We start from the raw sequence: 120,192 nt of genomic DNA on the forward strand, positions 1-120,192 counted from the left end.
TGATAGTAGCCACTCTGACCACTCCCGCAGCTTATTCTTGACTACTGGACGAGTTCTCTTCAGCTCCTGGCGTTCAAACTCGTTCATTTCCTCGAACTTGGGAACGTAAGGCTCGATGTTCTTCTTAATAGGACGGGATCTTGCCATCTCTTGTTTTTCAAGAAATGGCAAGATCCGTAATTTTGAATAACCCGTAAGCCCACGGGTTTTCGCTATTGCGTGTAATTGTTTTACGGTATTAGAATTCAAATTCATCTTCTTTGTTATTTATATTTTTGATCTCAATCAACAATTTTTCTGGCGCGGTCATATTTTTGAGTAAGGGAATTTCCCTTTACTCATATTATGTATAATATAAGTATATGCTATTGCGCATGACGTCATATATTTCTAGTATATATCATTTAATATTATTATGTATTGGTTATTAGTATATAATATCATTTCATATTATTTTGTGTTGGTTATTGGCATTATAAGGAATTTCCCTTTGGTCGACGTCGACTGCGTCAGAACAGACATTTCTCTATCTCTCGTCATAGGAATAATAAATCACTGTTCTCGGCTATTTCGCAACCTGAGTTTGCACTATGAAATTCTTCATTAACCACAAAAAGCGTCGCAACAAAAAAAGCCGAAAATACACAAGTAAAGTCAATTAGAAGCAGGATTAGCGATTACCAACTTACTTTAACTTACAAAATACTTTAACCCCTTGGGCCAAACTTATCCTATACATTTTTTTGATCAGCGTTTCAAGATCTATTCGACGAAGGCAACAGGTATGAAAATTTTTAAACCCTTATATCTCATTACCGCTCATTAAAAGCACATGACCATTTATATTTTCTTGGTCAGCAGTTTAAGTTTTACACAATAAAAGCAACGTGAAAACCTGGCTTTTTTGTGGACGGGTTGCTGACGTCATTAAAATTCAAATGACGCTTCTGTTTTATTTTTTTCCTGCCTCAGTGGATTTTTCCACAGGCTTTATCGACTAGTATTATTTATAAAAAGTTACCAAAGTAAAAGTTACCAAAGCCATTGCATTGCACTTTGAAGTTTAAAGCTAAATAATTTGGAAACGGGGTGGTGACGTCGGTTATTTTTCACTGTGTGCGTAACTAAGGACCACCTGGGACCAAAATGGAACCAATGTCCTTAGGCTAGATCAACCCACCCGTTTCAGAACAGATGGGTTAATGACGTCATCCATTAAACCGTTAACCCCATTACTTTGTAACCGTTCATCAAAACTACAAGATCCTATATATTCTCTTAGTCAACGTTTAAAGCCCTACACAATGGCACAGCGGGTTGGAGAATTTCTGAATAAGGAAATTTTCTTTATTGGTGGGTGGGACGTCATTAAATTTTTTAAACCTTTATACCTCCTTAACCGTTCGTTGAAAATACAATATATATTTTTATTTTTTTGTCCATTGACAAGTAATTGCTGACGTCATCAAAATTTAAAAAAAGCATCTTTTTTATTGTGTTACCTACCTAAGTGGAATTTTTATGTTACGTGTTATTGTTCTTATTTTTCCCCAGTAGTTAAAAAGTAATTTTTAGTTTGAGTTAATACTTTATTGGTGTATTCTGGTTTCTTAGCTATACTTAATCTTCATGGTTTTAAGCATGGAAATTTTATATTGATCTGAATCACTTTTTCATCTGCTTTTTCAAACTCAAGATGTTTTTATGACTTTTTATGATATAATAATATAAAATTCCGTTACTTTCCACGGGCCAGACCCATTCACTTCATTTTCAGCTGGCAATATCTGCACATTGCCTTTATGATTTCTTTTTTTCTATCGCTATTAATGTTAAAAGGAAAATATCAAATAATAAGAGTCTTTAAATTTGAATATAAATACATCCCAAATGAAAATATGCCCAAATAACGTTATGACGAAGAACTAAAACACGACAGAAATAAAATAAATATAGGTAGGTTTTATTGTTTTTGTGTTTCTTCAAATTTTTCTACATTCGTTTTAAAGATTAAGTTACGGTAAAAAAATAGCATAAAAAACTTAAAATTAAAATATTAGTTACCTGCACAAAATTTATCTTCTTACTCACATCTTACTGTTCAATTTTTAAAAATTTTTCTTGAGTTTATAAAATGAAATAAGTACATTTTTTTTATAATTTTCATTTATATATGATAATTTCAACTAAAAAGAGTTTTGAGAATATTTCACGAAATAAATTGCTATTAAAAGTGTTGTTTATTACATTAATGTTATTTAGCAATCAACACTTCTGATATTTTAAACGTTTTTTGTCTCTGCGACAGACACACTTTCGTTAAATCAATTTGGAAGTAACAATTTGAAAATGGTTGAAAAATAAGAACAAAGTAAGAACGTAAGCTAAAAATGTAGTGCTATCCTATTTTCTGCTGAGGAGAACATAAAAAACACGGGGAATCTTTCAACGCAAATATTTTCGCAGAATCTTTTCTTGCGGTTTCTCGAAAATATTTGTACTGCGAAATAAGTAACAAATGCCCAAAATACAAAACCGAAATAAAAACAATTTTAGGTTAACTTGTAAAAAAAAGTAAGAACACGTCAGAGCAATTTTCCTGACTCGTGTAGAAAGTTTAATAAACAAAATCACAAGGAAACTAATATAACAATAGAGTTGCAACCTTTTGTTTATCACGTGTTTAGATTTTGCTTCTAAAACCTGACCACTAAAATGTATCGTGGACTAGCAGTTGTCCTACACATCACCATGGTGACTTCCATATACGCAATGTCAATGAGGTTTCCAAGAGCAAAGCAGGATCGCTCTCGTGATTTGAAATTTTTAGCTTACAACCAATGGCTTCAACATATCAACAGACCTGGCCATAAAAATGACTTGCGTTTTCTTATTAGAAGAGCTCTAAAGGTGGATAAAGTATTTGAAAATAACTTCAAAAAGGAAAGAAATTTTTATACGAACTTGGAGAAGCAGTATACTGTATTGAACGAATATCTCAGAAATAAAAAACGGAGTACAGGTGAAGGAGGAAGAAAAACATCATATCTCAATGTAGATAATACTAAAAGGTTGAGAAGAATTTTACTCAGCAGAAGTATTGAAGGTATCTTTTCTGCTTATGACAGTGGAACTGCTGCAGCTATCAAAGCCATTGGAAGACAGTTACAATCATTAAAATCGAATGATAAAATGACTTTTTTACAGTTCTTAAAGGATAGCATTGGAGATGACAACATTCCTCAAAGAAGAGCAATCAGTGCTATACCAATCCGTCGTCCAGGAAAATAAATCAGACACAAACATTTTTGGTATTAACATACACTTTCATGGGTGTGTTCATTTAAAGATGTATGTTTCAAACATGAAAAATAAGAAGTAAACGACCACCTATGCGCCCTCTCATTTCAGCTAAGTTAATACAACTCTTCTTACATCCTCTGTTATTAGCGTTAGTTTCCAAAATATCACAGTCATAGATAGATAAACACCAGTTTTTCTTATATCCCCCGTTATTGGCGTTGGATTCCAAAATATCGCAGAGATAAACACCAATCTTGCTTACATACGCGTTTAATGCGATGTCTAATAATGTCACGTGGTCAAAATCTAGTGCTGTTTAATGTTAAACTAATGTTATTGCCAGTAGTTACTGGCGTTACTTTTTACTTAAAACATGCAATAAAACTTAACAAAGTAACAAACTTACAGCTCAGTTTCTTGGAGCAAATTAAGTATGACGTCACACCTTTTTATATTTGTTATCAATATTTCAAAAAAATTAAAAATATATTTCAATGTGAAACTAAACCACCAAAATCGTAAATATTTGCGGTATGTAGAATAAGCTTCATGATATAACCCGACATTTTAAGTGATATCGCATAATGTTTTCTAGAACTTTATGATGAATTCCTTTCGATATCTGTCTTGTTCAATAGTATAACAGTTGGTACACGATAACTTTCTTGCTGTAGAGAAAAAAATACTATAGCGTCTGTTTAATGTATGTATGTTTTTACTCACGACAATAAAGATGTGCATAAGTGACGTCCTTTTAAAATCCAGCGAAGTTTATACGTATATCAGGTAGTACAAAATTTATCGAGAAATTACCTAACGTGTGATTCCGTGTTTACGTATTCTCAAAATGCCATGCATGCGAAAGAATATCTCTATAATAATAGCCGTCGTCTGTCTGTCTCTGCGCCGACCCTCCGCTGAGTTAGAAAATGATGTTACGGAAACACGAATACCGAATGTGACATATTTTTATCCGCTTTGTTGCGACGGGTAAATATAAAGGACGGGCGAACCCGTGGATTTTTCCACGGACAACATCCGAGCATCAAATTAATAATTGTACCGATTGGTCCAAGATGATTAGAAATATCGGATTCTGGTTATTTAAGAAAAAACTGCTGTTGTAAAAACGTCAGACAAATTCGATGTCCATGTGGTTTGAAAGTAGTCCAGGTGAGTGGTTACCTTACACATCCCGCTAAGTAGAGATATGTCCAAATGGAAGGAAAAGTAATAACATTAGCGTATATGCATTGGACAATACGAGGCGTTTTGTCCTCCGTTGCCACACCCTTATCATCACCGTTGACCATAAACAGCTTCTAGGGTTATTCTCCAACAGATAATCGTCTATAAAATTTGAAGGAAAAAAAAGAAACTTTAACACCATGCATCATATTCCGGGAAGGCAGAAATGCCCACGCAAAAGCCTCCCAAGACATCGCAGTGAGAGGAAAGACCCTGAAATAGCAACACTACCTGATTATAATGCGGCGTTGCATTGTATTTCATGTTAAGTGACGATGCATTATACCCTACATACAAATTATAGAAAAGTATCAAGTCAATCGCTGCATTTACCTTTGAAGCATATTTCAGTCACAGCATGACAACGTAATATCTTCGGCGCTATTTACGAGGTCTACCAAACTGTTACATCGATGGCAGATAAAGCTAAAACTTCTCTGTTTTAAGAAGACACGTAAATTCTTAGAGACTTTAGGAGTCCACCATCACAAATCGTTAGTAGCTTAACCCACATACCAAACATCTTGCCAAAGTTGGACTCAAGACAATGAAACGAAAGATTGTTGGCAAACTGGTCCATATGGGGGGGGGGGGGGGTTCTAACAAGCTATCTCGACCTATCGTAACATTCTTCATCCTGAGACAAATATATCGCCTGACTGATACCTCATTTATGTTTTCTTCTTTACGACAAGTTAAAATTATATTCATGATGTATATATTCAGATTTTTTTTTCCACTGACTTTTTGCAGCTTGAGGCACACTTTACAAAACTGTTGAAAAACAACACCCAAACAAATATTTTTTTAAAAACACACTACAGTCCAGACGGTTCACTTTCCAGATCATAATGTAATCAACCTGAAGTTACCGGGAAGATAGATAGAAGAAATCAGAACTAAGCTCTGTATATAGGTTAATAATCTCCTCCCTCATTAATGGAGGGTAGCTACTAAAATTTTTATTTATTTTTTTAATGGAGGAAAGGTGAGGGAAATAGCGTGTTTTAAAGAGAATAACCACTTTGAACTTAATTTCTCTAAGAATTAGTCCTGATGCATTGCCTTCTAAAGCATTATGTACAATAATTACATTAACTAATTACGAATACGTATATATTGCAGAAACAGTAGAATCATTACCATTTATAATCTCATTCACAAGATGGCTATATTATCTATTGTTAACTTGAATTCCTGTTCAAAATTTAAAGTGTTTCTTTTTAAAAAATTTTAATGTTGGCTTAATGATACTAATTTTTCAAATACGTATTTTGTGGAAGAGGTATTATGCCTATAGGGCGCACTAATGTAAGCACTTCACACCTGTCTCACGGTAGTACACTATTATTAACGAGACTTCGTTGGTGTTGCTGTTATATGATTGATAAGAGTTTTTGATTTTCTAGTCGGAGAAATATGTGTTGTAGTCCAAAAATTTAAGATATCTTTGTATTTCATTGTATTCATTAATAAAAACGAAAATCATATGGCTATTAAATTGGATTTCTTGAAGTTAATATATTATTTACTTCCTGAGTAAATCTTTTCCCCCACTAAAATTACTCATCAATTATCGCGAAACTATCAAATCGTAAAAATGCGTGCCGCGAATGAGTAGAACATTACACCTAAAAAGTATACGCGGAAAAATTTATACCAAAGGATTGATTGTGACTTAATCAAATAACATAAAAAATGAACAGAGGGAAGCCAATGCGTAAAAGATAAAATAAAAAAATAGTTAAAAAGATTTATATCTGACTTAATTAAAAAAACATTTTTTGCTTCGTTAAATTTATAATATATTTACGATTTTTATTTTTCAGTCCAACAAAGCAATTTAAATCATACTCCGGGCGTACAGTTTGTTCCGGATTTCTGAAAAATAAATTTATAAATTTGGTAAAATTGGAACAGTGTATGCACTGTTGTTGGACAGACAGTTTTGATACCGGGATGTTCTGTTGTGGAAGAGTGACAACATGATTGCTGTTCGTGAACACTGAATCCAGTGAAAATCGACGATTTTACGAGCCAAACTCTTGCGTACTTTCTTCAATAGGTTTAAAGTCATAATCACCACGTCCATCCATGTACAAAACGTACTAAAAACAACAAGCTCATCTAGTTAGGTCACATTCAAACTTCTGAACCGGACGGCAAAAATTACCAGCTTTGTTTTCAATAAAAATGCTTAATGGCAGATCTTCTTCGCCCACTCTTCTCATGTCAATTTACTAAGATTAATATGTTACTAATATGGTCGTAAATACGGCCATATTTGAAAAAAAGGAAATAGAAGATGAACAACAAATTAAGATCGTTTTACCTCGTGATATTTCCACAACGATTTCCGATGAGATACTGTAAACAACGTAATACCAACCTAATCACGAGGAACGTAAAAAATAATTGCTGCGAAAGAATTATCCTGTGCTATAATAAAACAGTAAAAAAAACCCAATCGCCTACGGCGCGCATTGCGCATCTACATATCATGAATTTTAACTTAACTGCGTGTCTAATACGCGCAGTTAAGCTTATAAAAGCTTCCTAGCTTATAAACCTTGCGATTCACAAGCACACAAGCGAGACATATTGACAAAAAAAGGTGGACTCGCTTACCTCTCTACAGTGAGTATACATAAAACCTTCCACATCCACGCTCACTGCACTAGTGCATTCATCGAGTATGGCGAATTGTGGTTTGTGGTAAAATAATCGTGCCATCTGAAAGAACGATAGCAGCATAACTTAAATAATCATATAAATAGATATAGTTATATTAGTGTACTAGACACATGTGTAGCTAGTGAACAGTTTATCCCAGTGCTAAAAAATTATCGTTCTTAAACTTTTACACAAAAACACTTGATTTGAACAAATGATTCTTTTTTCACATATAGCACAACCAACGAACAACACTTTATATTAAAACTTAACATTTAAATTTTTAATGGAACTAGTGTGGTTTTCCCAGCCACTGTGGTTTTGACACTAACTGATTGTAGACTCATTAATAATTGTTACCAACTACAAACGAATACAGGCGATTTAAACTAGGTCAACCCTGTCACGCGGCCTAGTAAAAAAAAGCCAAGGATCGAAATCGAATTCTGTCAAATTTACCCGGAATCTGAAGATCGAAATTCCGCCTTGTTTTCGCTACTTTTCTTTACTGACTATCTATCTCATAACTAGAATTGAATCAACCTATGTTGACTTGACCTGTGTTAGCCAGTCTTGACCTGTGTTAGCAAGTCTTGTCCCCTGATGCTTTTATCGTTGACTAAGGATCAAACTATGTGGGTCTGACCTATTTTTAGTCAGAAACTTTGAAGTCAACTAGTCTTGGCTCTAGGTTATCCCGTGAAGCTTTCACCGTAGACTAGAATCAACCTATGTAGGCCTGACCTATTTTTAGTCAGACAGTCTTGAACAAACCTGTCAAAATAGTTTCATGTATTGATAAGGCTTGTAAGCGTTTTGGTATAAATATCAGTAGAGCATACGGAAGATTCTTTCCGTTCTCAACATGGCTTGCAAGAGCTTGAGAGAGCGTGTAAAGTTAGTTTTGATGAGCTACCTCAAATATACGCTGAATTAATTAAGAAGGTTAAATGTAATTCTGTTTTGCCATCTACCTAAGTGTTGCAAAACAACTTACTTATGGTTTTATCCGAAGAAATTGCTATGAAGAGTATACCTTCCTGCCTATGTGAAATCAGAGAAAGATAGTTCTGCAATTACGTCGAAGTGAGTTGTTTATGTTTATCTTTTGTTGTTTCTATAATAGCTATGCGTTTTTGTTACTATGACCACCATATCGTAGTAGCTTTATTAATGTAGCTAGCTAGGGAGCTAATTACTATTTTTTTTAAATTCATGCATTTTATCAGGTAAGAATTAATTTATATACAAGTGGGAAAAGTGTGCTGGCTGGCTAGCTAGCTAGCTAGCTACATCTCAATTTTTGGTGTTGATTTGGATCTCTTTGGTTGGTGCTGACTTTTTACTAGTTATCAAGCTAGCTAGCTAGCTAGCTAGCTAGCTACACAAAATGTGCTCTGAGAGTGCCTTTTTTTCTTAACTCGTCAGCGACAAAAAACCTTTGTTTACGCTTTACGTAGTTTTTCCATGAGGGGTTGGACATCCAACTGCTGTTCTTTTAGGAAAAAGGGGGCTAAAATAACTTTTAAAACAACACTTTGTGATGCTACTTCCATCAGATAAAAAGATATTCGTCACAGGACTTTTTTTATATTTTCTGCAGAAAAGTTGTCAAAGCGTGACAAAAGTTTATTGTTGCTTGCGCCAAACAGTCAGGGTGAACTGATAATTAGCCTGTAACAGAATATAAATTTCAACTTTTTGGATTGGTCAAAAAAAAACAATGACTAATACTTTTCTTCAAAATGAAAAACTGCAACTAATCAGACTCTCCAAAAAGAAATTCAAATTCGAGAATTTGGATAATAAACCATAAAATTTGTTGAATTTAATATTATCGATTTCGACAAAATAATCCTGTATATCGTCCACAGGTTTTACAGTCATGTATCGCCTGCTTAGTATGTTACTTGTTTAATAAAGATATCAAAAACCAGCTTGATTAAATTTATATCCATATATTTATATAATTAATATAATTTGTGCATCACATGGCATTGATTTGTACCTTTTAAAAAAATTCTATCTTTAAATCAAAGAGGCAAAGAGAGGTTAAAGAGGCAATAATTAAACAACCTGGTGTTAGTTTATGGTAAAATTGTATTCATGTTTCTCATTTTTAAAACGTACTTTCTTTTTTAGATCAACTGTTATCAAACCATGCACTATCAGCATTTTTGAAAAATCGTTAACAAGAGAGTAAATTTTGAAGGCCTAAAAACTGAAATATTCAAATGCTAATATGTATTTATTGTTGAATTAATTGAATAGTTTATTAAAATTGAACTTGTTTAAAAGTTCTTATATTCGAATCGTGATGTTCATACATAACAAGATTTGTATCCTGGAATTTCCAGAATTTTCCAGATCAGTTATTGAAAGTATCCAATTAAAGTTTTTACTATTATTTTAGAATACTATATATATGTAAAAATTATTATTTTTAATTTTTTATTTATTAAGTTGTATTTTAACATTGCAAGTTAGTTACAATAATAATTGAGAATTAGGATACTCAATGATTTGTTTACCACATTATTCTCCGTTTTAAGGTCTACTTCAAATTTTAGAATCTTCCGGAATAATGACGAAAATCTTCAAGCCGCAGGGCTTTCTGTTTTCTATTTGAAGTGTTTATGCGGAGCTGCGATGTTTATAAGAAAGTTTCGTTTCTGTTATCAATGTCTAAAACACCTAAAACGTCTGCATACGAGGTTGTTTTTAGTTCCTGTTTAAGCCTATTTCAAGTTTCGCAAAACCCGTTTTAGCGAAAGCTTGTGGGCGCCACCCCCCCCCCCCCCCCCCCCCTAAAGACCCTGCTGCCAAAGCACCCACTAAGAAAATTTGCTAGATCCGCCCTTGAAATATCAGGACTTTTGAGACAAAAATTGTTGAGTATTTTTTTCATATGCAGAATGAAATTTCCTGTGTAATGTCGGTAGTTGGACTACACAATGAAGAATTGAAGAATTTAGAGATTATAATACTAAGGGATATAAATTTTAATAATCAATTCTGTTAAAAATATAAGGCTTATATGCAAGAAAAACTTTGCAACATTACTTTCTCTTTTTGTTATAAGACATATAACTTGGGTGACGTGACGAAGCTTGGAGAAACAGGTTTTTATTACCGTTTATTTTATAACAAAGAAAAAGTGGAAGCCTATTTGAAACTAAAATATATAACAAAGAAAAAGTGGAAGCCTATTTGGAACTAAAATATATAACAAAGAAAAAGTGGAAGCCTATTTGCAACTAAAAATCAATACACATTTTGTCAGCTTTAGCAGAAAGGGAATAAAGTGTGATGTGACCCAATTTTATGTAAAGTGGCTAGATTTAAAGTAAAGTCATTACAAATATTATTTAAAGTTTTTTATACACAGAGTTGGAGTGAAATTCTTTCCAAAAAAAATAACTTCAATTCTATATTTGGAAAATTTTAGTAGAGAGTGTGAAGTGAAGAAAGAGTAAATTGTTTGGCATAATATAAAGTCAAATAATTTGTTAAATGAAAATTTGTTTCTCTGTCAAAACATAACTACCTTTAAAAACATAATTTTAGCAAACAATTTTTTCTCCTTAACACGTTAAGAAAATGCTAAAAAATGTGACGTGAAGTAACAAAAATAAAACCGATTAAATAGTCTTATATGCTACGAAATTTGAAAGCTGAATTCTTTTCATATAGCTTTAGCCTTGGCAAAAGCCTTAGAAACAAACATATGTTCAATTAAACTGCATGCGGGCGCAACAAAATCAAGAAGCTATCTAGGCTAAAGGTAACAAAAACAAAACAAAAACGATACATACAGCAACTCTTTGCTTCTCGCCACCACTTAAGACGTCTATCCAGTCTTGAATGCTGTCCCAGCCCCCTTCTCGATCGAGGATATATCCAAGATGCACCTGAAAATACAAACAGCCGATAAAAATTTGCGTGATTATCAACAATGGGTTAAATAACTGACGAATAAACCAACAACCAGGCTTTCTCAAAAATGCCTTCCATGGCTATCCATCCAAAACATAATGATAACTGGAACTTCTAGTAACTCAAAGTGCCGTCCTTTATGGAAAACTACTCAATCAATTCAAACCGCGAAAGAAAATCTGTAAAAGTTATTTTTAATTGTTTAAAAGAGAAACAAAAGACATTTCGCCACGTAAATTTCAAAGTCACAAAACCTCTTCACTACCCAGATCTTAATCATTCTGTTATAAATACCAGTCTTGTTTACATCTTTGCGAGTGCTGAATTATTTATAATCGAGTATTGTTATACATTTCTCAAACGGGTGGTTTTAATTAAAAAATAATGGAGAAATATGTTCTCTTTATTGTGATGGCCTCGGGTTAAAATAGCAGAAATGCTGAGTTGAATAACAATGGAACGAAGTGAGCTTTGTGGACAAATTAGTGAATAAAGAAAATAAGATTCGTAAAAAACGAAACCACCATTCTGCTCGTTTAATTTTGTTATTGAATGTTTTTAGTCATAATTATCAAATTTGGCATGATCTCATTACACCAAACTTCATCGTTCGAAGTTGGAATTTTTTGAGGGTAAGGGACACAAATCACGAAAAAAAATTATTATAAGCTGTGACAGAAATGTTTAAAGTTAACAGAAGTATTAAATGGTTTTGAAATGCTTTTACTACTATAGTTTGGAAGATAATTTTGGTTATCTGGAGTTAAAGATTTTTCTGTCGCTTAAAATTTATTTTGTGGAAGCCACATAACAGTTAATGTTCTTCCCTCCTTTAAAATAAAACATTTGCTACGTCGAACTGATTTGTAAACCAAAAGTGATTTTTTGAATGTTCTAAAACAGCAACACGAGCTGCTTCCCTGGTCCAACAAAGCTTCCAGTTATCAGGAGCATACTGCAGTAGGACATAAAAATATAGGCCTAAAAAAGTTCAACTAATTCATTTTGAATTTAATAACGTTTTAATCTGAATTTCCAGCACCTTGACGTTTCTTTTGAGGAGAGTTAAAAATACTTACCTTATCGAGAAAATCTTTAAGGTGGTTGTCGGTGAATCCCTTCATTTTCATATTTCCAATCGAGTCAGGGTATATAATTTGATCGCGTAGCGTACCAATCGTCATGTACGGTCGCTGCGGAACATAAAACAGCTTGCCAGCGTGCGGCTTGGTCAGCGTGCCACCGAAAGCAGGCCATAACTTAAATAATAATTTAATTTAATACTAATATTTTGCAAAAAGAAGTCGGTGAAAACAACAAGGCAAGGGAAACAGGGTTCAAGATGAAACTTTCGTTCACAAATATTTATTACAAGCGCGCGAAGAAATAAAATGTCGGATCCTTCTAAGATGGAGAGTGCTTTTGACAGAGATATTAGGGTTTATATGTATTTTAATGAGCTCATCAATCCGTCTGTTCCAAAACGTGTGGGTTAACTTAAATTGGTTTCATTTTAGTCCCAGGTGACCCCTAGTTATTTCCACCCGTTTCCAAGTTATTTGGCTTCAAAATTATAATTGCAACTGCTTCGCTAACTTTACAAATGCTATTGACGTAACGTCAAAAACCCAACAAACAACTCATAACAGACACACAGACATACGTAGCCTAATAACATAGGCCATTTAATTATAACTTTCAACAATTCAACTAGCAAATCGGTAAAAATTTCTGTCACCTCTCCTAAAACTCGGAACAGAGATGATTTCCCACAGCCATTCGGACCACATACAAGTACATTTCGACCGGACAAAACTTCAAAAGACATCTCCTTTATTAAAACGTCGCCATTGGGTGTGACAAGAGGAACGCCGTCAAATTTGATCACGTGGTCTCTTTCAATGACGTCACTTCGCTTTGACATATCGATCACCAGCTTTTTATTCAAGGTCACTTCATCATCCGAGTTTTCTGCATAAATAAAAAGCAAATAAAAATTTATTTTTCTCATAAAAGCGTAATAATGATGTAAGGAATTGATTGTCTGTTTTGCATGACCGCGTATGCCTCTCCTTCTCATCCCCTCCTATAAATTTGAATAGACGCATTTGCATATTCTTTGTCATCTCAACTTGTGTTCATTGAAAGCACATTTCGTAGTTTCGAATTATAGCTATGGGTCTGAGTTCAAAACAATTAAGTTGAGTAACAAAAATCGACAACAATAATGTTTTCATTCAAGCATTCAAGTTTATTCTACTGTCCCTATTAATGTCCACAAAAACACGATCGTTGTCAAAAACCCAGTTACTTTTAAGCGACTTAAAACACCTTTACATACAAAATCAGTTTTCGCAGTGCAGAACAAAAAGTTAGACGTCGAATTATAAGAGCGTTAAACTCAATTACAGAAACAGCAAGAAATAACATACCTCTGTTCGAATTGATTTGTGTTCGCACATAATTGTTGTCCTTCATATCTTTTAACACAGTCATTAACAGCATTACGCGGGTAGTGTAGCTAAAAAAGAAACAGTTACGAAGGAAAAAATGTTTTTTTTTTCAATTCGGTAACAATTTCAATGTAACTACTAAGACTAACTGTTATTAAAGTCAAAAAGCGTAACACAAACAAATAAACAAATAAAACAATATAATAAGAAAAAGACAACTTACCCCGACAATTTGGTCATCTCTCTACCAGCTAGTGACAGTCTTCCTAATGCTTCTGCCATACGAAGTACCATGCGGCCTGTTGCGTAATAATCCTATAAGGAGATTCTGAATGTAAATGATTCTTTTTCTTTTATTTGGCTTGAGTGTCATCTTGGGCTTAAAAATGAGCAGGAAACGCAACTATGTAAATTTACTCAATAATTCTACTTCCAAAAAATCTTCAAATTGCCACGCTCAGTTCAAGGTTGGCTTTGAGTTTTACTTAAATGTAATAGACAAGCTGACTTGCACTATTACTAATTTAACTTTCGCGAAAAGCCTATTTTAACATATTTTGCAGGAATTGACTTTCCTCATTAAGACTTTCAAAACCTTTCGCTATCTAGTATTATACAATTTTTGTCACTTTGTTTTGTTTTATCATGAAGTCGCTGGCGCAAATCTTGTATCACAAAATAATCAAACTTGATAATTACGGATTCGCATGTAACCCCTCCTCATGCAAAGAGCTCGTTTTAAAGTTTACAAGATAAAGAAGCTGCAAAAAACAATCTCGATGTAAAAATTAAATAACTGGTTATTTGGTCAATGAACTTTAAGGACAAAAACATTATATTCAAGGAAGGCTAATTTCGAAGTTAGTTCTATACTAGAGTTGCGCATTTTGGACTTGTTAAGGTTTACTTGTATATGCTCACAGCAGACAGGACTTCGGATCTCAGTTTATTTGGTTAAATCCATAACCTTGAAACATGCTAAATGCTTGACTACTGACCCTTTTGGCAGTGTTTAAAATGTGACGACACATATACCTTGTTTCATTAATTGTAGTTATAAAACTTGGAACCCATGTAGCTATTAAGTTTTTTTATCTTAGAAAAGTATCAGCTGTAAGTGTAATTGGTTTAGCAGTCAACGAAAAAATAATTTTCTTATAAAACTCTTTCATCCAGAAAGATTCAGGAGTTTGTTAATTACTGGATAAGAAAATTGTTGTTAATTTCATTCAGGCGGGAAAAAATAATAGTAATTTGTTACCTTAATTTTAAGAGCGAGGATAAAATATACAACAGTAGACGACAATAGATGCGTAATTAAGGGGACAATAAAAGTTAATTACCTGTGACCTTTGTAAAATATAATTTTTGAATTAAACAAAAGTTTTTACGGGAACAAAGAGAGTTACCGAACTCTGACTACTTTATAATAAAATTTAGAAATTGAAGAGCATGCATACTACATAACAAAAGTAAGAGTTTAGTAGATTTTAAGAAGAAACAACGCATCCACTTCTTGTTAAGTTGCTCTCTCAGATTTGAAGATTTTTTAAATTGCTAACTACTGATATTTTCTGTTACAATTAAAAAAAATTGAAAGCCATAACTCCCTTAACTATTGACAATCATAAAAGAGATAGTAGCTAAAATTCAACATACCTCCATAATTTCAAAGTTTTTCATGTTTTCATGGCGTTTATTTTTAACGAGAAAACTTAAAGCAACAGAACTGAAGCCCACAACAGTCGCCAAATCTAAAGCAACATAAATGTGAATTAAGGACCTTAATCTGTCATTTCAGACAACCCTTTTGTTATGTCATGGGGTAGGCTTAAGATCGATACATCGAAATCTCAATGTTACAAACGTTTAGGTATGACAAGGTATTATTCTATTAGGACCATAACAAATCCACTATTCCCTGCCGGAATAGAAATCGAAAATACATAGTAGACAAACAGTAAAACTACTCATATTGAAGAAGAACTACTTTGTTTATCACTAACATACTGCCAAGCAGTGAGCGGGATTCGATCCCCGGTCCCCAGAACTGGGAGCCGCAGACTCTCTGTTGAGAATGAAATACGGATGTGCTATGATAAATATTCACCTATAAGTAAAACTACTGTTAAAAAATACTACTGAAATTCTTATCTCCCAAAAACAACTTACACTTTGCTACAACGTTATCCACAATTCCTATTGAAAATCTGAAATTTAAGACATCTCGCAAATGCGTTACCTGAAAAGAAAATTATTTTAAACGTGAATACTATAAAAGTTCACAATAAAGAAATCATCGCCGGTTTGCTGCGGTTGATACTCACAATATTTATTATATGCATTAAGAAGACCTAATAAATTATATACAAGGTCCTCGGTAGTGTTATGGTTTAACTTTATTTTCATTTAATTTAACCTCAGTCTCCTTCACATTGAAACAGACTAAAGTACATACACTACTGTCATGAAATAATATCTTTTCTGCTAAATTCTTAATCGCCAAAAATGACATTTCGATATAGTATTAGATAATATTAAAACAAAAATATGTACACTGCAATGACAAAATCTGCAAAAATTCTGAAGTAGAGGGATCCGAGGTACTTCTACTAGTTGGACTGACTTGAAAACTTTGCATGAGAAATCCAGCGCTGTAAATCCATTTTTTATCAAAATCCCGTAATAACAGTTTATCCAAATGACACAAAAACTGGAACTAATTTGAACAAAAGTACGTAATTTAAAAAGCACTATCTTGAGTCACACGAAGTTTTAAGAAAAATTGAATATATCATTAGGGTTTTCTCTTGCAAAACTTTCAGGTAAGTGTAACATTCGTATTCCGTCAATGTCAGTACTTACTAATCGCATAAAGGTTTCTCTCATAGTCTTCTTTTCTCTTTCATGGCCTTGATAAAATGCAATTTCCTCGCTATGAATAAAATATTTTTCTGTTAAAAATTGTGGTATACCTCTACGTAAGGTATAAACAAATTCACACACCTTCACCTGAATGTAATACAAAAAAATTATACAGAAATATAGGAGCATGAGTGTTTTTGTCGCATCAATTAGTTTTGTACAAACACATAAATCACGTTTTGCTGGTTGGGTATTTCTTTAAAGAACACAGAGCAGAAAAATAAGATCGCATCTTCTTCATATGGTACACTGTATAGGATTTTTTAATGTTATTTTATGTATCTATTAGCACGAAATCATGTTGCATCACTGATAATATCCTGGTATTACAACGGAGAAGAGAAGCAAGGAACAAGATGTAGAATTATGAACTCATAAGCTTTCATTTAGCGTTGTTTCTTTCTCAACATGTCTCAGTCACTAAGACATGGAAAACTACGATTCAACCAAGATTTTGCAATAATACATTTTCAAAAATAAAACATTGTGATAAAAAACTAACGCAAGTAATCACTTCTGTGTCACATAGAGCTAGAAAATTGCTAACATTGCTGGATCCAGATACGTATAGCGTTTATGACGTTTTAGGGTTTTTTAAATTAAATAGGTGGTTTTCGGGGCTTGTCTCGTATTTTCTGGATGCATAAAATTTCGGATTCAAAAATTGTGTCTATAAATTCAAAACGAGCAATTGAAGACCACAATATCTAAAATGAATTTCTCATCTTAAGGACAAGGACGCAAGATTATCTTTACTAAATCATGAGTTATTTAAAATTTGGACAACATTTTATTGAAACATTTACTATAATGAAAGACATTAAGGATAGTCTCTATAAGGAAGGTGAGTACTTTCATGAAAGTAAAAAACCCCATTTAAATGTCAATGATGATGGACTGATGCAATAACAGTTTTTTATGCCATAAAAGTTTTTTCCTGAATTTATTCTGCGACATTTTACCATTTTTTGAACATGCTATGTGAAAAGAACATAAACAAAAACGGCTTCGAAAGTAAAAGAGCTTAAAGTTGCAGAATTGACACAAAAAAAGGGATTTTTATTCCCAGTAAAAAATATCGAAAATACTTGGTTGGCACGCTGTAGCTAGTTCATAAAATGATTCTGCATTAAGTCATTTCCGCTAATGCTAGGGTAACTTTTTCGCATCAAAATATTTGTCTAAAACATTACTCAAAACACTTGATATATCCATGGTTAATTTTTAAACAGTACTGACCCGCAAACCGTTACAGCGAAAAAAGCGAAAAGTCCGGTTTGTAAAATAGCGCCTGTGAAAAATCTGACAATTCTTAAGAGTTGTTATGTAGTATATTTATAGTATCGTGTACCATCTACAGTACTGTGGACAAAAATGCAAAACATAAAGGTTCCTAACGATGCTACATTCCACGAAAAAAAATAGTTTTTAAAAAATCTTTTAGTTACTACGCCTAAGTCCTACAGTTACATCAATTCTAATTCTTTTGACGCAAAAGTAAATGTCACCTGTTTGTAATTATCCTTGAATTGACATATCGGAATTCACCCTCTAATTTTTGCTCTTCTGACGTCATCTTGCCAACTGGTTTACGTAGTCTGAAAATTAACATTCACAAGAAACTCATTAAAGTAGATAAAGTCAATTGACCTTTACGTGACATATTAAATAATAGCTATATTTTACAAACTTGTTAAGGTAGGGTTCCATACGACTTCATTTTTCACTCAAGAAAAAAAAAGCTTTTTTAATGAAGTAAAATGACCATTGATTCGACGTAAAACATACTCCAGAGGTTCTCTCACAAACAGTCTTTCGACTTTTTCGGCACATATTTTTTCTCTTGTGCTTTTCAACCAATAAAGTTCAAGGAAATGATTGCGACACTCATTTTATTCAAGGAAAATATCAATATCAGAAAAATAACAATTTCTTTTGCACTTTTTTATTGCTTACGTACAAAAGAAACACAAGAACTGGCGAAGGCAAAAAACAACTAGTTAAATTCATAAACTAACAATAAAAAATAACTGTACCCTCTTTCTTAAAAAGCTTTTCTCATTTTTTTGTTGTTGTTCCTGTTACATCTTCTTTTAATATGCTGCCAGAAAAACAAAGTTTTTTATTTTTAAATTCTGTAGCAAAATGTATCTTCTGTTTAATGAAAACTTGACAGAAAAGTAAATGAAGTCGCATGGAAACCTACCTTAGAACAGCAAAGATTTACAGAAATAAAATTATTAGTGACGTCAGCAATGGCCCATCTATTTACAAATTTATATCTTAAAATTTATTAATCATCTGCGTCTTATGTAAATTTCTTAAAAACTTGTCAAAATAAAGTAAAGAATCTTTTTTGACAATTATTATCAACCCATCATTTCCGAAACGGTGGGTTTGACTCAGTTTAGGAAATTAGCCTTATTTTCCTTGTAAAAGGTTCCTATTTACCCCTGCTGAGTACAATAACTAAAATCACCATGAGGTCACACAAATAAGTTTATTGCTATAGAATAATAAAGTCTATTTTCATAATAAAGACATAGTCAACTGTTATCTATTAACTTTTAAAACTTGTTTACTTGTGGCTCTTAAGGGTTTTAACATGAAGTCTCCTGACTTCTCTACAATAGTAGCTGTATCTATCCAAATCGTTGAATCGCTACTTTGTGCTAGGCATACACAAAAAAGCGATGACTCAGTCATGTACAATGGCTGGTTCTGTGGAATTTTCCACAGGCTAATGACTTAAAAAAATATTAACAGACTTTTGTACAGTAAAAAAATATAAACTTATTAAATATTTTTTCTTATTTTTAAAAATTTTGTAAAGTGAGAGCCCTAAAGGCGGTGATACACGATCCGATTAATCGAATTCGATTAATTGGATCGTGTATCATGTAAAAATCGTATGCTTTCGGCATGCTCAGACTTGTCGAATTCGATTTTTAAAAAGTCGGACCGGTTCAACTTTTTCGATTAATCGAAAGGTTTTTAGCCAATCAAAAGGCTTAAGATCTGTATATTAAATGTGCGTTCGAAAAATATGAGTTTCTATATAAAAAAATAAACATTAGTAGAGGAACTTTAAAAACATCATGTCGACAAAAAAGGATAAAACAAAAATCAACAGAAAATTAACAAATAACACACTCCGTTTCTAACGTTTTATTAAATTTTTAGTTGTTGTAATAATAACTGTAAACGCAGCACGTTTAACTATGTCTTCACTCTCTAAAGACATTTTATCGAAAGGATATTATCAAAAATCTGTTCAGTTTTATATTAATGTTCAATATAATTTCGATAAATCGAATTTGATTAATCAGATCGTGTATCACCGCCTTAAGATGTACAGAAGCATAAGTTCATTTTTGTCACTGTAATATTCTCCACATATGGACCATTTATGGCTGCAAAAGTCTAAATAAATTTGCTACGAAATAAAACTGGTGTGGACATTTATCTGAGCACTATTGTTTAGAAATAAATTATTACAAATGATTGTAGCTGCAGTATCTACTTTGGTAGGTTATGATTTGAGTGACAATTTTAATATGACATGATGACACACCTTCGGTACATCATTAAGGTTTAACATTTGATATCTTGTAATAAAGTTCTTCAACCATCAATTTACGATTCTTATCTACTTAAAATATGACGTTATACATTGGCTAGCTACACTGTTTACCATTGTGCCAGTAAATACATAAAAAATTAATGTGAAATCATACCTAGTTAAAAAAGCTCCAGATATTAAGAGATATCCAATCATTGTTAACGGTGTCTATAATATATAATAAGTAAATATATAATAAGAAACACAGAAATATATAACACAGAAAAATTTAAACCATTTCAATTTCAAAGAATTTATAACAAACCATTTAGAGATAATTTTTTCTTATCAATGTGCTTTTACATTGTATTGCTAACAAACAAAGAGATATATTGATAACGTAAATCACAACGGAAAGCTTATTTAAAAGGTGTCTCTATTTGGTCTTTGTCAGACCACTCAAATCTGGTTAAAAAAAAGATGTAAAAGAGGTCTTTATTTGGTCTATGCAAGACCAGTCAAATCTTGTTCCATACAAACGTCTCAAAAAAGTCTTTGATTTTAGCAAAAAAACTCGTTTTAAAAAGACGGCTTGAAGATGTTTTTTTCCCCTTACCAAGCCGCTAGAAATCGGTCAGAAAAAACCTCTTATACCTCGCTATTTAAGGAATATTTTAAGACTTTTCACTGAATATTTGCTGCGATGTTGTGAAACAAATGACATACAATCTAAGTACCTAACTTAGATTGTATGTCAAATATTTTAAGTTTAAAGAAACATTTCAGCACTTCTCGGTACTGACAAAGCCTTCAATGTTTTAACGTTTTGACCTCTAAAACCCTAGGTTTTTGTATTTATTTATGTATTTAAAAATTAAATTTGGTGGATTACATTGTAGGTGTATATAGAAATATAAATTTTCGGTAAACTACATAACCATCTTTTTCATAAGCGTTTTCTTTTCTGTACTTACAAGCTCATATCAGAATAAAAACAGCTAAAGTCCTAGCAAGCATAGGCTAAATTATTTCAAGCAGGCCTGACATAGCAGTAAACGTTTAAAAAAGACTAAAAACCCTAACCCTAACCTTTTTAATAACTACAAGAACGTCTTTAGGCGTTACGCTTTAGACTGGCCAGTCTCTACTGTACGTTAAAAAACGCTTTAAAGATAATAAAGAGCATGATCGATTTTAAAAAGATATTTTACATTTACAAAATCTAAAATTTGGACTACAAAAGAAAAAAAAATATGAATCAACAGAAAAATTTAAACAAAAGATTTAAAAAGGTTTAGCAACAAAAAAAATATGGAATATAAAATGAGTTTAAACAAAAATACCTTGAATCCAACAGTGGATACCAATGTTTTCACGTAAAGAGCAACATCCAAAAGAGGCTTAAAAATTATATAAATATAAAATTAAGCGAAATTACACACAGTTGTCCCAACTAAGCTTACAGTTGATTGCGTAAAGTCATAATAATTGATGCGTAATAGTCAGTGAACATAATAGGACAGTGTCGTAACTTTCAGTCATTTGGAAAAGAGGTACATACTCTTACCTTGGTTATGTTAGAGTATAATTCAACAGCTGAGTCACAAAATTTGTCAATGTCCTAGAATACATCAAAAATCTGGTTAAAACAATGATAAAAAGATCATAGAAAAAACCTTTTAATGGGTACAAACCAGACCAAATTATTCCATTTTGCTTAATAATATGACAAAAAAATGTTTATGGTATATAAAGGAGGTAATAAGAGCAGTCTTGCCACAAAAGAATTTGGGTTGACGATGATGATGATGTACGATGATGATGATGATGTACGATGATGATGATGATGTACGATGATGATGATGATGTACGATGATGATGATGATGTACGATGATGATGATGATGTACGATGATGATGATGATGTACGATGATGATGATGATGTACGATGATGATGATGATGTACGATGATGATGATGATGTACGATGATGATGATGATGTACGATGATGATGATGATGTACGATGATGATGATGATGTACGATGATGATGATGATGTACGATGATGATGATGATGTACGATGATGATGATGATGTACGATGATGATGATGATGTACGATGATGATGATGATGTACGATGATGATGATGATGTACGATGATGATGATGATGTACGATGATGATGATGATGTACGATGATGATGATGATGTACGATGATGATGATGATGTACGATGATGATGATGATGTACGATGATGATGATGATGTACGATGATGATGATGATGTACGATGATGATGATGATGTACGATGATGATGATGATGTACGATGATGATGATGATGTACGATGATGATGATGATGTACGATGATGATGATGATGTACGATGATGATGATGATGTACGATGATGATGATGATGTACGATGATGATGATGATGTACGATGATGATGATGATGTACGATGATGATGATGATGTACGATGATGATGATGATGTACGATGATGATGATGATGTACGATGATGATGATGATGTACGATGATGATGATGATGTACGATGATGATGATGATGTACGATGATGATGATGATGTACGATGATGATGATGATGTACGATGATGATGATGATGTACGATGATGATGATGATGTACGATGATGATGATGATGTACGATGATGATGATGATGTACGATGATGATGATGATGTACGATGATGATGATGATGTACGATGATGATGATGATGTACGATGATGATGATGATGTACGATGATGATGATGATGTACGATGATGATGATGATGTACGATGATGATGATGATGTACGATGATGATGATGATGTACGATGATGATGATGATGTACGATGATGATGATGATGTACGATGATGATGATGATGTACGATGATGATGATGATGTACGATGATGATGATGATGTACGATGATGATGATGATGTACGATGATGATGATGATGTACGATGATGATGATGATGTACGATGATGATGATGATGTACGATGATGATGATGATGTACGATGATGATGATGATGTACGATGATGATGATGATGTACGATGATGATGATGATGTACGATGATGATGATGATGTACGATGATGATGATGATGTACGATGATGATGATGATGTACGATGATGATGATGATGTACGATGATGATGATGATGTACGATGATGACGATGATGACAAAATAATAGATGTTACCTGTGTTAAAAGTTGGTCTGGGTTGGCTATTCTGTTGTCCAAGTTGTTCATTTTATAATAAGTCATGTTTCTACAAATGACGTTAAAATCAATACTAAGAAAAACTGTCACTACTATACAAAGACTTTGAGATGCGATATAAATTAATTGTTTAAAACTAGTTTCGAAATTGGCACATAAGCACCTTTCGCATCACCAGAATACTTTAATCCTAAATTAAGGTAGTGTCTGCTGCAAAAAAATTTGTTGTATTAACTAATACTAATACGCAAATAAAGAAATCGCATACCTTTTATCAATGATATCTGGAAATAGACATAATACATATAATTTATTTACATATAATACATATAATTTAATAGGCCATTTCCGAGTAAATGTAAATTCGTTCTAAGAAAAGTGTGCAGAGAATTCTTGAAAAAGAACCAAACATAAAAACATGACAAATACCCTGGAAACCAACACATTTGTTTTCCAGGAAGGAGTAATATAGATGTATAAGGTGCACTTTTAACAGAATAACGTCTATAAAACCAGAGACACACAATTCAAAATAATCGCAGAACTGTTAAAAATCCAAGCATTAGGAATTGCTCGCTTCGTTTCAACTCGTTTCATTGTAAATCGTCTCATGAATTTGTTTTATTTGTCATAATTATTCATTATGAACGATTTTTTTCATAATAAAAGTGCAGTGATTAACTGACCTAATTCTTTACAAATCACATTACCAAATAATCGCAATTCATGTCAATATTATGTTTTGCTGTCACGAAATTGAGGACATATTTTGCGATTCGGAAACTCCTGTTTTAATACTCGCGTTGATATAGTGGGTTTTTTCCCTTACAGGTCGAAGGATTAGAGTAAAAAACTTTTTTTTTCAAATGTGATATTCTAACAGCAATGAGAAAGTTTTTAACGTTTATAAGAACCAGCAGCCTTTTTCAGCTTGATTTGTCGTTATTTTGTTTATAATACTAAGAACATGATTGAATAATTCAGCCATCATCGTTTCCAGTGCTTGTTTCTTTAATTGTGTTGAAAATTAATTTCGTCCATATGAATATTATTTCCAAGGTACCGTAAATGCAGTATAGAATGCCCCAGGTGTTTTATTTAATTTTCAATATTTTTTAAGGAGGAAGCGTTTATTGAAAAGGGGCAATAGAGAGAGGTTGTTTATTACAAAAACCTGTAAAACATTTTGACACACTCTATTATTTCCGCTGTGAGGTTAAACAGATGGACCTTATAGAAATTACAGCAGTGAGCAGGATTATTTTTTCAACCCATTCTCAAAAAAGCGGGTTTACTGAAGAAGTAGTAACAGTAATTTGGGAATAATTGAGTAATTATTTTCATTTATATTCAATACATGGATATAAATGGACTGTGGGAGAAAAACTCTAATTACAGGCATTTAATATAAACTTTTTTTGTCTTCATCAACACGCAACTTGGCTGAAATATAGAGTCTCTTATATCCCTCTAATCAGCTTGGAATGGGTTTGCTTCCTCCATATTCATGTAACTGAATTGCTCTTTTAACATTTAGAGACTTTGTGACAAGGTTTACCCTCATTAAAACAGGTAATGTCATCTTGGCTACTATCGTGCATGTCACTGCACAAGAAGCGAACAAATCTCGAATCATTTCCTTGCTCAACTTTCTCTAGGATTTCCGAATCCACTAAACCCCTTTTATTTTTTGGGGTCCATAAATTTCCCACAATTTGGAAACTCATTTAATTCTTTTGCAGTGAAACATTCATCATAAATTTGTTGTTGTTCCAACTCAAACCAGAGGCTGGATACAACGTGTGCACCCTCCTGGAACAAAGACTACCTCAATATTCTTGCATTTCAATAATTCACATGCAGAATCTTCTATGTGGCATGAGTACGTATTCCAAGCCACTAAACGTCTGTCAAAGAATAAAAATTCCAAGAACATTGTTTATCCAGTTGCTTGTGAACTTAGTATTCCTCCATCTGTTAGGTGAAAATGCAACCAGATTCAGATTTTAGTTGTTAAAAATTCTATTTTTTAGGCGCTGCATAAAAAGATTAAGAGAAAAACTTACACTTTGAAAATAAAGGTTTCGTTTACTAATTATCTCTTTCCCAGTAAATGCCCAGGGTAAGCTATAATTTTTTTATTAAACCACAAGAGGTATTTATGCCTAATGCTGTACACAAAGCTAGATAGATAGGCAGTAAGTTGGTACTTTAGTCTGTTCTCCTTTATTGTAGCCAGGGAGTGATTTTTAATGTACAGAGTTACTAATTAAATTAGTTCTTAAAACAGTCTCCATATATTTGGTCCTCTCTCTTTTGACCGTGAACACTGACATAGGCAGAAGCAATTTAGATAAGCCTCATTTTCCTGTAGTATTTACAAGATGGATAATGAATGCATCTACACGAGGAAGGAAGCTCTAAACCTTGAAAAACAACATTGTATAATTGGTACTTTGTTTTTATTAATTTTCATTCTTTATGTAAAATTAACTTTCAGTTTTTGGCAGACACTACCTTTAAACAAAGATTTTTACTGGCTAAAGTCCATGATACAAAAGTTTAAAATGGACGATTAATTCAAAAGACAATATAAAAAATAGGTTGTAATGTTGCATACTGCTACTCTTGTTATCTATTTAAAAAAGAAGTTTTGGTTTGTTGCTAATAACAAAAAGAGCAATATGCATAAACAATAGAACTATATTTTTTTTGCACTATTGCAGCAATATTTTCTCAATTTAAAAATTTAAGAACAGAGGTCTACATACCCCAAATATTGTTCTTGTAGTTTCAAAGTTAATTGAGTGCGAAACCTCAGCTTTAGTTCTGAGATACCATACTATAAGAGAAGTCACGATTTACATTTTTTTCAATGAAGCAAAGATTTCAAAGCTTGTTGTAAAAGTAAGTACCTTTAGCAATTGATTCACAATAGCAATCTATGAAGAAATAAAACAAATCAATAAAAAGACTATAATAAATAAATAAAAAATACATAATCAAACAGAAGGAGTAACAGATAAAACTTACAAGTGGCATTGCTGTTAAGAACTGTGATATTTTCTCTTTAAATGAATCTCGATTTTTTGAAATGATAGTACTAAAAGGAAAAAAATAAAGCTTTCACTTTTAATTCAGTGGTAAATTATTAAACTAAATATGAGTTGTTGGTTTTCTCTATTGTTCACAACTTATACACTTTACGTTATGGTTCTGAAATACACAATTGCATTATTCACCAAATGTTTTGTTGCCTGGCATTGTCTAAACACTTTCTCTGAAATTTTATGAATAAGTACAGGCAAAAATTTATCACATAAACAGCAAAAAAAAAATAAAAAAATTCTAAATCATGGAATAGGTGTAAGCTTTTATACTTATTTATTATTAACAATACACTACCTAAAAAGTAAAAAAAATTCTGTTCTAGCCGTCCTCACCGTTCAATTGTTGTAGTCATTGATATCATCCACACATCACAATATGTTCTTGCAATTAATGAAACAGCAATCAGAAGAAGATAACCTGTCTGAAGAATGTTCAAATACGTGAAGAAATATGGTTATTACCCTTATGGTAAATCAATTTCTGAATAAACTGTTTATATCAATAGCAAAACATGCTGATTACTTGCATATTCAACCACAGAGAAAAAAATGACTTTGTTTTATTATAAAACAGAAGTGTATTCAATCAAAGGACCAGAACTACAATTCATTAATATACCAGCGAAAATTTGGCATACACATGATTAGTAAAACAGATAATTGAAAATTTGACATACTTCTTTACATATAGGATGTGGTATCAATATTTTCAAAATCCTGACCAATTGCCTATAAGAAATGAAACAGCTTAGGAAATAATAAAAATCATAGATGAATAATACATAGGAGCAAATCTTGTATTCTAAGAGCTTATTTTTATCATTGCCCTATGCAATAAATATGGTAATGGTATTGTATACAACACAAGGGTTTTTGTACAAAAAAAAAGTTGCATACCTAAAGAATGTAGAATCTACAGCTCCTTTGTCATTTTTCGTTTTCTAAAACAAAGAAAAGGAAGATTGGTGTACATTATAAAACATAAATGATCTTTTTGACACACCTCAACTAGAAATACATGATCGTATAAACATAGTATTTAATCTTTTGTTTATTTCTAATATCACCATAATTTAGAAGAAAAACAAAAGTAGCTGTAACTCTTGTGTTACATTGATAACATTTTTTAGTCCCAAATTGAAACCTGAATAAAAAGGGTTAGAATATATACCTTATTCCTAAGTGAAACTTAATAATAATTTTAATCCCAGGCATTTTACATCCCATTCTACAGGGTAATTATTGCATACTTTACCTACACTATTACATGTACAATATGTGAACCACAAAAAGAATTTAAATAAACATTGATCCCTTTCATGCTCAATATTTATGCATTGCAAAAGTGAAAAAATAAAATAATAACAGCATCATTGTTGGACCAACCAAAAATGTATCTTTGTCACAATACCTCTCCTCATGTCTAAAGAACAGCCTCGTTAAGTTTTTTTTTCTATAAAATTGCTGTTTACAATTTTTTATTGACTACGAAGGGGCAATTGCATTAGCTATGAATATTTGTGGTTCCTGCCTTATTACTTCAGGAAAATGTTACATTGTGGTGCTGATTTAAATTTATTGTCACAAGTTTTAAACATCAGAAAATGAATTTGCTATATTATAATTAATTACACAAGCAAAGTTATAGACATATGTCGTTTTTATTTGGCCAGGCAAATCTTACACCATTTTACAAAAGAAGTACAAAGATTTTCAATAAGTTTCTTTAAGTGGTGTTTTGCCACGGGTCTAGAGCTTATTTAACTTACTTAGGAAGAAAAATGTGGAGGTCCTTAGCAATTTTGCTTATTTCTATTATTTATACAAAATTTGAGGACTAAAAAAAATTTAAGCACTGGTCCAGAGAGAGAGAACAATAGATCTATTTCCACATCCATATGCGTCCACGAAATATGAATGCAAAAATGTAGAATATTATGAAAACATGATCAAATCTCAGGATGCTATAGTTGTTTATATGCAAGTTTGAAGAATGTATCAACAAAATGTTGACTTTTACAGCTTTTAAACTGGCAGTTTCACAAAATCAAATTTACTACAGTTATTAAAAGGGTATTGATAGTAGTAGTGCATCAAAAAAAATATATTGCTGATATTAAAAAAGCATATTTTTTTGGTATATGTTAGCTAGCTTATCCCAAAAACTAGTCACATTATTAGAATAATGTGAATACATTTTTATTTTACTGTTTTCTAGTAAATTTAGCTGCTGGTAGCAAGCCAGCATAACTTCCAGGCAAAAATCAAGTAATCAGCTAAGCTACAACCCCGGAGAATCATTTTAATTTCATTTTAAGTTCTCCCTTTCCCCAAAATCAATTTCCGATATGCTTGGCTGATGCTAATAGAAGTACTACAGAAAGCTAGATACTATAGTAACATTGACTTCAGGTAAAATGGGAGGGGACAGTAAAGAAATAAACATTAAAAATAATGAAAGGGCTAGATTTTTTATCACATTTTCACAAGTATTTTTTACAGGAATTGTAGTTGTAGTTTAGCTGCACGAGTAATCAACAAAGCATATTTAAGATTTGTTGCATAAAAAATATTTAAAATTAACATTTTTTTAAACTATTGTCTATTGTGATTATTGTAACTATCACACTCCCTCTGTCACTACTCTCTCTTTTACCAACTGTCAATAATTGTACATTTTGTATCAAGCATATGAATTGAAAAAGCATATAGCTTATCAAAAATCTCCATATGCAAAGTCTTTTTTTTAATTAGTACCCTATTTTTTAGGTGTTTTCAAAAAATAGGAAAATAAAATAACAAACTTTTTGTTATAAGAAAGTTTTTATTTCAGATGTAAACATGCTTAATTTTTGGCAAAATCTCAGCCTCTAAAACCAGATATATGCTTACATATATAAAATCTTGAAAATTAATCTTACAGAACTTTGTTTATTCACAAAAAATAATTTCCATGAAATTTTATTTTTGATCTCACCAAAAATTTTACATTGTTTTCTCTGATCAACATAACAAGCATGGCGAGGAATCTTGCAAATATTAATATGTAATATTGCAAATATTACAAGTAAACACTGCAAACTAAAAATTTGCTCATAACTAATCTTATTTTCATTTTATTTGGTATTTTTGTATGTGTCTTCCACGGAATAAAAATGGATATGGAAATAATTCTATTGACTGCCAAAAAATAACAATCATACAGCTTTTATAAAGAACGTTTGGAGAAACTAAATTAATAAAAAAAAGTTCTGCTAATGGTGAATTTCAGCTGAATGTTAAAGGTGTCCTATGGAGAAATTGTGCTATGAAGATTTCTATAAGAATTCGTCTTAGGACAAAACTCAACTATCCATGTTATAGACTTGTCTGCTTAGCAGATATGAAGTTTAGGAATGCTAAACTGTGTTATCCCAAAAGGTAAATTGTACTTCAATTAAGAGTACATACTTCCCAACTGAATGCTGGTCAAAAATAGTGTGACATTTTTTTATTTTGCTTTTTTAGCCTTTTTTACAAAAAAGTGGATATGTGTGGGTTGCATGATTGTGCAGTGTTGAAAATTTAGAAGGACATAGACCTCAATAGTACTAACAACTCCAGTAGTTTGAACTTTGGAATTAGGTGTTATTTTGTGGGTTACAGCTGTTTTTTGATCCTGAACTTTAATGTAACCCATAGAAACGCTCAATTAACATAAAAGACAGTGGGTTGTGATGTTTAATGCTTATTATTTTAACTCACGTAATTAGGTGTGCACTTTTCTGAAGTTCTAAGTGTGTTTTAGTGAGTTACATTTTGGGTACAAGAAACATACTCTGATTATTAGTGTTATTATAACCCACATTATTCAGGAGTAAGCAATGTTGCATAAAATAAACATTATTAAAAGGGAAAGGCTAGTAATAGTTACCAGATGAATTCGCAAGGAAGAATCCACTGAATCTCTCATTAAACTGACATAAGGGATACCAAACAAAAACATACAACACAGTAATTTGTCTCTTTTATAACGGGATGGCAAAAAGAGAAAAAAGCCCTGGGATCGAGGTTGCCCCCAATCTGCATTATTCTATGTTTATAACCGCTGAAAAAAACATCTAAAAATATAAGCATGTGCAACAAAAAAATTATAAAATAAAAATGAAAAATGTCCAAAAAAATCAAAGGCGTCTAACAACCGTTATGTAAAAAGTGAAATACGCTAAAACTATATACTTGCTTTGCCATTCCAGAAGTACACCAGGGAAAAAAGGAAACCAAACATTAAAAAACAATCCAACATTTTTCGTTAAGTCATACAAAATCAGCTATTCAGTCTATTCCATACGACAAACCTTCCAAAGTTATACTCAAAACATAAGAAAATAATAGTTGAAAACACTTAACAGAGAAATATAAAAACTTGAATCATTTGGTATATTGTATATCTACTGAAATATTTCAATCCAAAATATTAAAAGAACAGTTTGCTTTAACAGACCCAAACTTATAATCAAGAAAATCATGCATAAAATCAAAGAAAATAACAATGCAGTTTTTTCGAATTTAAGAATCGAATATATTTCATACGATCGTAACGTAACAGATGTAAACATTGATTTAACTTAATTTACATTTAGGTTTATTATAACGACATCAACACTTCACAATTTAAGTTTAGGTTTTAGGTTTGTTACACAATGGGTAGTGTTAAAAACAGTAACAACGGAAAAATTACTTTTTACAGTTTTAGTTTCAGCGTCGATGTTCTTAACTTTTTTGACAAATGCTATCCTCATTATTCTCAATATGTTCTTAACATGACAATGGCCTGAAAATACCTTTTAATGCCTTAATAAAATAAAGCATGCTAAAGTTACTATAGCCAGCTAATGGCAATTTCTACTACATGTAACGGTCCATTGCATGGACACAAAAAAGTTCAGTTAGTTTGATATACAATAAAAAAGTAAACTTTTAATTTTATGCGTCATGCAAATGTTTATATGTAATGCAAACTATCAAGCTTAGACATATTTTTAGAATATTCTAAACTTCTGACCTTTTTTTCAGAGTATATTCTTTACAAAATAGGTGCTTCAAGAAAATATTCTCCGGCTCAAGGCACAACAACAAACTTAATATTTAAGAAAAAAATTAACTCTGAAAGAAACGGTTAAAAAATTCTTATACACCAAAATTCATTCTATTTGTCTATTAAATAATTTAAACAACACACCTGCTTTTCGTTAGCTTTCTCAGTAAGGTCGCTAGCTAGGGTTTTCTTTGAATAAAAGTCCAATCAGTTTTTTACTTTTATTACTAAATTTCGCTTCATCCCAAAGAGAACAAATTGAAAATGTATGCTACAATTGTTTGATGTATTTCCAATAAATTCTTTTGGTGATGTTATATCATTGTACGTCTTTCTTCGTTTTAAAAAATATTTCCACAACAACAGTTTGTTTTTTACATTTTAGATTCATATTCGAATGCGATACAACCTTGTTCCCAGAACACAAAAATGGAAAATATAGAAAAACATATAAGCTTTATTCTAACCTCATGATGGGTAAACTTTGTTTGAAATAACGTTTTCAGGATTAATTTGAAAAACAGACAACCTTCTTCACTTCGGTTTTCTTTTGTCAGTTAATAAACAACTTGTTTCCATGAGATACTGTGTTACCATAGTAAACCGGGGTAAAATTAAATTATTTTAACCATAACGGCCGAAAACAGCACTGTAGCATAAATGACAAATGGACCCCTGATTTTTTATTTGACGGCTTACTTATTTTTATAGTAAATTTTAGCGTACGGCCACGTCATAAGAAAGTGACCCGTGACTCCCGTGCCATGGACTCATAGTTTTACTCATGCAACGGAATTGATATATAAGATCATCAATACAATTTCTTCTGACTGGAATTAGGTGTTTATGTGGGTTACAGGAACAAGAAATCACAAACTCTAAAAAAACACTAATTGCAAATGTTTTTTATAATACGGGTTTCTCGTATTCCCTCCCTCATTTTCAAGTCGCATTAGAACCGAGGCTTGGAATGGTAGAATATTGTCAAAATGGCTACGGAAAGTGGAAGAAACAGTGCTGTGAGTAAAGAAGAAATGTTGGAACTGTTATTAAGAGATATTGATTTACCAATTGCAATTATTAATGAGTCAAAAAAAGAAGCTGTTGAATTAGATACTTGGGGAAAGTTTTTGTCTCTTCTTCCTGCGTTCACAATAAAAGAAATTGAAGAACATCGTTTATGAAGTGGGAAAACGCCAGAGAGTTCTATAATAAAAACTCTTGATCGTGGGAGAAAGTTTAAAAATGAAAGATATTTAACTTCAGATTCAGTGAGTACAAAATGGGATGAACAATGCTTTTATTTAAAATGTCAGTCTAAGGCAAGCATAAAGAAAGAAAAACGATATGTGTCTGTAGCACTGTGTAGGTCAAGTGGAAAAGTTAGCAATGCAAAATGTTCTCGTCCTGCTGACTTAAGTGGCTAATGCAACCACATAGTGGCATTCCTACTTGAGATTGTGGACTATTCCTTAAACCAGCTCCCAAATGTGCCAAAAGAAATTTCTTGTATAAGTCATCTACGACAATGGAGGGTTCCAGGCGAAGTGTCGAATAAAGCTCTTAAACTTATGGATACAGTTATTCAAAGCCAGACTGCTTCACGAGGAATATCATCAACTCTATACGATCCTAGGAGGGATAAAGATACACTGCAAGATAGCTTGAATTTAATGCAAGCTAAGTTGCAGGAAAGGGACAAAAAAATTGGATTTGCTTGTTGTGTAGCGCCTGTTGGATTGAACCAAGAAAAAATAAATACAAAATTTGGTCAATTTGTTGTTGGTTCACCTCTTTCTTTTCACCTGAATCCAGTTGCTTTTACAACAAAAGTTGAAACAAACATAAACAAAATAAAAAATCTGTTGAGTACGATTACACTGAACTACCCTTATTATTTATAAAAGAGGAAAATGAGCTAGTACCAAAAGATTGGGTCAATACTCCTACAGAACAGAATTATCTTAATTCTATCAAAATATCTAGAGAAAAGTGCAGATTGTTGGAAACTCATACAGTTTCACAAAGTAAGAATGAGCTGTGAAAATTGTCAAAAAAATGGCAGATTGGTTGGTTCAAGCGAAGGTATTTATTCGAAAAAAAAATTTTGAAAGCCTTGTTGACATTTTTTTATCCACAAAAGAAGAAAAAGATCTCCATACCCTGTGCGTGAGAATTTTAAACATGGGAAACTGTATGAACCTATTGCTCAAGAAAATATGAAGATGTTATGCAATTTTACTTAAACCGCGATGTCGAAGTACGAGAAACTTGGTGTGTAATTCAACCAAACCTTTTTTGGCTTGTCGCAAGTCCTGATGGACTTCGATCAGTTGATAATAACAACATATTAGGACTTGTTGAAATTAAATGCCCCAAAAGTAAAAGGAATCACAATATACACGACCTAATTTCCGACAGCTTGTTCTATGTTAATAAAATTGATGGCAAACTTGCTTTAAAAAAAGATCATCCCAGTGGATATTACACTCAAATTCAGATGGCAATGGGCTTGTCAGGAGCTATGTTTTGTGATTTTGTTGTTTTTGTGTTTAATGAATTGATTATTGTTAGAACTCCTTTTGATGTAAATTATTTTTATGAGTTAATTCCCATGCTACAAAAAAACACATGTTGCATATATATAAATATATATAAAATATATATAAATATATATATATAATATATATATATATATATAAATATATTTAAATATATATAAAATATATATAAAATGTAATATAGTATATATAAAATGTATATATATATATATTTATATATATATATATAAGGTTTTCACATACCCAATATGATATTGTGGGTTACAGTACTTTTATTTAAGCTTTTTTAATCAAATATTAATGAACTATTTCACACAAAACTAATAAACTATCTAGATATTTCCAGGACTCTTTATAAAACTTGAAAATAAAAACAACTGAGCAAAAACTACATAAACCATATGAACTAAAGTTAATGACTTTAATAAATTATGCAACTTTTAAATAGCTAAAGAACTGCTGTCATATATATCATAAAATCATTCTGTTCAACATAGTACAATTTGCAGCAAAGTCATTGTTGGGAATTTCGTAGCCTTTTTTTATTCTGTGATGTTGACAAAAGGGTAAAAGATTGAATTCGTGGCTTCGCAGTAACACGCATTTTTGAGATATCCCGGGTGTTAGTTGATTCTTGGCTGTTCTTATGTTAGAAATTCCACACTTTTTTTTCTGAAACTAAATGGAGTAGCTTTTGCCTACTTTTAGTTGGTTTACCAGTGATTGATAGTTGATAAAGAACATTGGGTTGCTTTAATGATAAATCGTCTTGTGGTTTGTATATAGGAGTTAAAAATTGTGGGTTACAATTAAAAAAATTATACTCCTGATAAAAAGTTTCATAATACCCTGTTAAGGCACATATTTTTCTTTTGTTCCTTTTTCCTGGATACTGTGACCAAACTTATTTACTATTGCAACCCACAATTTTGAGTTTAAAGCTAAAAAAGCTGTACTTTTTTTGAAGAAAAAATTATACTAACTGGTACTATACTAAACTACCAATATCAATCAATATGCGGATAATTTGATTAATCACAACAGTTTTTAAGTCATATAACCCACAAAACTGCACCAAGAACATAAAAACAGACACTTATCTACAGCATAGGCAAAGTGAAGGTTCTCTCAGGCTAATAAATATAAAAGTACTACAAGTCTTCTTGGCACCTGTTTTTAGAATGTAATCCACAATAACACACCTAAATATCTTGGTGCTTGTATCTATGTAACCCACATGGCATTGTAACCCACAATTTCACACCTGTCTTATAAAAATAGAACTGGTATAACCTACAGTATTTGGTTCCTTTTCCAAATTAAGCACATATTATCCAGAATTTTTAAGGGCATAAATTTTTTACTGTAACCCACATAATCACACCTAAGCACCATTTTGTTTGGATGTCATTAAAAATGTCACAAAACCCATGTTAATATTTGACTGGCATCACTGGTTAAAAAATTGTTCAAATATTATTTATAACAGGCCTTGCCATGAGCAAAAAACCTCCCGAGCAATTAATTGCTCGCGTCAGAGTGTCTACGCGAGCAATTTTGCTTGCCATATTTTTCGCTAAAAAAACTTTACATTTAGTCTCTTTTTCAGGAGAGGTGTGCGCCTTGGCACACACCTAAATCGTTTTGGGTGTGTGATTAAAACGTCCGCCACATTTCCAGTTTGGTCGGACATGTCCGTAGCTCGTTTTGAACTTTCGTCGGTTAAAACGTCCGATAGATTTCCGGTTGAACACTTTTAGATCTCAGAATTATTGAATAGTCCTGGTCCTTTAAATCCACAAGCAAGCCTATCCATAGCCAACCTGACCATCCTAGCTAATTCACCAACTCCTGACTTAGTTAAAAAACTACGTAGACATAAATCTCTTTTGCCCGGCCCCTTCGTCGTTGGTAACCAGGTCTTACATAAGAAATCCAGCCATGCGGTTCTTAACTAATGCGGAGGTGAACGCCGCCAGAGCACGGATGACGCAAGTCTGCAAAACTGCACTTACAGGCGGAACAGACAATTTATCACGGATTTAATTGTAGATAATTTCTTCATTTGATGAAACAATTGGAAACCATAGCAGGTCCAAATTTAATGGATTATTTTCTTTATGCCGCAACTGTTATTCAAACAATTTTCTTTTCAGTTTCACTTAAAAGACCAATCAATTCTTGAGAAAAATGTTTACACTTATCTCAAAATGTTAATTTTTACGCGAGCAATAGAATGCCCGGGTAACGAGCATCTACGCGAGCACTACGCGGGCGCTAGCAATTGCTCGCGACTCATGGCAAGGCCTGTTATAAATATTAAGTCATTGACCTAAGGTTGTCGGGTCTTTTTTAATATATGAAAATCAAACAAACATAATAATAGCACTGAATATAACATACCTCTGTTGGGATATGAAGATTGGTCAACCCTTTTATCCTACAATAAAAATGTTAAATGTAAATGTACCGTACAAAGTTAAAATATTTTTTACAAAAGTTCAGATTACTTCCTTTGTTGACTAGCAGACTCTTATTAACTGAGACAAAATGAGGTTTCATGAGGATGAAGCAAGACATAGGCAGTGAAGAAGGAAGGTTCTGATTGTTTATAAAGGAGTGACATGATGAGCTAAGAAGCAGGCTAAGCATTTGTACCATTAGAGATTTTATCAAGATAAGAAGATTGAGTTGTTGGAACACTTGGAAAGAATGGTCTTGGATAATTGGGTATGGAAGGGAGACTTAATAATTTCTGGGGCCAATCCCAGTGATAGACTGAGAAAGACTTGGCAAGAGGTAATAAGGACAGATGCAGAGGAATTATTTCAACATAGTCCAGATTGATTATAATATAATCATTAATCCTTTCCTTCTGCCTTTTATTAATACTTTTCTATTTATATCTAATTCCCAAAAATCATTTTAGGAGAACACTTATTTTCCCCTGCAGTTTATTTTCACTGCAGCAGTTAGCGCATGACTGTTACACTTTCCTGATTTTCTGAAATAATTTGGTTTTATACCTAACATGGAACAGGGAACTGCAGGTGGGCGATTGAAGAACCTGCTCTCTGTAGACTTGTACATATTTTTAAAATTCACATCAATACTAAATAGCTTGCTACCTGTTTGATATTACACTTTTAGCTATTTGGTATTACTCTTATTGTATTTTTTCCTTATGCTTTTCTCTGTCTAAATTTTCATCTTTATACTTTTATCTGCTTGCAAGATTGCTGTTTATCTCCTTCAGTTAACCATGAGGCAACAAAGTAAAGTGGTTTCACTTTCTTGAAAATCTGTATGGAAAGCCAAGTTTTTTTGTAGACTCACAATTTTATTTTTATGTTTTAACAACACTCCGTGGCATTTGAAACAGATCAGATTATTTCTAACACACACACTTTATCCTCTTGACAAAGCAACAATAAAAAATGGTGAAGGACATTAAGGTAATATCTAGTGATGAGTGTGTTCCACAAAAAAAACTCCTCATATGTGAAATACAACTAAAATCCCTAAAACATTAAACTAACCCATTTATACGAAGACTTAACTGCTGGAAATTGAATAATGTTACACAAAGGTTTTAGGCGATTGTTTTCTGGGAAGGTTAACACTGTGAAGAGAATACAGAGGACACCTGGAAGCTAAGCTCTCCTAACCTCCACTGATAAAATATGTGGCAAAACTAGGACACAACACCACAGAACGGGTTATGTGGTGGTGAAATTACGAAGTAGTGTTGCTATGGCTAAAAAAGGCAGTGTTGGAAGTTATAAAAGCAGAGTTGTAATAAAGAAGAATATTTATACAAGCCAAATGTAATGCTAAAAGATCTGTATAAACTCCTAAGAAGACTGCTGAGGTAAAAAAGTTTGCTGAACCCAAACCTGGTATGAAAGACATCTTTAAAATAGCAAGCAGATAAGAAATGATAACCAAGATACCATTTGAGATAAATGTGTCAACGATGATTCTGGAAGCCTTGCAACAGATATCAAGGCTAAGAAGGCCTTGCAAAACTATGAGTGCGTTCTAAATATATAGAGTTTCCATGGAATTTCAATAACCTGACCACTAACTCAGTTGCTGGTCCTGCTATTCTTATCACGTTCGACAGTGCTAAAAGCTATTGTCAAAAGGGAACCAGACAAGGCTGCTGGTCCTTCAGGAAAAGAAAAAGAGGAAATTACAGGAGACTAAAACTCCTGGATTATGTCATGAAAGTAATGGAGAAAGTACTCAAAAACATTATCAGGAATAGAATCTTCATAGATAACATGCCAATTTACTGCATGCCAAGATGCGGCACAATTGACGCAATATTCATCCTTTGGCAGTTGCTTAATGCTGCAAATAATATGGTTTCTAAAATACTGTTGTTACATATACCCCAGTCAAGGTTAGTTTAACACTAATTAGATGAGCCATTATTTTTTTTTGCAAAAATGTATTCTTGCAGAAAGCATGCCATTTTAATGCTTTTTTCGTGTTTGTGACTAAAAAAATAGCTGTTTAATTAAGTACTATTTGTTAGTTAGTTATTGATTCATTGTAGACAGTTCCATCACAAAGGTTTACCAAAATGCAACTGTCACGATTTTGTCAATACTAGCTACTCGTTCACTATCGTTTTTATCAGACATAGATCTAATAATTGGGGTTGCTAATAAGCCAGATGACAAAATGTGGTATCTATTTTTAACCAATCCAATTATATACACGTTCGATATAAATACGAACACTTTCAATTGTCTGTTTGTCTTAACTTCTTTCAAACTGAGCTGTTTTGTTCCTTTGGTGAAACTTCAAATGATTAACTCGACACCAGCTGTAGCTGTAAACTCATCAATAAATCTAAATCCCTGATCAGCTGAAATTTGATTGCCCGGATGTTGGTCTCTTATTTTCATTAATTAACTCAACATCACTTATACGCCCATCAAGTGTCTTCAATAAGAAGAATGGAGCCATGTGGAGTACAACCAACAATAAATTTACCAGTAGAATGCTTTTTGTAGTTAGAATAAATTGTAGCTCTATCCTGTAACTTTTTTGATGTTTGATAAATAATTCCGTGAATTACTTATCAAACATCTAAAAAATTAATCTAATCAATTATGCCAGTTAATGCTTAGGAAATATTGCCGAAATGTATTAGGTAATGTTCCTATATATGCTTCATGGTCAGGACATTTAATTAAACCAGACATCCTGATGTAAATAAGATCAATCTACTTCCAGAAGATATTATTAAGAATGTTTTGTTGCTGCAAAATTGATCTGCTAAACTTATCCATGGTATATTGAGTAGCTTAGCTTAGTTTTCCAATGTCATTAAAAGTTGGTCCTTAAAAGTGTGCAGATCTATTTATGGTTGGTAGAAAACGTCTTAGGATGCTCATATATAACACTAAAATGTTTGATTGTTATACCAGTATAAAATTTAACTTTATCAGCTTAGATCTTTGACAGAAGTGTTAGTAATTGTTTTGTAACTTGTTTTCTTTAATTTGTTTTTGTGATAAAATAAAATCATTTGAAATATAAGTCACATAATTTGAGATTTTATAGCAATAATTTAATTATTGTTTAGTTTTTTTTTAGTAAATTTTAAAAATGTCACACAATTTTTGACTGCAATTCTAAAGTTTTGCTTTCTAGCTTGCAACAAGAAAGAAAACATGCTTACCATTTTGAGTGCTGTTTTCCCCATGTAATAGCTCGGACAGTAGCAACTGTGGATGCAACAAAAGATGTAGCTAATACAATATTCTTTGGTGTCAAATTGTTTTTATTGAAAATCTTACTAAAACTTGGTGCCATATTTTGTCAAGCACCACAACACCAACCTTGGACTTTTGACCTACGATAACAATTCGGTCCAAACAGAAGCAAAATAGATTGACTCTGTGTGTGTCAAGATTTAGAGATTACCCCCAACGGATACAACTGCTAAGTTTAGCCGAATTTTTAATTTATTGTGCGAAGGCTAACTTCGCACGTAACTGAGAAAATCTAGCTTGACTAGTGTTTATGGTCCAGCTTCGAAATTCTCAGAAAAGACGAAAAATGCGGGAAGGAAATCGTCCACCTGACCAGAAACCCAAGAACTCGAACATTGTTGGGAAAATGAAAACAATATAAAAAAGAGCCTTGCACACCGAAAAGGCAAAGAGGGCGTTGCAAGATCCAAAGATTGCAATAGTAGCGTCTTAGTTGCAAGAGTTATTTCCTGCTCTAGCAAGTAATATATTTTAGCTATAAACAATAATGATGTGGTGTCACACATAATAGTACGTCAATATAAGGAGTAAGGAGAACAAATTAAAATTTTCAATTTTACGAATATTTAATGGTAGCTCGTTGTATAGTGTAACACCCATTGAAAAGAAACCAGTTTTTGCATATTTGAGTTTTGTGAATGGAATTTGTAATTTATAACCATCATTTCTTGTCCCCATACCATGGGACTGTACTTTAAAGTAATCAATAAAGTTTGCACATGTTTTCCTTTCTAAACATTTTCGCACAAGTAGAATTGATTGTTTCTTTAATACGTTTTCAACAGGTGGTTGGCTTGTTCCAGTGACCGTTTCAGCTAGATTATCAATGGATTTAAGCTTATTTCTTTGCATTTGGCTTAAATTTAAGTTTACCATACAGTTGTATGTTATGCAAGTATTGCTCACTATTGAAAAGGTAGTCAGCAAACTAATTTCAAGCAGAACCTTTGATTCCAACACTTTTCAACTTTTCCAGTAGAATTGAATGGTTTAAAGTGTCAAAAGCCTTTGATAAGTCAATATAAAGTGCACCTACCAAGTTGCCTTTGTCAACAGCTTTGCGAATATTGTCTGTCAGCAGGATGGTAGCTAGCTCAGTTGAACGTCTTTTCCGATTACCGAACTGATTTTCTGATAAGATGTTGTTATTTTCGAGGTAATCAGATAGTTGTTTATGGACAGCCTTCTCGTAGTCTAGTAAAATAAACTCATCATTTTTCTCGAGGATTTTTGATAAGGAAGAAAGTACGGAAATCGGACAATAATTGTTGTTGTTGTCAGTTGCACCTCCTTTGTGAATTGGGCTAATTTCGCAATTTTCCACTCAGTTGGAACCAGTCCAGTGGAAATCGACATGTTGATGAGGTGAGTTAATGGAACCGATAGGGGTTGGGCAGCATCTTTCAGGATTCCTGGAGGTAGGTTGTCACAACCAGCAGCTTTTCTCCGTTTTAGTGATCTCAGTTCTTTTTCCACAAAAATATTCGACTAACGTAGTCAAAAGTAAACACTTTTTCTGAAAATAGAAAAATAGATTCAATAGAAAATTAAGTATCATATCCAGAGTATTTTTCTTTACTGTATGATTCTGGAATTATGCTAACTTAATGACATTATGACAAGAAGACAAACTATTGTTGGACAAAGTTCTTATCATAAAGTAGCAAGTACATTTTACACCTAAAATTTCAAGTTTAAAGAAAAATAGAAGTCACGAGAGTTCTGAAGTCTATATCATATATAATGTTTGGTTCATGTAGGAAATTATTGTAAAGACTATTTTTACAGTAAATCCTTTTCGCGACATTTTTTTCTCTGACATCTTTTGCATTGTTCTACAATATTATTAAATAAAGCAAAAAAAGGTTACTTCCCCTGTGAGATGTGTAGTCAACAGGTTTAGATGCAAGAACTACAAAATAGTCAAGGCACGCATTGTAATCGGACTAAATTAAGTGATCCCCAACAGCACTATTATAACAAATAGAATCTCTCTTACCAGTAAGGTGCGAAACTGCAAGATCCCAAGCCCCTACTTTCAGGTGACGCATAGTCTTACCAATATGAGTGGCAAACACGTGATTACTTGTATTCAACACCAGAAAGCAAAGAATTCACTTTTGAATAAAGAGTTCACAGCTTCTTACGCTTACAAACTAGGTTATACGAAGAAGGAATTATAAAGAGTACCAATACATTCCAGTTTTTTTTACATTATGTTTAAACAAGGTGGTGTTAATAACCACTGGTTGGTTATTTTCATCAAACCTTTATCCTCAGCCAGTTTTGAGACTTTTATGCGCATAACAGCTTATTCTGACTGTTATCATCCCAAAGAAATACAATGCAGGGTTCGAATTACCAGGTTGCGAATAATTCTACAAATTTCATCAATCATTTGTCTCACCTATTTCTATAGCGTTTGCTTACAACATTATAACCATTATCAAGGGATCAATAGCAAGTGGCCTATAATGCTCCCAGACTGCAATGGCAACGAATAGTTCTTTTGTACAATCAGCAAATTTTTGTAAAACTGACTTTATATTTCTAATTCTAACCCTGCCATGGTTATCTATGTTTTTTCTTATAATTCTTTTGACTTTGCATTAATCACACTTGTCTATCCTCATCACAAGATGTTAAAAGAGTGCATTTTCTTCATTATCACATTGTTTCCACCAAGATATTTCCTTCCAAATAATGCTAGTTGAATCAAATTTTTTTCTAGAGCTTCTAGTTGTTTTAGTCCTTCTAGATTGCACCAATGATCTGCTAGTACTACCATCTTTCATCATAAATCGAATCTTTGTATAACTTTTTGGTTTGTAAAAATTATTTGTATTATACATTTCTTCTTCAAGCAATTTGACTTTTTTTTTGTGCATAAATTTCAATTGCCAGAAGTTTAGACTTTTAGACTTTAGAAGTTTTGCATATTATTAAGAAGTATAACAATGTAATAATACTGAATAATATTTTATAGTGGAAATCATGTTTAAACTAATACAGATTGCATCATATGTTGGAGTACTGGTTTGGTTTTGTGTTGTCATCTGCCATTTTATAGCAATATATAGAGCGTAAGTGTATCTATTCTATGTTTAGTTGATTTTCCAATTTATGTAACTACAAAAGTGGAATTTTTTCCATTTTTTCCCAGCCTCAGAAATCTTATTTTACTTTTCAAGACCATGCAAAGGCATAAAATATTAACCAATAAGCTGAACAAGGGATAATCAGCAGAAAATACAACAATCTTTGACAAACTTTGGGTTTTATTAAAATAATTAATTTACTTATAATGCAAAATTAACTTAAGAAAAAGCTTTTTTTGAGTAATGTTGCCTGTTCTACCTTTCAAGGAAGAGGAATTTTAGACTTTGCAAAACATGACACATGTGTGTTCCAATGTTTCATCATAACCATGATTCTTAAGACAGGTTGAAAGCTAACCGTTTTCAATAAACCCCTAAGCTATTTATCTTTGTGAATTTGGCTATATGTGTATATTTTGCATGATACCCATTTAGCTATCATATAGAGCATCAATACAAGCGGGAAAAATATTGAAGATATTATTTCGGTTTGTCTGTTCAGTATTCATATTACTGTGGAAAGTTTATCATTTCTTGATAGTTTAGTAGGCAATGTTTCGGGAGATCCTTATCCCATCATCGGGCAAAGTAAAATGATGTTGAGTATGTATTTATATAATTGCAGAGGATCGAAATTCATAAAAATTAACCAATCAGAAACGAGCAAAGAAAATATCATATCTTCATTACTGAATTATGCCAACAGCGTAGTCAGTGACAAACAGGAGAGGAAAGAAGAAATTCGACGTGTAAGAAATGCATTAATCGCAAATGGATACAGTCATAAAGTCATCAAATAAAATAAAGAGAAGATGCAACGGAGACAACAAGGAAACATCAGAGGAATTTATCGCATCAGCATTCCTACCCTTCGTACCAGGTACCAGCGAGATCCTTCGTCAAGTCTTAAGGCAACACAAGATCAAATGTATTCTTAACTCTAAAGACACCCTAAGAAGCACTTTATCTAAACCAAAAGACAAAATGAACCTGGAAGAACAAAGCAATCTTGTTTACGAAATCCTGTGTAAAGATTGTGATGCAATGTATATAGGCGAAACAAAAAGAAAGTTTAAGCAACGAGTACAAGAACATATGTGCGCAGTGAGAAACGGAGATGTGAAGAAAAACGAAATTGCAGACCACACCTGGAGCAGAAGTCATCACTTTAATTGGGATGAGAAGAAAATCATTGGCAGAGAATCCAGAACAACGGCCAGGAAGATTAAAGAAACCATCAACAGTGTAGAACGTAACAAACACATAAACAGCATCTTGTATCAACTTTCTGAGATTTGGTTACCAGCCCTTCAGAAAAAGTTGTTACCTACATCTAGGTCCGAAAATGTTAATTACCGTAACTAACTGTAATTCTCAGCTCGTTTCTGATTGGTTAATTTTTATGAATTTCTATCCTCTGCAATTATATAAATACATGCTCAACATCATTTTACTTTGCCTACTTTGATGATGGGAGAAGGATCTCCTGAAACATTGCCTACTAAACTATCATGTTCAAGAAGTGATAAACTTTCCACAGTAATGAGACAAAATATGTTTGCTGCATATCTATACGACCTAGAAGTAAGGGTCGTTTGCATAAAGATTGACAAAACTTTGGTTTAGCTTCTCTCTGTTGCATGATTAATCATTGAATTATTTTCATATCATAAAAATGCAGCTAGAGTACTGTTCCAAAGGTGCAAAAAATTAAAACTCTGAAAAATTAAAAATCTGGTTTTTAAGAAACAGTGTCATGTACGAGACAAAGTTTGTTACATACTAGAACAGTTTTTCATCATCCACAATATTTGCATTTTGTTGAGGGATGAATTGGACATAAAACTGTTAACAACTTTTGTATAAAAAAATTCACAATATAGTTGGACTTTCTCTACAAAAAACAGAAATGACTCATATCTGTTGTATTTAACAGGATGAGACCATTTCCCTCAGTGGTCAAGGATTTATGTCCCGTACGTGTCGTTTTTTTAAAAAGCTATTGTTGGATTCTGATAAAACCCCAAAATTGATTACTGTGATTAGAAATGTTCCTTTGTCGTTAGGGTAAATGTTTAAAAAAGTTGTGCTTTTTAGTTCATACCCAAAACACATTAGTTATTTCAATAATGTGCTACACAAGAAATTAAGTTTTAGTAATAGTTTTAGTTTTTACAAGTAGTAGAGATGAAATTATCTAGAAAGGGTTGTAGCCTTTTTAGAAACTATAGGTCTCACCTTTATCCAAGGTAGGTAGTTTCATAATACTACTGTAGCCTGTTTAAAGATGCATGGTCTTCAGTTAAAAGTGAACATTTCTTAATCCATAATATGCCTGAACAAAGATTTTGAATAGACTGCACAATTTCTGGAGGCAAATAAACTTTTATAAACCTTGAAAAAGAAAAACAAAGTCCCTTCTTTTTGGTACAGCCAAACAATGTATCGATTGTCCATTATACCAACGCCACCGAGTATAAATACCTTGAAAATATCGAAGATGCGTGTTATATACTTAGTAATGATTTTGACGAAAAGTACCAGAAGGCCTCAAAAATTTGGTGTTTGCCATTCTGAATTATTTGCAGGTTCTTTTTCAAGGATTTGAATAGCAAAAGTTTTAATGTACTCCCCACCTGCACAAGTAAACTTTTTATAAGTCATAATAGTTCAAAAAGCATATATGCACTTGACTGGATTGAACATGAAGAAAGGAGAAAAACATGGTATTATATCATACTTACTTGTTAGTCTAAAAGTGACAGAAAGTAGCCTAAATTTGGCATAGATAGATAGATAGATAGATAGATGTGCATATTTTACATGGCTAGCCTCACAAATATCGAGGGATATACCCTGTCTATTATTTCCAGGAGGGGCCATGGCGTAGATGGAGAGTCCTAGAGTATTTAATGCTCATTTTGAGCTACGCAGACCCAATTAGAGCCCGCGCTCTACTAGACAACTCCCGGCAACATCCAACGGCCCACACAGTGTGCCATCTTCCCAATTTCCCTCACATGGCTTGGGTTAACCCGGGGCTATGGTAACATTCACTCGCCCATGTTGAATCGCCGTCAAGAGGAATCGAACCCCGGTCTCCCGCACAGAGTACGAGAGCTATAACCACTAATCTACGGCGCCACAATCTACGGCATGTTGTTGCTAATCTTATCATTTTGTTGTATTTCATAAGGGGATATAAAGTAGTTTTAAAAAAGGGTATGTTTTCTACCTTATGTTTTGTCGTTTAGATGTTCCCTGCTGAAATATAGTGAAAAGCCAAAATTTTGATAAATCAGCACATTTTTTTAAAGCTAGTACTTAGTTCACACAATCTGCAGGAATATGTGCTGGTTTAGTTTTCCTTTGTCTACCTAAAAAATGAACTTACTTATGAATTTTTAACACGAAACCAGCAATGGTGCATTCATATGTGAATTTTTTTGCATATTTCTTATTCCCCTGAACTTACTCTGCAGAAACCTTTTTTCTTTGCATTGGCTGCTGATGTATCGTTTTTGCAATCCTAGGTTTTGTTTGAAATTCAACAAAAGATTTTTGAAGAAAGGCTATACAATAATTCGAACTGTCTGTGAGGTGAGATAAGGTGAGGTGAGGTAAAAACATGCTCTATTTAGTCTTTTCTTGTAAAGCTAGTTGATAAATAAATAGCGTTGGCATAATGTATTTAGTAGCCAATGATTAAAAAGTATATATTTTGCATTTTTCATGCTAGCAGCCTGCTCGCTAGTTATGAATATTTGTGAATTTCACTAGCTAGCTCTAGTTAGCTAGATTATATTGCCGGTTTTCTGAGTGAGTGTAAAAGTTGAAGCATGAAAACTCAGAGTTGGACCTTAAAACAGAGCACAAGCAAAGTTTTCTTAGTGTGACCTGCTCAAATCTGTTGTGGTGGATAAAAGTGACATAAGATTTCTTTAGCAAATTTATACATTAAGTGATGTTTGTTCACTGGTGTCTGTTCAGACAGAATTTTATAACTCTCCACACAACTGTTTCCTCTCATCAAGTTCTCAGCACATTTGTCCAGAAGTGTGTAGTTTTAACTTACCATATTTTGCAAATCATCTTATTTTTGTGAAGCATAATTAGGCATTTGTTATCAAAATTAGGCATGAATTTTTAAATTTAAAAGATGCACACTAATAAGAAGTGTTTGCTTAGCAGTTTTCCTCACTGGATGTAAAATTAGTAAAAGTTGGCAGCAGTAGATCCCAAATCTTCCATTGACATTGTTGTTGTATTTGTTGCATGCTAACATTTTTCAACTTGTTTCAATTTGTTCTATAACTTCTATTTCAGTTTGTATTTTTTTTGTTCAGGTAAAAAAAGTGTTGGATTGTTGCTAACTATAGTTACTTTATTTTAAGTAAAGTGTATTACTTCCCCTGTACAGAAAATGTTTATAGAACCGTTGTTTTATCAATAAAGCTGCCGAAGTGTAATTGATACCATAGAATTATTGTCAAACTATTTCAAAGGAGAATCTGCAAGTCGAAGACGATTTGATAAAGTCACTTTTACCCATTTAAGACTATTTAAAAGATCTTATTTAAAAAACAATAAACAAGAAGAAAGATATTGCAGTGTACATTGTCTCTTGTAAAATTTTGAAAAAAATAATGATGTAGTCATTGTAGTAACACCAGAGAATACATATTGTAGCTAGATTTGGAAGTAAATAAACCGCACATGTGTATATAGATATATTTTTTATCATAAACAAGTTGTGGTTGGTTCGTATTTTTTTGCTTTGGCTTTGGCAGACAAAAAAAGCAGAGCTATGTAGCATGAATTCCTTATTTTTGAGAAATAATACAGGTTCCGAAAGACACCGAAATTGATGTTTTAGATCAATTTCAGTGTAGTTTTTCTTTTGTAACTGGACTTCCTTAATTGTGGCAATCTGTTGTTCATATTTTCTGCTTGTGCTGCTGTGGTACCTAAATATCCTGTTTGAACAGTTATTATTACAGTGATGTTGAAATAGCATGACCTTCACTCTGATAAAGTTTGAAATAAACTTCTGCTGTTTTTGGAGTATTTTACCTTTTCACCGATGCAAATTTATAGAATTTAGGCCAACAATGTTGAAAAGTTTATTCATTGCGAGTGTTACATTCAGGGTTTCCTTAAAAAAAATGTTTTATGTTGATGCCTCATTAAAAATACGAAAATGTTATATGGCCGTAGGCAATTTCTAGAAACAATGCCTAATGCAAGTATGCATAGAATGAACAGAATTTTTTGTTGAACACGTATTTCTAATATAAATTTTCTTCGTCATAATTATGTTATTTTAAAAAAAATGTTGTATTTATTATAGTGTATTATTGTTCTCTTGCCAAGTGTATTTCATATTCCTTTACAATTCTTTGCCTTGTATTGGCCCTTTATCACAAGATTAGATTGTGTGTTTAAACCATCTGGTTTTCTTGTTAAATTTAGGTTAATTAATTATTGCTTGGCTGTGATGTAACAAAATGGATTCTTGTTGACCTGTGTTAAGCAGTATAATAATGAAAAATAATTCTTTTTCTAGACTTTTCTATTTGTATTCATGGAGAAAAAGGAAAGTTGATACAATTGAACACAGAGAAGAGATTGGAATATCTGTTGTAAAGGTACTTATTATATTAATACTCCAGTTCTGTCCATCCGTCTGTCTGTCCAGACTGTTAGTTTGTCCGACTATCAGGTGATCTGATACATTTTCTTGATAGCAGTTTTAAAGATTTTTATATAACTTTCTGCATAGTAAAAGTTAAACCATGACAACAAACCCTTTAGTTGTTTCTTTTCAAGCATTCTCTCTAAGAAAAACCAACAATAAGTTAGGATTAAAATGTTTATTAGCGTGAAAAAAAGCTTTAAAATCTTTTATCTTTGTAAGTATTGGTTCTGAAGATTTTTAGAGTCAAAAGGCATTATGGTCGCCACACGATATATCTATATACTTGAGTTGATAGTATTGAAACCCATTGCACCAATTAGAGCTTAGTTGGTCGTACTACATGACACCTGAGTGCCTAATGCACCTAAGGACAGAACTATGAGCTTATGCTTAGTTAGGCTGGTACGCCAACTGTGTTCAATCATGTTTAGGTTTTACAATATGACTTCATCAGATGCACAATAATTACCAAGGCATTTTTAGTTATTGGTTCATATCAATAAGAAACTACCTGTTATTGCATTGCCAAATGTGAACCACCAGTCAATAATGGAGTGTCAGGCTCAGACACTCCTTCCATAATTCTACACTTTCCAGAAGGTTTTGTATAGAAAGCATTTTTGTCATGCGTGTATTTAATTCAAATTTTATCCCTTATTTACAGCTAATTTATAATATCTATGCAATTATTTGTTAATATTTATTTAATTCCAAAGATATCTTTTTATCTACTTGATATATTGTTATTAGTTACATATGATATAGTTTAATATATTTACTTAGACAATTGCTGGTATATCTCAGAAAGCTTTTGAAAATTTGGAATCACTTTTTACCCTAAATTATTCAAAGGTATAACTTTTTTATGGTTTACATAATAATTATCTCAAAGAAAAAAATATTGGCACATTTAAATTTGTATACCTGAAGTAATGACGTGACACTATTTATTGCACCAGGAGACAGTATGCGTTTCTTAATTTTTGTTTTACAGTAATATATAAACACTAATTGACACCTCTTCATATTCTTTTAGTTGTGACAGGTGTGTATGAAAGTCTCATTAAAACCAAAATAATCCAAAAAACCATACATAATTTAAAATAATTGCAGGGACAATCAATGCAACAAAACAATGACTTTTATTTAGGGCATTGATTTAACATGGGTTGTTCTATAATATGTGGTATGTATTGATATATTTATTGTGTTTTACAGTTTGAACTACTGATATGCGTTCATGACAAAGAAAATAACATAATTCCTGGTATTCAAAAACTCATACAAAAATATCCAGATGTGGATGTTCGTGTGTTTCAAGGTTTGTTTGTGATGTTTGTAAATTAAAATATTTTTAAACAATCATTAATTACATTTTGATGTGTTTCATGAAAGGGCTTTTTGATAATCATTTATTGTCTTGTGCCTTTTTCCTCCAGTTTGCTTTGACAGGTTGCTGGTAACAGACTGCTGTAGTTTATAGTTTAGTATAATAGCATGGTTCGCATTTTCCTGAACACCTTCGTAAAACACTGTAACAAACAAATTAAACATTCAAGCAATATTTTTTAGGCGCATGTGACATTGGAATCAACCCAAAAATAAACAACATTATGCAATGTTATGAACAAATTAAATATCAGTATGTATGGATTTGTGACAGCAATATTTTGGGTAAGGTAGTTACAAAATATATTTCACAATCTTGTTTTTTTCATCTTCTAATCAATAATTATTATTTTTAGTTCAAGCGTCATTATTAACTGAATTGGCATCACACATCCAACTAAATGTTGGAATGATTCATCAGGTATACATAGAATTAATCAAGATGGAACTTTTTTTACATGCACCTTTGGAATCTAGGTATTTTAATAAGTTGAATTATGCTCAAGATATTACGTCATAAAGTCAAAGTTCGAAGTTTAGAAACACACTCTGTAAAAAAAAGTAACGTAACTCCAAATCAAGGCTGTTTTAAAAAAAAACTTGTTACACACATCTATCACGATTCTAAATAATTTAGTGAAACATGTATGTGTTTTTCTAACTCTTTTATCTTTTCAAAAAAAAAAAACCAAATAAGTTTTATATCTTTGGACAGGTTATTTGATACACTTTTAAATGATATAAGAATGAAAAAATGTTGGCTTGAATTTTTTTAAGAAATGAATTTAAAAAATCAAGCTTGTTACTTTCCAGTAGCCGTAAAGCTAAAGTACAAGGAAATGATATAAGCTAATATTAGTGTTTTATCCACAATACTTTGATTTTATTTTTGATTTTTCAGAGTTAGATTAGGATCACAGTATTTGTCACCTTTAACTTGAAAAAATGTGACACATATTAACTGTAGTTTTAAATGGTTAAAAATTTTCTAATTGAAATTTTTTTATGTTTGGGTAACAGTTTGTTGAGGTTATAAAACCTGTTTTAACCCGGCAAAGGTCGATTTTTTCAAACTGCTATGTTTGCTATCCATGAATATCGGTTTGAGCAAACAACTTGATGGTAAATAATATAACCAGAAGCTAAAACATTATTAAAAAAAACAAAGTCAAAAAAGTTTCTTTTAAAATTGATATTTCGACCTTACATTCCAAAAGCCATCTTCAGAATGCATATATTTCTACAGTAAAACGTGTAAAAAGTAATAAAGTTTGTTGATAAAAGGTTACATTTAAATGATAAAGTAAAAACAATAACAACAGTTAAATACAACAGTTAAATAGGTTCAAATACGTTGAAGTGTCAAAAAGTGACACCTCGCTATAATTGACTCTATTTATACAAGAGTGATAAAAATAGTTAGTTAAAAAGCTTCAATAGCACTGATTTCCTTTGTGCATTTAGTGTGGGCTTATGTCTTTTAATGGTTATTGCTTCTTTTGTCCTTCTTTTGTAATAATTGCTGAGTTGTTTGTTTTTAAAAAGAATCGTAAAATCGGCCTTTTTTCACTGGTGCATGATCACTCTCCACCGGTTGAGTATAAACTTGTGATTTATGATCTCTCCCACCGTGGTCTTTTATTCTTTCTGCAAGTCTGCGGCTAATTGCTATCCATGTTTATAATAGAAAATAATATGAAAAAATAAATGTCACATTATTTTTGAACTAGTCGATAAGGCCTGTGGAAAAATCCATTTAGTGAAAGAAAGGATGGAAAGCATTACTTGAAATTTGCTGATGTTAGCAAGGACCTGCCGAAATACGAAAAAAGTTTTTTAAAAAAACCTGTTAACCTCATCATATAGATCTTAAAATGCTGATAAAAAAATGTATAGGATGATGTACATTTGCAGAAATATTGAGTTTTAAAAGTTCTATGACCAGGTTTGGGAAACTTACCCAATTACCCTATTTCCAAGTTATTGTAATTGCATTGTCATGGCTTTATTCACTAAAATTAAGATATTGATTTTACATTAATGTTATTAAGGTTGTGCTGTAACGTCAGAAAACTTAATATTTTAGACATAACTATTTCGGCGACATCAGAGGAAAATGCACACGTCGAAATTGTCCCTCACAAAAACACTGTTCTATTATAGAGATATGTTCAACTTGTTAGCGTCTACATTTTATTTAGATTTGTGTCTGTTTGTTTCATTGATTTATAGTTTAGTTGAAATAAAGGGGAAGTTAACCCAAAAAAATTTGATCCAGCTAGTGCATAAATCATGAAAAATATAACTTAGCTCCTGAATGTTGTGTTTTCATCATGCACTAGCTTCTGTCTTGTCTTAAAGAATTTTCTCTTATTATGGAACTTGTTTTATATTGATGGACTGGGCCAAACAACAATAATGACATAAACAAGTTAAAAAACAAAATTTTAAAGATCATGTATATGCAAACGGTGTACGCTGGAATAAGCCTCCGCTTTGTTTATTATTTCTCCAAAGCATCATGCCCAGTTTTAAAAGCTATAAAAGTCATACCTGGGATATACATTGTAATGACTACAAACAGTGAGGTAACATTATAAAGCCATGCAACCAAACTCAATGACACTCGAGCAATTCAAAGAAGATTAGGCAAAGTTATTTAACCAAAACATAGTGCCTTTTCAAAATGAAATTTCTTGCAAGCTTGTTTTATTACCACATGCTACCCACACAGCTCATGTTAAGAATCCACATCTGGACTATGACAAAGAAATATTTGAAAATGAGCCATTCCATACTATTTTGGGGTCACAGAAAACAAAAGAAAGAAAGATGATTGGGTCATAATAATGTCTATCAAACGCAATTAAACGCAAAAAGTCTGCATTCACAACCTGTAAGGATTTCACTAACTCACTTTATGCAATAATTTTTTATTATGATGCTCTATTTCAGTAATTGCAAATTTAGACATTTTCTTTCATCAGTAATTTTAGACCTGTTAAGGGGTGTTCATTCAAACTTATCAATGCATAGATATTATAAAGGTTAATTGATTACCATAAATTTTTTTGCCAAAATGACACTCGCTTGCTCGTCCCAGGCCTCTTATTTTTTGCTGATGATGTTTATACCTCGGCTTCCCTTTAAAAAGAAAAATTAAAATAAGCACCCAGAGCAATCATTGAAGTCTAGAATTTGTGTTTATTTAGATTGACCTTGTAGTTTTTTCTTAGCAGGAACAACTTTCTTAACGCATATGTCATAAACCTTGAATCATCTCGTTTTACTTTCAAAGGGTTCTGAGATTTTGACCATATTTTCAAATGGAAGAATGAAATGCAACTTTTTGTTTTATAAAATATCAAGAAAAATTTGGTTTAATTATGAAGATTAATTAAAATAGCTCTAAGGGATATTTGTTTTTAATAATAGGGTGAGTTTTTTCACGACTCTTTTATGAATAGTTTGAACAGTGATAAAAATAATATCAAGTGATGCCCTGTGATTACGACAGAACATGTGATTAGTGATAACAGTGGGATCTTGGGTGTTTAAATGAACCTTGTATCGAATCATCATAATGGTTCCTTTCTTTCCCAATAATCTGATAATCTAAACTGTTTTAACTGTTTTGAAATTGGTATAAATGAATATAGTCAGATACTTTACTTTGTTTTAGCTACCCTTCAAACAAACAAGTTCAACTAATAACTTTGGGGAGTGTCTTGATAAGGTAAGAATTAACCTGACATTCTGTACTTAGACACCACATTGATTCTTTTTTCCTTTTCTAGATGCAAACCATTCTTTAATCAGTTTATCACTTCCAATGCTTTCTTTTTTGGAGTCCTGACGTGGAAAACAGAAATAAAGTATTCAACTATAAGTGTTGCCAGACTGAGAAAATTCTCATTTAGGCCATCTTAAATGCTTGGCCCACTTAAGCGATAAGGGAATAATACTTAAAAGAATATGCAAAATACCTATTAGTAATTGCTTGAATAACTGTGGCAATGTTCCCACTTATTTCTTTCATTGCAAATTTGTCATTTATATATTCGTGAACAAGTGAAGAGATAGTTATTATCACTTTTAATAATGTAAAATAAATCTTAAAAAAAATAAAAATCACCCTTTTAATTAATAAAGATGATGTTTTTCTACTTCTTACGTTAGTAATTCTCCTTTAAATTATTTTAGTTAAGCCAACCTTTTTTCAAAGTTTTTAGATTATACTTCGATGTCATTTAGTTAACATTCCGCTGCATTATATTAATTAATACTGACAATAAAAATGTGTTGCCTTCAGTGTTTCTCTTTTGCTCTAAACAATAACCGTGACAAGTTTACTAGTTTTTTCAATCGCTGGTCATGTTAGTATTTATCATAATTATTGCCTGGATTTATATCTTAGGTCTATTTTGGAACACAACATGCACGATGGTATCTTTTCTTTGATGCGCTTGGTTTATGTTGCACCAATGGCATGTCAAGTATTTTTGATAAAAAAGCTCTTGATGAAGTGGGTAGGACGTCCCTTTTTCTGCTTTTTGGCATAGGACAATAGTCCTTGAACTTTTCAGACTGCCTGCATAATGAGAATTCACAATTTTCTTTTATAACTGTTTCTTGAGCCTTCCAAATATTTTTTACCCTTTTATAGCTTTTTTATAAACCTCTATACACTAAATCCAGGTTCAACTCAAAAGGTTGTCTATGCCAAGCTCAAAAATGATCCACGCCAGATAAAATTGTCCCCCATACCTTTTAATAATAACACTTTAAAAAACTCATTCTAAATTGAGGAATAGAAACATAAAATAATGCAACTAACTTGTGTATATAATATAAAATGAAAGTTAGTTAATTTGTACTAAAATCTATTTGACTAGTTAGTGACAGCATCAAGATATTGTGTGGTTATTTAGACTAAAAAATATCTTTTGATAGGTGGCTTATCTGCATTTTCAAATTACATTGCAGAGGATCACTTCATGGGAAAATCATTTTTTGAAAGGTAAAATCTTGACTCCTAATATAAACCCCTTTTTCCTTCATTTATGTCGAAACACTCAGATATTGCTTGATACTAACAATGTTAACTTGAAACTCTTTTTGCTAATTCTTTTGTTTTGATCGTTATGAGAGACATTCTAAATTTGAGTTCATCCAAAGTGATAATGGGGAAGTAATTAATGTACAACAATAAATACAACAAACTGTCATTTTAGAAATTACAAATTAGTCTTAAGCACTGAACCAGTTCTACAGAACCCAGATGCATGCACAGCTTCAATATTTGTAAAACGCATGACCAGGTAGAATTATTATTATCAGTTATTTTATGAGTGTCAAATTCATTGTCTAGTTGGTAATTTTAGATTCAGCAAATGTATATAATTATAAGTTTTCTAGTTTCCATTTTTATCATCAATTTTACATTATTTATGAGTGGATAACTGTTTTATTGTTAAACAGATGGCAAAAATTGCGACTAACAATGCTACCTGTTGGTATTCTGGAGCCATTAATAGAGTGTTTTCTTCTTGGTGTGGTTGCATCTTTTTCTTCATCCTTCTTATTTGGTACTTCAATAGTTGGATTTTATGTCAAACATGTTTCCTGTTGGTTTTTATCAGATCAAATATTACTATGGCTTGTGCAAGGGGTAGATTTTTAATACATTTGTATTCTTTAAACCTAAACATACATACTTTACAGCGTTTCAAATTGCATTACTTTTGTTAATTTTATTTTTAAATATTTCAAATTTTTAGTTATAGCAAGCAAATCATTATTAACAACTTATATATTTCTTCCATTACATTCTTTGAATTAGGATTATCAAGACCTCCCTCCACTCTGGTTGCGAACTGCTGCATGGTTTTTTCGTGAACTTATCACTTACTGGGTATATCTGCAAGCTCTTTGGGACAGAAAAATACATTGGAGAATGGGGACATTTGATTTAAAATTTGGTGGCCATGCTAATTTAATACGTAAAACTGATGTGAAACATGCTTAGAATAACTACCGTTTGTATGTAGGTAGATTTTTTTATTTATTTATTTTAGTTATTTCAATTTGGAAAATAGTTATTTTATTTGGAGACATCAAGACTGAAGAAATCTTTACCACACAAACCAGTCTATATAATGACCAAAATCAACTCGTAAAGTCAGATGCTAATTTAATACGTAAAACTGATGTGAAACATGCTTAGAATAACTACCGTTTGTATGTAGGTAGATTTTTTTATTTATTTTAGTTATTTCAATTTGGAAAATAGTTATTTTATTTGGAGACATCAAGACTGAAGAAATCTTTACCACACAAACCAGTCTATATAATGACCAAAATCAACTCGTAAAGTCAGATTTTTGTTAAAATTTTTATATTTGATGTGTAGATTTGTTAAAAAAACTCATCAATTGAAGAAATATCTTTATTATGCAAGGTAAAAATTTTCACTGACTAAATCAAACGTTAAGCTTTTGTTTTTCACTTGTTCTAATAGTACCACATATAAATTGGTTGGTGAGGGTATTTTTATTTTGTGAATAGTGACGATTTTAATAATTCCTAAAAAACCTAAAAAATTCAAATTAAGGATTATACTGTTCTTTTTTATTATTCACATAAAAAATGTAAAATTGATTTCTATTGTTTAAATATATTTAATAAGAGTTTTTCCTAAAGTCCCTAATCATATGAGCACCCTAGCCATACATTCAGACATGGTAGTAAAATTAGTTTTGTATGTAAAGCAACTTGTTTGATAATAATAGCACTGTTAATTAAGCTATTACTTTGCTGCACATTGCATTTTGAGGGTTTTTATGTTTGTTAGGAGAAAATTACAAACAGTCTGTAAGAAATGGTAAATTTTAGTTAAAAAGAGTGGAGTATGTGTTGAAACTATTCTGACTTTGTTATTGCCACTGTGTGAATGAAAATTATGAGGTAATTTTTCAATTTTTTTGAAGGTAGATAAAAGCACCCATATCATTAGAAACTTACTAACGTAACATCACGCTTTTGTTATAGATATAAAACATGAATTTCTAAAATGTCAACTTGGCAGACAAATTTTCGAAAGCCTGTCAGATCAAGATCACAATTACTTGTTTCATCACAAATAAACAAAAAGAAAAAAACGAAAACGAAACCGAAACCAGAATGGGATGTAAGTAGCATTTTCATTTCTCTATATCTATTTTTTTGCTTGTTTCAAATTTTTGTATATAAGAAGAATTAAAAGATCTGAGCAACCAAAATTTTAATCTCCAAGCCACAGAATTAGTCCCTCTCCCCAGTCTAAAGTTAGGTTTCAGGTGAGGAAACCAAAAATATCCAATTGTTACCGTTTGTTGTTGTTTGTTATCGTTGCCTCACCCGTAGTCGTGAAATTTCTTATTTAATATGAAAAATTAGTCAGTTGACTAAAGTATAAAACATAGGTTGATAAGAAAGTTTTAGGAAGATTTGGTAGGGTTAAAGTTAATCAGAGGCATTTATTAGTTATTTTAGGGAACACCTTTCGCTGTGGTAAACTTTAGTCCCCCAACTGAATTTAGTCATTTTTGTCTTGTCTTTGTACTGTAAATTTTACATATTGCAAGTTTGCCATTTTTCTTTGCTGCTGATGACAAATTAATAAAGTTTGCTGAACATGATGGTAGCATTTATTTTTTCATCACCTAATCTGATTTTTAGTTCTAATTATTAAAAATTTGTTAAGAGACTCAAGAGAGTATCGGGTGCATCTTTTTTACGTTTTGCACAAGTGTCGTCTACATAGCGTTTGTAGAGAGCTGGTTTTACAAGATCAACCCTATTTTTTCTGCTTTTATCCTAAGCCAAACTTTTTCTGGAGTTGGATCTACAATCCTACTGCTGGTTTTACTTTCACTATAGTGCAAAGCTCGTACTTGTGCATCCTTGAGTGTGTCAATCCCATGTATTGTAACGCCACGAAATATTAGCCAGCTTTTCAGGTGTTCGACTTTGTACTTTGGCAGCTTTTCAATATCAATTTTGACATGAGGGTCAGATATATCATCCTCGGTTAGAATAATGCTGGCTGGATCTGAAAATATAAGAAAATATGTCTGTCTTAATACAATTATAAACATTTTTTTAGCAAATATATAGTGAATAATAATCCTTGTGTTTTCCCTGTCTAACTTTTTGAAGGTCCATGTATCTATCTGCTATCACTTACCTACTGAGATATCATTGAAGAGCTCTTGAAAATCTTCAACCTCCAGTTCAATTTCATGTTGATCTTCCTTGTCCATTTTTGTTGTATAAAATATATATAATAAAGTACTTCGAAGCGTGAGCCTCGTGTAATGTATTGTTGCTATTAAAATAGCAGTTTTTGATGATTTTAGTTTGAAAAAATAGCTGTAATTTGTTTTGTGAATAACAGATAAACCTTCTCAGAGACCTTCTTGCCAACGAATGATTATTTTTAATGTTTATCACTGAAACGCAGCAAAAAATAATGGAGATAATTCTTTTTGTACGGGAACTTGATAATTAATTAGCGAAACTTATTATTGGAGTTGTTATTATAAAATCCTCCGCCCCAAAGCGGAAAAAATGTGAGGAAAATTCACAACGAGTGTCTCAGTTTCAAGATGAGGCTGGATATTGCGTAATAATTTATGAAAAGGAGTATTGAGAAAAAAAATGTTTTTCACATGTCGAAAATTAAAACTTTTATGATTTCCCCTTTCCCCCTTTTTTTTCTGTCAAATATTTAAAATATTCTACGAATTATAAAGCGTTACAATGATATGGTAATAGAATATTTATTTTGTAGTTTGTTTTTTGTTTTAGAGTACTGCAAAAGATTTGACCATTTTTAAACCTTCACCACAAGAACTGGTAACGATCTTTATTTGAAACAACATACTGTCAGAATATTTTTTACAAAAATATCCTACTTTCATTTCTCCTTACTTTTTCAAGCTAAGTTCTAATTGTTTCCTTTCATAGAAAAGAAACCACGAGCTTCACCAGCCAAAAAAAGACCATGAAAGACTAATTAGGAAAATCGATTGTGCGAAGCAAAATTTGAACAATAGCGGTAAATTAATTGCTAGTTATATTGTAAATATTATAGTCCATCAGGATAATAGTTAGCAAGTCTAAGTAAAACTAGATAGCAGGGTTTGATTGTTAAAAACGCCGTTTTAAGTTAAACCTTGTTGTTTTTAGTGAAGAAGCCAGTTATAAAACATGCACAACTCAGAATCGGTAAAAATTAGGAACATGGCAAAGAAAAATGTTTTTTATTAAGAACAGATAATCATTTTCATTTTGTACATCCTGCATAGATGGACATGCATATTTAAAATGAAAAACCTACGCAACTTTCAATTTTGCAATGTTTTCCATTCCTTTGTCTAGCTATCTTTTTTGTATAGTTTCTAAGGACAAATATGCACATAAGAAATTCCGTTTATAACTGTTAAAACCATTGCATGCTGGGAAAACACACCTTTTCTACAAATGTCTCGAATTAATCATATCAATATAACCTTTATTTTTGAATTCCATAATCGCACTTTTTGCGTTATACATTGTCGCATTTGATGTGTAATTTTGTTCAGAAATTTTATTGATAAAATAAAGGAAATTTTTGCAAACAATGTAACGGATTGTAATTTTGAAAAATAAACACTCTTAAAGGTGCGTATTCACCTTGTTAGCAAATTTTTTGATGTCCTTATTTTATTGTGAAAACTGAAAGATATAGATGAGAAAACATTATCCTGAAAATCTTATTAAAAATTGAAGATGTTGGAATGTTTGTTTATAAATGTTTTCCTAAGATAGCAAACTCACCCTAATTTCTCCCCGTCTACAGAGCCGCCATTAATTCACACGATTATAAACGTACGGCAAAATCTACCACGTGCTCGCTGCTGGACACGTGCTATCAACTAAAAGTTAATCAATGAGGAAGATTATATGTAGCTGCTTTTCCCTTTTCGCCTTGTTTTTGCATTAATTTTTATGGTGACCCATTTTCAAACAGTTAACTGCTTTCTTATGGATCTTCAAATTTTCAGGATAGTCATAACTCGTCCTGAAAAAAAAAATTGTACATGTTAATTTTTTTTTTGATAAGTTGATTATACGCTTTTAAGTGAATTTGGGAGTATGTCTAAAAGATGTGTGCAAGAAAATAATGATGCAAAAAATTTTGCATGTTACCTTCATCCTTCTGTGTGTACCCTTTTATTATGTAATTTCAGATCTGAACTTTTTTGATGCCACTCCTGGCGTTGCTCAAAGAAAGCGAGCATTGATCAAAGAAGTGTTTCGCAACAATGAAAAGGTAAGCTTTTATTAAAATATCTATGTTGTTGTCATTGATAAACTCGTCGCTGATTTTATATTTATATCTGCTACAATATGCTGATCAAAAATAAACTTGATTCATAAGGGAAATGTATAGTGCAGTAGGTGTTTTTATGTGTTTAACTTTGCGTTTAGTGGTGATGCGTTTATTGCGTTTATTATTACGTTTAGTGGTCATTTTTTAAACATCCTAAAGAAGTATATAGTGGATGATTTTTTCAAAATATCTATTGTTATCTATTATTTATTTCTATAGAAACTAAAAAACGTTCTTGCAGAAACAGATCGAGCACTTGCAGATGTAAAAGATATGTTTGGTGATGATGCCGTGCAAGTGAGTCTCGTGAACAATTTTTTTTTTACTAATAAATTCCTGTACCTTTTTTAAATTGTTTTAAAAAAATTGCTGAAAAATATATTTTTTAATCACGGTTCAGGCATGAAAACTGGTTTAATCAAAAATGACTGGCAATCCATATTGAAAGAATTATTCAGCGGGGACAGGTTCCCTAGGTTTTCACCTTCACCATTGAAGTTGTACTTTTAAAACTGATGCATATGCACGTCTTGTGTTATTGTCCAAACACGTTCTGTACACACAAAAAACGTGGCGTGTTCACATCCTCTGTTCGTGTGCAGTTTGGTATACCACGTGTACCTCTCTAACACAAGTGACATATGCGTTCCATTTTGTTTTGTAGATATGTGTAAAATGAAGACCGAAATGACTTTTAGGAAAATTTCTTACCCATAAGTGTGACGAATTGAAGATAACATTGTGTTTTCTGAAAACGATTATTTAGAAATTTTAAATCAAACAAATTGTACCGTTTCTCTAAAAATTCGATGTGGGCTATCAAAGTTTAACCCATGTAAAACATGCATAGTATCTGAAAGAAGGATAAATTTCCACACGTTCTGAAATTGAACTATATTTTTTATTAATATGTGTGCACAATTGATCCTTACAAAAAATATTATCAAAGCTTTCCCATAGATTAAAACAAAGTTTTTAAATAATGTCTGTTGTTAAACAAAGAATTTTAAAAATTTAAAAACAAAAAAAACCCCATGTTTTTAAATTTTAGTAGGCATTTTTCCAGGCACTTGTGTGGTACAAGTCTGTAAAAGCTTACTAGTATATATCATACAGCATAAGTAAAGTAAGTAGCTAAATATGGTGACCGTTAATAGTAGACCTTCAACAACAACAAGCTATGGCAACAACAATGAGAACCAAGATCCCTTACCTTGTGGCAATAATATTTTGCGGAATTCATTATCAAAAATTTGAACTCTACTCACAAACTCAGAAAAATAATCTGTACAAAGGAAAAAGTTGATCAATTGGGAAAATAAGTTCGGAAAGCGTATTGAAAAAGAGAATTTTGAACTTTTTAAGGACGATGCATAGAATGATTTTTTCCCTAATATTTGATTTGGATGCTTTTTTGGAAAATACTTTATGTTTATGAGTAAAAAAAGAACACCTGTCATTTCTTGGATTTCATAAAAAAGCATTCTAAACACAAACAATCCATAAATTAAATAGGGAAGTTATCATTCTTACTCAATTATTTTCAAGTTATTAGGCCTTAAGCCTAATAACTTGGAAATGGGCGTGGTTCGCTAATCTGATTTCTTTAATGCTTTGTGACTCATAAAACACTTTTATAGATAAGGTTTTGTATCCTTTGTAAAAGAAACTAGCAAAAAGGATATTCAATTTTGCAAAAATATCAGACACACCGAGACAATGCATATTAGTATATTAGACTGGTCAATGATCAAAATTTACTTAAGGCAGAAGAACAGTGGGAAAATTCGTCAATTTAATTTTGATGAATTTAGCAATGACCAGTCCATATATTCAAAAAGTTTTTTAGAAATTTGTTTATCCATTGCCTCATTGTTTAGAGCTTGAAACGCTAAAAAACTGTTTACCTATGAGACTTTCACCAATAAAAATTAACAAATGCTTTCAATAAGGGCAGGCAGTATGGTATTTTGCGTCTGTGATTTTATATTTAATGAAATTAATATTTTATCTTTGTTGAATCTTTGTTTCTACAGAAATATCAAGGAAAACCTAACATAGTTAGAGCTCCGTGTCATAAAGAACACAGGTAATGGCGCTTTCTTTAAATTGAGATATATAGGCGTTCTTATATCTCGTTATATTTTAATAATTTAAAACAGTTTTAATCCTGATTTTTCTTGTAGTTTTTTGCACCAACTTGTTCCTCACCAGCCTTCGTTCTATGACGTGCTAAGTGAATCTGTTATGATAACACCTGCTTTGAATTCTCTTTCTGATGAAGATGAAGAGAGTGATCATGATTCTAACCAAGGTAGGGTCACTTGTTTTGTATCTTGCGTTTACATATGTGTATATTGGTGGAAGTAAAGGCTTGTCCTGATGGATTGGAACCACCAACAGGTTAGAGAAAAGGCAAATTGTAAACTCGTCTTACTATCCGACCAGTAGATTAGTTGGCAGCGCAGTGGGCGCTAATTAAATGGTTCGCTGGTTCAAATCCTGCTTCTTCCAAGTTTTTACTTTCGCAAAGAAATATCGCTTCCACTACTAAAGTTTGTATAGTTTATATATTCTTGTTACTGTATTCTACCACTGTTGTTCTACTACTGTTGTTCTACTATTATTCTGTGAATTGTATAATCTTTAATATTACTGTTCTATCATTCTGATGTATAATAAATATAAGTAAAATTATAAAAATGAGTGAAACATGCTATAATTGACTTTTTGGTGCACTAACTCAAGTGTTACAAACTTGTTATTTTTCTTTCTTTGTTATTTATTTGTGACAAATTTATGATGAAAATAATATAGGTATATCAAAAATGAATATTTATTATTTGTTATACGATTTTTTGTAACAATATAGATGAAATGGCGCAAGTAAAATATCATCAGTATGGACGTGAGAAAGACACCAATCCATCATATCAGTCGAGATTGGATATTAATCGCTATCAAGACTTGGTAACAAATTCTGCTGTTTCAAACTCGCATTTATCTGACGTACAAGTTGATTTAAATTCACTATCACATTTTTGCGACGACTTGCAAAGTGATAACGCGGAAGAAAAACAGCCACCTGAAATAAACAAGATGATATCTAGTCGTGACAAAGTACTTTTAGCACGTAATGGAGAAGGTGGGATAATAACGCTATTATCTACAGTATACTAATTTCTGCGACTTTCGCAAGTTAAGTTTGCGAAAATTAAGACAAAATCAATACTATCGACATTCGACACCAATTCGCAAATTAACGCAATAAAAATTTGTTCGGTACTGTTCATATTTGTGACTTCTTGCTCCCATGTCCTGGTTACAAATATTTAAATTTAGCTTGTTAAAGTAAGAGAGAGAATTAAAACCTTTTTTACGTTTAGATGTAGCGAAAAACAGTGATTCTGGGTGAGGTTTTATTATTTATTTTTCTTGTATATCTTTTTAAAAATCTGCTTTATGCAAAATATACTGCTATATGTCTGTTTCTGCGTTAAAGAAAAAATTACATTCAAAGTACGAGATGCTTTTACGCGAAATCACAACTCTCTTTAAATTCTGTTAATTGGAATGCAAGGTTATAACAAAACACGACCACACGGTATACATAGCATATCAACCCAGAAACTAAACCCATCAACCGAGAAACTGGAAAAAATTAGCCATCGATTTTTTTTCTAAGCAACTCGTTTGTTTATAAGTAATCGAACTGGATTTGACAAATTATTATAAAACTTCAGTTCAATACAAATATAAGCACAATCATTATTTTCGTGGCTTAAATTTTTTTGCACCACTGAAGGTAAATGTCAGCCATGTAAAATCACATGGTCAGACAAACAAGATATGTAGTAAACTTGATACGGTTACGCCCATAGTGAGAAACTTTCACGTGATACATTTCCCATATTTATGTGGGATTTTTAAGGGCTTACAACATTTTTTAACTTCTAAAAACACTCTTTTTAACTTAAGACAATATGCATAAACAACGATGAAATAAAAATGGCGGAAATATTTCATGAGGGTCTGTTTAATATGTCGCTTACGGCCAGAAAATTTTTTCTAATATCTTTATTTTATGACAACCACGTGATTCTACTTAGAAGATGAGATGTATCAGTACTACATTCTTCTAGCAAAATTATATAACCTGAGAAGAAAATATTATCTGGACTTTTTTATGATTTATTGAATACGGGGAGCAAAAATAAATAATTTTAGCAAAAATTTAATTTTGCGTACAGCAAAAAAAATGATGGTAATTTAATTTGCAGATGTTAAAAAAAATCGATTTTCGCCAAATTTTTTATCCGTTAAAATTTCGTTGCTTAAGGTTTTAATGATTATTTTTTTGGACTAGTCGATAAGGCTCGTGGAAAAATCCACTGAGGAATAAAATTTTTGATGACGTCAGCAATCCATCCACAAAAAAAAGTTATAACTTTGTTTTCACGTTGCCTCTATTGTATAGAGCTTTAACTGCTGATGAAGAAAATATATATGTTCGAGTGGTTTTGATGAGCGGTTAATGAAATATAAGGGTTTAAAAATATTGCTGACGTCAGCAATGACCCGTCAAAACTTTTTTTAGAAGTTTGTATACTTGTTGTCTTTATCGTATAGATCTTGAAACGCTGATCAAGAAAATGTATAGAATCATGTATTTTTGACAAACGGTTGCAGATGTATTAGGGTTTAAAGGTTTTTTGATGACGTCATACACCCGTCCATTCCGAAACGGATTTGGGGATTCAGGTTTGGGAAAATTACCCAAATTGGTCCCAGGTGGTCCCTAGTTACCCATGCGGTGAAAAATCATTGACGTCACCACCTCGTTTCCAAGTTTTTTGGCCTCAAAGTTTTAAGTGCACTGTAACGGCTTCATTAATTTAATATAGGATATTGACGTTAAAGTAGTGTGATTGACGTCGCGCCGTAACGTCAGAAAATTTAACATAATAGACATGCATTCTTCGGTTACTTCAGAGAAAATTTCAGTAAGATCAAAGGAAAATGAACATATCCATTTTGCCTGTTACAGACACACGGAACTGGCGTATTTTTATATAGACTAGTCGATAGAGCCCGTGGAAAAATCCACTTAGGCAGGAGGAAAATGTAAGAACTGGTTACTTTAGAGTTTTTGCTGATGTCAGCAGTGCATATGGAAAAATAAATTGACGAAATTCAGTTTATCCGTTGCGTCCTATTGTGTAGAGCTTAAACTGCTGATCCAGAAAATGTATATGATTATGTGCTTTTGATGGGCGGTTAATTAATGAGATATAATGGTTTAAAAATTTGCTGACGTCAGCAATGGCCCATGAAGACACAAAAAATTTCTTTAGGAAATTTGTATGCCTGTTGCCTTTATCGTATAGATCTTGAAACGCTGAGCAAAATATGTATAGGGTCATAAACTTTTGAAAAACGGTTGCAGAGATATTAGGGATTGAAGGTTTTGTGATGACGTCATTAACCCGTCCATTCCGAAAAGGATTCGGGGACCAAGGTTTGGGAAACTTACCCAAATTGGACCCAGGTGGTCCCTAGTTACCCACGCAGTGAAAAATCATCGACGTCACCACCTCGTTTCCAAGTTATTTGGCCTCAAAGTTTTAAGTGCACTGTAACGGCTTCGTTAATTTAATATAGTGTATTGACGTTAAAGTAGTGTTATTTCGGCAACATCAAAGGAAAATGTGCACTTCCACTTTGCCTGTCACAGAGACACGGAACTGGCGTATTATTATATAAAGCTAGTTGATAAGGACCGTGGAAAAATCCACTTAGGCAAAAAGCCAAGTTGCTTTAGATGTTTTGCTGACGTAAGCAATGCATATACAAATAAAATGTTCTTAAAATCTTACACAAAATGTCAAATGTCAAATCTTACACAAAATAAAAAAGAACAGCTTGCAAGGTGCAAAATCTAGTTGATAAAAAGTTACAACAATGACACTCACAACATTGACACTCACAACATTGACACTCACAACACCAATACTCACAAAACCAACAGTAAGAACACCAACAGTCACAACACGGATAATAACAATGTCAGAAATAACCCATCTCAAATATGTACATCTTATAAGTGATTATGTTGAAAAACCCTCAGTATTTTATTCTGAAATGTCAAAAGTTGGCCTGCAAAGAGTTAGCACAAATCAACAAAAATAAGTTCTTTACACATTTTAAATATTGTCTATCCCTTAAAAGCTTATACAAAAATATGAAAAATCCATAGTTTGGAAAACATCAAATTTAAATCTAGAAAAATCAGTCACTTCGGTTGCATACCATCCTCTCCTGCAAAGTTACACAAAATGTAAAAATTAACCAGTTAAACACAAAAAATTTCTTTTTTAGTATGATGATCCATACTGCCCTTTACCAACAATTTTAAACCTAAATGTCAAAAATCAATAAGCAAAGAATAAACTTGAATCAACAAACATTGTATATATACGGTTCATAAACAAACGTTTACACAAAATGTAAAACAGATCGGTTGTTGAGAAACACATCTAAATCAACAAAAATAAGTTCATTCAGCATGTCGTATATTGCCAATACCCATTAATCTTCCACAAAAAGGTTATAAAACACAATAAAAAATTAGAAAAATCAGTCATTTCAGTGTATACAGTCCTCGCCCGTTAGATTACAAAATATAAAAAACAAAAACAGTTTCAGTCAGAACATTAAGTATTTTTTTATCATCAGCAAACATTTATATATCCCTATAAAATTTTGTAAAATTCTCAAGAAAAACAAAACCGTGAAACCTGGAATTTTTTTCCACCAAATATGACATCACATACAGTTAGTTCTCCCCAACAATAGTTTATATTACGAAATATAGAGACATCGGCTTATACAACAGCTTACAGTGAAGTCCAATTCTACAAAAATTTGTTCTTTCAGTATATGTTGCATGTGGTTTATTTCCACAAAAATTTACACAAAATTTTAAAAAACAGCATTTTGCAACACAAACAATATAAACTGACTTAATCATACCATCCTCTCATAATTTTTTTTAACCCAAAGTCATGAACCAACGTAAATTTCCAATCAAATGTAAAAAAACCCTGTAAAAAAACCTGGCATATTACATGTAGGCTGACAAAAGTTTAACGGGATGTCAGAAACAAAACAATAAAAATAACTTAACACACACACTTTAAATTCTATAAAATTCGTTCCACTTGTCATATTGTGGCCCCCTTTGTAAAGTTCACAGGTAATGTGAAAAAATTATACTCTATGGGCATAACAATGAGTCACACCATCCTAAAAGTTCAAGAAAGATTTTGTAGCTAGCTTGTTTCATCATAATTCATGTTCAAAAAAGAAGACATAGGTTAGAGCTAGCTAAGAAGCTTAGGATGGGAGCCTTAAAGCTAACATTAGCTATCAGTTAACAGTAGCTAAGACACCCAGTTAAATACACTTACTGGGTCTATAGCTAGCTATTCATGCTTAGTAAAAGACATTATAAAGAGAAACAATAGTAATGTAAAACAAACCAAAGTTGTCTGTTTGTCCAGCAAATTAGTTTGTTAGCCAGCTAACACCTTTATCTAGCATTTTGAATTTTAGTACAAATACATTAGTTACGCACATTAATTATGCAAAGAATTGTAAACAAATATGGCTAGCTTTTTTATTTTCAAAAAAACGCGGTAAAAACTTTAAGAATTTGAAGCTTTAATGGATTTTTTTTGAGAATGCGATTCTGCTTGACAATTTTAAGTATACTACATAAAAAAGTAACACGCAGCTTCACCGACATAAAAACGGAACGTCTAAATATATCAAAGTTCTTACTTTTTCTGAATTCCAATCCACTTGAAACTCTAGCATGCATTTTCTACTTCTAACTTTACCTTACTACTTCCTAGCTCCCCTCTTCACTTCCGAAGTAACTTATTGTGGCTTTCAACTTTATTTTTCTACTTCTACTTCTTTACTTAGAGTTTTCTTTCTCTGAATCACTCTTTGCACTTTTTTCAAGACGAAGGGAACTTTCTTTTGTGTTTTTTTCGGTGTCGAGGGACACCATTTTTGGAAAGTTAGCCGTTAAATTTTTTCCAGCAAATCAAGTTGAGTCGTTTTCATCACGTGACGTAAACAAAGTAAACCTGCTAACAAAATAGACATATTTTTTTCGGTAACATCAAAAATTTTTATGGCGACATCAAAGGAAAATGACGATATCAACTTTGCCTGTCACAGAGACACGGAACTGGCGTATTATTATATAGATTTTAACTGTTTTCTCTTATTTTGTTGAAACTTTTTTATGTCATTTCATTCTTCACAATTGAATTAATTGAAGTACTAGTTCTTGACTAGTTCCACGACAGAATAATAATAATAATAATAAATAAATATGATGGAATTTATGAGTATAAAAATATAGCTTAAAGGTAAAATACATAAAACAATAAAAATTTAGAAATATTAACAACTATTGAAACCTGTGGCAGAATCCACTTCAATTTAGTGTGCTTCTTATCACAATAAGGTTTGTTGATAGTTATATTAAAAAGGCTGAAAAAAACGTAATCCTGTAAAGGCAGTCCACTCAAAAACATTACCATTTATTGTATTTTTCTTATCACAAAATGATTTGTTGCCAATTTCATTTAAAAGACACAAACAAGACATTTAAAAGACACAAACGAAATGGACAACAACAATAACAAGATGCATGCGCTCCATAGACTATCTCGCTTTTAAAAATGCACAACTATAATGAAACATTGACAATGCGACCCGATTCTACAATTTCTGCTAACAAAAAATAAAGCCTATCATTCATGGTTAAAAGTCGCGTTATTAAAACGTGTATGGTCTTAAACGACATTTAGTTGACAAAAAATTAACATGTTCAGCATATTTTTTTGTTAACTGTGCCAAATTTTGTCGAAAATAAAGTAGTTTTAATTTTTTGACCAATTTTGGCCTTAAATGACATTTAGGTGACAAAAATCAAAATTATAATGTCACCATTATGGTCACCATACGTTTTTTGATAATTGTGCTGCATTTTGTCGAAAACAAATACCAATTTTGGCAGGCGAGATAGTATCAACGTCAATTAATTCCTGTGACTTTACCCGTACAATTTATAACAAAGCACGCACTAAAGTTCCCAACTAATGAAAGCACTTTCTTTTATCTCATGATTTGTTCTAGCCAATTAAAATTGTGAACAAAACGTTTATAAATTACAGAACATTTTTATAGGGGATGTATTATAGATGCTTTTAAGGAAAATTGTTATACCTCTATAGGCAGACGGACATACTCTTTATATTATTATATAGATTAAAAATTTCAACAATTTTTAAAAACGCACTTTTAATCCTATTCCGTTCGTCCGGAGTTTAACAATTTTTATTATTCATTTATTAGACACCTGCATATCGAATTTTTAAGTCCCATACTTCTCAATGCCTTATATTTTATAATCGAAAAATACAACAAGTCTCAGGATTATCAGGTAATCTATCAAAGATTGTAATAACAAGACCTAGGTCAGGTTAATCAGGTATTGGCCCAAAGTTATCATAAAAATGTGTACATTTGTTATGATAAATTAGTCTCAATTTCTTTAAAAAAATCATTTTTTAAACTGGTGAACATTGAGATGTCAACTCAATGTTATAGATCACAGAAATATTGTAATGATTACCAAAGAGTTGTGTTAGCTAAGTATTTAATAACAAGCAAAATTGAATTATACCTAACCAGAGGCTTATGAGGCTAGCTACTTAATTTAAAAAATTGCTTTTGTATTCTTATATTATTTACGAGTTATTGTAATTATTTGTTTTCAAATTTATATATTACAAAAATACATGCATGAAGAAGTTGCTAAACTTCAGTATTCTTTTCTTTGCCAAAATAACATTTCTAAAAACATCTGAACTTGTTACCAACAAGCCGCTTTCTTCTGCAGGCATCTTTAAAAAATGTACCATTACATCATAGCGCAGCGTGTAAACCAATCAAATTTAATAAAGATTGTTTTCTAAATAACGATCACGTTTTGATTTTCCCAATTATTACTTTGTTAGAAATTAAAAGCGCCAGATTTAAAATTATAAGCCAAGTAAAGCACCTGTATCAACATCGCGCTTAGCCCAATGGAAATTTTTTATTTTAGTCCCCGTCTCTCTTTCTATCCTTATACTCCCGCTATGCAGTTGCCAATATAGCCGTATTTACATATTTAAACTACTTTTTGTATTCTACTAGGCAAGTTAACTCAATCAACGCTTTGCAATCATTCGCTGACATGAAAACTGTAAGTAATTATACTTAGAATTTGTCATCTACATAGTATTGTCAATTTTGTAAACAGAATTAAAAGACAGACAGACGTATACGGGTATTATAATATAGACTAGTCGTTAACCCTTGGAAAAATCCACGTGTTAACGACTAGTTGTCTGTGTTTCCGTAACAGGACGCATCTTTCGCGGACAGACAGACATACGGGATACGACTATTTGTTAAAGAGGTTATCTTATACACTGAAAGGCAGATTTACCTTTAATTTCTTTTTTTCTGTTTTGTCAAATTAAGGTATCTCGTCTCATCTTTAAGCAAAAATAATTGACAAATAATAACTTGGAGAAAACAACACACAAGGCATTTTTAGATTGACTTTTGCAAAATTTGCCGTGGATTAATTATTAAATTATTAAATTTTCGCACCATCTAAAAATTCCGCGAGTTTTCTGTCGCATTAAATGGGCGTAATGAATAAAATATAAAATCCTTTCATCCGTTTTTACTGAACAAAAAATTTTCTGCGTTTCCTATTTAAAGAATGTATACATTCAATAATTTAGTACAAGTGGTTTTATGAGCGACCGGTATATCTGTTAGGCGGTGTATTATTACAGACACCAAAACAGATATTCCATATGCTAGGCCTCCTTCAACATTCCGACTTTCGCATCACCATAACAAATAAATAGTCATTTGTTTGTATCATATAAGGATCCTAATACGTTTAATTTGCCATAATTACCTTTTACTTCATTTTTCATCTGTTCATATAAAAAACCTGCGGAAAAATCTTAATAATCTTTTACTTTCCTTTCTATTAAAGCTGCAGATTAGAGCATTTACAAAATTTTAATTGTTTTTTTAAAAAAAACGCTCAAAACATTCAATACTGCTGAAATACAGCGTTTGTAGCCAAAAAAGTTTTGAAAGAAAAAAAGGAATTAAGAAAAGCAGGGAATCGCAAATTTAACGTGAAATGTGGGATTGTAATTTGTGATAAAAAGTTTGCTTCTCACCATTGCACACATGCGTGGTCACACTAAAAAATGATGCATTGTGTTCACAAGTAAAAAAGTATAACGAAAAAGGGGTTGGCATATGTCCCTTTATGCTTTTGTTTTGTTTGTTGAGTATCGCGATACGATTTTCTTATTTTTATATTACTATTCTTACCTCTCGTTACCTTTTTTATATTTTGTTTTTTCTGTTTTCTTTCGTTTTGTTCTTGTCTTCTTTTCTATTATATTAACTTGTAAAAAAAATTTGTCGACCAAAGTGTTACAACTGAGAGTGATCATAAATAAATAACGAGGGAAAATGTATAATTATTAACGAGAATCAGATAGCGCACATTGTATGAACGTCTTGATATGTTCACTACCAATGGCAGTGTAGGAGCTACTGGAATTTCTATCTAAGAAAAATGGGCTCTACAATCCACGTGCTAAAGTACATCTCACGTATTTTGCCTTTATTTTTGCATTGTGCTGGTTTTTATTGGCTCCGTACAAGAAGTGCAAATATCAGTGTAACGCAGAAAATCTTGCTTCAAAATTTAAGTTTGTCTGAAATCATTATATGCGCGTCTTCCTCTCTTATGTTTTTACTGGAAGACGTTTACGGTGGGTTAACATTACAACGCCATGTCGCTATGATTATTTTGCATTCCACCTTTGTGACGTACGTTTTGATTATGATTTCTATAACAATCGACAGATTTGCTGAAGTTTATTTAAACATCAAGTATCCGATATACTGGTCCACAAGAAAAACGATTTCTCTCATGATGTTCCAGTGGTTTATATGCGTGGTCGTTGCCGTTGTTTCCACAGCATTTGTTATTCGTTATGGTGACAAAGCATCAAACAAATTCGAGCATATATACGCCGCGTATTTCTTCCCTCTTGCCGATCTTATTTTTGTAACGGTTGCCGTGATCACGTACAGTTATATAGCGACAAAACTGATCAGAAAGAAAACGCAGATAACACCGATCACATTCGCATCTCAAGTCACAAATGAGGATATAGACAAACAAGTTCATAACCAAAAGAAGTCGGGGCCAAAACGACCAAAACCCCTGTTGTTGCCGACGCTTTTAATTACGACGTACGTCGTTTTTTTCGTCATCCCGGATATTATTTATTTTTGTATGGATCGCGGTGCATTCGAAATTGGTGAGACGTTCAGTATCGCTTTGAGTTTTACTTTTTACTGTGGTTATATATCTGATGCTCTCATCTATGTTTTGCTGTCTACAACGATTGGAAAAGAACTGCTGAAACTTATCTGTTGAGTAGCGTACTCTGTATATCAACCAAAAATGGAATGGATAGAAAAAATAAACAACGAGAAAATAATTTAATGTAGAGATAGAAAGCTATTCTTGACTTTCTTTTGAAACTATCCTGTTGTCGAGCTACTTTAGAGTTTTGGCAGATTAATGGAATTGGGTTGCGTTAGGAAAAGGGCAACTCGATTTTCTCTGTGTATATATAAAAATAAGAATTTGCTTACTTTCTTTGCATGTATGTTTATTGACAATTTTTATTTCAGAGATTTTAGTTAATTCTTCCAAACTAAATTTGCAAGTGACTTATTTTTGTTGACTGACCTTTTTTTCACCGACTCAACAAGTAAATCAACCTGCAAAAATTGTGCAGATGAAAGCATCGTACGTACATTGGTCAATGAAAGCTACATACTTTGCAAAAACCGTTCATGCATAGCTAAAGTGTACAAATAAAAAATCGTTCTAAAATAATGGTTTCTTAGCGATTCTAAACTCGCATTATTTTGTTCTTGTAATTTATGACGGAATTCAGGCTAAATTTTTTAATTTTGGCACAAGCAAACCACAAAAACTAGGTTCAAATAAAAGAACTTTATAAGTTTGATTTATTTTATTTAACATTTTTCTTATTGCCGTGTGACTTTATGTTCGTTTATTTTAAATGTAGAAAAGCAAATGCTGAGTCGTGCTGAAGCATGTGCATGACGTTGCCAAAATGCTGATTTAGCAAAAAAATTGTTGTTAAATACAGCTACTATCTTGGAAATTCTGATTGACTGCACAGTTCGATTCGGCAAAAGAATTAGTCGGCAAAAATATTAGTCACTTGAACAATTTTAGGCTCTTTTTTGAATTTAGTCACTTTTGACCGCCTAAATTTCTGAATTCAGTTACTTTTTGCCGACCAATTTCCAGACGAAAATGATCAAGAAAGTTTGGATTTTAAAGAGTTTTTGTTAAGATAAAACAACGACAAAATGGTTATAGCTATAATAAAAAAGTTTAGTTAATTTCAAGAATAATTGCATACAAGTGATAAAAATTAGCAACAAGGAAGGAAAACGACAAAAAGGTGGTCGGCAAAAAATATGCGTTTGTAAAAAATCAACAAAAAGTAGTGTTTGGCAGAAGTTCGGAAAAAAAAGTCTGCAAAAAAGTTTATTCGGTAAGTAAAAAAATTGGCAAAAATTTTAGTCGGTAATTAAAAAAGTTGGCAAAAATTTTAGTCGGTAATTAAAAAAGTTGGCAAAAATTTTAGTCGGTAATTAAAAAAGTTGGCAAAAATTTTAGTCGGAAAAATTATTGTTAGTCATCTAGCCAAAATTTAGTCAGTTATTGACGACTTTTTTTTTTACCGATCGGTGTAACGAACCTAACAGAGGCTTGATGAATATTATGAGTTCAGCACGGCAAAGCTATCTATTCTATCTATTATATAAATTTTATGATAATGGCGAAAGTTTTGTTATTTTTACATCAGTATTTTGCGAGGAACGACTACCAAGACCTCTACCGAAAGAGTATTACGATCTTCTTATAAAATTCTTGAAAGATAACAATAAATTGTCGATGAGGAGCGGCTACAAGGTGAGAAGTAAACGTGTTTATTTGCCTACACAAATATAATCGATATCAACTGAAAAAAAATAAAGGATCCGATCTCAGGACAAGAAGAAACCAAAATTGTGAGTGTAAATAATGTTTTTATCTTGCCAAGTACAATTTCTTTTTTTTTTAAAAGTGTCCTAACTTGAAAATTCCATGTCGCTAATTTTTTTCCCTCTAGGTATTTTTCAGCATCACTCTCGAAAACGTTATTGTACCTGAACAATGTTTCTGGTATCATCGAACAATTCCACATCAAGTTCAAAGGTGAAACAGAGTGAAAAGTTTTAAAAGATTGCAATCTCTATATCGCATTTAAGCATGGATTAATAACAAGGAGAAACACTTCAAACTAAAGTCGAAATCGCAAAATTCTGAGGCTCGATATTAGCACCAAATTGGAATAAACATAAAAGTTTTTACAACATTTTTCTCATACGAAATTATTGTGTTATACATTGTTCATTCATTGGTTATTTTATTGGATATTAGCCTTTTCCTTATTTTCTCAATCATGTTATAAATATTGCATTTTTAACAGATTTAATTAAAATTTGTTCTCTCAAATATTTTAAAATCTTACATTCGCTAAAATTTTTTTAAAATAAGTCATTAAATTTTTGATCCGTCTGAACTTTGTTTATGTATCTCACATCGCACTTCCACAGAGCATATTTTTGCTCTGCGACTTTGCGATTTTCTCGCTTGTGGGATTTCCATTAAGTTCATATGCAATTTTGTTTGTAAATGCGGCAAGACATGTAAAGGGTGATGCAATCATTTTATTTACGAGTGATGTGATAAAAGCTCCCTTACAAAGTTAAATTCATTTAACTTTCGAGGGAGCTTTATTCTATCGCTAGATCACAAAAATCTCTGAACCAGCGGTGTTTTTGTCTATTGCGCATGCGTTAGTGCTGCCTTTGGAAAACCACCTTTAATAACAGAAATAATGTTTTATTTTATCGAAACTCGGTGACTTCCTACCCAGCTCCTAAAAACCCTTACTGTAATGATAATTTATTCTATTAAAGGTATTGAGTTTATCAACAATGATTCACGAACCAAAAAGTACGATTCTTATTTAAAAAATGTGTGTACTTCGCGTAACAAAGAGACTGCGCAAAGTATTGCCCCGCAAAAATGTTGAAATTGTTAACTTCGTGAACTATTTTTATCTATATATTATTGTAAATGTTTATACAGGAAAAGTTATAATAGACGAAATACAAATCTATCCTATTGAAAAATTAGCTTGAAATTAGTAAAAAATTAAGAATAGGAGAGTTTTTACATTCTTTTTAATAATAAAAAAATTGGATTGGGGTGTTAAAATACCCTTCGGGTCATTTTTCACATGATAACTGAAACGTTGCAAAGTGGCTATAAAAGCATGATTTGGGCAGAATTTGTTTTTGTAACCGAAGAACTGTCATGTCTTAATTTATTTTGGAATGAGCTTTTGAAATTTTTTTCTAATGCGCTTATACCAGCAAAAATAGAGAGGCACTTTTCTTCAAAGGTGAAATCACTCATTATGCCAGCTTTCATTAAAAATAGTGGAAGCTGTATAATTCATCTGCTTTTTATATCGGCTTCACAAAAGAAAATGAAAAGCCGTCACACTTTTGAGTTCCAGTGAATATTTAAATCATTTACTTCCTATGATATATTAAGGGGGGCTTAACAATACAGTCAATAAGCGCAGGTGTAATCTTTTTATTTTCACTTAACACTCTACTTAATATTGTGGTAATCCTGTTCATATCCGTGGGAAAAATCATTTAAGAATTGTTCAGAAACTCCGGAAACAGATGTCAGCGTCGAAAAGTGTTTTATTTTTAATATTCTTAAATAAAATATTACCGGACGACCGCATACCCAAAGACATAAGGTTTCAAGTCCGCAGTCGTGTTTGTATTCACACGCATATCAATATCAACTTTATTTTTTCGCTTTGAAATAATTGAATTTCCGCGCCCGAAGGCGTAGGAAATTCTTTAAAACCGTCGTTTTTTTCTTTCGGAGCATTTTTTGAGAAAAAATCGACCCTGGGATTTTACGTTCATCTGAGAGGAGGATAGTATTGAGCTGACTAACTAACCCTGTCCCAAATGGTCAATTGAACGTCACAGATTAAAACTTCGTACCCAAGCTCCCTAAGTACTTGGGAAATCATCTAAATGATGTTTCATGCCAAAATTGGACAAAATTTGGCACACTTAACAAAAAAGGTATGCTGAACATAATGGTGACATCATAATTTTGATTTTTGTCACCTAAATGTCATTTTAGGCCAAAATTTGTTCAAAAATTAAAACTACTTTATTTTCAACAAAATTTGGCACAGTTAACAAATAAAGTATGCTGAACATGATAATGACATCAAAATTTTGATTTCTTGTTACCTAAATGTCATTTTAGGCGAAAATTGGTCCAAAAATTAAAACTACTTTATTTTCAACAAAATTTGGCACAGTTAACAAATAAAGTATGCTGAACATGATGGTGACATCAAAATTTTGATTTCTTGTTACCTAAATGTCATTTTAGGCCAAAATTTGTCCAAAAATTAAAACTACTTTATTTTCGACAAAAATTGGCACAGTTAATAAAGAAAGTGTGCTGAAAATGTTGGTCACATCAAATTTTTGATTTTTTGTCAACTAAATGCCGTTTAAGACCATAAACGTCTCAACCGCAAGACTTTCAACCATGAATGATAGGCTGTATTTTTTGTTAGCAATTTTTTTTAAAATGTGAGTTTATTATGAAACATTGCGTTTTGTTTGCGGTTGTTATAACATATAATGTCACTTGTGTGTTTTATCTTCAGAGCTTCATGCACCAAACCTGTTCGAATGTTTGGCACGATAACACAACGAATTAGTAGGTTGTCATCAAATATTTTGGTAGCGAGCGGAAATTCTTAGAGCCTCCAGGGCTTCTTGTTTATAAGAATTTGACGGGAAAGCAATAACTTTATTCGCAATTATATTGATTTTTAATGTTTTTAAAAACTATAATAAAAATGTAAATTCTTCAAACCAAATGATGGGTTCCAGTCGTTAGGTGGAAATAGGTCCTTAGTTGGAAATTCAGTAAAACGAAAAGAAAAAAACAATCAATTATGCGTGCGTGATCGCAGAATTGTGTTCAGTTTGATCAAATGTTTAAAAGGGTTTCTATATCGCATACGCAATACGTTTGATTTCTAAATAAATAAGAATAGTTTAAAATGAGATTTAATAAACCTTCGGTCATCATTTTTTCAAAAGAGGTGATGGAGAGAAATCATTGGCTGCTAAAACATATGAGATGGCTGTACGACTTTGATATTATACGCTGTCAGAGACTCACTTAGTCAACTTTGGATACAACGAGAATAAAGTGTTTTCAACATTAAAAGGTGGTCCCACGAAAAATCAAAAAAAAAAAAAATTCATCTTATTTTATCGGAAATGTTTTATTTATTATTATAAAAAACTTTTTTTTAAAAAAAAGTTTAAATAGCCGTGACGTCATAGTTCGCGAATGATTTTTTGTGTGTTAAGACAATTCAGCAAATAGAATGATATTCTAGAGAATCCAAGATCGTAATTTCATAATTAGAAATATTTATTTTATTTTATTTTCTATAATTATAATCACATATTATATATTATATATTTTTGTGTTTATTCTTCGAGTAAGGGACATACACACCACCCTCTTCAGGGAAAACTTGTCTTATTTTCCACACGACAAACAACGGTTATAACTCGGCGATTGCCTTTTCCAAGTCGTTAGAAAACAAACCAAATGAATTGCTTGTAAGCAGCAAACCGAAAAGATTTGTTTGTAGGCGTGTCTTGCAGAAATTTCCCTCTTGTCTCGTGTAAGCATATTAAAGCGAGACAAAGTTGCTTGAAATCCTCATTCTCAGTTATACATTTTATTCCTAAAAAAACAACGGAAATTTGTACGATACATATCATTATTATTTGATATTTTAACAATACTTTTTATGTAGCTTAATCATATTTAAAAAAAATATCTTTAAGCACATATACCTTGGAATTGTTTGTCTGTTAATACATCCACTTCCGTGCAACAAAGACAATCAATCTCCCTAGTTTCAATCTTGCAGTTATCGCACTTGCACCATTCGTTTCTCCCAACACGAAAACTTTCCCAATGTTTCACTAAAAATATCGTTTCCCTCTCAGTTACAATGTTTTTATTATCATCTTATTTAGTGGTCTCGAATTAAAAAAATTTGCAGCCCTGTGCCTGTAAAAAGCTCATCAAAGGTTTCCATCTCATTATCACCGTCCTCATCTTCTGTTTGTCATTGTTTTCTTCTTCAATAATATCATACTCTAATTCTTCTTCGCTGTGTCTGTGTTCATATATGTGATCTGAGTATCAAGCTTTTCTTTCTCTCTCTCTGGAAATGCGGTTTGTAGCACTTTCGCAACCCAAACTTCACATGCGCATAATAAGTACCTATAATTGCGCTACCATATCCAGTCCAATCATTTTATGAAGTACATTGTCTAAATGCTGCAGAACAGTGATAGTTTTTTATTATTGCGGAAAATCTAACAAATCTGAGCCAAAAGATGACTGCCCAGGTTTTAAAAGTGCCAGAATCCGTGGTTCCAAATTCCCTAAAAGTGTTTTTGGTCCATACGGCTCCATTCGCTTAAGCTTTTAGAACCACTCGGTGTTACTTTTACCCTTCCGATAACCACTTTATAGTTTTTTGCCCAAATTTTGATTTTTTACGATTTCATAGGTAAGGTGAAGATCGAGTATACATATTTAACCCAATGTTCAACGTCGTATTTTGAAACAAAGCGTTTTTCGTGTTTTTTTACCTTAATATGCTATAAAATCCGCAAAAGAAATCAAATATAGTTATAACTTGGCCATTTAATGGCCAAATCTATTTTCTAAGCCTAAGCAAAAAATTAACTTCTGATAAGAATGTTTTCATGTCGAAAATGATTGATTTTAGGCCTTGGTCCGAATTTTGCAGATGTTGCGAAAGTGCCATATTTGAGAAATGCATGGTCACAGACCACACCCATATTTTTACAAGGAATTTCCTTCACTTTTCTTACATACAATGTTAGCACTAGTGTGAGTAAAAATATAAAACTATTACCTTGAATTATTGTTTTTACATTAAAACCAACATTCTCTTTGCTATAAAATGGCACTTTTACCACCTATAGGATGTATTAATGCCTACGCTATTATGTTGTTCGGATAATATGTTAGTAAAAAGTTGTATAATTTTTTAATATTTGCTTTAGGATTTATTGTCGCGAAACCTAACTTTTGCGAATTTCTCAAATTTTGCAAATTTTGGTCAAAAATCCTGTGAAACGACATTGACAATAATATTTAAGGACTGAAATTGGTCTATTTTTATTGCTTATTTTGCTTAGTGTTAGCTAACCTATTATAATGTTTGCATGCAAAACTTGAAATCTAAGAAATTATTGTAGATCATAAGGGTACCGGAGAAATTATACCAGACGAGCAAAAAATGTACCACCTGCCTTTACTTGGAAATGATTACTTTACTGATAAGATAATTTCTAGTACGTTCTTTCACTTTTCAGAAAAAAGCGCGATATTTTGACGTGAGGAAAGGTATTATTTAGCAAAAACAAATAGTAGCGAAGGGTTAACAATGTTTATTAATATCTACTATAAGAACAAGTAAAGGAGTCTTAAAACCTCGCGGAGTTTAACTTTGCAGTCTACCTAACGTCTAAAATTTATTTTAGGGTGGAGTGCCTTCCAGTATTAGAAGTCCTATATAAAAACGCTATGAGCGCTCGATAAAAAACTTATCGTGTGAAGCCCATTAACAGGCAATTTCCCAACAGAAGTAGTAGCCAAGACTTGCGTTAGCCTAGTTCTAACACTTAGGCGTCACAAAGGAAGAACGGAGACTAACTGACTAATAGAGAATACATAAAGCGTTAACTCAAAAAAATAGATAAGACTAAATGTTACATTGGATAAGTGAAATCTTTCGCCAGTAAACCAAACGCGACTTAATGGTATATAGAACCGAAATTTTTATATATACAGTTATTTCCTGGAACTCGAAACCCCAAGGGACCAGAGAAAACAGTTAAAGACTTAAGCGAAGCTCTCGTTAATTCGAACTTAGACAAAAATGAGATGTTAGTTCCAGTTAAGGCAAACTTACAATTGTTACAACCCATAAAGTTTCACTGGAAGAAATTTCGTATGTCGGCTTGACTTAACCTTGTTGATAGTTCTTGTTCAATAACTCGACTTATTAGGTTGATGTATTTGTAAAGAGAACTATTTAAGAATAGTTTTTTCCAAACTTGTGGCTACGTTACATACCAGTATTCATTTTTCGAACATTTATTTTCTTAGACATAGACACTAAAAAGATTTAGTTATTGGAAAAAATTAATTTAAGGGGGACCAAAAAATGGTTAACATTTATGCTTTAAATTAACATTTATGCTTAGTAGGACTCAAGTTCTTTATCATCAGGAACCTCGGCGACCATTTGCAAATCGCAACCTGCAGTATCATCGTATCTCTTTATTTTTTCCACCAGCGTTTCTTTTGGTATCCCTCCCAAAGTTTGATTGGGATCAAGAGTTATCTTTTTGCATAATGATCGAACTTTATCGTATATTATACGATTCGGATTTCCACACAACAAATTAAAATGACTTTCTTTTTCCACGACTAGCTTCAAAGACACAACCCTTTCTTAATTTCCGCGTTAAAAAACTTGTTCAACTTCTTTAATTTCATCAGTGGACCATTTCCGTCTTGGGCTGTCATTGCTTCAACACAAGATTTTTCAGGAACAGGACTCGATTCCGGATCAACAAATTGTATCTTATTAAATTTCCGACACATTTCGCCCCTCTTGCTGTGCTTAACTCTCTCCGACGAACATCGTAATATTTTTTTTGTGTTTTCTCTGAATGCAGAAGCAAATCAGCCACGTCTTTCGACCCTTGATGGTGATGCTCTAGGACCGCTGTTGAAGCTGATTTTCTAAATATTGTGCATGTCAAGTTCCGAGCATGCTTGTCGCCGCCGTAAACTCCAGCTTTTTGCCAAGAAGCATTAATTTGCCGACTAATTTGTCCAGAGTCCATTTGGCCACCATTAAATGATACAAAAAGGTACGGACTTTGTCCAATAACTTGACTTCCTACGCTATCCACGAAAATCTTCATGTAATCGTAAATATGGCGCTGAAGATAAAATTTAGCTGTTCCATAAGCGCTAGCTGGTTTATGTTTCTTTACACGAATCCGGAACATGTCTCCTTCCCAGCAGCCATTGTTAAACTCTTGCAGAGTCAAATTAGAACAAACGCCAGATCTTTGTGTGTTCTGTAAACATATCATATTGTTGACCCAAGTTGACCAAACATCCTCTAGTCACTATGGGGCAACATTAATTGTTGACCCAAGTTGACCAAACACCCTCTAGTCACTATGGGGCAACATTTTGTGTTGACTGTCTAGAAGCCTTGGTCAACTTGGGTCAACAACAAAAGTTGCCCCATAGTGACTAGAAAGGATCTGGTCAACTAGGGTCAGCAATAAAGGTTGCCCTATAGAAAATAACAACCAGAAACATGGTAAAACTTTTTAATAGCAAAAAGTACACTTAAAAACATATATACATTGCCCTTGGTATTCTTAAATAAACACTGGTCTGATAAAAACTAAATAGAAGATCCAGACAGGATTTGCACCTGTATATTCATGTCTTCAAATTAACAGAATACCAACTGAAAGCTGGATCATAAACACTTTATAAAATTTTGAGCTCTTTAAGAAAACAAAACACCAACACAAGCATATGAAAACTCCTGTGCATGCAAACATGCCCATTTCTGGGAAATGAGATAATAGGTGAGGCATTAATTGCTTTGCTAGTTCTGAAACAAGTTTGTCTAGATGAGTCACTAGATCATTGCACATGCTAAGGCCACCCTCAAAAATATAATTGGTTAGAGTCACCCCACGGACTCACTTTGAAAGGCGAAAGTCGAGTCAGGGAGTCAGTAAATTTGTAAAAAATAAGCCAAACAATCCACGAACAAACTTCAACACACAACAAAATCCACCATTTACCTTTTCAGTGGTCCTCCGAATTACAGTCGTTATGTCCGAATGTTATTTCGATAGGGGACTGCGCTGCACTACTCAGTGCTATATTTTTCTGCTTCGCATTTATACGACAATACAAGCGAAAACCATGGGAACAACACTGACTGATAAAAATCAAACTTGAAATGAAGGCTAAAAATACAGCTGGCGTACATTTAAAACGAATAACAAAATATGGCTTCGAAATATAGTATTTTTATAATTTTTCAGGAAAAATTTTTACACGACCGACCGACTCACTTTTGTAATTAGAAATGATGCTAACCAAACATATTTTCGCCGGTGGCCTAATCAACAATTTCTTACAAAACATAAGTAAAAGATGAATAAAAGACTTTAAAAAATATTCTTTTAACCTTATGTTGTCTAAAAGAAAGAATTTAAAGTGAGCTGGCGTTTGATAACTTATGACAGTGAAGTTTTTTTCTATGTGTACATCAAAAACAATTTTTATTGTGTACAAACCAGAGGGGAGGGGGGGGGGGGACGTGATACTTTTCAACCAAATACATGTCTGTATTTTTTAGTGTAGCCATTATGAATTGAGGGAAAACACGCTGTTCACACAGTCACCTTTTTATAAATAGGGGCTGAATTTCTTGTAGAATCTTTGTGTTTTAACTTCAAACCTGTCATATTGTGTAGTTTTAGGTGCGTTTTTGCTAATTTAGTCTTACTTTAATTCAGATATATAATTGTAGTTCTTGAATAATTAAAGCTTCTTCTGTGAGAGTTTGACTGTGAAAGGTCCATGCTTTCCCTCAACTGAAAGTTGTACCATGTGACATTCTGACTGGAAGAATTCAAGATTCATTTTATAACCCTTGTTGTCCATCACTGACTATTGTACTATTGTTTGAAGAACTCAATGGAAAATGGCATTTGTAGAAAGTTGTAGCTCACTAGCATCTTTTTCACATGCCAGACACATGTTAGAAGAGCCCATAGTTAAAATATAAACAAAGAAATCTAGCAAGCTTAGCTAGCTACAGACAAATATACAACGTTAACCAATCAGATTGGTGGAACAATCAATCGCTGCTGAAAAAAATGCCTTAAAAATACAGTAGAAATAACAAGACAACACAAGATAACATATACTACTTGCATCATGGCATGGCTAGCGATAACTGCTTTCGCAGAAATCAGGACGAAAAGAAGTGCCTGACCCGACCCGCGTTGGTAGAAGCCGAACCGTTTCGACCATTCTCGACTATTCGAAACCTCGGTCAACTTGGAGTAACTGATAACACAGGTCGGATCAGTTCTCAATTTTTCCAAACCTTAGTGTTATAAAAACTTGTTATAAAGCACAAGGTAAATTCAGAACCAATCCGACTTATTTCAATATTAAGAATTACTTAGTATTTTCTGCAAATTTATTTTTGACAAATTTATATGCTGTCATCAGTGCCATAATTCAGGAACTGAACTACATACGTAAAAACATATATACTTGGTTTTTAGATTAGAAGGTAGCTATCAGAAAACACTAGGGCGCCGGTAAGCGCGAATACGCCGTGAAAAGTGCGGGTGTATTCAAGCGAGTTCGGCGTTTTGAAAAAAATTCAAGTATTCGCCCGAAAAACCCTGCATAGGCCCGAACAATGCCCGAAAAAAAAAAAAAAACAACAACAATAATATATGATTCAAAAAAACTATAAAAATTAAAATAAACTTACTATGTGGTAGCAAAGTTCTTAGAAGAACTGTTTTTGATGGTTTTTGAAAAAGTTTATTTTATAATACAGTTAAGGAGTTAATAAAGTTTATATAAACTTTATTAACTCCTTTTTCTTCAAGCGCCTTCTTCCCAATCATCGTCTGCATGGTTTGTTACAAGGAATTGCATTTCGGGAATGTTCCGGGCGAGTTGAAAGTGCGGGCGGTTTCGGGGGACAGCCGCCAATTTTATTTGAAAAGTCGCACCGAACTCGCCTGTAGCTATATATGCGGGCGTTTACAGCTTATCGGCACCCTCTTTCAGAAAACGTCAGACGTATAGTTCCGGCAATACCTAACATTTATATTTCCCTTTAAGAACACTGCAATGATCAAGAAACAAAACTTGAGAGAAATAACATTTCCAGTGCAATTTTTCTCTTATATATAGCTATATATACTACTACTACTTAATGTTAAAGCCTGCTGTCAGTAATGACACTGACAAATGAGACTGTATTATCTCTCAGCTAGCTAGCTAGCTAGCTAGCTATAAAGACAAAATACTTTAGACCATGAAGAAATATGTGTATTTTCAATACAGCTCATTAGATGAGCCGGCTCTAGCTAGCTTGGTAGCAAAGCTTTCTGTTTTTCGCTGTAAAGTCAAACAACCATAAACCATAGAGAAATATGTGTTAACTTACAACAAAGTTTGTTAGACGTTTAATATAAGAAATAACTTCAATAACTTACTAAAAACAGTATAAACAGTTGGTCAAAAGCTGCTAGCAGAATGAAATAAATATATGTCCCCGCTTATGTTTTTAAAAATTTGCCAAACGAGATATCCGCGCATGCGCGTAGGGAGCCCTCGGGTTGCGAAAGTGCCAGGGGACGAAAGTGCCATAGGCGCGGTGGTAAAAGTGCCATAAATAAGGTGGTGAAAGTGCCGTATGAGTTGCGAAAGTGCCATATGAGTGATAAAAGTGCCATACAAGTGGCGAAAGTGCCATAAACAGAGTTGCGAAAGTGCCAATACATATCCCTCTCTATCTCTCTCTCTCTCTCTCTCTCTCTCGAAACTAACAATTATGACGTCACAGCAAAAGGTTCTTAATGAAAAGACAATCTTTGCGCATTGATTAAAAGATCAATAAACAATTTTTCGAAAAAAGAATAAAAACTTTAAACTAATTGAATATTATAATGCCCGTATGCGTCTGTTCGTTCGTCCGTCCGTCCGTCTGTCTGTCTGTCTATTACGCAAAATGGTAGCTTAGCTGCGCAATAACGAGAAGCACGCAATGAGGTATAAAAAGGACGGGCGAACCCGTGGATTTTCCACGGGCTAACGACTATACTAATTGAATAGCAGAGAATCCAAAGAACAAATAAAAAAAATCGAAAATTTCATGGGACCACTCCTTTAATATCTGACCTTGAAATTTTATGTTAAATTCGCAAATGCAACCACGTGAGATTTTCAGCAAAAACTATTCGTGTTCGGGATTACTAAAGGTATAACCCTATTAATGTAAACAATGAACTTCGACAAAAAAAATTAGTCCTGTGTTTTATTAAGTCAAGTAAAAGCTGTAAAGAATCTTAATACCATCTCAAATGAGACATTCAATATACATCCACCAAAAGTAAGGCATTGTCCTTGGTATGACAAAGAAAAGCTGCACTCAACAACCGTGACAAAGCACTGCGTAAAGCATGCCGTACAAAGGACAAAAAGGACTGGAAAATTTATAAGACACTTCGTAACCATTGTAACAATTTGCTGAAATATGCAAAAAGCAGATTCAACAAAAATCTAGTAAATGAAAATTGTAAAAACCCTGAAGGTTACTGGAGAGTTATTAAAATAATCTTCCTTTCAAAAGCACCACCAATGCCACATAGGTTTATCTATAAATGCTCTTCCCTTTTTCAGGCTGAACTAGAATCTGCTCAACTTTTTTATGCTAATTGTTTTTAGTTTATACTTTTATAGGTTTTATGCAAAAGTATATAGTTTATCCTCACACAAGAGACATATTTTAATAGCAGTATAAATTTGTACTGAAATGTATATTAAATCGAATTAAATAGAACAGAAATATTTTAGATTAAAAACAAATATCTATATTATAATGCCCGTATACGTCTGTCCGTCCGTCCGTCTGTCTGTCACGCAAAATGGTAGCTTAGCTGCGACGGGCGAACCCGTGGATTTTTCTACGGGCTAACGACTAGTATATATACAAATGTGAGTAAAGTCACGTGGGAAAAAAATCTTACCATAAACCATGCTAAACCTATATCACTTTTCTTAGAATCATCACCCAATTCAATTTCTTGCAAAAATATGGTGCGCTGTATTTTTTGATTAAGTCCCGAAATATTTCCCTTTAAACTTATTAAAACGCTACTTGATTTTTAAATAAGCTTTTTTAATAAGTTTTGTAAGCAAGTAGGAAACTTAAGAACTGTGGTGAAGACATAAATATCTAAATAATCTTAACGTTTCTTAAATTTTAGTAATTTTGAAGATTCTTGTTAGTGTTGTATGAACTCTATATTTTGTTATCTATATTTGTTATAGAAAAAGAGAGTGTAAAAATCGAACATTTTTATATTTCGACGTTTTCCCTCTAAGGTTTACCCTGGTTCAAAATGCCATTTTATCACAGGGTTATGGCGCATATCAATTAAAGTTTTTCATTGTGTAATAAGTGAAGCCATACTTGCTAGATTGTTTTTAAACCTCTGCATTTTTGTGGATTTCTGATTTATTATTCTTTAACAAATTCTGTGTATTGTAGTTGTTGAGAACGTTTCAGTAATGGTTCTACTGAGAAATTTTCAGGAATGGTTCCATCGAGAAACGTATAACTTCATCAAAGTTAAATGTTTGATGAAGGTTCTAACGATTCGATTACGGTAGAAAAAATATTTTTCTTCTGTATCGTAGATGTTAGACCTGCTTGAAGAAGAGATATCACAATATGAACGAGAAAATGGAAAAGAAAATGTAGTGAAGAATTATCAGGTAAAGTAAATAACTCCCGCATATAACTAGTCCAATCGCTAAGTTGAATCTCCAAAAACCTCTTAAAAATTAGTAACAAGCTGAAGTTTGGTCAGGACATCCCTAATCTTTCAAAGAAGCGAAGTGCTAATGAAATATTGCGTACTGTGGAAAACGATTCAAATGGTCAATGTAGGGTTGTGATGTTAGTACTGTGTTGTTAAAAAATAGGAGTTAACCAACCAGCTAAAAGCAACTTGAGGACAAATAGGCCCTCTACTGTAAAATGAGGATGTTCATAAATTTAGATTCAAATTCGTTTGTATGGGGAAATTAATACTAAAGATCAATCCGTGGTTGAGCTTGGATGTAAACACCATTTGTTGTTTAAATATTTTATGCAGTGGAACCGATTTTTTTACAATAGAGCGTACTTTGAACTATTTGCCGTTGATATGTTACACATGAGCGTTTCTGTGAGCACGGGGTAAAATATAAAGTTTTGGAGTGCGCCCTAATGATTAATAGCACAGATATTTAGATTTATTCGAATAAAGCATACATTGTTCGTACAAAATAAGAAACATACTTTTTATAGATTTTTTCTGCTTTCCTAAGTATTGTTCCAAGTTCTAACAAATAATATAAATTCTTTGATTTCCTTATCGTATACTTGTATAGAACTTCCAGACCGGTATCTGCTTATTTTCTCTTTTTACATCTATATACAACCCTATTAATTTTTCTTCTTCTAAAAGATATCACTTCTTTCCTAAATTTTTTTTAAATTAGGTGAGGCTAAAATCAGTTATAAGTCCATGAGGTTATATGGACGATCAAAAGCAAATTTAACTGTTTTATTCTGCGGATGCGCTTTATCTTGCGGATATGCTTTATATTGCGGGTGCGCTTTATCTTGCGGGTGCGTTGAACGTTTTGTTATTTTGATGTACCTAATATATCGAATGTTGTAAGGAAGTAAACGAAATGTAGCTGTGTATATCTTTTAGACACCTGATACCCTTACTGGGTATACATCGAACCTTCTAGCTGCTGTGATAAGAGTTACACATCACCTGAAAGAGGTTTGTTATTCCCACTTACCACCTTACTAGGTGTTTTGTTGCAAAATATTTTTTTTAATAATAGCCGTCGTCTGTCTATCTCTGTGCAACATGGTGAAATAGCAAGACGGACGAAAAAACTCCGCGACCCTGCAGCTTTATTTCGGATCCCCGGTAGACCTCGTTTTTTATCGGCTTTGTTTTGACCGCTCACGCGTAATAGACCAATAACGAGGCTTCATTTTCACTAATAACCAATCCAAGTTCTTCGCGGCCCCAACATGCCAACGGAGGAAACTTACTACGCTTACGAAGGCCATTTTTGTTTGAAAGTGATGGTGTTAAGTTTGTATGTCTCCTTTCGATCCTTTTTTTCTTCTGAGAACTTTGGATCCTATAGGATTATTTAGTTTCTGTGTGTTTTCACATGTTAAGGTGAATATTTCATCACTTTAGCGATGTATAAATCTTAAACAAACCAATTTTAATCTAATTTTTTAATACACTAAGTCTGTCTGTTTGTCTGCCTTTCTGTCTGTTTGTATGCCTTTCTGTCTATTTGTCTGTCAAGTTCGCTTCACATTACATCAATAACTTGGCAGCACGATTTTGCAATCTATTGTAGAGTATTCCTTCACAATGCCAAAATTCTTGTTGTTGTTTCTCTTCATTATATTTTTCCTTTCTTTCTTTCATACAAATGTACTGCACCTTCATCTCAAACTATTAATATATTCTATTCGAAGCTTCCGTGTGTCTGTCTGTGACTTTGGCAACGTCGATTATGTTTTTTATTATTTTCCTTAGCAAAGTCCATAAAACATTACCTAAAAATTTTTTCTGTAATATAAACTTTGACGTTAAAACAATATTGCCGTCAAAAGAATGTGTATCTTGCTAACTTCAGCATCATCTACACAAAGTATAAAGAAACACACACAGACACACTCTCTGTATTATTATAAAGATACAGAGTACAAGTTAAGTCTTCGGCGTCGGGAGAACAAGTTATTTTTCGTATCGATCGCGTTGAAAGTCCGTTGCGTCTCGTATAAAGTATCTCGTATCTCGTATAATCAATTCACACATCGATTCTACCAACTAATTGGAATATTTCGATGTTTGATGGGTCAGTTGGCATGTCATTTCTTTTCAATGTTCTTGATCCTTTTATACACAAGATTGCTGATTTCAGTAGCGTGAATGATTCGTTCGTAACTTTCTTCTGTTTGTTGTTTACGTGCTAACTTTAACGAAAGTCTCGTAACTACAACCACCATTACTCGAAAACACCAAAGGAGTAAATGATCCGTGCTCTATTTCAATCACTTGTTGGTTGTATTTTCGTTTCTTCTGTTTTTCGTTGTTGCAAAATACCTTCTGAAGATTCTGATGGCCATGGCTTGAAGCGAACGGGTTGAAAACCCTAACATCAAAGAATTCTCTTCGACCATCTTGCCGGAAACTTCTAGCTGTAATATCTAGTCTAGCTCCACCCCCTTGACTGGAATTAGGTGGAAGAGTTTTTGCAGTCAAAGGAATCAGTCGCCGTTCTATCTCTATGTCTTAGCATGTTTCTTGCAACAGATTGACGATCAAATCTTTCATTTCATCATGTTTGAGAGGCCATCTGCATCTGAAATTAGTTGCGTCGAAAAACTCTCTTTTGTTGAGAACAAATTTCTGTGAATCTATGGACAGAGTAGTAAGCCAATATATAACGCCTCTCATGGTAGCCATTTTGTGCGCTCTAATATCCTCTTTATTCAATCATTCTCTCAATTGTAATAGCATTGTTTATCACGATTCCTTTCCTCTATTTCACGTTTCAACTTTTCAGTTTCCCCGAATCAATGGAATTCTCTGGTTTCTGTTGCCTAATGCTGTTAACCAGTTGTTCAGTATATGCAAAAATTGGCAAAGCAAGTCCACCCATTGTATCGCAATTTGAAATCTAGGGCTAAATAACTTTTAAATGTGTGGAAATAACTGACGTCATCTCATCCGTGGGTAACTATGGACTACCTGGGACTAAATTAGGACTAATTTTATAAAGCCGGGTCAACCCGCCTGTTTCGGAACGTACGGGTTAATTAAGTCATCAAAAAACCTCTAAATCCCCATATCCCTTCCACCGTTTGTCAAAAGCACATCATCCTATACATTGATCACCATTTTAAGCTCTGCACAATGGAGGCAACACGTAAACAACTTTCTAAAAAAAATCTTAAATTTTCTGACGTTACGGCACGACGTTAATAACATTGCACCTAAAACTTTGAGGCCAAATAACTTCGAAACGACGCCGTGACATCAGTCATTTTTCACCGCATGGGTAACTAGGGATAACCTGGGACCAAATTGAGTAAGTTTTCCAGACCTTGATCCCCGAATCCGTTTCTGAATGGACTCAATGATGACGTCCTCAAAGAACCTTTAAACCCGTTTTTAGAGTGTGTTTAAAGTGCCTGTAACAGGCATAGTGGATGTCTTCTTATTCCTTTAAAGTCGCTGAAGTTTTTAACCCCAGTTGTAAAAAGCGCTGTGACTTATGATCTACGCATGTGCATTTTTGGAATAATGCCGCTGACCTCGCGCTTTTGCATTTGCTGCAATCGCCCCAGCGCAAAAATGTTTAATGAGCTCTACCTTTTTGCGAGCTACATTTTGCGTTATAACTCTACAGCCAATCAAAACTTTGAAATGAATTAAATTATTTTCAAGACTAGTCGATAAGGCCGTGGAGAAATCCACTTAGGCAGAAGGACAATGGAAAAATAGGTTCTTTTAGATCTTTTGCTGACGTCAGCAGTGCATATACAAAAAAAAATGTTCTTAAAATCTTACACAAAATGTCAAATATCAAATTGCATTAATTCCTCCACACAAAAATTAAAATAAAAAAAACAGGTTGCAAGGTGTAAAATCTAGTTGATAAAAAGCTACAACAACGACACTCACAACATCGACACTCACAACACCAATACTCACAAAGCCGACAGTAAGAAGACCGACAGTTACAACACCGACAGTCCCAACACGGATAATAACAATGTCAGAAATAACGCATTTCAAATAAGTACATCTTATAAGTGATTATGTTGAAAACCCTTGGTATTTTATTCTGAAATGTCAAAAAGGAGGCCTCCAAAAGTTAGCACAAATTAACAAATAAAAGCTTATACAAAAATATAAAAAAGCCATAGTTTGGAAAACATCAAATTTAATTCTAGAAAAATCAGTCATTTCGGTTGCATACCATCCTCTCCCACAAAAATTACACAAAATGTAAAAATCAATCAGTTCAGAACACAAAAATTTTCTCTTTTAGTTCCATACTGCCCTTTACCAACAATGTTAAACCTAAATGTCAAAAATCAATCAGAAAAAACAATAAAAATAACATACACGCTTTAAATTCTGAAAAATTTATTCCACTTGTCATACTGCACATGGTCCCCTGTGAAAATGTGAAAATAATTATACTCTTATGGACATAAAATACATCCTACTATCCTGCAAAAATTTCAAGTATTTTAAAGATTTTGTAGGTAGGTAGCTAGCTTTTACATCATAATTCGTGCTCATAAAAGAAGAGAAGTTTGGAAACTAAGGTAGTTAGCTATAGATAATTAAAAAGATGAACAACAACATAAGTCATAGGTTAGAGCTAGCCATGGGATGGGGAGAGTAGGACTTGCAGGTTAACATGAGCCAGCTAACAGTAGCTAAGACATCCAGTTAAATCTAAAAATAATAACATTACAGTGAGCAGTAAGTTCAACAAAACAAAGTTTTCCATTTGTTAGTCGCCGAACAGCTTTATGTAGCATTTTGAATTTTAGGATAAACACATTAGTAAGAGATCATTATGACCAAGATATAAGAAGAACCTGTTGGGAAGAGTTATCCAAGAAATTTAATAAGCCAGGTAAGATAAAAGCTTGCCACAAAACTTTGAGTCTACAAGTTTATAAAGATTTAACACAGCTAGTAAGCGAATATTTTGCACAATTACAATTTATTTGAAAAAAAGTGATAAACAAGGAACATGTGGTAATATTATCAGCTCACCACCGCCAGTTGATATACTTTCAAGTTTTAAACCAGTTTCAGACTTTTCTGTGGTAGCAGATTTCCCCGCAGGTGCTGACCCTCAAACTAGACGTTATGCGAAACGCTAAATTTCTGAAAGTAGTTTTTTTAGCAGCAGTAAAACGGAACAGACAGCTGCTCAAATGGACATCTATGTCCTCAAAACGCTTAAAAATATTAGTAAAGCAACAAATATCTCTATGCACTTTTGTAGGAGCCCTGTACCCACACTAAGAAAATTTGATTCCTGAAGAATTAAGATGGCCAAAGTCAAAATACAAAAACTGCTGTTCGAACTTGAATTTGGAGAAATTGTATGGAATAAACTTTGTCAAAAAAGGTTGAATTTCATGTTTTCTTAGTGTATATATTTCCGTGTATATTTTTTTAATGTAAGTATTTTATACATCAAATGGATCTATTGTTCTATTGACATAATCCTACTGCCGGCAAATTTGAGAGTTGAAATAATCTTCAAAATCCTCTCGTACCCCTTTGACTGTTTTATTACAGTTGTTCGAGCCTTGTTCTCTAATATCGACTAGGCCGGTGTAACCAAGTGTGTCAAATCTCCATTGGCCATGTTGTACAAAGTCAACATTCTCGTGGTCAGTGTATCCTGGCGGGTAATAATTACTTTCTCTGTGCATTCTTTGGCTGACCATTAAAAAATTGTGCAAAGCAACAACAGCTTTTTGTGATTGAGTTTACAGTATCAACTTGTGCAATTATTGGCCTGCAAAAAATTTTAAACCATGCTGCTGCAGTACCGAAACAGTTTTCAATGATACGTCTAGCTCTTGATAATCTGTAGTTCAATATTTTTCTTTCCTGGCATGCTTCCAAGCGAGCAAATAGTTTTAACATAAAGGGTTTCAACGTGACTAAATACTGTAGTGTTATACACAACCTCTCACCTAAAGTAGTGACATCTCTTATTTTGGATGACGTGCGCGGCCACAAATGAAAGAAGCTCTTCAAACCTTGTTTGGAATAATTCTGAATGACTTAAAAAATACTCATGATCCGATAGCAGTAAATCCTTAACCAAAACGTTATATAGGCCTTTACTTCTTCTTTCTACGGACAATCGTCTTAATCACATGTTTTTCTTACGTATTTTACGACGCTATAAAAGTATAGCTAAGACTAATCTCAGGTTTTGTAACAACAATTATCATCTGTTGACGTCAGCCATGTTTTGCAGCATCATGTAAGCAAATAATAGGTAAATGATAACAGTTTCGGTATATGCAATAAAATTCGCTGCGCTTTTTACAAATGGCCGCAAAATGCTGCTGTATAGAGATCGATCCTATACATTTTCTTGATCAGTGTTTCAACCTCTACATAATAGAGCCAACGGCCAAGTAAATTTCTGAAATATTTTTTCTCTATGGACAAGTCATTGCTTACGTCATCAAAATTCAAATGACGACTTTTTTTTAATTTATCTGGATTTTTCAGCGAACCTTATTAATATAGTAGTCGTCAACCCGTGCAAAAAACAGTGGGGTCACCCTTTCTTTATATTTTGCATTTTGTTTCGGAACAAACAGGCATACGACGGCTATTATTAGGACTAGTCGTTAGCCCGTGGAAAAATCGAGGTCACCCGTCCTTTATGTGTCGCATTTTGTGTTTCCGTAACAGGACGCGCCTTTCGCGGACACACGACAGACGACGACTATTATTAGAGAGACCAGTCGGGTTTGCCTGTCCTTTTTACACCGCATTATTGTGTGTCTCGCCACTTGCAGTACCATGTTGCGCAAAGACAGACAGAATACAGCTATTATTATTGAGACTAGTCTAACCCGTGGGAAAATCCACGGGGTCACCCGTCCTTTATATTAACCCGTCGCAACAAAGTGGATAAAAATATATCGCATTTGATATTCGTGTTTCCGTAACATCATTTCCAACTCAGCGGGGGTCCACGCAGACAGACAGGCGGAATACGGCTATTATTAAAGAGACTAGTCGTTAGCCCGTGGAAAAATCCACGGGTTCGCCCGTCCTTTAAATTTACCCGTCGCAACAAAGTGGGAAAAAAATATATCGCATTTGGTATTGGTGCGCATTTTAAAAATTTCGTGATTCTGGTACGGGACGCGGCTCTCGCGGACAGACAGACAAAATACGGCTATTAATAAAGAGACTAGCTGGGAAACCCGGTGCGAAACACCGGGGTAAGCAACAAGTAACTGTTGTTGAACGCCCTGAGGAGCGCTTAATAAGAACTGCAAACTGAGCAACACGGTCAGGTGGAGCGCTTTAGCATGGGTATACAGTATGTCCTAAAACTGTGCAGCCTAGCGTTGGAAGGCCCAGTGGAGCACGTAATAAGAACCGAAAACAGTGTCACACATTTAGGTGGAGCGCTTTGGGAGGTATGCGTATGTGGTGAATCGAGTAAAGCCCACACAACATTATAGTGTTTCAGTTGTGATGTATTTTTGAAAATATTACTTTACTGCAACATTAGCCATAAAAAAGCTCAGTTTACAGCCTGTTGTTACCCCCATCATAGCAAAAACAGTCGGTCAACCTTTTTTATTTTTTGAAGAATGTTCCCGGTGAAGGTTCAAAAGTGAATGTTACTCCAGGCTGAGTGCTTAGTGTGCAGGTAAAACAATAGGTGTAATAACCTTTTCCGCAAGAAACTTTATTGCAACTTCGGTTAAACAGAAACACAGGAAACAGCCCGATGTTAACATTGGACTGAGCGCTTAGTACAGGTAAACCGTGTCAAACATTAGGAATATATAATACCCTTTTCAAAAAAACTGTATCGCAACTTTCGTTTACATAAAAACACAGGATGAACTCTGTTGTTAACACAGGAATAAGCGCTTATTGGTAAGCCGTGCTGCATATGTCGTTAACAAAAACGCTTAGTACAGGTAAACGGTGTTGCACATATATATAGATGTAATACCCTTTTCCAAAAAAACAGTCCGTTGTTATCATCGGGCTAAGCGCTTCGTACAGTTGAACAGAGTTAAACAGGCGTATAGGCGTAATGCCCTTTTCGTAAAAAATTTTGTCGCAATTTCGGTTTAAATGACAACACAGGAAACAGCCTGTCGGTATATACCCCATTTGAGAATACGCTTTTATGACAATAAAAAAGGTGTAGCTACGAAACTGCATTTTCATTAGGCGTAAGAAAGATTTGAAAATTTTGTAGCTATTATAGCTATCTATAACTGTATTTATTTGGCTACTTTCACTTTTTAGCCAGAGGTAGCTAACAGCTAGCTAGAAAGCCCCCAGTTGCAACTTAGTAAAATCATATTGGTAAAAATAATGCAAATAGAAATAATACTGGCTAAGATAAAAATCTGTTGTATCAAACTGAATGAAAAGGCTAGCTCACTTATATTTACCTTAACATGTAAAAACATATAAAAAACCAAAATAAACAGCTTTCAAAAGACAAAAACAGACCTACGAACTTCACTTCAACGCCACAGCTTTCAAAATGGCCGTATATCTATTTCAGTGAAGCGCATACACCATTGTAGTGTTGCGACTGTAACATATTTTTCAAAAAATAATTTTCCTTCAACAAAAGCTGAAATAAAAACAGGTTTACAAACCGTTGTTACACAGTCATAGCAAAAACAATCGGTCAATATTATTTTATTTTGCAGAATAATTGTCTGTGAAAGTTAAACAATTAATCGTGACACCGAGCTGAGCGCTTAGTACAGGCAAACCGTGTCGCATATGCGTTTAGGCTTAATACCCTTTTCAAAAAAACTGAATATATTGCAGCTTTGGTTTACAAAACACAGGATACACTCTGTTGAAACGCCGGGTTAAGCCACAAGTAACTGTGTTACCCGGTGTTGAACACCCGAATTAGTGATTAATAACCATCAACTGTGCAACACATTCAGGCAAGTATGTAGTAAATCAAGTGAAGCGCACACAATTTATGGTGTTTCCGTTGTAATAAATTTTGCAAAAAATAACTTTCAACATTTTAAGCTAAAATAAAAACACAGATTAAAATCTGTTGTTTTCCCGTCACAGCAAAAACAATTATATATTCGATATAATTTTTTAAAAACACACGAAACAGCCCGTTGTTCAGATTGGACTGAGCTCTTTGTACAGATACACTGTGGAGTATATGTGTAACACCATTTTTCAAAAAACTTTATCGCAACTTTGGTTTAAAAGAAATCAGTGAACAGCCTGGCGTTACCCAGGGGTTAGTTAAAAAAATTACTCAGCAAATTATATTTTGCAGAATAAATTTTTATAACAGTAGCTGTAGCCACCTGACTGTATTTAGCATAATTATTATTAGGAATTTTGTTGGTAACCAAACTGTATTTAGCTACTTTCATTTTTTAGTTAGAGGTAGCTAAAGAGCTAATTAGATAGCCACAACACCAAATACGAATGAATAATAGTATACCAAAGTGAATAAAAACGTTAAAAGAATAGGAATATATAAAGATAATTTAGCTAGCTAGCTAGCTAGCTAGCCAAGCCGAATCAAAAGCTACGGTCCTTTCCAAACTCTTAAAATCGATGATTTAAGATTTGTACGTGGTTAAAAAAACGTAAAAATATATGTGCCTTAACATGTTAAAACAAATACTACAAAATTAAACAACTTAGGGAAGATAAAAAGTTCAAACAGATCTGCAAACTTGACACCCTCACTTTCAAACTGAAATGGCCTCCGTAGCATGTTATTTATTCGGTTCTAGCGTGATTCCGAAATTATTCCGAAATTAAGCACCGTCCAACCGAAAAAAGGAGCTATTTTTCCGAAAAAGCTGCGCGCAACCATTTTGAATACGGCTATTATTATAGAGATTGTGTCAATATTCTGCAAAATTTTATTGTATTGTTAAACGACCTTAGGAACGCCCAAATAAACAAACACTAAAAATTAATCATCCGTAAAATTTTTATAATATTATGCTTTTTATGAATTATACATGGTTAAAAAACTTGATGATATATTTATCTTAGCATTTAAAAATGCATAAAAAACAAATATTACAACACTATAACACTATTAGGAAACAAAAACCTCCAAATCAGAATATTACATTTTCTAAAATGCAGGGTGGCCACAAGTCATGGAATTTCTGGAAATCATGGAAAAGTCATGGAATTTTATTTGGTCTGGAAAAAGTCATGGAAAACAGGATTTTCATGAAAAAGTCATGGAAAAGTCATGGAACTTCTTTTCCTTGACAACCTAAGTTTTTGACTGGCTAAATATTTTTGCAGTTTATATTTTGAAGCATAAATTTCAAGAAAACTTAATTTCAATTTTTTGAACAGTTTAATTGTCAAGCTTTGTTGCAATACAACATAGTTGTGTTTGGTTTTATTATACTATAAATTTGTTTTATTATACATTATGTCATGTGACTGCTTAGTTTACAAGCAATGATAACTTATATTGATGTAATCTGTGTGGTAAAATCGTTTTCAATCAATGTTTCTTCTAAGGAAGGGAGTCCTAGCATAGTTCTAGCATGAAAAAAAGAAAAGTCAACGAAGACAAGAAATCAAACAAAAGAAAATCAATAACAGATGAAATCAACAATGTTAAAAACCATAAGAAAAGATTAATCTCATCCATCAATGCACTAAACACGACATTGAAAAACTCTGCTACAAAGCTGAGGAAAAAGCACCGAAAAGAAAGCTAACATAGCCGAACTAGATAAAGCTGTGGAGAAGCCAACTAAGGATCTTCAGAAAGAAAAGTAACATCAATGCTCACAGTCTCTATATAGGATATTAGTTGATATTTGTTGTTTTTCTAGTCTATTTTTTTCTAAAGTTCTGATTTTATATGAATATTCTGTATGAATATATATGTTCTTTATATTTTGACACGATTTTGTTGTTTTTTATCATGTAGAAAAAAGTACTTGTACTTTTTTCAGCAAAGTTGTTCTCTAAATAATGAAATTTATGGTTTGTTTGATAATTGATTAATTTAGGGGTTTAATTTTTCTTAACGGTTTTGGTCATGCAAAAGTCATGGAAAAGTCATGGAATTTCTTTTACCAAATTCTGTGGCCACCCTGAAATGGCTTTCCGGACACAGGCTGTGATATTTTCGTGTTTTTTTGTCCCAATGCCAAGTTTGCTAATTTTGTGTATATTAAATAATTTTAAAGCTCTACTTTTGACTTTGTCTTATTTTTAGAGTGAGAGACAACTCCGTGCGGAGATGGCAATGCGTCAAACTATTTTAGATGCATTTGAAGAGCAACGTGCATTAACAGACGCGTTGACTGCAGTAAGAGTGTTACTCTTTTGATTGTCTAACATGTTTAAACATCTAACATGTTTTTTTATTCTGGATTTTATTTGGAAATGTAAAGAGAATTACAATCGTTCATATCTAGGTCGTTAAAACCAACGTAGCACGTAAATTTACAGGTGGGGTAAAATTATTAATCAGAAAAAAATGGCCGTTACTTTTATTATTGTCACTTTTCAGCTCTATTGCGAAATTTAACATCTTCGAAATAGATATGCTCGATAGATCCATGCTGAGATAAGAAACTTTCTCATCACCTTTTTCCCAGGATTTATTAGAAACACAAGAAGCAAATGAAACATTAAAACGTGAAGTGGATTTGCAGAAGAAAGCCAACCAAACACGATTCGCAAGTTTGGAGGTATAAAAACTCGTCCTGCTTCCACGCTTTTTTATCATGTTCTTCTTCTCTTGCTGGTATGCTTTCACTCCATTTTTCGTACAATTGTTGCTATCAAGGTTACCCGTTCATTTTGTGGGGTTGTTCTAGTCTCTCTCTTAATTCACGTGGTAATAAGTATTTAAGACTGAAATAAATATTCACAGACATCATGAATAAACCAAAAGGCGCGTACATCTTTCAAATATGTACGTAAATCTTTCATATTTTTTTTTATAGACTGACGTAAAGAAATTGGAGCAAAAAATTCACGAAAGTTTATGCACAAATTCGATTCGATACGATGCGAACACATTAAACGCTAATTTAAAACCGTTACTCGATATAAGTAACCTCGATAGGACTAGGCATAAGTATCACAAAGTGTCTCCCTCTATTTCTCCCATAAGCTTTAGCAACGCACATCAGTGAAATACAATGTTCAGTTCTGTAAAGTTCCTTATTTGCGCCTTGTTTAAGAAAACGTTCTTTCTCCGCTCAGAAGAAATAGTTGCTTCTAAACCTCTAAACCAATCACAGTAGTGATTTACATGCGTAATTAACATCCTTGCAGCGGTGTGAAAAAATCTAAATTTACTCTTTTGTACCATTTGCCGCTCTGCACAGTATTTTGCAACACCGTGTAGACTGGCAACACCGTATAAAAAGACCTAACGTTTTTATTTTGTTTTTAGAAAGTTTAACCATCGGAAATTTTACAATGTGATTGCATGTTCGCTGATTTCGCCAACTAAATAGATAAAAATTACAACATTTTGTCAGGTTTTTTTTTTACCTTTTGATGTTTTTTTTGACCTTGTATTGTTATAACCATAGTCACAGGAAAAAGAATAGTCTGGATACAAGGGCCGTTCCGATTAAGGTCGTGTTCCATGATAATTTAAGGGGCCGTGTAATTTCAGTGCAAAACAAACCGCAGAGCTGGCGGGAACTGTATTGGATCGTCGCGATGCCTGCAGCAAACTGTTCTATTTATCGATGTACAACATCCAGATACACCCCTAACACTGCTATATTTGGACTCCCACGAGGTGATGATAGTTACAATTTCCCATGGAGGTCAAATCTTGCACATATTATAACAAAACATCGAGTTATTCATGCTTCCTTGAGACAGCAAATTGAGAAGAAGAGCCTCCATGTTTGCGAGCTACATTTTGAACAGAACAAAGTCAGAAAGAGAACTACATTAGTACCTGGATCACTACAAACATTAAATCTACCTAAAAAAATCATTCAATCTTCAAAGTAAAATAGCTGTTAAAAAGTATTTATTAAAGTATTTATGATAACACAGCTTCTTCAAGTGTATGGAAAAATTCATGATTTTTTTAAAGCTGACCCAAAACTGAACAATTGTAGACAGCTAGCTTTATAGCTATAGGTTTCAATTTTTTAGCACGACTACTAAACACAGACCATCTGCACAAGTCATTGAAAAAAAGAAGAATGTTGATCCTCCTCCAAAAAAGCACTTGTATCATATTACAAATTTGTTTAAAATTTATACTTACGTATACTTACCATATTTTTACAACAAGACGCGTTGTAGCTCAAAATATGTTTTTTGTTAAATGTGTAGCTATAAAAATAGCTGTTTGATTTATAATATGACTCAGTGACCTTATCTTTATTCGATGATTTTTTTGAGTTCTGTTCGTAGCGATTTGACCTTCAACTGAGCAACACGTATTTTGTGACTCTTCAGCTTATCTTTTACATGTGAAAATGACCTTGTTCGCATGTATAATTTCAACAGACCTTCCAGCAAATCCAGAGCTATCTCTTTTTTCACATCAATAGTCCACAAGCTTCTGATTGACTGAACGGTGTTATCATGGAGTTTTTCAACTATTTCTTTACCATCAATTTTGTTTGGAGAGGTTTCACATGTAACCGAAAAATTGCTTCAGCGGTAGTAAAAAGCTGAAAAACATCTGTCGTACCCTTCCATAGTCCACAACGATTTCGTGTAGCTACTAGTTTATGTTCTGGTAAATCAGAGCCACAATATTTACCAGCTAGAAGTAGGGATAAACACTGTTGATGATAACTGCTTTGATTTTCAGTTGCAAACCTTACACGTCGATACATTGTTCCATATACATAGCCACTCAAATAACAAATGATTGCTTTTTCTTTCTCTGTAAATGTGTTGTGAGTAGAACAGGATGGTACTATGTTGTTTTTAAAAGTGGATCCATTTAAATGGGCTAGTACATGGTTTGCTGTTTCAAAACGAACAAGTTGACATGAGTTTTTACTAAGTCCCTGAAAAGAATTATCTGCATCAATAACACACTTATAGAATGAAGGGTAAAAATTTTCAGCATCACCATTATATGAGACTATTGGTCCTTTTATGAAACTATAAGTGTAATGAACTTTGTCAAGGTTACCAATTTCATAATTTTGAAGTTCCTCAATTACTTCTTCTGGGTAGCATTTGTCTTCCAAAAGTTTGTTGACACTTTTTTCTATCATCTGTTTGAAATACAATGGATGTAAAATTTCTTCAGCAACCTTGCCAACTTTAGATCGCATGTTAACGTCACCAGCAGCATCTTTTGGCTCAGCATGTTTTGTATTTTTGTGGCGGGTGAGACCTTTTTTCGACAAGCAAACTTTCTGGCATATTTCACAAGTAAAAGTAGCAGCAGAGTCAACAAAAGATGCATGCGATTTTTCAAAAGTATACCTTCAAACTTCTATTGTCATTCTAAAATATTATTATCAATTACTGCGAAGATTGCATCCAAGTCTTCCCCACTGAAAAAGTCTTCCTATCGTTCAGCCATCTTCTCCGCAAATGTTTGCATTTAAATTATACGGGCCCCCTAATTTCAACCCCCGCGCTTAATGGTATCAGTAGGATGGCCCTTTTATCCAGACTATTATTTTTCCTGTGACTATGCTGTAATGGATTTATGTGGCAGTAACTCCTTTTTAGCTGTTCAAACAGCTGCATTATTTACTCAGTGTTTATGTATAAAAGATTTTCTTTACTATATTTTCACTTTAAACCATTACGCGTACGAAAATGATTTTGACTTATTATCTAAATTGCTGAGGTCAGCAGAAATTTGCAATTACAAATGTATTATAAACAAGAAAAAAAATCGACTTTTAAACAAGTTCACTAGAGAAGGGATAACATTAAGGACATGTCACTTCTTTTCGTTGAGTATTCATCACTGTAGTATAGCTTAAGTGTGCAAATTTTCGCGAGGAGAAATTTTTTCCTCGCGAAATTTTTGAAAAGCCTCGATTCGCTAAAGTAAATTATAAAAATCACACATTTACCACATATTTTCATAAGTAATGCTTCTTTAAAGATTTCATCGCTATAAAAATTTAGTACCAAGGTGAACAGATAACTTGTAACTTGGTTTGAAATAAAACTTTCCAAAATTAAGCACTGAAAAACATCAACAACCAAGATCCATCGTCCTCGCCGTGTGCAGGTGAAGAACGAGGATTTGATCAAATTGTTTTTCTGGGCTGAAAATTTGTAGCATCGGGACAACTAAATAATTTATAGTAGCCAATATACTGGAATATGAAAAGCAGCCTGTGCCACGGTCTTGTTAAGGCGTCAAAATAAGCGCTAGCGGCTTTGGGATGGGCAACAAGCCCTGAAGACGAGAATGAGTTTTATTTATTCCAGGCGCATTTGACATATATTTGATTCCATATTTTGCCTGTTACGCGAAAATAAATCCTCGCGAAATTTTTGAGAACTCTCGTTTCGCGAAAATAAATCCTCGCGAAATTTTCGAAAACCATCTATTCGCGAAAATAAATCCTCGCGAAATGCAATTTTTTTAGCTCGCGAAAATAAATCCTTGCAAAAATTTGTACACTTGTACATGTCGAGAGTGCTGAAAGTAGCATCTCGTAATTGCAAAACGTCTAATATCATCCCAGAAAAACTCCCTAAAAATGCGAAACCGGAATTTATCAACGATGCTTTTTCATCGCCAACACACCGCCATTTTTATATTTGTGCTTTAGTCATCTTTTGCCTTTTTGTGGTATCTGTGCTTTAATTAAAAAAACTACCTTACATTTACTTTCAATATTGTGCGTTCAGCCATTCATCACGAGGGAGAAATGGTAAAGTCGACATTTTGGTAGCTAAACCAAGCACTCTTACTTTTCTTCGCAGTATGACTCCAGAGAATAGTTTTGTGTGCTGAGCTAAAAAAATAACAGATAGGAAAAGATAATAGAAGTAAAGTGTTTCGGTTCAGTAAGCAACCTTATAAATATAGTGTATTTATTTTAGGCTGATTCAAAAGTATGTTAGCCACTGTTTTAAAACCTCGGAACAAACAACTTTATTTTAGATTTTGTATCAGAAAAGAAGGTGGTCAGAGTACAATTAAAGTACAATTCTTTTAACCTCAAGTAAACGAGACTTTCTTTTTACTTTGTTAAACAACATTTGCTATGCTTCAATTTGACAGTTTAAGACATGTGACACATTAACATATTTCAGTTGTTTTCATACTGAAATTTGAATCGTAGTAATGTTTCTCAGTACATAAAAACACTCGAGCAGAATATCGCAGTCGACATTTCAAACCGCCATGGAGTGGAATATTGCAAAGATCATTCTTGTCGTCTACACTGCAACGAGTTTGGGAAAACCAGGTACTGGAATATTTAAAACACACTTTTTTATCTTAAGAAAATGTTACGTTTAAGTTTTCAGTTCTTATTCTTTTCGCCATATGAACAAGCCTTTGCACGTGCAATCGCCGTGTCTGTGTTTAATAACTGTGAATAGCCAGCAAGATTTTCTTATATTTTTATCAATCCACATCTGGATTGAAAGCTCTCTTACGGGCTGTGTTTATAATGAGGAGCGGGACAGGACGATTGGTTGAAAGGGACGTTTGTCTGGATCCCGCTCTCATTAATAATTGCAATTAAAATTCACTTTGTGTTTTTATGGTAAATTTTATGCAGGTATTTACAGCGTTACAGAATTTCGAGTGTAATGTATTTTTGAAATAATAACCTTTGTGTAATTTAAAATCAATTAAAAACACGCGATGCGGCTTGTTGTAAATCTGTCATAGCAAGAAAACGTACGCCCGTTATTTTCTAGTTAGCAGAAAGTTCCCATATAAGTAATTGATTTGTTTGTAAATGTCTTGTTGTGGCTAACATGGATGGTAGCAACATTTCATCTTAAGCAATATGTTTCGTAGAAGTACTAAAATTAATTGTGAGCACAAACATCGTTGTATAGTGAAACATCTTAGAAAGACTGGTGTTGCATTCAAAAGTGCACCTCAACCAGCTATATTTCAGCATAAAAAAGCCAATATTATTTGTATGTTGTGGCAATTTGTTTATATTACAAAAATAAATCTGTGTCTGCTACTTTTAATTTTTAGCTAACTTCTTAACACGACACTAAGGAGTAAATAAAGAGCAAGAAAAAAGAAAGAATAAGTTGGCTGGAATGAAGCCTATTTACAAATGGCCGTTTTTCAGCTATTTCTTGAAACGACCACGGTTTGTCCAGTACTCTGCGGCATGTAGGTTGCGTTTTAATTACAAAGTTTTACTTTGGCATGGATGAAGGTCAAGTAAACAGCGTTAAATATGCTGCACTGTCCACAATGTCTGCATTAATGAACATCATCAGGAAATTGTGCTTGAGCTAATGTCAATAAATTAATACTGTTCAAGATTTAGGATCCTCTTAATAGTCCTAACTCCACTGTGAGAAATGAGAAGTGAACTTGTCAAGCTCAGAGTCCGTGTTACTTAGCGGCTTGCTCTATTACTTGTGATGACCATCTTCGAATTTCCACCCTTTGTTATGTCTTTGCTTGTAGCCAAAATTTCAAAATTTATAAGATTTATACATGGCTAAAACATTTGGCCAGTTATCTTATCATGTAAAATATATCTAAAATACAAAAGTTTTAGAAATAAAAAAGGGATAAACCTCATCCATCATATCTTTAAGCCAAATCAGTGCCTTTAAAAAGGTTGTTTTAAGGAAAATCTAAAGGCCGCTAAAAAGGCTAATATTAAAAAAGTGGCTTCCAAATACGCGTGCGGTTACAACACTATGCTGTTAAAAATACATCTTAATAGTCATACGCAGCAGTTGAATCATGAAAGGTTTTTTCTGTAGCAAAAAGTAAGCAGGAGAAAGAAGATAAAAGTGTGGAAATTTTTACGTTTAACGCCTTTTGTATTTGTTTATTTATTTTAATTTTTTAAAATTTATAAAACTGGGCTGGTTATATCAGTAATCAGTTTATATTTCTTTCGTGACTAAGAGCACTTCATGGAATTTTAAACTGAGTTAAAAAGCTGTTAACACGAACATGTTTCAACTTCAAGTTGTAGCAATTCTTCAACTGATTAACGAAGAACGTCGCTGCATCAAAAAAGGGGGAAGCGCTGTCGAAATGAGACCGTGCGAGAACAGTTTTATAATGATGGTGATCAATGGTGCAAAATAATTTTAATTAATAAGGGGGTTTGGTGTGGTACGATGAAAGCTGTCAAGACTTTTAAAATTGGTCTGTCCAAAACAAATTCGACGAGGGAACTGTCTATTATCTCCATAAGGTGGGAACGCAGTTTAAAGAAATATTTTGCATTTTGAAATCTCTACATTATTGGAAAATGGCAGTTTTAAACACGTCTCATGTAGAATCTAACTTTTCAGAACATTTTGACTTCATGTTGAACGTGCCACTTCGTAATAACGGATGAAGGACTAAGAGAGCCTGGGGATAAGGATATAATCTGGATATTAAAACGTTCAATGCAAGGCAAATGTTTTTCTGAGTTCCAAAAAAATTTCTAAGTATATCAACACTGACGATCTGCAGAAATTGACTTGTTTAATAGATTACAACAAGATTACACTTATGCTGAGATATTTGTACGAGGAATTATGTACATCGTTTCAAAGGAATAAAAACGGTAAATTAAGCAATGTTAGTAAGTTTTTTAAATGAAAAAAATTGCGTTCGAGTTCGAAACAATTCTGATTTAACTAACCAAACGAAACGTCAGGTTAATCGCATTAGTTTTAGTAAAGAAACTAGTCGATAGTGCCCGTTGAAAAATCCACTGACGCAAGATAAAGGAAGCGTCATTTGAATTTTGATGACGTCAGCAACCCATCTGCCAAAAAATTAGAACCTGTTTTTACTTTGCCTCAATTATGTAAAGCTTAATGCGCTGATCAAGAAAATGTACACGATCATGTGATGAGCGGTTAATGAGATATAGGGGCTTAAAAATTTTGCTGACGTCAGCAAAGTTCATAATAAAAGTACAAAAAATTTTTCTTGCAAAATTTGCATATCTAATGCCTTCGTCGTATAGATCTTGAAACGCTGATCAAGAAAATGTATAGGATCATGTACTTTTGACAAACGGTTACGGAGATATGGGGTTTATGATTTTAGTGACGTCATCAACCCGTCCATTCCGAAACGGATTCAGGGACCCAGGTTTGGGAAAATTACCCAAATTGGTCCTATCTGGTCCCTATTTACCCACGCGGTGAAAAATCATTGACGTCACCACCTCGTTTCCAAGTTATTTGGCTTCAAATATTTAAGTGCACAGTAGTGGCTTCATTAATTTAATATAGGATATTGACGTTAGTAGTAGTGTTATTGACGTCGCGCAGTAACGTCATAAAATTTAACATTTGAGACATACTATTTTCGGCGACATCAAAGGAAAATGACGATATCCACTATGACTGTCACATACACTCCGTATTATTATAAGAGACTTTAGGGCTTCAAATAAGCGCCCCTCCTCAGCTTGTTATTTTTAATTTTTTTTCAACCCACCCGGGGGTTATTTTGACCCTTCATCCCCCCCCTCCTTCGCTCATTAATTTTTTACTTTTGTTTGCATAATAATTTATTTTTTTAAACTCTAATTATCTTTTATAGTTGAAGTTTTAAAACACGTCTAGTAAAGATAAAAAGGCTATTGTAATTATTTGTTTGGTTTTAACAAAAAAAGAAATTAATTACAGTTGACTCTCTCTAATCCTAATCTCTATTATAATCCGAAAACCTCTAATAATCCGAACCAATTTTCAGATTTTTTAAGTGTAAATATACCATTAACACTTTTAAATGTTTTTGATTTTCGTAATTTAAATCTCTGCTAATAAATGTAAATAGGGTCGTTAATTTAGACAATCTTAGGAACAAAAAGCAAAAATTGTTATACTTTGTATGGAATAACAATACAGGCTGTCTAGACATGTTTGGGATAAAATTCTGCCACTGATAAATCTGTTTACCTATGCTTTTAAATTGCTATGCCAAGTTAATAATACAATCAGACGTCTACCTAGGTACATGTTGAGAGTAAAAAGCATTAAGACAAACAGACAGAATGCGACTATTATTATTACAGAGATACACAAAAAGACCAAGAAATTAAGAATGATCAAAAGTATGCTTTTGTAAATGCATAAAAAACCGTTGCCAGAAAGTACATTTGTTGTAAAAAATGTCTTAATAAAATGAATTTTAAACAGGCTTCCAATACTGGCGTATACAGCGATTAAAAAATAAGAGAAAAAATATGTGAACACAAAGGCAGACATTTTAGTGTTTACTTGGTGTCGACTTATTCTAAGATTTTTTGTGTAAAGTCAGCCAAGTCGGCAGAAAAATTGATGCTATGAATGGTATCGTATGGTTTAAAGAACCAGAGTGTGAAATGGAGCCCGTTTTTCAGCTTCTGCTGCTAAAGTGTAAGACACACACGAACCAGGCGTGGAAACAATACGAGTGAGTAATTCCAGAGAAAGGATGTCTATCCTTGCTGTTGATAGAACAATCCATTTATCAATAGAAATATCACTGTATGCGATTTCATGTTGGTACCACAAAACTAGACAAGTGTTTGTGTCTTATACATACGCAGTAGTCTGAAGTTGGATGAGTGCAAGGGAGTAGTTGTGATATTGTTGGGCTTGGTTATATTTGTTTGAAATAAATTGTTTCATGCTGTTGTATGCTTGAAGTTATTCATTGCTCTTTATATATTTCACGATGTTGTGTTCAAGATTTTAAAAATATTATGCTATTAAATAAGAATCATTTTTGAATTAGGCCTTCCCCTATGTGTTTTATATATATTCGTGTTGCCTCAAAATCATTAATGACGTTTTAACCTTTTTAGTACCTTCTGGAGAAATATTTAAGAAGCAAATATCAAATCAATGGTTCAAAGATGGCGAGGAGCTTATACGTAAAAATCTAAGAAGAAAAGTCATATCAAACAAAGCTAAAGGGGTCATTGTGTTTATTGGCGATGGAATGGGAATCAGCACAGTTACTGCTGGAAGAATATTGGATGGTCAACTGAAAAATCAAACAGGTAACATGGTATTATTTAAAATCTCCATAACCCGATTACAAAATAATTTTTTGCTGACAATAAATTTATATATATATATATATATATATATAAATTTATTGTCAGCAAAAAATTATTTTGTAATCGGGTTATGGAGATTTTAAATAATATATATAAATTGTTTCATGCAAAACAGCTAGATAAAAAGGTACATGACATTTGACTATGACATAATCGGTGTTCCCTCTTTGTTGTTCGTAAAATAAGTTGTACATTTCCACGGATAGACCTACGAATTTACTTTACCAACGATCAAATTAACAGTTTGCTTTAAAATGCTGATCAAGAAAATGTATAGTCATGTCGTTTTGACGCAGGGTTATTCAGAGATATTCAGTAACTTCGAAGAAAAAAAAGCATATCCACTTTGGGCATTACAGATAAACACATGACCTAGCCTATTTGTGTAAGAGATAGAGTTCCAAATTTAGTTTTAAAGAATTACGTTAACTCAATGAAATAGGCATATCTGTCGACGTTCGGATGTACGCACAACAACCGTGAACATTGCTTTAATGCACTAGAATTTAGTTTTTCAGGAAACACTTTTATTTTAGTTTGGTGTGAGAAGTTTTTATTCTAGTGAGCATTATTTCTCTTTTTGTTATTCTGTTACCTTAGCCACCTGATTTTTACTAAGCTGCAGCATTGGGCTTCTAATTTTCTTGGGCTTTCTTGTTAACGGAATTATTTAAATACCGTTGGAAAGGTATCCCTCTGCCCTGTCATGTTAGGTAATTCCCCGTGGGAACAAGGCAAAGAACTCTGCCCCACACTCCTCGTTTAGTGCCTTATGGTAACACGATACAGTAAAGAATTATTTAGAAAGATGCTTAGCAGTCATTGTTTAAAACAGCATTCCGTTTCTTTTTTTTCTTTTAAGAAAATTATATCTGATTTCAAACGTTTCTTAAATATTAAGTAGCCTGTTACTAAGTTACTCAGAAATATATATATATATATATATATATATATATATATATATATATATATATATATATATATATATATATATATATATATATATATATATATATATATATATATATATATATATATATATATATATATATATATATATATATATATATATATATATATATATATATATATATATATATATATATATATATATATATATATATATATATATATATATATATATATATATATATATATATATATATATATATATATATATATATATATATATATATATATATATATATATATATATATATATATATATATATATATATATATCAGTAAAACAGACTAAAACCTACATAGATGTCCCTTGAATACGCCACATCATAATTTTTTTTTGTTTTTACCAATTCGAATTCTTTCCGTCAACTCAACCATTTCCACAAAATAATTTACTTCAACTGCATAAAGCCAAACAAAACGGAATACAATGTTCGACATTATCTTACTTTTAGTTTTATCATTAATTAATTATTTGATCACTTTTGTCTTTTTAATTTTGTTGTTCAAATCACAGTTTTAAGTATTTTTTTATTTCTGTGCAAGACTTAAAGCAATAGAATCTACCAAGATATATACTGAAGGTAAGTTTAATCATTAAACTTTTCTTAAGGGGAAGAAAATATATTGAGTTGGGAAGATAACGACAATTTTCCTAACGTTGCGCTTTCAAAAACATACAACACTGATATGCAAACTTCAGATTCAGCTGGCACAGCAACAGCAATCATGACAGGAGTAAAAACCAAATCAGGTGAATTGTTATGTGATTCTAATGTTCCCGTTGTGTGTTTGCCAACCTGAACAAGAAATTTAGAAACTTATAATAAGCAGATATTGAATAGCCGTTCTTCGTATATCAACAGTTAACTGAACGATTTTTTATACCCAGTGCGATATCGATAGGCGACTTTACCTACTGGAACCTAATAATATATGTTTTATGTTAATATTTATGGGAATCTTAAAAGTTGTCATCACTGCAAAGTTAAATTACTACACTATTCAATATGTAAATATTTCAAATCTGTGAACCTACGAATCTATAATTATGTTATAAAAATGCTGACACTATTTTTGTCATCATCAATAATGATATCATAAAAGGTCAGTTAGGAAATTTTGAGCTAAATACCTTAAAAACATCCAAATTCTAAAAACTATTTCCAAAGGTTTAGCAAACGCAAATCTATGCTTATTTTTAGGAGTTATTTCTTTAAACGAAAATGCCAAGAGATCCGACTGCGCTTCAAGTAAGGGCCAAGATGTACTTTCCGTCATAATGTTAGCAGAGATGGCAGGTCTTTCGACAGGTGTAGTCACAACAGCCCGGATAACGCATGCCACTCCAGCAACAGCCTATGCACATTCTGCTGAAAGAAGCTGGGAAGCAGATGTCGACGTTCCTGTTGGATCAAGTTGCAAAGATATAGGTAGAGTATATTTTTTTTCTTGTAAATTAAGATTGCAAAGATAAGCAATGCGGAAAAGAAACGGTAGCACATAGCAAAAACTTTGTTTTGTGAACCAAGTCTTTACTTCTTACGATGATTCCATTCAACGCTTACCTTTTCGCCCTTTTTTGATTAAACTCTTTGGACAAATACCTAACGCCCATATTTTTCACACCGTATTTAAATTGTTTAGTGTGATATTTCCTTTTATACCACTTTGTATTTTTTTGCCATTCTTTTAAATTCGTCACCAGCAACTGGATAATACTCCACATCTTGTGGACTGGCTCTCTGCCGTAACCGATGAGCAGACTGGGTGGGCAATGGTTAATTAGTGCTCATTGAAGTTTTAAATTCTGTTGTAGGACATTCAGGTACTTTTTAAGTATTGATTATGTAAAAATTGTTGTCCGAGGTGAATATTGGAAAGATTGTGAAATTTAGCGTCCGTCGTAGATATTGCATTCCTAGTGAATATTGACAAGTGACAAATTTTAAGTGCGTGTATTTACTGTAGAAAGAATGCAAAAGCTGGTGCTAAGGATCTCAGAATATTTTTTGTTTATAGCTAGTCAACTTATCGACTTTCCGTATGGAGATGGATTAGAAGTCGCGTTTGGTGGTGGTCGTCGGAATTTTCTTCCAAACTCAGAGAAGGACATCGGAGAAAAAGGTTTGTTTGGCAAACGAAGTGACGGAAGAAATTTAGTTCATGAATGGTTAAACAAGTCGAAGCATCATTATTATGTTAACAACGAAAAAGGATTTAAAAATTTGCACCCTGAGAAGGTTGATCACGTGTTAGGTACCTAAAGTGTTCAGTTTCAGTTTTTTGTTCACAAAGGCACACATGGTTTATATATGACTTTACTTTTTCATGATTATATTTCCTAGGATTATTTAATTATGATCATATGCAATACTCATACGATCGAAGGAACGACATCGCTGGGGAACCATCTTTAACAGACATGGTGGAATTTGCAGTAAAAGTTCTGAGTAAAAATGATAAAGGATACGTGCTTTTGGTTGAAGGTAAAGAATTAAGATAAGAACAAAATATTTTTTTACCGGACTGACTTCTTTTTCAGTCAATCAACTTTAAAATTTTAAAGACTATTTAGGCATTCTAATATTTTTGAAGTCTTTCTCCATCCGATTTTCCAATTAACAAGTTTCCATGTATACATGCTATGCGCATTGCACTGAAATGTTCTCGTCATTTATCCATAGCTGGTCGAGTCGATCATGGTCACCACGCATCAAAGCCTTTCCAAGCTTTACATGATACAGTTGAAATGGGGAGAGCTGTAAAAAAAGCTACTTCAATGACAAACCCAGGTTTAAAATTTTAATTTTTTGCATTTACACCTTGCTGTAATTAGAGCTCGAGAAATGCCGCACTTTTAAACTTTGAAAATTAAGCAAGCAGGAATTTCTTTCGTCAAATTGATGCAGGAGAAATGAGAAAAAAATCGCAATCGTCTGTTCATGGCGGTAATGGCAGGCAAATGATTTGATTTGTACGCTAGAAAAATAAAATCTCAGCTTCTAGACTTGTTTTTGTTGATGTTTTGTTGGAAGTTAACTAAACTAATGTTGACAATGTGTGTTTTTTACCTTTCAATCTTGGTGTGGTTTTAAAATCACTACTTTATATACTAAGGATGTACTAAGAAAGTTATACACGATGGCCAAAAATCTCTGTGGATTGATTGTGTAACTAGCTAACGACTAGTTTTTCAATATTTTACGTCGCAGCATGTTTTTAGCAATGTGTAAACATAGTCACTCGGGTTATATTCCGACACTATGGTGTAAAGAATAACATGGGACGAAGTTTTGACATTGCGCCGATATCAAGTTTTAGTAGGCGCAGTTTTCGATATGTTCAATATATTTTATCTATAGAAATAAAAATTTGCAATTATTGTTTAAATTTGAAAACTACTTATCTTTCAGAGGAAACGCTTACTATCGTAACAGCCGATCACTCACATGTTTTCACATTCGGCGGTTATCAGTCGCGTGGGACAGATATCTTCAATTACACCAACGCAAAACGGTTCATTGCTAAAGATGGTCAGAGGTTTACATCGCTTTCCTACGCAAATGGTCCAGGCGGAGGGCTGCGACCGCCTACAAATGAACAGTTAAAAGATAAAGATTTTAAATGGCCAAGTTTAGTGCCTCTGAATAGTGAAACTCACGGTGCCGAAGACGTAGGTAGGGGTAATCCTATACCTTCATTAACAATTTTTTTTCTATTTTTCTTCTGGACAAAGATGTGTTCCGCATACTCAAAACAGTAGAAGCTTTGACTTGATATTTTCTTTTTGTATATTATTTTAGTTATACATTCTATTTAGGTATTTACGCTCGAGGAACGCAATCTCATTTAATTCGAGGAGTTGTTGAACAAAATTATATATTTCATGTCGTCGACTATGCGTTGTGCTTATCACAAAATAAACAAAAATTATGCGCAGAAGAAAAAACCACTACGAAAAGTAGTTCATCGAAAAAAAGTTTGATACCAATTTTGCAGGCTGTTATGCCAGCCCTGTATGTACTTGTGATTCTGTTGTGAGACTTTTAGTGAGAAAGTTACAAATGTAAGTCCCATTGGGTACATGCATTCAGAAAAACATTTCTTGATTCTCAAAGAACGGGTAAATGTTATATTAAAATTATTTTAATTATTTAAAATCGTATAGGTTGACGTAAAATATATCACAGGTAACAGTGCTTTTTCAATAGGCGAGTTCTGCGCGGATTCTTCAGAATTGCATGCATCGGCGAAATATGCCGTTTCATCACTACAATTTAGCCACTAAATTCAAATGCATAACATATCCGTCTATCGACTAAATTGCAATTGTAGAATAAAAAAACGTATTTCAATCATATATCTTGAGTTATTTCTGGAGATCTGGAAATCTCCCCAAAAAGTCCGTCCTAGACAACCTGCGCAATAAGAACAAACTAGCCGTAAGACCCGGCGTCGAAACGCCAGGTTAAGTCACAGCGAATAAACCTTCCCGACGTTGAACGTCAGCGTAAGTGCTTAAGTGCTGGTTTCAGGTTTCGAGAAATAACTTTCCTGCAACTTAAACGGAAATAAAATGTAGTAGATGTTGTTTAACGGTCAAGGCAACAAAATTCGGCTTTGCGAAATGTAAGTTCCTGTAAAGGTTAAAAATAGTCGCTGAGTAGAGGTAAACCATGTCGCACATCTGTGTGGAGTGTTAACAGCAGCAATACCCTTTTTAGAAATTTTATTGCTGCTTCGGTTTAAATAAAACACAGGAAACAGCCGCTCATTGCTCCATCTAGCTAAAGCAATCACTCAGACGATTTTATTTTGCAGAGTAAGTTTTCGTGAAAGTAGCAAAATTAATTACCAGTTTAAATAAAAACACAGATTACAGCCTTTAATTCGAGTATAGGTTTTGATTGTCTGTTACGGTAAAGCGCTAAATGTAGCTCGCAAAAAGTAGAGTCTGTTCAACTGTTTCTTAATCGTCTCAGCGCATACAAAAGAGGTCAGCGGAAATATTCTGATAACGCGCATGCGTAGATCAAATGCTTACTGCGCTTTCTACCACTAGACTGAGCAATATTTTGCCACTACATTTTGATATTCTCATAGTGGTTAATTAACATATGTTCCGGTCCTGAAAAATCTGATAATTTTATATGTCGGATTAGAATCGTGAAAATTTTGGAAAACGGATTCGGCATGTGGCAGCACTTAGTCGAAATGTTTGATTTAATAACAAAAACAATTTAAATATATGATCATTAGATCAGGGTTTATACCTTTGAGAAAAATAAGTGTTGTAACGCCACTGTTTTGTTAAATACATACAGTATTCTCTCCCATTAGCGGACACCGTCTGTGCAAGAGCAAAGGGTCCGCTTATTGTTCGAAAAAAGGTAAACTAAATATCTTTGGCCTTTAACTTTCTCGGACTGTCTGCTAATTGAAAAAAGGCATATTCACTATTTTGTGCAAAAGATATTATCCACTATTTAGAAAGTTTTTGAGAACTTTAAGTAGAAAACGGCCAGTAAAAATTTTTTCCCTGCTAATTAGAGGTGTTCGCCGTTCAGAGGGCCCGCCATTCAGAGGGTCCGCCATTTAGAGGGTCCGTTAATTGGAGAGAAAACTGTATAAAAACTTTTATAATTTGATTTTAATTTCACTCGAAAGGCGGAAATAGAATGGTTAACAAACAATAAACCCACTTATAAAAAGTTCTAAAAATTATTGTTCTTCTCATTGTTTCTTTTAATTTCTTTAAATAGGCGCGAATAAGTTAAGTGGATAAAATTTCGCGCGGATTAAATTTCGTGGTTTTTTTTTGCAACAACAGTTAAATTAAATCCACGCGATTTTTTTTAAGGGGTAGAGTGAAGTAGGCATGATTTTTAATCATTTTTTTTTATGATATTCTTTCTTTGTTTACATGATAAGCACGATAAAGACTATAAAAAACAATTTTTAATCAGTTTTTATTATATTAACTCCTTGATTAAATGTACTTTTCACATATTTTGATTTTGTGAAAAATTTTCTAATATCTTTACAACATGACTCTTCCGATTGTTGGGTATTAACGGATTTCTGGCTTTTTCTCTTCGTTTTGTTGATACTCCCCCCAGACGTTAGTGAAAGAAACATTCTAATAGTGAGTATACCAGGACGAAGATGACAAAGTCATTGAAGAAGATTAGGATGAAAAAACAATAAGTTGAAAACAACCTTTTTTCGCTTGTATGCAAAATCAAATCTACGCGAAATCTTCCAGGAAGGGATTAAGCACGAAATTAAATACACGCGAAATTAAAATTTTTCGGTCGACCGCGAAATTAGATCCACACGACATTTTATCTAGTTAAGGTAGTAATCACATGTTTGGTATCGTGAAATTTTGGGATAAATTTACCTTGTTCGATTTTTGAAATTTACAAAAATTTCAAAAATCAAACGAGGTAAATTTAACCCAAAATTTAACGGTACCAAACATGTGATTACTAGTTAGTCAAGCTTTCAATATACGATGTTTATCTGTATTTTTAAATTACTAGCTTCTAGTAAGGGCGCTGGGTAGGCAAAATATTTGTGCAAAAGAGATGGGCATTACGAAAACCACCTAAATCCTTCGTAATGATGTACCACCAGCGACATTTTTTTCCTCGAGAAAAATAATTGCATTGACGACGTAAAATATATTTCATTGAAAGAGTGATTGCGTTTATAACGAAGAAAAAATACGTCATATCTGCCAAAAGTCGCACCACTACTTTCACAGTTTCTTTATGATGTCCTGCGGATCTGTAGGACGTCCTAAGGATGTCTAGGACGTCCAACGGGCCTCCAGGACGTCCTACGGGGCTCTAGGATGTCTTAAGAGTCTCTAAGACGTCCTACAGGCCTCTAGGACGTCCTAAGGGTCTCTACGACGTTCTATAGGTTCTCTAGGACATCCTAGGAAGATCTAGGACGTCCTATGGGGCTCTAGGACGTTTTACAAGTCCTCTAGGACGCCTTAGGAATATCTAGGACGTCCTACGTGGTTCTAGGACGTCCTAAGGGTCTCTAACACGTCCTAAGTATATTTGGGACGTCCTACGGAGCTCTAGGACGTCCTAAGGAATAACCACATGATTTTGTGGCGTCTAAGTATAACTAATAATATTTGAAGCAAAGAAGATTTCTTAACCTTATATTTTTTATACTAATGTCGTATTTGCTCTAATGGCTGCGATTTCGAATAATGACATTGTGACAAATTTGAACAAGATATTGCTTTCCTTCGACGCAGGAAGGACTATATTAATTATGGCAACAGTGTCAATCGAAGAAATAAGTAATTGAGGATATAAAGTGTGCCATTTCCGTATTGAGATATCCAAATCTTGTGATTTGCTTTGTAGCTGGCTGTATAGCTATCAAAACTGAAAAGTTGAGCTAGCTAAACTGTCCTGTCTGATCCCCCACTTTTGTTTTTTTATAGATCTGCCAATTTCTGATTAAAAGAGGTGTGGACAATCCTGCAGTAGATACTTTGAGAACCAACAAGGTATTAGTTACTACTAGTCGTTAGCCCGTGGAAAAATCCACGGGTTCGCCAGTCCTTTTTATACCGCATTGCGTGCGTCTCGCTACCTGCGCAGCTAAGCTACCATTTTGCGTGACAGACAGACGGACGGACGGACAGACGTGTACGGGTATTATAATATAGATTAATTTTATTTTCTTGCCACTTGGTGCACAATAATATATCTCCAAACATTTTATTATTATTTCTATTGTCTGTTTCAGATGGATGGCGAAGCTATTAATGCATCCACTGACGAAATGATTAAATCAATGGCTTTGACAGCAATAGGAGATATCCTGGCTCTCAGAGCTTATACAAAACATGGTAAAGCCAAATTAAGCCAAGTTAAGGCTGAATTAGCTGCTGCCATTAAAAATGGTCATGCTGTTCTTCCCAATCTTAGGACACTGCCCAATAATTGGACATAAAAATGCTCATTCTTAAGACTGGGCAAGGCGTCACAAGATTGGGCAGGAGACCATGTTAGGCCCATCTTTTGACGCCTTTAAAATTTTAAAGAATTGATGTGCCACATAAGCTCTGTTGTTTGCAAGACCCAACAACCATTCTCAGGCACATTAAAACATCATATTTGGAGTATATGATAACAAAAACCGAAAGACAAAAAACTGTTGAATTGACCAGGCCAGTTTTTGGGCGTTGTAAAAATCGTAGCTAGCTAGCTAGCTAGCTACGATTGAGCGTGAATTATTCGATTGTATCAATTTGTTTTTGTTAACAAACATATACTTAACAAAAAACAACGGAGTCTTATTAAACCACGTAACCTTATTGTGTACTTTTGAATCTTGTCGGTGATAACTCAACCAAAAGAAATGTCACAAGTTAAAGAGGTCATAGCCAAAGAAAAGCAAATGTTGAAAAATTTCTTCGAAACCAACAAGAATAATCTATCGTTATAAAATCATACACATTCAAAAATAAAGCAAAAATAGAATATACTTTCCAAAATACGCTGTTTCATTTTGCTAAAACTATTTCCTTTCAAAAGAAGGTAAAAATACTACACAATGTGTCAAGCAAATACTTAAACCTATGTATAAAAATTTAAACAAATGAATGTTAAAGACTAAAAAATAACATACTCTTTTCCGTAAGTTAACAAAAAGATTCGTAAAAGACTAAAAAGATATTGCGTCAATAAGAACAAAAAGTGTGTTCACATAAACAGAGTGTATCCAAAAAGTATGAAATTCAAAATCAATCAAGAATACTTAAACCATCATGCACAGACAAATGGTCATTGCTGTTGAAATGGACATTCAAACTGGTTTGAAATTGCGTAAATGATTGAAATTGACGTGGTAGGATTAAAATTTTGAAGCATGCTTTCGCTAGAGGATACAAGTATTTTGGATTCTCATCAACAAATTCAACTTTTATTGAAGACGTAGGTAACAAACTTGACGATCCTGTTATAAATCTAACCAAAAAAGGAACTGATTTTGTACAACTTTTAATATAGCGATTAAGATATGTGCTGATTATTCAGTCCTGTAGGCATGTCTCATTAAAAAAAATCTGTTCAATTAGTGATTTTGCAGTTGGAGTACAAGTTGAATAAAATGAATCAATCATACTTTCACTCAAGTTCTGCCAAAATGACCCCATACCTTTAACAATATATTGCATTGGTTGATATAGTTTGTTTATCAAAGCAGTGTTCGCAGCTTTCAAACATAATGCCAATACGTTATTTGGTTTTGGCATATCGAAAACGTTATAACTGTAAAGGACGTCGACTATAGGTTGATCACTTGTCTCTTCTTCTTTGGAAAATCGCAATATTGTTTCTGTCTCATATGGTGTGACGAAATTGAGAAAGGAACATAGTAATTGTTGTTTATCAACACGATCAAACAAAAGTTTCTTCACAGTGCTTTTACACAGTTGCAAAGGGAAAATAGCATACTGAATGAAAGCATGGTTTACAATACTTCCAATTATTTCCAACTCCTCTTCATCAACACAGTCATCAAGTGGTACTTTTTCCATAACACCGTCCATTTTCTCAAAAAGCTTTTTATAAAAGTCAGCATATCAATCCTTTATAACACCATCGCCATAAGCTATCTCACCGCTAAATCTAAATGTAGCTTTATGTGAAATATATTAAAAATTATCGCTGGAAATATCAAAATACAAAGTAGAGTTATTTAGCTTTGATAGTTCATTTGCACGAAACTCTTGCAGGCTATCAAACTCTTGACCCTTTTTATAATCATTAGATTTGAATTCCAACAACATTTCTGACTGAAGATTCCTATTTTCGACAAGATGATCATGCGTATTATTCTTTTGTTCAGCAACAGTCGGTGAAACAACATCGTCATAATCTGATATAGTGATTGTAGCAAAACCACGAAGCTAACTGTTCCACCTGGTGTCATGGGTGTTGGTGTTTCCTCTTCATTAACATCAAATATGCCAGAGAATACTTTTTCATCTAGAGAAACTTTTTGTCGATCATAATTGATTAGGGTAAAATGCTCTGGCTGTAAAGATAGTCACCCAACCCAATCATACACCTGAATAATTTTAGCAGTATCATGAAATAGACGTGCTTTATTTCCTAAAGGACGGGAGGCGTATGGATATTGTGACATGTGCCACACTAAGATCAGGTTCTGGCATGACTCGATTCTTTCTTATGTTCATAATATCAATTAACTGACGTTATTTTACTGCTACAGCATCCTCTATTTCTTCAGTTTCATTTAACAATGATTGTGGTTGTTTATT

The 120,192-nt window shown here is 32.9% G+C and overlaps 4 protein-coding genes across 8 annotated transcripts; 3 read left to right on the forward strand and 1 right to left on the reverse strand.

Annotated features, from left to right (window-relative positions):
• Positions 1-5,582: 5,582 nt before the first annotated feature.
• On the reverse strand, positions 5,583-39,969 carry LOC130630225 (ATP-binding cassette sub-family D member 3-like). The gene is made up of 24 exons (XM_057443628.1): positions 39,785-39,969; positions 36,490-36,526; positions 27,346-27,389; positions 27,126-27,177; positions 26,782-26,870; positions 26,372-26,441; positions 26,254-26,280; positions 26,110-26,180; positions 23,318-23,387; positions 21,668-21,721; positions 21,444-21,500; positions 20,276-20,328; positions 18,047-18,136; positions 16,479-16,548; positions 15,786-15,855; positions 15,273-15,367; positions 13,837-13,928; positions 13,593-13,681; positions 12,899-13,131; positions 12,240-12,419; positions 11,040-11,135; positions 7,180-7,284; positions 6,884-6,940; positions 5,583-6,659 (listed from the first exon to the last, which is right to left on the reverse strand). Exons 1-24 carry the CDS (start codon positions 39,916-39,918, stop codon positions 6,582-6,584), a joined length of 2,013 nt encoding a protein of 670 aa, XP_057299611.1. The 5' UTR covers positions 39,919-39,969; the 3' UTR covers positions 5,583-6,581.
• Positions 39,970-42,863: 2,894 nt separating this feature from the next.
• Positions 42,864-56,981, forward strand: LOC130630228 (ceramide glucosyltransferase-B-like). 3 transcript variants are annotated; one of them, XM_057443635.1, is made up of 13 exons: positions 42,864-42,961; positions 48,543-48,624; positions 49,458-49,526; positions 49,893-49,995; positions 50,247-50,348; positions 50,420-50,484; positions 53,746-53,799; positions 54,481-54,592; positions 55,017-55,083; positions 55,298-55,384; positions 55,545-55,734; positions 55,906-56,109; positions 56,141-56,981. In XM_057443635.1, exons 1-12 carry the CDS (start codon positions 42,873-42,875, stop codon positions 56,089-56,091), a joined length of 1,206 nt encoding a protein of 401 aa, XP_057299618.1. In that variant the 5' UTR covers positions 42,864-42,872; the 3' UTR covers positions 56,092-56,109; positions 56,141-56,981. The 3 variants fall into 3 exon arrangements, with proteins under 3 accessions (XP_057299618.1, XP_057299617.1, XP_057299619.1); XM_057443634.1 differs by having other exon boundaries at positions 55,906-56,149; XM_057443636.1 differs by having other exon boundaries at positions 54,481-54,550; positions 55,906-56,149.
• A 98-nt stretch (positions 56,982-57,079) lies between these two features.
• LOC130630227 (spindle and centriole-associated protein 1-like) lies at positions 57,080-100,190 on the forward strand. Of its 2 annotated transcripts, XM_057443632.1 has the most exons (15): positions 57,081-57,252; positions 58,914-58,961; positions 59,073-59,163; positions 60,338-60,420; positions 60,700-60,777; positions 62,517-62,569; positions 62,667-62,794; positions 63,353-63,625; positions 63,867-63,891; positions 70,762-70,810; positions 87,506-87,583; positions 88,573-88,647; positions 98,921-99,013; positions 99,306-99,398; positions 99,657-100,190. In XM_057443632.1, exons 1-15 carry the CDS (start codon positions 57,136-57,138, stop codon positions 99,846-99,848), a joined length of 1,476 nt encoding a protein of 491 aa, XP_057299615.1. In that variant the 5' UTR covers positions 57,081-57,135; the 3' UTR covers positions 99,849-100,190. The 2 variants fall into 2 exon arrangements, with proteins under 2 accessions (XP_057299616.1, XP_057299615.1); XM_057443633.1 differs by lacking the exon at positions 88,573-88,647 and having other exon boundaries at positions 57,080-57,252.
• Positions 100,191-101,774: 1,584 nt separating this feature from the next.
• Positions 101,775-114,062, forward strand: LOC130630226 (alkaline phosphatase-like). Of its 2 annotated transcripts, XM_057443629.1 has the most exons (10): positions 101,775-104,093; positions 104,846-104,989; positions 108,642-108,839; positions 110,479-110,619; positions 111,071-111,298; positions 111,888-112,124; positions 112,214-112,354; positions 112,553-112,660; positions 113,282-113,545; positions 113,689-114,062. In XM_057443629.1, exons 2-10 carry the CDS (start codon positions 104,914-104,916, stop codon positions 113,907-113,909), a joined length of 1,614 nt encoding a protein of 537 aa, XP_057299612.1. In that variant the 5' UTR covers positions 101,775-104,093; positions 104,846-104,913; the 3' UTR covers positions 113,910-114,062. The 2 variants fall into 2 exon arrangements, with proteins under 2 accessions (XP_057299612.1, XP_057299614.1); XM_057443631.1 differs by lacking the exon at positions 104,846-104,989.
• The last annotated feature ends 6,130 nt before the right edge of the window (positions 114,063-120,192 follow it).

This window comes from Hydractinia symbiolongicarpus, chromosome 2, assembly GCF_029227915.1.
Source record: "Hydractinia symbiolongicarpus strain clone_291-10 chromosome 2, HSymV2.1, whole genome shotgun sequence".
Lineage (NCBI taxonomy): Eukaryota > Metazoa > Cnidaria > Hydrozoa > Anthoathecata > Hydractiniidae > Hydractinia > Hydractinia symbiolongicarpus.

What these genes read in the sequence shown, in the direction of transcription:
- LOC130630228 (XM_057443635.1), top strand. Translation starts at nt 42,873, where the DNA reads ATGTTTAAACTAATACAGATTGCATCATATGTTGGAGTACTGGTTTGG. An exon ending in TTACCCTAAATTATTCAAAG is followed by an intron (nt 49,527 to 49,892) that starts GTATAACTTTTT and finishes TGTGTTTTACAG; the next exon opens with TTTGAACTACTGATATGCGT. An exon ending in AAAAGCTCTTGATGAAGTGG is followed by an intron (nt 54,593 to 55,016) that starts GTAGGACGTCCC and finishes ATCTTTTGATAG; the next exon opens with GTGGCTTATCTGCATTTTCA.
- LOC130630225 (XM_057443628.1), bottom strand. Translation starts at nt 39,918, where the DNA reads ATGGCACCAAGTTTTAGTAAGATTTTCAATAAAAACAATTTGACACCA. An exon ending in TCAAGGATAATTACAAACAG is followed by an intron (nt 16,549 to 18,046) that starts GTGACATTTACT and finishes TTTTATTCATAG; the next exon opens with CGAGGAAATTGCATTTTATC. An exon ending in GCGAGAAGCAAAGAGTTGCT is followed by an intron (nt 7,285 to 11,039) that starts GTATGTATCGTT and finishes TCGTTCTTTCAG; the next exon opens with ATGGCACGATTATTTTACCA.
- LOC130630227 (XM_057443632.1), top strand. Translation starts at nt 57,136, where the DNA reads ATGTCAACTTGGCAGACAAATTTTCGAAAGCCTGTCAGATCAAGATCA. An exon ending in AACCGAAACCAGAATGGGAT is followed by an intron (nt 57,253 to 58,913) that starts GTAAGTAGCATT and finishes TTTTTGTTTTAG; the next exon opens with AGTACTGCAAAAGATTTGAC. An exon ending in TAACAGACGCGTTGACTGCA is followed by an intron (nt 99,014 to 99,305) that starts GTAAGAGTGTTA and finishes CCTTTTTCCCAG; the next exon opens with GATTTATTAGAAACACAAGA.
- LOC130630226 (XM_057443629.1), top strand. Translation starts at nt 104,914, where the DNA reads ATGAAGCCTATTTACAAATGGCCGTTTTTCAGCTATTTCTTGAAACGA. An exon ending in GAAGGTTGATCACGTGTTAG is followed by an intron (nt 112,125 to 112,213) that starts GTACCTAAAGTG and finishes TATATTTCCTAG; the next exon opens with GATTATTTAATTATGATCAT. An exon ending in TCACGGTGCCGAAGACGTAG is followed by an intron (nt 113,546 to 113,688) that starts GTAGGGGTAATC and finishes CATTCTATTTAG; the next exon opens with GTATTTACGCTCGAGGAACG.